At 51.0% G+C, this 126,616-nt stretch overlaps 17 protein-coding genes across 20 annotated transcripts; 9 read left to right on the top strand and 8 right to left on the bottom strand.

Moving 5' to 3' along the window:
- Nucleotides 1–26,663: 26,663 nt before the first annotated feature.
- LOC309582451 (feather keratin 1-like) lies at nt 26,664–26,969 on the top strand (the record flags this gene model as incomplete). The annotated part of the gene is made up of 1 exon (XM_082297611.1): nt 26,664–26,969. The coding sequence occupies one exon, from the start codon at nt 26,664–26,666 to the stop codon at nt 26,967–26,969; it is 306 nt and encodes a 101-aa protein (XP_082153737.1).
- Nucleotides 26,970–33,710: 6,741 nt separating this feature from the next.
- Nucleotides 33,711–34,016, bottom strand: LOC309582440 (feather keratin 1-like; the record flags this gene model as incomplete). The annotated part of the gene is made up of 1 exon (XM_082297600.1): nt 33,711–34,016. The coding sequence occupies one exon, from the start codon at nt 34,014–34,016 to the stop codon at nt 33,711–33,713; it is 306 nt and encodes a 101-aa protein (XP_082153726.1).
- A 2,644-nt stretch (nt 34,017–36,660) lies between these two features.
- On the top strand, nt 36,661–36,966 carry LOC309582450 (feather keratin Cos1-2-like; the record flags this gene model as incomplete). The annotated part of the gene is made up of 1 exon (XM_082297610.1): nt 36,661–36,966. The coding sequence occupies one exon, from the start codon at nt 36,661–36,663 to the stop codon at nt 36,964–36,966; it is 306 nt and encodes a 101-aa protein (XP_082153736.1).
- A 2,200-nt stretch (nt 36,967–39,166) lies between these two features.
- On the bottom strand, nt 39,167–39,472 carry LOC309582442 (feather keratin 1-like; the record flags this gene model as incomplete). Its single annotated transcript, XM_082297602.1, has 1 exon — nt 39,167–39,472. The coding sequence occupies one exon, from the start codon at nt 39,470–39,472 to the stop codon at nt 39,167–39,169; it is 306 nt and encodes a 101-aa protein (XP_082153728.1).
- Nucleotides 39,473–42,557: 3,085 nt separating this feature from the next.
- LOC309582455 (feather keratin 1-like) lies at nt 42,558–42,863 on the top strand (the record flags this gene model as incomplete). The annotated part of the gene is made up of 1 exon (XM_082297615.1): nt 42,558–42,863. The coding sequence occupies one exon, from the start codon at nt 42,558–42,560 to the stop codon at nt 42,861–42,863; it is 306 nt and encodes a 101-aa protein (XP_082153741.1).
- A 2,850-nt stretch (nt 42,864–45,713) lies between these two features.
- On the bottom strand, nt 45,714–46,019 carry LOC309582445 (feather keratin 1-like; the record flags this gene model as incomplete). Its single annotated transcript, XM_082297605.1, has 1 exon — nt 45,714–46,019. One exon carries the CDS (start codon nt 46,017–46,019, stop codon nt 45,714–45,716), a length of 306 nt encoding a protein of 101 aa, XP_082153731.1.
- Nucleotides 46,020–49,227: 3,208 nt separating this feature from the next.
- LOC309582454 (feather keratin 1-like) lies at nt 49,228–49,533 on the top strand (the record flags this gene model as incomplete). The annotated part of the gene is made up of 1 exon (XM_082297614.1): nt 49,228–49,533. The coding sequence occupies one exon, from the start codon at nt 49,228–49,230 to the stop codon at nt 49,531–49,533; it is 306 nt and encodes a 101-aa protein (XP_082153740.1).
- Nucleotides 49,534–53,010: 3,477 nt separating this feature from the next.
- On the bottom strand, nt 53,011–53,316 carry LOC309582447 (feather keratin 1-like; the record flags this gene model as incomplete). Its single annotated transcript, XM_082297607.1, has 1 exon — nt 53,011–53,316. One exon carries the CDS (start codon nt 53,314–53,316, stop codon nt 53,011–53,013), a length of 306 nt encoding a protein of 101 aa, XP_082153733.1.
- A 3,208-nt stretch (nt 53,317–56,524) lies between these two features.
- Nucleotides 56,525–56,830, top strand: LOC309582448 (feather keratin 1-like; the record flags this gene model as incomplete). Its single annotated transcript, XM_082297608.1, has 1 exon — nt 56,525–56,830. The coding sequence occupies one exon, from the start codon at nt 56,525–56,527 to the stop codon at nt 56,828–56,830; it is 306 nt and encodes a 101-aa protein (XP_082153734.1).
- A 3,469-nt stretch (nt 56,831–60,299) lies between these two features.
- LOC309582444 (feather keratin 1-like) lies at nt 60,300–60,605 on the bottom strand (the record flags this gene model as incomplete). The annotated part of the gene is made up of 1 exon (XM_082297604.1): nt 60,300–60,605. One exon carries the CDS (start codon nt 60,603–60,605, stop codon nt 60,300–60,302), a length of 306 nt encoding a protein of 101 aa, XP_082153730.1.
- Nucleotides 60,606–63,813: 3,208 nt separating this feature from the next.
- On the top strand, nt 63,814–64,119 carry LOC309582449 (feather keratin 1-like; the record flags this gene model as incomplete). Its single annotated transcript, XM_082297609.1, has 1 exon — nt 63,814–64,119. The coding sequence occupies one exon, from the start codon at nt 63,814–63,816 to the stop codon at nt 64,117–64,119; it is 306 nt and encodes a 101-aa protein (XP_082153735.1).
- A 3,457-nt stretch (nt 64,120–67,576) lies between these two features.
- On the bottom strand, nt 67,577–67,882 carry LOC309582443 (feather keratin 1-like; the record flags this gene model as incomplete). The annotated part of the gene is made up of 1 exon (XM_082297603.1): nt 67,577–67,882. The coding sequence occupies one exon, from the start codon at nt 67,880–67,882 to the stop codon at nt 67,577–67,579; it is 306 nt and encodes a 101-aa protein (XP_082153729.1).
- Nucleotides 67,883–71,090: 3,208 nt separating this feature from the next.
- On the top strand, nt 71,091–71,396 carry LOC309582441 (feather keratin 1-like; the record flags this gene model as incomplete). The annotated part of the gene is made up of 1 exon (XM_082297601.1): nt 71,091–71,396. The coding sequence occupies one exon, from the start codon at nt 71,091–71,093 to the stop codon at nt 71,394–71,396; it is 306 nt and encodes a 101-aa protein (XP_082153727.1).
- Nucleotides 71,397–74,374: 2,978 nt separating this feature from the next.
- On the bottom strand, nt 74,375–74,680 carry LOC309582113 (feather keratin 1-like; the record flags this gene model as incomplete). Its single annotated transcript, XM_082297128.1, has 1 exon — nt 74,375–74,680. One exon carries the CDS (start codon nt 74,678–74,680, stop codon nt 74,375–74,377), a length of 306 nt encoding a protein of 101 aa, XP_082153254.1.
- A 2,774-nt stretch (nt 74,681–77,454) lies between these two features.
- Nucleotides 77,455–77,760, top strand: LOC309582249 (feather keratin 3-like; the record flags this gene model as incomplete). The annotated part of the gene is made up of 1 exon (XM_082297291.1): nt 77,455–77,760. One exon carries the CDS (start codon nt 77,455–77,457, stop codon nt 77,758–77,760), a length of 306 nt encoding a protein of 101 aa, XP_082153417.1.
- A 4,684-nt stretch (nt 77,761–82,444) lies between these two features.
- Nucleotides 82,445–91,559, top strand: LOC309582392 (gametocyte-specific factor 1-like). Of its 3 annotated transcripts, XM_082297524.1 has the most exons (8): nt 82,445–82,659; nt 84,707–84,804; nt 86,108–86,234; nt 86,887–86,973; nt 87,661–87,721; nt 88,552–88,632; nt 89,453–89,500; nt 90,305–91,559. In XM_082297524.1, exons 1-8 carry the CDS (start codon nt 82,638–82,640, stop codon nt 90,393–90,395), a joined length of 615 nt encoding a protein of 204 aa, XP_082153650.1. In that variant the 5' UTR covers nt 82,445–82,637; the 3' UTR covers nt 90,396–91,559. The 3 variants fall into 3 exon arrangements, with proteins under 3 accessions (XP_082153650.1, XP_082153651.1, XP_082153652.1); XM_082297525.1 differs by lacking the exon at nt 89,453–89,500; XM_082297526.1 differs by having other exon boundaries at nt 89,453–91,559.
- Nucleotides 91,560–96,463: 4,904 nt separating this feature from the next.
- GOSR2 (golgi SNAP receptor complex member 2) lies at nt 96,464–110,708 on the bottom strand. Of its 2 annotated transcripts, XM_082297157.1 has the most exons (6): nt 110,665–110,708; nt 109,209–109,273; nt 107,594–107,702; nt 106,167–106,299; nt 103,315–103,455; nt 96,464–99,371 (listed from the first exon to the last, which is right to left on the bottom strand). In XM_082297157.1, the coding sequence occupies exons 1-6, from the start codon at nt 110,691–110,693 to the stop codon at nt 99,210–99,212; spliced, it is 639 nt and encodes a 212-aa protein (XP_082153283.1). In that variant the 5' UTR covers nt 110,694–110,708; the 3' UTR covers nt 96,464–99,209. The 2 variants fall into 2 exon arrangements, with proteins under 2 accessions (XP_082153283.1, XP_082153284.1); XM_082297158.1 differs by lacking the exon at nt 103,315–103,455.
- Between the last annotated feature and the right edge of the window lie 15,908 nt (nt 110,709–126,616).

Here is a 126,616-nt window from a genome sequence, read left to right as displayed (position 1 = left end):
CAGGGATGGGGTCCGCGATAAGGCGCGGGCTCCCGAGGGGGCCGGGCGCATCCAGCGTGGGCACCTCCGCCGGCACAGGCAGGGGACACCCTGTGGCTGCAGTCACGCGCTCCTGGGATGGCCACCGCACTGTCCCAGCCGTGTGATGATGGTCACCTTCTGCCACAGAGGTAATGGGACCATGCACATGCGCCTGAAGAGCTTCACTGATTACAGGAGGTGCACGGAGATGTTCTATCACTAGTCCATGTTTTCATTGAGTCAATATCTCACCCAAGATCTCGGACCAAAAATCCAAGTCACCAGTTCCAGGAGGATTAATATCAAAAAGTAAGTCTCGAGAAATACAAAAGAAATTTTTGAAAAGCCAGTCAAAAAAATGTTCTAGATCTCCCAGAGCAAGTTTCCTGTTTTGCTGTGCCAGGATTCCTTTAACTTCTAGATACATTTCTTTCTGTGGCTTAGACAGCCACACTTCCCACGATTCCTCCATAGTCCAGAGAGAACAGCCAAACCAAGGCAAGAAGACAGAGATCCAGAGTGTCCTTTTTCTCATGAATTTTCGGGAATCTTCAGAATTTCAGTTATTCCTCAGGTGCTGTCTCCAAGGGATCGTTCTGCCCACCATTGTTGCAGTGGGGAATTTTGCAACCTGCATAAGACAGCGAGGCCCGTGGAAAAATATAAGGACCGATTCTTGATAGATGTTTTTCAGAGATGTTTATTTTCCAGCCGCATGGCCGGCGACTGCCGAAGAACTGTAACAATCACGGGACCAGCAGGGTCCTTCCCGGGCAGGGGAACACAAAACACCCAATGGGGAACGAGCTTGACCAGAGAGTGGAGAAACCCGGTGCCTCTACCCCGGGGCCCCTTCTCCCCGGACACCATGGCAGGGGGGAGGAACCCCAACAGCCCCTGAGCTGTGGGAGGGATGGTAACAAGTTCATGCTGAGGGCAAGGTCTGTTTGAGCTGCCTGGAGCTCTTTACAAGGAACAGCCCAAAGACTGAAGATGCTTTTCCCAAGGCATGGATGGAGCTGCCCTTGCTGGAGGGGAATTCAGCTGTGTGTGGGTCATGGGCCTACATGCAGCACGTCACCAAAAGACGGACACACGGCCAACCCAAACTTGGAGCATGACTCCATGGGTAGGGTGAGTCTCTCCCTGGAAATTTTGCCTACTGAAGGCATTCCCTTGCCCTGCTGGATGCTCTCCAGCTGCCTCCATGTCTGCAGGGCAGGGAAGTACAGCCCTGCTTGATGTGGCTTGAGAGCTGGGTTTGTACCCAGGGCCCTTCTGAGCACGTCCCCCGCCTGAGCATCCCCTGGCATGTGGTACCACAGGGTCCTTCCAGCTCAGTCACCGGGGAGTTGTGCAAATTTCCAGCTTCCCCACTGGTGATGGTTTGTGCTCCAGGCTGAGGCAGCCTTTAGGTCCGGGGAAAGGAAGCGTGAGGAAGCACTAATGCCAGGAGAAGTCATGTCACGTGAAGCCCAGGGATGTGTCCCAGATGGTGGGGAGATGTTTTCTGCAAACCTTTCTTTAACTCTGTAAAGCATTCTGTAGAGCCCCCCACCACAGCCTGAGACAAGCCTCAGGCCAGGTAGACGAGGCCTGTGCAGCCCTTCCCTTCCAGCTTCTGCTTGTATGGGTTGACTTTTCCCAGGCAATCCTTGACTTGGAGCTCATCCACTGCAATTACAAACAGCACTTCACTGTGCCAAGCCAACATCTCCTCCCTGCACGGGACCCCTCCTGTACTTCTGCGCTCACTGACGTGACAGTGCATGGGGTATCTTCTCCTTGTGGATCCTTGAAAGGATCCTGCAAGGCAGAGCAGGAATGTCAGCAATGAGGAAATGAAACGGCAGCGCTGACAGAAACAAAAGCACAGCTTGTGGTGTTAGGGAGGATATTTTGCTTTGGAGATGAGTCTGTTGGAAAATTACTTGTGCAGTGACTGTGGACCTGGGGTGGTGCAGGAGAAGTATAAAAGCCAGCCCTTCTCCTCACTCTCACATCCACTCCTCTTGTCTCCATCTCCTTGGGAGCAAGGTAAGCTTGAAGACTTTTCTGCTCTCCCTCCTTCTCTTCTCCTCCCTTCTGCTTTCTGCACATACCTGCCCCTTTGTTCTATGCTGGGTCATGGGGCTGCCTATGCTGGGAGAGGGCTGGGAACAGAAAGCGTGCAAGAGTTTGGGACTTGGCTGAAGTGAGTGATGGGATAGGTGGGATTACCCTGGGCTTGGTTGCTCTTGGCAGGGAACTTCTTGGCTAAATGGAAGGAGAAGCCTGTGGGCATCAGTACAGCACCTCCAGCTCTTGTTCCCATCTTGCCTTAACAAGGCAGCTGCATGGTGTGGTGACGGGTTGCTCTTCAAATGCCTCTCATGACTTTTTCTTGCCATCTCTGCCAGGTGCACCTGCAGCCCCAAGACATGTCCTGCTTCACCCCGTGCCGGCCCTGCCAGTCCAGCGGCCCCACCCCGCTGGCCAACAGCTGCAATGAGCCCTGTGTCCAGCAGTGCCAGGACTCCACCGTGGCCATCCAGCCCTCCGCAGTCGTGGTGACCCTGCCTGGGCCCATCCTCAGCTCCTTCCCACAGAACACCGCCGTGGGATCCTCCACCTCGGCTGCTGTTGGCAGCATCCTCAGCTCTCAGGGAGTGCCCATCAGCTCCGGGGGCTTTGGCCTCTCAGGCTTGGGCAGTGGCCTCTGTGGCACGAGGTGCCTCCCCTGCTAAAGCTGCTGGCGATGGCCCTGGGGAAGGAAGCCAGGGACACACAGGATGGTACAAGCCTGGGATAGAGCATCAGTGCTCTATCTACCACTCAGATGACTTCTTTCTCATCTTTTGACTCATTAAAGTTCTGCTGCATCCCAGTCCATGCCTCTGTGTCATCCTTTGCCCTGCACATGCTCACCCTGCATGTCCAGTGAGGGAGGTGTTGCTGTGTGCTTCCGGGAGGGCGTTGTTGGAAGTGGCATTGCCATGGTTGTCAACATTGCATTCATTATTCTAACGCAGCATTGATTACTCATATTAAGTGTGACCTTTCTAAATTCCTCTGCCTCTCTGTACCTCCAAGAATTACCTGATGCCATTCAGCGACCATTCAGATACTCCAGGAATTCTTTTAGTTCTCCCATCAAAGCCTTCCTTCTCTTCTCTGTTGTCAGCACAGCCTGTGTCCTCAGTCTCTCATCCACAAGTAAATGTTTCAGCCCACTCACTAACCTGCCCAATCTTCATGTATTTCACTTCCCTTGCTGGAGATATTTTTGTGTTACAGTCCAGTAGGCAGCACAGCATGCTTGATGCCATCTGGGGAGTGCAGAGCAGAGTGGGATCTTTGCTCCCATCGATATCCTGTTGACAGTCGTGCTCTGATAGCCCACGATGTTGATGACAGTCCTTGGTGTCCAGGAACACTCCTGGCACTTCCTCCTGTCTTGATGGTGTTACCACAGAAGCACCTCACCTGGGCCCTGCTTTTCAGAGGCTGAAGCATGTGACAGGGTTGGCTACTACAGTGCCAACTTCAAATCTGGACTCTGTGAGAATGTTTGTCACTGTGCCCAGCTGTGTCCTGCAGCCGTTCAGCTGCTCCTCTCCCTCAGATGCTCCTGGACAGTTCTTTGAGACGCTCAGCCCACACCCGCTGCCTCTCCCTGCCTCCCTCCATCCAGAAACTCTCCCAGGAAAGTTGCATTGAGGAAATCCACAATATCAGAACGGCCTGGGAAAAGAAAAGACTGAGAGCAGACCTTTAAGGAAGACATGGGGACACTGGAGATTGAAAACTGGACATGAGCCAGCAGTGTGCCTTTGCAGCTGAGAAATTTCCTCAGGTCCAGGGCTGCACAAACAGAACCATGGCCAGCAGGTCAAGGCAGGGGATTCTCCCCTTCTTATCTGCTCTGCTTAGACCTCAGCCGGAGCCCTGAATCCAGTCTGGAGTCCTCAATTCAAAGTAGACACGGAGCTGAGAGAGCAGCTCCAGACAAGGGCGGCAAAATGATCACACGGATGCATTGCCCCGGCTCTGGAGAAAGGCTGGGGGGAGTGGAGGTTTCTGAGGCAGGAGAAGAGCAGGCTCTGGGGAGAGCTCATTGCAGCCTTTCAATATGTAAAGGGCATGAATGAGGAGGTTGGAGAGAGGCGTTTTCTCAAGGCCTGCACTGATTGGACAAGGAGCAACAGTTTTAAACTGAACTAGGATAAATACAGATGGGACATGAGGAAGATTTTTACTATGGTGAGAGTGGTAGGACACTGGGAAATGCTGCCTAGAGAATGATGGCGTGTCCCATCTTGGGAAGGGTTCACGGGCACGTTTGCTCAAACCTTATGGGATGCAGTGACAGATATCCGTGTCCACGGCAGCAGGGCTGGACTGGATAAACCTCAACGGTCTCTTCCAACCAAATCCATTCTATGATGCCATGATAACAGGGGGCTGTGAGAAGGCAGCCCACTGCACGGTGTCCCTCCCTTTGAGAACATCCTGTGTTAGGATGGGATCTGCTGGAGTCTGAAGGGAATCCAGAACCTCTGTCTGGTCAGTAACACACTCAATGCTGACTACTCGTGTCACAGTGTGGAGAGGAAAAGGAAAAGAAGTGCAAACAAAGTGAATGTTTATTCCTAGACAATGTGGGGAAATTCTACCCTGACCCAAAGAGGCTCAAAAATTCAGAACCCAGAGAGTCACTCAGTGCACACTGAGCACAGCCAATGCCAGCCTGTGATGACAATCAGTGCAAAACCAGCCCCAACAACCCCCTCCCAGAAACACCCCAGGGCAGCCTCTCTGCCTTGGGAGAGGTTCTGCAGGGCAAAGGATGACACATAGGCAGGGGCTGTGATGCAGCAGAATTTAATGGGTCAAGAGAGGGGAAAGAGGGGGATCCAGGTGGAGGCTCCAGTGCAGGGAGCAGCTTTAGCAGGGGAAGCACCTCGTGCCACAGAGGCCACTGCCCAAGCCTGAGAGGCCAAAGCCCCCGGAGCTGATGGGCACTCCCTGAGAGCTGAGGATGCTGCCAACAGCAGCCGAGGTGGAGGATCCCACGGCGGTGTTCTGTGGGAAGGAGCTGAGGATGGGCCCGGGCAGGGTCACCACCACGGGCGAGGGCTGGATGGCCACGGTGGAGTCCGGGGTCTTCTGGACAGAGGGCTCATTGCAGCTGCTGGCCAGCGGGGTGGGGCCGCTGGACTGGCAGGGCCGGCACGGGGTGAAGCAGGACATGTCTTGGGGCTGCAGGTGCACCTGGAACAGAGAGCAGAGAGGGGCAGACCATGAGGGGTGTTTCAAGAGCAACCTGTCACCCCCCACGTGAGGGATACCCTTTTTCTCTTCCCTAAAGGACTCCACTAGTAGCCCACAAGCATCTCTTTTCCCCTAGAAGAACTCAGCAGGAATTGCAGACCCAGGGAGGACCCCACGTAGCTCACGGCTCCAGACAAGTCTCTCTGAAGTCTGAACCTTTTCCTTTCCCCAGTGTCTGGATCCTTTCCTTGTAGAGGGATTCCTTGTGGAATATAGGATACCCCAGGAGGGCTTGGGCATCCCAGGGCTGTTGCAGAAGTACCCCTGACAGGGCCTCAGGCTGAAAACAGGCTTGCAAGGCACCTGCTAGCTGGCAGCCTTGAACAGCCTTGGGAAAAGGTATACACTGGTCAGCTCCCCCGCTGCTTAGAGGCTTTCTCATGGGAAAGGGGCGTGAACTTTGGGAGAAGTATAACTTGGTGTAACCGGTTTAAAAAAACGGGAGCACGATGCTCAAATCGTATCGGTGTTCGTATCGTGACCCTGGCTGGATTCCCCTGCTCCCGGGACTCCCCCTGCTTCATTTCCTATCCATGCATTCTCATGGCCCCAGAATATGACAGAGAGAAGTATGTGCTGAGGCAGCCCACAAGAGGAGGAAAAGGAGGATAAGGAGGGGGATAAGAGAAAAGTCTTCCAAACTCACCTTGTTCCCAGTGAGATGGAACCGTAAAGAGTGGATGAGAGAATGAAGAGAAGGTCCTGCTTTTATACTGCTCCTGCACCGCCCCAGGCCCGCAGTCACTGCGCAAGAGCAGTAATTTTCCTACAGACTCGCCTCCCCAGCAAAATATCCTCCCTAATGCCACAGCTTGTGCTTTTGTTTCCATCAACGCTGCCATTTTCATTCCCTCCTTTCTGACGTGACCAATAGGCCTCCAAGGATTCTTTCAAGCACTGAGATGAAAGGCCCAAGGATTTTCTGGGCAGTGACACATCAGTACGTGCAGAAGATGAGTTGCATGTGCTGGAGGGGTCTATGCAGACAGTTGACACCTATCTGGGGAAATACGGTGTGGTTGTTTTCTACCTTCTTTGCAGGCAGCTGGACATACCCTCCCACCAAGCCTGTCTTCTCCTTATGTGACAGTTTGTTTGGCAAGGTTGTCCCCTCTCATGGCTGCCTTGTGGGACTCCCAGTGTGTGCCATCAGCAGTTGTGAGGGAAGATAACTTTGCTCTCCTGGACGCCAGGATTCCTTGAGATGCCCTCTGGAGCTGGGTCCCTTCTCACTGTCGTAGGGGTGTGTGGAGGTTGAGTAAATACCTTGTTCTTCCCATTTTCCTCAGATCAACATACACTTTGGCCACACGCTTTGGCCCCATACTAGCCGAGGATACTTTTCCAAAAGAAGCTGATTGTCCTGAAAGCCCCCTTGTTGCAGCGGGGATTACTGCAACATGTATAAGACAGCGAGGCCCGTGGAGAAGAAATACGGACCGATTCTTGGTAGAAGTTTTAGAGATGTTTATTTTCCAGCCCCGACTGGGGACGGCGACTGCCGAGGAACTGTAGCAATCATGGGACCAGAAGTTCCTTCCCTGCACAGGGGAACACAAAACAATCAATGGGGAAAAAGGTTGGCCAGGGAGTGGGGAAACCCGGTGCCTCCACCCTGGGACCCCTCTCCCAGGACCTCATGGCAGGGGGGAGGAGCCCCAACACTTCACCCCTTTGTTTTAACTAAAAGAGATTTAAAACTTGACATTGGAAACAACTGGATAAATGTAAGATAACAATTTCAAAAGAAAACAAGCCACCCTCCTGAGTCTCTAAATGTCCAAATGGATTTTTCCTCTGGAACATCTTAAGGCTGGCAGAAGGGAGACAGGACTCTCTGAGCATGCTTTGTGGGGAAACTGAGGCAGGAGAGGGTTTCTCCCATTTCTACCTGTTGGAACTCTAATCAAAAATAATTAATTTCTTCCCTCCCCTTTTTCATCCACCCCTTGGCATCCGAGAGGTGTTGTAGGGAAAGGGAATTGTAGAGGGAAGCCATGGGGTGAAAAATGGATTAGGGATAAATTGCAGATGGGGTTAACTTAGGAAAGGGTTCATATTGGGTATGGGGTAAAAGGGGAAAGTAGGCTGCTGGTAGGGAAGTTGCTGCGATGGATATTGTTTATAATTTTGTGCATAATGGCTGCCTTTGACTGGAATACCACCAGGCCCTGTCACGTGGGCCACCTGTGGGCCTTTTCTTCCTTGCACAATATCAAATTGTACAGCTTCTCCATCTCCTACACTTTGGAGGTATTTTTCAAGGTTCTTCCTTTTAATGGCAGTTCTAGGGATGAATACATCTTCCTGGTTGTCACAACTCATTATAAAACCACAGTTGTTTTTGACATTGTACCACTTCACAATTCCTGTGATTTTTGTTGCTAGAACTTCTCCTATTACGTGCTTGCGTCCGTGTCGTGGCTGCTGGTCCTGCGAGGCCACTGCTCCGCTGACTCCAACGCCTCGGTCGGGCCCCAGCGTTGCTGCTGCTCCGCGCCCTCCGAGAGGCGCCGCTTCGGCTCGGTGCTGCACTGCGCGGCTTCTCGTGTCGCTGTGGAAACCGCCGCTTCTCGCGCTACGAAGCTCTCCGAGCCGTGTGCTCGGAGCGGGTTCCCACGCTGAGCCCGGTTCCTGGCTGCTCGCAGGGGCCGCCTCTCTGCTGCACGTGGCCCACGGCACCCGCGGCGCCTGCGGCGTCGCTCCCTCACTCGCAGTCGCATGGCAGGGGACCCCGAGACAGGGATGGGGTCCGCGATAAGGCGCGGGCTCCCGAGGGGGCCGGGCGCATCCAGCGTGGGCACCTCCGCCGGCACAGGCAGGGGACACCCTGTGGCTGCAGTCACGCGCTCCTGGGATGGCCACCGCACTGTCCCAGCCGTGTGATGATGGTCACCTTCTGCCACAGAGGTAATGGGACCATGCACATGCGCCTGAAGAGCTTCACTGATTACAGGAGGTGCACGGAGATGTTCTATCACTAGTCCATGTTTTCATTGAGTCAATATCTCACCCAAGATCTCGGACCAAAAATCCAAGTCACCAGTTCCAGGAGGATTAATATCAAAAAGTAAGTCTCGAGAAATACAAAAGAAATTTTTGAAAAGCCAGTCAAAAAAATGTTCTAGATCTCCCAGAGCAAGTTTCCTGTTTTGCTGTGCCAGGATTCCTTTAACTTCTAGATACATTTCTTTCTGTGGCTTAGACAGCCACACTTCCCACGATTCCTCCATAGTCCAGAGAGAACAGCCAAACCAAGGCAAGAAGACAGAGATCCAGAGTGTCCTTTTTCTCATGAATTTTCGGGAATCTTCAGAATTTCAGTTATTCCTCAGGTGCTGTCTCCAAGGGATCGTTCTGCCCACCATTGTTGCAGTGGGGAATTTTGCAACCTGCATAAGACAGCGAGGCCCGTGGAAAAATATAAGGACCGATTCTTGATAGATGTTTTTCAGAGATGTTTATTTTCCAGCCGCATGGCCGGCGACTGCCGAAGAACTGTAACAATCACGGGACCAGCAGGGTCCTTCCCGGGCAGGGGAACACAAAACACCCAATGGGGAACGAGCTTGACCAGAGAGTGGAGAAACCCGGTGCCTCTACCCCGGGGCCCCTTCTCCCCGGACACCATGGCAGGGGGGAGGAACCCCAACAGCCCCTGAGCTGTGGGAGGGATGGTAACAAGTTCATGCTGAGGGCAAGGTCTGTTTGAGCTGCCTGGAGCTCTTTACAAGGAACAGCCCAAAGACTGAAGATGCTTTTCCCAAGGCATGGATGGAGCTGCCCTTGCTGGAGGGGAATTCAGCTGTGTGTGGGTCATGGGCCTACATGCAGCACGTCACCAAAAGACGGACACACGGCCAACCCAAACTTGGAGCATGACTCCATGGGTAGGGTGAGTCTCTCCCTGGAAATTTTGCCTACTGAAGGCATTCCCTTGCCCTGCTGGATGCTCTCCAGCTGCCTCCATGTCTGCAGGGCAGGGAAGTACAGCCCTGCTTGATGTGGCTTGAGAGCTGGGTTTGTACCCAGGGCCCTTCTGAGCACGTCCCCCGCCTGAGCATCCCCTGGCATGTGGTACCACAGGGTCCTTCCAGCTCAGTCACCGGGGAGTTGTGCAAATTTCCAGCTTCCCCACTGGTGATGGTTTGTGCTCCAGGCTGAGGCAGCCTTTAGGTCCGGGGAAAGGAAGCGTGAGGAAGCACTAATGCCAGGAGAAGTCATGTCACGTGAAGCCCAGGGATGTGTCCCAGATGGTGGGGAGATGTTTTCTGCAAACCTTTCTTTAACTCTGTAAAGCATTCTGTAGAGCCCCCCACCACAGCCTGAGACAAGCCTCAGGCCAGGTAGACGAGGCCTGTGCAGCCCTTCCCTTCCAGCTTCTGCTTGTATGGGTTGACTTTTCCCAGGCAATCCTTGACTTGGAGCTCATCCACTGCAATTACAAACAGCACTTCACTGTGCCAAGCCAACATCTCCTCCCTGCACGGGACCCCTCCTGTACTTCTGCGCTCACTGACGTGACAGTGCATGGGGTATCTTCTCCTTGTGGATCCTTGAAAGGATCCTGCAAGGCAGAGCAGGAATGTCAGCAATGAGGAAATGAAACGGCAGCGCTGACAGAAACAAAAGCACAGCTTGTGGTGTTAGGGAGGATATTTTGCTTTGGAGATGAGTCTGTTGGAAAATTACTTGTGCAGTGACTGTGGACCTGGGGTGGTGCAGGAGAAGTATAAAAGCCAGCCCTTCTCCTCACTCTCACATCCACTCCTCTTGTCTCCATCTCCTTGGGAGCAAGGTAAGCTTGAAGACTTTTCTGCTCTCCCTCCTTCTCTTCTCCTCCCTTCTGCTTTCTGCACATACCTGCCCCTTTGTTCTATGCTGGGTCATGGGGCTGCCTATGCTGGGAGAGGGCTGGGAACAGAAAGCGTGCAAGAGTTTGGGACTTGGCTGAAGTGAGTGATGGGATAGGTGGGATTACCCTGGGCTTGGTTGCTCTTGGCAGGGAACTTCTTGGCTAAATGGAAGGAGAAGCCTGTGGGCATCAGTACAGCACCTCCAGCTCTTGTTCCCATCTTGCCTTAACAAGGCAGCTGCATGGTGTGGTGACGGGTTGCTCTTCAAATGCCTCTCATGACTTTTTCTTGCCATCTCTGCCAGGTGCACCTGCAGCCCCAAGACATGTCCTGCTTCACCCCGTGCCGGCCCTGCCAGTCCAGCGGCCCCACCCCGCTGGCCAACAGCTGCAATGAGCCCTGTGTCCAGCAGTGCCAGGACTCCACCGTGGCCATCCAGCCCTCCGCAGTCGTGGTGACCCTGCCTGGGCCCATCCTCAGCTCCTTCCCACAGAACACCGCCGTGGGATCCTCCACCTCGGCTGCTGTTGGCAGCATCCTCAGCTCTCAGGGAGTGCCCATCAGCTCCGGGGGCTTTGGCCTCTCAGGCTTGGGCAGTGGCCTCTGTGGCACGAGGTGCCTCCCCTGCTAAAGCTGCTGGCGATGGCCCTGGGGAAGGAAGCCAGGGACACACAGGATGGTACAAGCCTGGGATAGAGCATCAGTGCTCTATCTACCACTCAGATGACTTCTTTCTCATCTTTTGACTCATTAAAGTTCTGCTGCATCCCAGTCCATGCCTCTGTGTCATCCTTTGCCCTGCACATGCTCACCCTGCATGTCCAGTGAGGGAGGTGTTGCTGTGTGCTTCCGGGAGGGCGTTGTTGGAAGTGGCATTGCCATGGTTGTCAACATTGCATTCATTATTCTAACGCAGCATTGATTACTCATATTAAGTGTGACCTTTCTAAATTCCTCTGCCTCTCTGTACCTCCAAGAATTACCTGATGCCATTCAGCGACCATTCAGATACTCCAGGAATTCTTTTAGTTCTCCCATCAAAGCCTTCCTTCTCTTCTCTGTTGTCAGCACAGCCTGTGTCCTCAGTCTCTCATCCACAAGTAAATGTTTCAGCCCACTCACTAACCTGCCCAATCTTCATGTATTTCACTTCCCTTGCTGGAGATATTTTTGTGTTACAGTCCAGTAGGCAGCACAGCATGCTTGATGCCATCTGGGGAGTGCAGAGCAGAGTGGGATCTTTGCTCCCATCGATATCCTGTTGACAGTCGTGCTCTGATAGCCCACGATGTTGATGACAGTCCTTGGTGTCCAGGAACACTCCTGGCACTTCCTCCTGTCTTGATGGTGTTACCACAGAAGCACCTCACCTGGGCCCTGCTTTTCAGAGGCTGAAGCATGTGACAGGGTTGGCTACTACAGTGCCAACTTCAAATCTGGACTCTGTGAGAATGTTTGTCACTGTGCCCAGCTGTGTCCTGCAGCCGTTCAGCTGCTCCTCTCCCTCAGATGCTCCTGGACAGTTCTTTGAGACGCTCAGCCCACACCCGCTGCCTCTCCCTGCCTCCCTCCATCCAGAAACTCTCCCAGGAAAGTTGCATTGAGGAAATCCACAATATCAGAACGGCCTGGGAAAAGAAAAGACTGAGAGCAGACCTTTAAGGAAGACATGGGGACACTGGAGATTGAAAACTGGACATGAGCCAGCAGTGTGCCTTTGCAGCTGAGAAATTTCCTCAGGTCCAGGGCTGCACAAACAGAACCATGGCCAGCAGGTCAAGGCAGGGGATTCTCCCCTTCTTATCTGCTCTGCTTAGACCTCAGCCGGAGCCCTGAATCCAGTCTGGAGTCCTCAATTCAAAGTAGACACGGAGCTGAGAGAGCAGCTCCAGACAAGGGCGGCAAAATGATCACACGGATGCATTGCCCCGGCTCTGGAGAAAGGCTGGGGGGAGTGGAGGTTTCTGAGGCAGGAGAAGAGCAGGCTCTGGGGAGAGCTCATTGCAGCCTTTCAATATGTAAAGGGCATGAATGAGGAGGTTGGAGAGAGGCGTTTTCTCAAGGCCTGCACTGATTGGACAAGGAGCAACAGTTTTAAACTGAACTAGGATAAATACAGATGGGACATGAGGAAGATTTTTACTATGGTGAGAGTGGTAGGACACTGGGAAATGCTGCCTAGAGAATGATGGCGTGTCCCATCTTGGGAAGGGTTCACGGGCACGTTTGCTCAAACCTTATGGGATGCAGTGACAGATATCCGTGTCCACGGCAGCAGGGCTGGACTGGATAAACCTCAACGGTCTCTTCCAACCAAATCCATTCTATGATGCCATGATAACAGGGGGCTGTGAGAAGGCAGCCCACTGCACGGTGTCCCTCCCTTTGAGAACATCCTGTGTTAGGATGGGATCTGCTGGAGTCTGAAGGGAATCCAGAACCTCTGTCTGGTCAGTAACACACTCAATGCTGACTACTCGTGTCACAGTGTGGAGAGGAAAAGGAAAAGAAGTGCAAACAAAGTGAATGTTTATTCCTAGACAATGTGGGGAAATTCTACCCTGACCCAAAGAGGCTCAAAAATTCAGAACCCAGAGAGTCACTCAGTGCACACTGAGCACAGCCAATGCCAGCCTGTGATGACAATCAGTGCAAAACCAGCCCCAACAACCCCCTCCCAGAAACACCCCAGGGCAGCCTCTCTGCCTTGGGAGAGGTTCTGCAGGGCAAAGGATGACACATAGGCAGGGGCTGTGATGCAGCAGAATTTAATGGGTCAAGAGAGGGGAAAGAGGGGGATCCAGGTGGAGGCTCCAGTGCAGGGAGCAGCTTTAGCAGGGGAAGCACCTCGTGCCACAGAGGCCACTGCCCAAGCCTGAGAGGCCAAAGCCCCCGGAGCTGATGGGCACTCCCTGAGAGCTGAGGATGCTGCCAACAGCAGCCGAGGTGGAGGATCCCACGGCGGTGTTCTGTGGGAAGGAGCTGAGGATGGGCCCGGGCAGGGTCACCACCACGGGCGAGGGCTGGATGGCCACGGTGGAGTCCGGGGTCTTCTGGACAGAGGGCTCATTGCAGCTGCTGGCCAGCGGGGTGGGGCCGCTGGACTGGCAGGGCCGGCACGGGGTGAAGCAGGACATGTCTTGGGGCTGCAGGTGCACCTGGAACAGAGAGCAGAGAGGGGCAGACCATGAGGGGTGTTTCAAGAGCAACCTGTCACCCCCCACGTGAGGGATACCCTTTTTCTCTTCCCTAAAGGACTCCACTAGTAGCCCACAAGCATCTCTTTTCCCCTAGAAGAACTCAGCAGGAATTGCAGACCCAGGGAGGACCCCACGTAGCTCACGGCTCCAGACAAGTCTCTCTGAAGTCTGAACCTTTTCCTTTCCCCAGTGTCTGGATCCTTTCCTTGTAGAGGGATTCCTTGTGGAATATAGGATACCCCAGGAGGGCTTGGGCATCCCAGGGCTGTTGCAGAAGTACCCCTGACAGGGCCTCAGGCTGAAAACAGGCTTGCAAGGCACCTGCTAGCTGGCAGCCTTGAACAGCCTTGGGAAAAGGTATACACTGGTCAGCTCCCCCGCTGCTTAGAGGCTTTCTCATGGGAAAGGGGCGTGAACTTTGGGAGAAGTATAACTTGGTGTAACCGGTTTAAAAAAACGGGAGCACGATGCTCAAATCGTATCGGTGTTCGTATCGTGACCCTGGCTGGATTCCCCTGCTCCCGGGACTCCCCCTGCTTCATTTCCTATCCATGCATTCTCATGGCCCCAGAATATGACAGAGAGAAGTATGTGCTGAGGCAGCCCACAAGAGGAGGAAAAGGAGGATAAGGAGGGGGATAAGAGAAAAGTCTTCCAAACTCACCTTGTTCCCAGTGAGATGGAACCGTAAAGAGTGGATGAGAGAATGAAGAGAAGGTCCTGCTTTTATACTGCTCCTGCACCGCCCCAGGCCCGCAGTCACTGCGCAAGAGCAGTAATTTTCCTACAGACTCGCCTCCCCAGCAAAATATCCTCCCTAATGCCACAGCTTGTGCTTTTGTTTCCATCAACGCTGCCATTTTCATTCCCTCCTTTCTGACGTGACCAATAGGCCTCCAAGGATTCTTTCAAGCACTGAGATGAAAGGCCCAAGGATTTTCTGGGCAGTGACACATCAGTACGTGCAGAAGATGAGTTGCATGTGCTGGAGGGGTCTATGCAGACAGTTGACACCTATCTGGGGAAATACGGTGTGGTTGTTTTCTACCTTCTTTGCAGGCAGCTGGACATACCCTCCCACCAAGCCTGTCTTCTCCTTATGTGACAGTTTGTTTGGCAAGGTTGTCCCCTCTCATGGCTGCCTTGTGGGACTCCCAGTGTGTGCCATCAGCAGTTGTGAGGGAAGATAACTTTGCTCTCCTGGACGCCAGGATTCCTTGAGATGCCCTCTGGAGCTGGGTCCCTTCTCACTGTCGTAGGGGTGTGTGGAGGTTGAGTAAATACCTTGTTCTTCCCATTTTCCTCAGATCAACATACACTTTGGCCACACGCTTTGGCCCCATACTAGCCGAGGATACTTTTCCAAAAGAAGCTGATTGTCCTGAAAGCCCCCTTGTTGCAGCGGGGATTACTGCAACATGTATAAGACAGCGAGGCCCGTGGAGAAGAAATACGGACCGATTCTTGGTAGAAGTTTTAGAGATGTTTATTTTCCAGCCCCGACTGGGGACGGCGACTGCCGAGGAACTGTAGCAATCATGGGACCAGAAGTTCCTTCCCTGCACAGGGGAACACAAAACAATCAATGGGGAAAAAGGTTGGCCAGGGAGTGGGGAAACCCGGTGCCTCCACCCTGGGACCCCTCTCCCAGGACCTCATGGCAGGGGGGAGGAGCCCCAACACTTCACCCCTTTGTTTTAACTAAAAGAGATTTAAAACTTGACATTGGAAACAACTGGATAAATGTAAGATAACAATTTCAAAAGAAAACAAGCCACCCTCCTGAGTCTCTAAATGTCCAAATGGATTTTTCCTCTGGAACATCTTAAGGCTGGCAGAAGGGAGACAGGACTCTCTGAGCATGCTTTGTGGGGAAACTGAGGCAGGAGAGGGTTTCTCCCATTTCTACCTGTTGGAACTCTAATCAAAAATAATTAATTTCTTCCCTCCCCTTTTTCATCCACCCCTTGGCATCCGAGAGGTGTTGTAGGGAAAGGGAATTGTAGAGGGAAGCCATGGGGTGAAAAATGGATTAGGGATAAATTGCAGATGGGGTTAACTTAGGAAAGGGTTCATATTGGGTATGGGGTAAAAGGGGAAAGTAGGCTGCTGGTAGGGAAGTTGCTGCGATGGATATTGTTTATAATTTTGTGCATAATGGCTGCCTTTGACTGGAATACCACCAGGCCCTGTCACGTGGGCCACCTGTGGGCCTTTTCTTCCTTGCACAATATCAAATTGTACAGCTTCTCCATCTCCTACACTTTGGAGGTATTTTTCAAGGTTCTTCCTTTTAATGGCAGTTCTAGGGATGAATACATCTTCCTGGTTGTCACAACTCATTATAAAACCACAGTTGTTTTTGACATTGTACCACTTCACAATTCCTGTGATTTTTGTTGCTAGAACTTCTCCTATTACGTGCTTGCGTCCGTGTCGTGGCTGCTGGTCCTGCGAGGCCACTGCTCCGCTGACTCCAACGCCTCGGTCGGGCCCCAGCGTTGCTGCTGCTCCGCGCCCTCCGAGAGGCGCCGCTTCGGCTCGGTGCTGCACTGCGCGGCTTCTCGTGTCGCTGTGGAAACCGCCGCTTCTCGCGCTACGAAGCTCTCCGAGCCGTCTGCTCGGAGCGGGTTCCCACCCTGAGCCCGGTTCCTGGCTGCTCGCAGGGGCCGCCTCTCTGCTGCACGTGGCCCACGGCACCCGCGGCGCCTGCGGCGTCGCTCCCTCACTCGCAGTCGCATGGCAGGGGACCCCGAGACAGGGATGGGGTCCGCGATAAGGCGCGGGCTCCCGAGGGGGCCGGGCGCATCCAGCGTGGGCACCTCCGCCGGCACAGGCAGGGGACACCCTGTGGCTGCAGTCACACGCTCCTGGGATGGCCACCGCACTGTCCCAGCCGTGTGATGATGGTCACCTTCTGCCACAGAGGTAATGGGACCATGCACATGCGCCTGAAGAGCTTCACTGATTACAGGAGGTGCACGGAGATGTTCTATCACTAGTCCATGTTTTCATTGAGTCAATATCTCACCCAAGATCTCGGACCAAAAATCCAAGTCACCAGTTCCAGGAGGATTAATATCAAAAAGTAAGTCTCGAGAAATACAAAAGAAATTTTTGAAAAGCCAGTCAAAAAAATGTTCTAGATCTCCCAGAGCAAGTTTCCTGTTTTGCTGTGCCAGGATTCCTTTAACTTCTAGATACATTTCTTTCTGTGGCTTAGACAGCCACACTTCCCACGATTCCTCCATAGTCCAGAGAGAACAGCCAAACCAAGGCAAGAAGACAGAGATCCAGAGTGTCCTTTTTCTCATGAATTTTCGGGAATCTTCAGAATTTCAGTTATTCCTCAGGTGCTGTCTCCAAGGGATCGTTCTGCCCACCATTGTTGCAGTGGGGAATTTTGCAACCTGCATAAGACAGCGAGGCCCGTGGAAAAATATAAGGACCGATTCTCGATAGATGTTTTTCAGAGATGTTTATTTTCCAGCCGCATGGCCGGCGACTGCCGAAGAACTGTAACAATCACGGGACCAGCAGGGTCCTTCCCGGGCAGGGGAACACAAAACACCCAATGGGGAACGAGCTTGACCAGAGAGTGGAGAAACCCGGTGCCTCTACCCCGGGGCCCCTTCTCCCCGGACACCATGGCAGGGGGGAGGAACCCCAACAGCCCCTGAGCTGTGGGAGGGATGGTAACAAGTTCATGCTGAGGGCAAGGTCTGTTTGAGCTGCCTGGAGCTCTTTACAAGGAACAGCCCAAAGACTGAAGATGCTTTTCCCAAGGCATGGATGGAGCTGCCCTTGCTGGAGGGGAATTCAGCTGTGTGTGGGTCATGGGCCTACATGCAGCACGTCACCAAAAGACGGACACACGGCCAACCCAAACTTGGAGCATGACTCCATGGGTAGGGTGAGTCTCTCCCTGGAAATTTTGCCTACTGAAGGCATTCCCTTGCCCTGCTGGATGCTCTCCAGCTGCCTCCATGTCTGCAGGGCAGGGAAGTACAGCCCTGCTTGATGTGGCTTGAGAGCTGGGTTTGTACCCAGGGCCCTTCTGAGCACGTCCCCCGCCTGAGCATCCCCTGGCATGTGGTACCACAGGGTCCTTCCAGCTCAGTCACCGGGGAGTTGTGCAAATTTCCAGCTTCCCCACTGGTGATGGTTTGTGCTCCAGGCTGAGGCAGCCTTTAGGTCCGGGGAAAGGAAGCGTGAGGAAGCACTAATGCCAGGAGAAGTCATGTCACGTGAAGCCCAGGGATGTGTCCCAGATGGTGGGGAGATGTTTTCTGCAAACCTTTCTTTAACTCTGTAAAGCATTCTGTAGAGCCCCCCACCACAGCCTGAGACAAGCCTCAGGCCAGGTAGACGAGGCCTGTGCAGCCCTTCCCTTCCAGCTTCTGCTTGTATGGGTTGACTTTTCCCAGGCAATCCTTGACTTGGAGCTCATCCACTGCAATTACAAACAGCACTTCACTGTGCCAAGCCAACATCTCCTCCCTGCACGGGACCCCTCCTGTACTTCTGCGCTCACTGACGTGACAGTGCATGGGGTATCTTCTCCTTGTGGATCCTTGAAAGGATCCTGCAAGGCAGAGCAGGAATGTCAGCAATGAGGAAATGAAACGGCAGCGCTGACAGAAACAAAAGCACAGCTTGTGGTGTTAGGGAGGATATTTTGCTTTGGAGATGAGTCTGTTGGAAAATTACTTGTGCAGTGACTGTGGACCTGGGGTGGTGCAGGAGAAGTATAAAAGCCAGCCCTTCTCCTCACTCTCACATCCACTCCTCTTGTCTCCATCTCCTTGGGAGCAAGGTAAGCTTGAAGACTTTTCTGCTCTCCCTCCTTCTCTTCTCCTCCCTTCTGCTTTCTGCACATACCTGCCCCTTTGTTCTATGCTGGGTCATGGGGCTGCCTATGCTGGGAGAGGGCTGGGAACAGAAAGCGTGCAAGAGTTTGGGACTTGGCTGAAGTGAGTGATGGGATAGGTGGGATTACCCTGGGCTTGGTTGCTCTTGGCAGGGAACTTCTTGGCTAAACGGAAGGAGAAGCCTGTGGGCATCAGTACAGCACCTCCAGCTCTTGTTCCCATCTTGCCTTAACAAGGCAGCTGCATGGTGTGGTGACGGGTTGCTCTTCAAATGCCTCTCATGACTTTTTCTTGCCATCTCTGCCAGGTGCACCTGCAGCCCCAAGACATGTCCTGCTTCACCCCGTGCCGGCCCTGCCAGTCCAGCGGCCCCACCCCGCTGGCCAACAGCTGCAATGAGCCCTGTGTCCAGCAGTGCCAGGACTCCACCGTGGCCATCCAGCCCTCCGCAGTCGTGGTGACCCTGCCTGGGCCCATCCTCAGCTCCTTCCCACAGAACACCGCCGTGGGATCCTCCACCTCGGCTGCTGTTGGCAGCATCCTCAGCTCTCAGGGAGTGCCCATCAGCTCCGGGGGCTTTGGCCTCTCAGGCTTGGGCAGTGGCCTCTGTGGCACGAGGTGCCTCCCCTGCTAAAGCTGCTGGCGATGGCCCTGGGGAAGGAAGCCAGGGACACACAGGATGGTACAAGCCTGGGATAGAGCATCAGTGCTCTATCTACCACTCAGATGACTTCTTTCTCATCTTTTGACTCATTAAAGTTCTGCTGCATCCCAGTCCATGCCTCTGTGTCATCCTTTGCCCTGCACATGCTCACCCTGCATGTCCAGTGAGGGAGGTGTTGCTGTGTGCTTCCGGGAGGGCGTTGTTGGAAGTGGCATTGCCATGGTTGTCAACATTGCATTCATTATTCTAACGCAGCATTGATTACTCATATTAAGTGTGACCTTTCTAAATTCCTCTGCCTCTCTGTACCTCCAAGAATTACCTGATGCCATTCAGCGACCATTCAGATACTCCAGGAATTCTTTTAGTTCTCCCATCAAAGCCTTCCTTCTCTTCTCTGTTGTCAGCACAGCCTGTGTCCTCAGTCTCTCATCCACAAGTAAATGTTTCAGCCCACTCACTAACCTGCCCAATCTTCATGTATTTCACTTCCCTTGCTGGAGATATTTTTGTGTTACAGTCCAGTAGGCAGCACAGCATGCTTGATGCCATCTGGGGAGTGCAGAGCAGAGTGGGATCTTTGCTCCCATCGATATCCTGTTGACAGTCGTGCTCTGATAGCCCACGATGTTGATGACAGTCCTTGGTGTCCAGGAACACTCCTGGCACTTCCTCCTGTCTTGATGGTGTTACCACAGAAGCACCTCACCTGGGCCCTGCTTTTCAGAGGCTGAAGCATGTGACAGGGTTGGCTACTACAGTGCCAACTTCAAATCTGGACTCTGTGAGGATGTTTGTCACTGTGCCCAGCTGTGTCCTGCAGCCGTTCAGCTGCTCCTCTCCCTCAGATGCTCCTGGACAGTTCTTTGAGACGCTCAGCCCACACCCGCTGCCTCTCCCTGCCTCCCTCCATCCAGAAACTCTCCCAGAAAAGTTGCATTGAGGAAATCCACAATATCAGAACAGCCTGGGAAAAGAAAAGACTGAGAGCAGACCTTTAAGGAAGACATGGGGACACTGGAGATTGAAAACTGGACATGAGCCAGCAGTGTGCCTTTGCAGCTGAGAAATTTCCTCAGGTCCAGGGCTGCACAAACAGAACCATGGCCAGCAGGTCAAGGCAGGGGATTCTCCCCTTCTTATCTGCTCTGCTTAGACCTCAGCCGGAGCCCTGAATCCAGTCTGGAGTCCTCAATTCAAAGTAGACACGGAGCTGAGAGAGCAGCTCCAGACAAGGGCGGCAAAATGATCACACGGATGCATTGCCCCGGCTCTGGAGAAAGGCTGGGGGGAGTGGAGGTTTCTGAGGCAGGAGAAGAGCAGGCTCTGGGGAGAGCTCATTGCAGCCTTTCAATATGTAAAGGGCATGAATGAGGAGGTTGGAGAGAGGCGTTTTCTCAAGGCCTGCACTGATTGGACAAGGAGCAACAGTTTTAAACTGAACTAGGATAAATACAGATGGGACATGAGGAAGATTTTTACTATGGTGAGAGTGGTAGGACACTGGGAAATGCTGCCTAGAGAATGATGGCGTGTCCCATCTTGGGAAGGGTTCACGGGCACGTTTGCTCAAACCTTATGGGATGCAGTGACAGATATCCGTGTCCACGGCAGCAGGGCTGGACTGGATAAACCTCAACGGTCTCTTCCAACCAAATCCATTCTATGATGCCATGATAACAGGGGGCTGTGAGAAGGCAGCCCACTGCACGGTGTCCCTCCCTTTGAGAACATCCTGTGTTAGGATGGGATCTGCTGGAGTCTGAAGGGAATCCAGAACCTCTGTCTGGTCAGTAACACACTCAATGCTGACTACTCGTGTCACAGTGTGGAGAGGAAAAGGAAAAGAAGTGCAAACAAAGTGAATGTTTATTCCTAGACAATGTGGGGAAATTCTACCCTGACCCAAAGAGGCTCAAAAATTCAGAACCCAGAGAGTCACTCAGTGCACACTGAGCACAGCCAATGCCAGCCTGTGATGACAATCAGTGCAAAACCAGCCCCAACAACCCCCTCCCAGAAACACCCCAGGGCAGCCTCTCTGCCTTGGGAGAGGTTCTGCAGGGCAAAGGATGACACATAGGCAGGGGCTGTGATGCAGCAGAATTTAATGGGTCAAGAGAGGGGAAAGAGGGGGATCCAGGTGGAGGCTCCAGTGCAGGGAGCAGCTTTAGCAGGGGAAGCACCTCGTGCCACAGAGGCCACTGCCCAAGCCTGAGAGGCCAAAGCCCCCGGAGCTGATGGGCACTCCCTGAGAGCTGAGGATGCTGCCAACAGCAGCCGAGGTGGAGGATCCCACGGCGGTGTTCTGTGGGAAGGAGCTGAGGATGGGCCCGGGCAGGGTCACCACCACGGGCGAGGGCTGGATGGCCACGGTGGAGTCCGGGGTCTTCTGGACAGAGGGCTCATTGCAGCTGCTGGCCAGCGGGGTGGGGCCGCTGGACTGGCAGGGCCGGCACGGGGTGAAGCAGGACATGTCTTGGGGCTGCAGGTGCACCTGGAACAGAGAGCAGAGAGGGGCAGACCATGAGGGGTGTTTCAAGAGCAACCTGTCACCCCCCACGTGAGGGATACCCTTTTTCTCTTCCCTAAAGGACTCCACTAGTAGCCCACAAGCATCTCTTTTCCCCTAGAAGAACTCAGCAGGAATTGCAGACCCAGGGAGGACCCCACGTAGCTCACGGCTCCAGACAAGTCTCTCTGAAGTCTGAACCTTTTCCTTTCCCCAGTGTCTGGATCCTTTCCTTGTAGAGGGATTCCTTGTGGAATATAGGATACCCCAGGAGGGCTTGGGCATCCCAGGGCTGTTGCAGAAGTACCCCTGACAGGGCCTCAGGCTGAAAACAGGCTTGCAAGGCACCTGCTAGCTGGCAGCCTTGAACAGCCTTGGGAAAAGGTATACACTGGTCAGCTCCCCCGCTGCTTAGAGGCTTTCTCATGGGAAAGGGGCGTGAACTTTGGGAGAAGTATAACTTGGTGTAACCGGTTTAAAAAAACGGGAGCACGATGCTCAAATCGTATCGGTGTTCGTATCGTGACCCTGGCTGGATTCCCCTGCTCCCGGGACTCCCCCTGCTTCATTTCCTATCCATGCATTCTCATGGCCCCAGAATATGACAGAGAGAAGTATGTGCTGAGGCAGCCCACAAGAGGAGGAAAAGGAGGATAAAGAGGGGGATAAGAGAAAAGTCTTCCAAACTCACCTTGTTCCCAGTGAGATGGAACCGTAAAGAGTGGATGAGAGAATGAAGAGAAGGTCCTGCTTTTATACTGCTCCTGCACCGCCCCAGGCCCGCAGTCACTGCGCAAGAGCAGTAATTTTCCTACAGACTCGCCTCCCCAGCAAAATATCCTCCCTAATGCCACAGCTTGTGCTTTTGTTTCCATCAACGCTGCCATTTTCATTCCCTCCTTTCTGACGTGACCAATAGGCCTCCAAGGATTCTTTCAAGCACTGAGATGAAAGGCCCAAGGATTTTCTGGGCAGTGACACATCAGTACGTGCAGAAGATGAGTTGCATGTGCTGGAGGGGTCTATGCAGACAGTTGACACCTATCTGGGGAAATACGGTGTGGTTGTTTTCTACCTTCTTTGCAGGCAGCTGGACATACCCTCCCACCAAGCCTGTCTTCTCCTTATGTGACAGTTTGTTTGGCAAGGTTGTCCCCTCTCATGGCTGCCTTGTGGGACTCCCAGTGTGTGCCATCAGCAGTTGTGAGGGAAGATAACTTTGCTCTCCTGGACGCCAGGATTCCTTGAGATGCCCTCTGGAGCTGGGTCCCTTCTCACTGTCGTAGGGGTGTGTGGAGGTTGAGTAAATACCTTGTTCTTCCCATTTTCCTCAGATCAACATACACTTTGGCCACACGCTTTGGCCCCATACTAGCCGAGGATACTTTTCCAAAAGAAGCTGATTGTCCTGAAAGCCCCCTTGTTGCAGCGGGGATTACTGCAACATGTATAAGACAGCGAGGCCCGTGGAGAAGAAATACGGACCGATTCTTGGTAGAAGTTTTAGAGATGTTTATTTTCCAGCCCCGACTGGGGACGGCGACTGCCGAGGAACTGTAGCAATCATGGGACCAGAAGTTCCTTCCCTGCACAGGGGAACACAAAACAATCAATGGGGAAAAAGGTTGGCCAGGGAGTGGGGAAACCCGGTGCCTCCACCCTGGGACCCCTCTCCCAGGACCTCATGGCAGGGGGGAGGAGCCCCAACACTTCACCCCTTTGTTTTAACTAAAAGAGATTTAAAACTTGACATTGGAAACAACTGGATAAATGTAAGATAACAATTTCAAAAGAAAACAAGCCACCCTCCTGAGTCTCTAAATGTCCAAATGGATTTTTCCTCTGGAACATCTTAAGGCTGGCAGAAGGGAGACAGGACTCTCTGAGCATGCTTTGTGGGGAAACTGAGGCAGGAGAGGGTTTCTCCCATTTCTACCTGTTGGAACTCTAATCAAAAATAATTAATTTCTTCCCTCCCCTTTTTCATCCACCCCTTGGCATCCGAGAGGTGTTGTAGGGAAAGGGAATTGTAGAGGGAAGCCATGGGGTGAAAAATGGATTAGGGATAAATTGCAGATGGGGTTAACTTAGGAAAGGGTTCATATTGGGTATGGGGTAAAAGGGGAAAGTAGGCTGCTGGTAGGGAAGTTGCTGCGATGGATATTGTTTATAATTTTGTGCATAATGGCTGCCTTTGACTGGAATACCACCAGGCCCTGTCACGTGGGCCACCTGTGGGCCTTTTCTTCCTTGCACAATATCAAATTGTACAGCTTCTCCATCTCCTACACTTTGGAGGTATTTTTCAAGGTTCTTCCTTTTAATGGCAGTTCTAGGGATGAATACATCTTCCTGGTTGTCACAACTCATTATAAAACCACAGTTGTTTTTGACATTGTACCACTTCACAATTCCTGTGATTTTTGTTGCTAGAACTTCTCCTATTACGTGCTTGCGTCCGTGTCGTGGCTGCTGGTCCTGCGAGGCCACTGCTCCGCTGACTCCAACGCCTCGGTCGGGCCCCAGCGTTGCTGCTGCTCCGCGCCCTCCGAGAGGCGCCGCTTCGGCTCGGTGCTGCACTGCGCGGCTTCTCGTGTCGCTGTGGAAACCGCCGCTTCTCGCGCTACGAAGCTCTCCGAGCCGTGTGCTCGGAGCGGGTTCCCACGCTGAGCCCGGTTCCTGGCTGCTCGCAGGGGCCGCCTCTCTGCTGCACGTGGCCCACGGCACCCGCGGCGCCTGCGGCGTCGCTCCCTCACTCGCAGTCGCATGGCAGGGGACCCCGAGACAGGGATGGGGTCCGCGATAAGGCGCGGGCTCCCGAGGGGGCCGGGCGCATCCAGCGTGGGCACCTCCGCCGGCACAGGCAGGGGACACCCTGTGGCTGCAGTCACGCGCTCCTGGGATGGCCACCGCACTGTCCCAGCCGTGTGATGATGGTCACCTTCTGCCACAGAGGTAATGGGACCATGCACATGCGCCTGAAGAGCTTCACTGATTACAGGAGGTGCACGGAGATGTTCTATCACTAGTCCATGTTTTCATTGAGTCAATATCTCACCCAAGATCTCGGACCAAAAATCCAAGTCACCAGTTCCAGGAGGATTAATATCAAAAAGTAAGTCTCGAGAAATACAAAAGAAATTTTTGAAAAGCCAGTCAAAAAAATGTTCTAGATCTCCCAGAGCAAGTTTCCTGTTTTGCTGTGCCAGGATTCCTTTAACTTCTAGATACATTTCTTTCTGTGGCTTAGACAGCCACACTTCCCACGATTCCTCCATAGTCCAGAGAGAACAGCCAAACCAAGGCAAGAAGACAGAGATCCAGAGTGTCCTTTTTCTCATGAATTTTCGGGAATCTTCAGAATTTCAGTTATTCCTCAGGTGCTGTCTCCAAGGGATCGTTCTGCCCACCATTGTTGCAGTGGGGAATTTTGCAACCTGCATAAGACAGCGAGGCCCGTGGAAAAATATAAGGACCGATTCTTGATAGATGTTTTTCAGAGATGTTTATTTTCCAGCCGCATGGCCGGCGACTGCCGAAGAACTGTAACAATCACGGGACCAGCAGGGTCCTTCCCGGGCAGGGGAACACAAAACACCCAATGGGGAACGAGCTTGACCAGAGAGTGGAGAAACCCGGTGCCTCTACCCCGGGGCCCCTTCTCCCCGGACACCATGGCAGGGGGGAGGAACCCCAACAGCCCCTGAGCTGTGGGAGGGATGGTAACAAGTTCATGCTGAGGGCAAGGTCTGTTTGAGCTGCCTGGAGCTCTTTACAAGGAACAGCCCAAAGACTGAAGATGCTTTTCCCAAGGCATGGATGGAGCTGCCCTTGCTGGAGGGGAATTCAGCTGTGTGTGGGTCATGGGCCTACATGCAGCACGTCACCAAAAGACGGACACACGGCCAACCCAAACTTGGAGCATGACTCCATGGGTAGGGTGAGTCTCTCCCTGGAAATTTTGCCTACTGAAGGCATTCCCTTGCCCTGCTGGATGCTCTCCAGCTGCCTCCATGTCTGCAGGGCAGGGAAGTACAGCCCTGCTTGATGTGGCTTGAGAGCTGGGTTTGTACCCAGGGCCCTTCTGAGCACGTCCCCCGCCTGAGCATCCCCTGGCATGTGGTACCACAGGGTCCTTCCAGCTCAGTCACCGGGGAGTTGTGCAAATTTCCAGCTTCCCCACTGGTGATGGTTTGTGCTCCAGGCTGAGGCAGCCTTTAGGTCCGGGGAAAGGAAGCGTGAGGAAGCACTAATGCCAGGAGAAGTCATGTCACGTGAAGCCCAGGGATGTGTCCCAGATGGTGGGGAGATGTTTTCTGCAAACCTTTCTTTAACTCTGTAAAGCATTCTGTAGAGCCCCCCACCACAGCCTGAGACAAGCCTCAGGCCAGGTAGACGAGGCCTGTGCAGCCCTTCCCTTCCAGCTTCTGCTTGTATGGGTTGACTTTTCCCAGGCAATCCTTGACTTGGAGCTCATCCACTGCAATTACAAACAGCACTTCACTGTGCCAAGCCAACATCTCCTCCCTGCACGGGACCCCTCCTGTACTTCTGCGCTCACTGACGTGACAGTGCATGGGGTATCTTCTCCTTGTGGATCCTTGAAAGGATCCTGCAAGGCAGAGCAGGAATGTCAGCAATGAGGAAATGAAACGGCAGCGCTGACAGAAACAAAAGCACAGCTTGTGGTGTTAGGGAGGATATTTTGCTTTGGAGATGAGTCTGTTGGAAAATTACTTGTGCAGTGACTGTGGACCTGGGGTGGTGCAGGAGAAGTATAAAAGCCAGCCCTTCTCCTCACTCTCACATCCACTCCTCTTGTCTCCATCTCCTTGGGAGCAAGGTAAGCTTGAAGACTTTTCTGCTCTCCCTCCTTCTCTTCTCCTCCCTTCTGCTTTCTGCACATACCTGCCCCTTTGTTCTATGCTGGGTCATGGGGCTGCCTATGCTGGGAGAGGGCTGGGAACAGAAAGCGTGCAAGAGTTTGGGACTTGGCTGAAGTGAGTGATGGGATAGGTGGGATTACCCTGGGCTTGGTTGCTCTTGGCAGGGAACTTCTTGGCTAAATGGAAGGAGAAGCCTGTGGGCATCAGTACAGCACCTCCAGCTCTTGTTCCCATCTTGCCTTAACAAGGCAGCTGCATGGTGTGGTGACGGGTTGCTCTTCAAATGCCTCTCATGACTTTTTCTTGCCATCTCTGCCAGGTGCACCTGCAGCCCCAAGACATGTCCTGCTTCACCCCGTGCCGGCCCTGCCAGTCCAGCGGCCCCACCCCGCTGGCCAACAGCTGCAATGAGCCCTGTGTCCGGCAGTGCCAGGACTCCACCGTGGCCATCCAGCCCTCGCCCGTGGTGGTGACCCTGCCCGGGCCCATCCTCAGCTCCTTCCCACAGAACACCGCCGTGGGATCCTCCACCTCGGCTGCTGTTGGCAGCATCCTCAGCTCTCAGGGAGTGCCCATCAGCTCCGGGGGCTTTGGCCTCTCAGGCTTGGGCAGTGGCCTCTGTGGCACGAGGTGCTTCCCCTGCTAAAGCTGCTCCCTGCACTGGAGCCTCCACCTCGATACCCCTCTTTCCCCTCTCTTGACTCATTAAATTCTGCTGCATCCCAGCCCTTGCCTTTGTGTCATCCTTTGCCCTGCAGACCCTCTCCCAAGGCAGAGAGGCTGCCCTGGGGTGTTTCTGGGAGGGGGTTGTTGGGGCTGGTTTTGCACTGGTTGTCCACACAGGCTGGCATTGGCTGTGCTCAGTGTGCACTGAGCAACCCTCTAGGTTTCGAATTTCTCTGCCTTTTTGCATCAGAATGGAATTTTTCTAAACAGTTCTGTGTCTACCTTGTACTTTCTTCACACACTTTTTCATTGTTCCTCGCTCGGCTCAACACTGCATCAGAAGTAGCAAGCAGTGAATATGTACTGTAAGGACACAGGTTCCAGCTTCCCATCAGCTGCCAGGCAAAACCTTCCTAACAGTATTCTGCCCATTCATCAGTTACACAAAAAATCAATTTCCATTAAAACTCACCTTGAACACTTCCCATGATGGGACACTCCATTTTCCATTTCTCACCACATCATTAATTTCTTCCTTATGTCCCATCTACATCTGCCCTATTTCATTTTAAAATTGTTCCTCCTTGTCCAGTCACTGCAGGCCTTGATATAAAGTGTCTCTCCAACTTCCTTATCCATTCCCTTTACATATTGAAATGCTGCAATAAGATCTCCCCAGAGCCTGCTCTTCTCCTGCCTGAAAAAACTCAAATCTCTCAGCCTTTCTCCATGGCAGGTGTGATGCATCCATGTGTTCAGTTTTGTAGCCCTTGTCAGGAGCTGCTCTAACAGGTCCATGACTGCTTGGACTGGGAACCCCAGACTGGACACAACACTCCAGATGGCGTCTAATGAGAGCAGACTAGAAACAGACAATCCCCTCTCCTGCCCTGCTGGCCATGTTTCCGTTAGTACAGACCAGGACATGATTGAATTCCTAGGATGCAAATGCACATTGCTGACTCATGTCCAATTTTTCTACCTCTATTTTTTCTGGTTCCTTCTCTGCAGGGCTGGTCTAAACCATTTCTCTTCCAGTCTTGGCCTTGTTGAAGTTCCTGAGTTTCACATGGGACCATTCTCAAGTCTGCCAAGATCCCTATGAATTGAAACACTTCCCTCAAGCCTCAGCTTGGTGCCATTCACAAACTTGTTGAGTGCCCACCCAGTCCCACTCCTATGTTGTTGATGAACATATTTACAAATAGTGGTCCCTGTATTGATCCCTGATAGACACCACTCATCATTGGTTTCCACTTGGACATTGAGTCCTTGAGTATAAATCCTTGGATGCTCCCAGAATGCCTCTGGGACACCGTCACTTGCAGATGAGGAAGGAAGCCATGACTTCACCTGAGCCCTGACCGTCAGATCTGGCTTTGCCCAGACCTCCTTCTTGGCCTTGGTGCTCATTCTGCAGAAGGGACGTGTGGCCACTGCTGACATTGCTTGAGAAGCCTGGGTTGTGGAGGGCCCTGGGAGGGCAGAAACCCCAAACATCCCATGGAAGTGGATAGGAGGAGAGAGGAAGAGATAGGAGAGAAGGAAAGGCAATTTATCTTGTCCTGGCTGCCATCATTCTGCGGGGGCAGGCTCAAACCAAGAAAAGCCCCAGAGCACAACAGGACATGGAGCAGAGGACCAGATGTTTTGATCTGATTATTAAAAGATGCCTCTGCCCAAATTAAGGTACAAATGAGACCATACGCCAAAGTCAATATTACAGATTTTATTTAACAGTAAATTTGAGACAGAGATGGATAGAAAGAAAGAGGAGATAGAGGAGGGTGAGAGAAAGCAAGAGAGTGAGAGAGAGACAGGTTAAGTTGAAAGATATCACCACCCCATGGATCCAGAAGCATCTTGTTGGTTCTTCCTCCTGGTCTTCTTGGTGTTGGGAATCCCCGAGTTGTTCTTCTGGGGTATCACCTTTATACAGGCCAAATTCTGGGTACCCTTGGGGTGTAGATACCATTCCCATAACTTGGCAGGGAATGTGTATAAGCAGTTGCTTTCTTTTCCCCAGTCAGCCACAAGTGGGAATTTTTGTCCAGATGCATTAACCAGGATGCTCCCCAGATCTGCCTCAGCAGGCCTGGAATTAGCGCCCTTCTGCTGCAAATTCCTCTCTCTGTTCTTATCTCAAGTTCCCATTGTAGTGACTTATCTTATTCTGTGGCCTTGACAGTGTTTAAGGCAGTTGTGATCTTTAAATCTCTTACACCAATCTGTACTGGTGCTGACTGGGCTGGAGGTCTGTCAGAAATATGAAACATTATAGTTTATGTCTTAAATATTTTCTTAAAATACTTTTAAAACTGTATTACAAAAGCTGCAAAAAAGACTACCGCACCCTGGATGGGGCCCTGACTGAGGACTTACACTGCTCGCTGATGAAGATAAGATAAAGTAACAGCTCAGGGCTGGGGACATTCATGGAGCACAGGTTTAACACCTCCAAGGTGGAGATCACAGCCCCAAGGCTATCAGCTGCCAGGCTCACACAGACCCTCCACCAAAGGGCAGGGGGAGGAGAGACTTTGGGTGTCTTGGAAAAGCCTCTGGTCAGAAGCTTATCCACAGCAGAAGGGGTGACATGGCCCATCACAGGGGTCCCTCTCACCAGACCCTGCACCAGAGCACCAGAGATGATGCAACACACCCTAGTGTTGCAAGGGACAGTGTCAAGCCAGCCCCTGCAAGAGAGGCAGGTGGGTGCTCCCACCTGGCCCAAAGTGTATATTAATCCACGGGATTCTGTACTCTTCGGCGTGTGGAAGTGTGGCCACGGCGGCGATGGGAGACCCTCACCACCAGCAGACCAGATGGAGGGGAGCAACAAGACGTTGTTGGGACCCTCGGATGGGTGATATGCTGTCATACATGAAATCCCTATTTGTGCTTGGTCTTTGCATATTAAGTGCTTTAAGTAATTAATTTTGAGTTAATTATTTTTAAATTGAATTTTACAATTAACCCATCAGCCCAGGTACAAAAATCCAGTTCCATTATCAGTGTTTTCATTTGTTAAAAGCTTATTAATAGAGTTGCACCCTTCCCAGTTACAATTTTCCCAGTTAAAAATCACAAACTTGCCCCTTTTCAAGCTTCAAACCACTGGTACACCATAAGAGTTACCTTTCCTGTGTTTACTGTATACTTTTACAAGTGTTTTGAGGTGTGTTGGATGTATTTTAATACTCTTTGTAGGTGTTTCACTTGCATTTTGATTCCAAGGCCAAAACCCCACCCAGTCTTAATAGCCAGCAGCTATTTTTAGCCACAACCATTACTCTGCAGGCAAGTTCCATGGCAACCTGAATACCTGAATTTTAATGAAGGCATTGTATTCCCTTATCTCTAACTGATACCACCCCCCCCCTTGACAATGATGAGCCATTGGTGGACAGAGATGATCCATCAAAGGGAAAGCACCAATCGCCTTGGACCGAAGGGGCGGGCTGTGGGCGGGCTGTGGGTGGACTGGGGGCGGAGCAAAAACTATAAAAAGGACGAAGCCGAGAGGCGGGTTCTCTCTTCTCTTCCCCTCTTGCTCTCTCCAGACTAGCTGTGGGAGACATCGGTGCTGGGGCATTCAAAGCCTTACCCCTTTTAAGGGGCTTTTAGTAATTTTTTTAAGTCAACCCAGCACTGCAAGTTCTTTTTCTCTACCTGAGGTCTAGTGCTGTCTCAGCCAGAAGATCTCAAATCCCTGCGCTCCTGGGGCATACCATCTACCGAGCCATAGGATCCCAAATTTTTATATTTTTCTGATTTCTGTAATTTTTCAATTTTTTCTGTTTTCAATAAATTAATCTTTTTAAGAGCTGTCTCATTTTCTCACATATGCTTCCACCCAACCCCTGTTACCTCTCCCTGTTCCCCCACCCCACACACACACTTCTCTTTATTATTTCTTTCTCTCTTTTCTCTTCCCTTCTCTTTGCCTCTCTACTATTAAATAAAATACATCCATTTTTTGGCATCTGCATCTAAGCTCGTTTGGTTTCAATCTCATTTCTGGGAATATTTTGAGTCTTCTAAGTTCTTTCTGGTTTATGCACAGAGACTTAGCTTGCTTTGCTTTTCTGAGTTTAAACTGGATCATAACAAGGTCATTGACTTCAGAGCAGCCAGTATTGTTCTGTGCTTCAGATGTGTGCCTAAACCAGTGCAAAGAACACACCAAAGCTTGAGCTATTGCTGCACAGGGCTGGGCCACCATCAAGACCATCTCTCTTTCTCACTCTGTATCCTCCACAGTGGAGGCCAGGAGTGGGCAAGCAGCTGGAGCTGACACAACCAGGACAAATGACTTCAACTGAACAAAGGGCTATTCCAGGTCATAAAGAGTCATAAAATCACTTAGGTATGAAAAGATCTTTAAGATCAAGGGGCCCAACCATTAACCCGGCACTTCCAAGCTCAACACTAAGCCATGTCCCCAAGTGCCAGAACTAGATATCTTTTGAATCCCTCCAGGGATGGTGACTTCACCACCCTGGTGGGATTCACTTGGCAGATACAACATCATGCCCAGCAATAAAGCTGTGGACAGTCTTCCCAGAGTAGCCATTCTTTGGACACTGCCTGGACATTGGTCTGCTGGTGCCACGTGTTGGGGAAGATGAAACAGGAAAGCCTTATAAATATGATTGCCTGACAAAAGATTTTGAGAATATGAAAACTATAAGCGACATCGAAATGAAGGCCACCTTTGAGATACCAAGTCTTAGTTACTGAACAACTGGAAAACAATGGTATGGCCGACTGAAGGTAATCCCCTCTTGATTGAACAATACCCTCTGCTTGCAGGCAGGTCCAAGGGTCAGAGCAGACCCTACTAGCTCAGCAGAAGGGGTCCAAAGAGTAGTTTTTAGAAGTTAAGATGTAACACTCTATGGTAATATAAGAACTCTTATAGGCTGTATGTAAATGCTATAGAATTTGTATCTTGTATTAGAGTGGTTAGTGACAATTAGAATATTCAGTACAGAAGATGATTTATTGTATTGTAACCAGGACTTCAGGCTCTCTTACTCCACTCTCTTACACTCTCTTATTCCTCTCTCTCTCTTTACTTACACTCTTGCTCTCTTGGGCCTGCTCCGAGCTGCAGCTGGCAGCTCTAAGCAGTGCCCCTGTACCCACACCCTTTGCAATAAACCACATGTTCCAAGATCTGACTTCAGAGATCTCTCATCTCTGTCCGTCCCAACCGTCCGACTCACCCCCAAGTTCCCACACCACGTGGTGGGTGATTGCCTTGGAACCACTTGGTTTTCTCTTTTTTCTCCCATCCTTCCATAGAATGTCCTGATCTTGACACCAGGGTATTTCAGTCTCTTGCTTTTCCAATTCTCCCCCTTCCCACTGGGTCAGCAGATCATGAGAACCACTGCTCAGTGCTTAGTGCTGGTCATAACACCACACAGATCCACAGGCAGTGCCTGTCCTCGTTGCCCTGCTCCTTCCTTGTCCCTGCCCAGGGCTTCCTAGGAAAGTTTTTGGAGAGACAGAGGCAGGAAGGAATGTAGGGCAGGAAGAGAGGCAGCAGGTGTGGGCTGAGTGACTCAAAGGGCTGCCCAGGAGCAGCTGAGGGAGGCCTGAACTGCTGCAGGGCACAGCTGGGCATAGTGACACACGCACCTGCAGAGCCCTGAAGGGCAGCTGACTTGGGACCAACCAGCCCTGTATACCCACACCTCCATCAGCCCGTGGGAAGCAGTAGTCCCAAAGCAGGGCCAGGGAGAGGGGCTTTTGCAGTCACCCCATCAGAACAGGGGAGACTGCCCCAACTGTGCCCTGGCAGCGAGGGCTGTCACCAACATCCTGAGCTGTTTGAGCAGGAGGGGAACCAGGAGATGGGTGGGAGCGACTCAGCACTCGCCTGCTGCCGTCCCCCGTGTGGGGACAGGCTGTAATGCAAGAACCACAAGGACCGAGTGGAGCGCGTTTGGTGCATGGTGCCAAGATGGTGAGGAGGTTGGAGCACTAGATTTAGGCACAGGCATTGCTGGGCGTGGAGAGGAGAATGGTTTCATCAGAGACAGAAAACCATCCATGGGGTAGAGAGGGCCAGTGAAGAGGATTGGTTTGTTCTACCAGCTCCAGACATATCAAGAAGGATAGAAAGTAGCAATACTGTGATAAAGCACATTTAAATCTCCTCTCCTAAAAGGCAGTGAAACACCTCCTAAATATGTCTCACAGAACCATCCCTGAGCAACACCTCCCTCCCTGGGAATCTTGGGAATAACAACAGGGAAAGGATGACACAGAGGCATGGGCTGCAGTGCAACAGAAATTTAATGAGTCAAAAGAGAACAAGATCACCTTGAGTGGAGGGTTCAGTGCAGACAACACCAGGGTCACCTAAGAATCTCCATCACATATCTGTGGCAGAGATTCCAGCAGGTGTCCATCTTCCTGATCCAGAGAAGGAGCAGGGCCAGCAGCTCCTCCCCAGGATGGCTGAGTGCGGCTCACAGCCCAGGGGAGCACAAGGCAACAAGGACACAGGAGGGAAAGGAGAGAGTGGCAGAGGGCACAGGCAGGGATGGGCCGTGCTTCCCGAGAGCCCAGGCTGGCCCTGTCCTTCTGCAAGGCATGGGCTGGGCTGGCTCAGTCCCTCAGGAAGCAACAAGCCGATGCTGCGTCCCCAGGGCGGTTCCACCCTCTGCCTCCCTGGCTTCCTTCCCCAGGGCCATCGCCAGCAGCTTTAGCAGGGGAGGCACCTCGTGCCACAGAGGCCACTGCCCAAGCCTGAGAGGCCAAAGCCCCCGGAGCTGATGGGCACTCCCTGAGAGCTGAGGATGCTGCCAACAGCAGCCGAGGTGGAGGATCCCACCACGGTGTTCTGTGGGAAGGAGCTGAGGATGGGGCCAGGCAGGGTCACCACCACGGGCGAGGGCTGGATGGCCACGGTGGAGTCCTGGCACTGCCGGACACAGGGCTCATTGCAGCTGTTGGCCAGCGGGGTGGGGCCGCAGGGCTGGCAGGGCCGGCACGGGGTGAAGCAGGACATGTCTTGGGGCTGCAGGTGCACCTGGCAGAGAGGACAGAGAGGAGCTGACCATGAGGGGTGTTTGAAGAGCAGCCTCACCACACCGTGAGAGAGATCCTTCCTCTCAGACCCTATGAGCACCACCAAGAAGGCCAAAGCCTAGGAGGACCCCACCCAGCCCATAACTCAGGAGACACCTCAGTCTATATCCACCCTATCTCCCCAATACATCTGCCCTCTCCCATGGTAAGCAGCCTCAAGACACAGCAGGGAACAAGGAAACAGGTCTGTGACAGGAAATCCTAGAGAAGGACGAGGTGGAAGAGAAAACGAAAGCAGAAGGGGACAAGGAGAACCCAGAAGAAGATAAGAAAGGGCTCAAAACTCACCTTGTTTCCAAGGAGAAGGAGGTGAAGGAGTGAATGAGAGAGCGAGGAGAAGGTCCTGCTTTTATACTGCTCCTGTGCTGCCCCAGGCCCACAGTCACTGCAGAGGGGCAGTAATTTTCCTACACACTCATCTCCAATGCACTGTCCTCCCAAAAGCCCCAGGCTGTGGTTTGGTTTCTGTCAACGCTGCCATTTCATTTCCTCATTGCTGACATGGCCATTAGGCCACAGAGGATCTTTTGAAGTATTGTGATGAGAGGCCTGAGGGTTTTCCAAGCGTGATCACGTCAGTACACGCAGAAGATGTGCCTCCATGTGCTGGAGAGGTCTGTGCAGGCAGAGGATGTGGCTGGGGGGATTTGGTGAGTGTTTTTACAAAGTCCTGTGAGGAAACATGGTTGTGTCTTCCCACCAATGCAATCCCCTCCTGAGTACATAAAGTCTTCCCTGAATGTGGGCATGCTGCATCCCTCTCCCTCCCTGCTGCCTCCCTGCTCAGGCCATGTGTCAGTGGGCATTGCCTTGATAGGCAGGTTTGTTACATTGCTGGTTTCAAATGGCTTTGTCCAAGGAAATCTCCTTCAGGGAAGACACTTCCTGGTTTATTTGGAAGAGTTGTCTCCTCTCATTGCCATCTCTGGGGGTCCCCAACCTGTGCTGTCAGCAGGCTTGTGGAAGGAGATTGTTGCCTTCCCTAAGCCTGTGATTCCTGAAGAAGCCCTATAGAGCTGGGTCACAGTCTCCTCCCTGTCAGAGGGGTCTGTTGGCTCTTGGAATAGCACATATTCCTCCCTCTCTCCTCACCCCACAAAGCACATTGCCTGCACATTTTGTACCTTAATCTGCAGGACACACAAGCACAGGCCACTTTTTCAATACACGCTGTCTGTCCTGCAAGCATCCCTGACATGTGAGAGAGCTGCCAAGCACCCTTTCCCCAGGGCCAGGATGGAGCTGCACTTGCTGAAGGGGAATTCAGCCCTGCCTGGAACAAAGCCTGCAGACATCCCACCCTCCTGCCTTGGCCTCACACCAAAAGGCTGACACATGGCCAACCCAATATTAGAGCGTGACTTGTCACTGGTAGGGAGAGTCTCTCCCTGGAAATTTGCCTACTGAAGGCATTCCCTTGTCCTCCTGGGACGCATCCCAGCTGCCTCCATGTCTGGAGGGCAGGGAAGTGCAGTGCTCCTTGGTGTGTTTTGAGAGCTGGTTTTGAATCCAGGGCTTTTCTAAGCCCATCCCCTCGCTGAGCATCCCCAGGCATGTGGCACTGCAGGATCCTTCCAGGCCTCAATCATTTGGGCAACTCCACTCCTTTCCCAGGAAAAACATCTTCAGGCACTGGGCTGTGCCCAGACCCCACAGCTCCAGGCAGCCCCAAAGGCCATTGCCCTCAGCCTGACCTGCTTGGCAGCACTGGGGTGTTCTCAGCACTGAGTGTCTATTGGAATAGTGGGCAGGACTTTCTGTGTCCTCCAGTTCAGGGTGCAAAGGGTGCCACCAAAGTGCATCATGGGGTGAAGAGAGGGGGAGAAAGAGGGCAATGTCCCAGGGGCCAACACAACCCTCAGGTAGTGAGAGGAGAGGCACATGGAGGCACATCTTCTGCGTGTACTGACGTGATCACGCTTGGAAAACCCTCAGGCCTCTCATCACAATACTTCAAAAGATCCTCTGTGGCCTAATGGCCATGTCAGCAATGAGGAAATGAAATGGCAGCGTTGACAGAAACCAAACCACAGCCTGGGGCTTTTGGGAGGACGGTGCATTGGAGATGAGTGTGTAGGAAAATTACTGCCCCTCTGCAGTGACTGTGGGCCTGGGGCAGCACAGGAGCAGTATAAAAGCAGGACCTTCTCCTCGCTCTCTCATTCACTCCTTCACCTCCTTCTCCTTGGAAACAAGGTGAGTTTTGAGCCCTTTCTTATCTTCTTCTGGGTTCTCCTTGTCCCCTTCTGCTTTCGTTTTCTCTTCCACCTCGTCCTTCTCTAGGATTTCCTGTCACAGACCTGTTTCCTTGTTCCCTGCTGTGTCTTGAGGCTGCTTACCATGGGAGAGGGCAGATGTATTGGGGAGATAGGGTGGATATAGACTGAGGTGTCTCCTGAGTTATGGGCTGGGTGGGGTCCTCCTAGGCTTTGGCCTTCTTGGTGGTGCACATAGGGTCTGAGAGGAAGGATCTCTCTCACGGTGTGGTGAGGCTGCTCTTCAAACACCCCTCATGGTCAGCTCCTCTCTGTCCTCTCTGCCAGGTGCACCTGCAGCCCCAAGACATGTCCTGCTTCACCCCGTGCCGGCCCTGCCAGCCCTGCGGCCCCACCCCGCTGGCCAACAGCTGCAATGAGCCCTGTGTCCAGCAGTGCCAGAGCTCCACCGTGGCCATCCAGCCCTCGCCCGTGGTGGTGACCCTGCCCGGGCCCATCCTCAGCTCCTTCCCACAGAACACCGCCGTTGGATCCTCCACCTCGGCTGCTGTTGGCAGCATCCTCAGCTCTCAGGGAGTGCCCATCAGCTCCGGGGGCTTTGGCCTCTCAGGCTTGGGCAGTGGCCTCTGTGGCACGAGGTGCTTCCCCTGCTAAAGCTGCTCCCTGCACTGGAGCCTCCACCTCGATACCCCTCTTTCCCCTCTCTTGACTCATTAAATTCTGCTGCATCCCAGCCCTTGCCTTTGTGTCATCCTTTGCCCTGCAGACCCTCTCCCAAGGCAGAGAGGCTGCCCTGGGGTGTTTCTAGGAGGGGGTTGTTGGGGTTGGTTTTGCACTGATTGTCATCACAGGCTGGCATTGGCTGTGCTCAGTGTGCACTGAGTGACTCTCTGGGTTCTGAATTTTTGAGCCTCTTTGGGTCAGGATAGAACTTCCCCACATTGACCAGGAACAAACATTCACTTTGTTTGCACTTCTTTTCCTTTTCCTCTCCACACTGTGACACGAGTAGTCAGCATTGAGTGTGTTACTGACCAGACAGAGGTTCTGGATTCCCTTCAGACTCCAGCAGATCCCATCCTAACACAGGATGTTCTCAAAGGGAGGGACACCGTGCAGTGGGCTGCCTTCTCACAGCCCCCTGTTATCATGGCATCATAGAATGGATTTGGTTGGAAGAGACCGTTGAGGTTTATCCAGTCCAGCCCTGCTGCCGTGGACACGGATATCTGTCACTGCATCCCATAAGGTTTGAGCAAACGTGCCCGTGAACCCTTCCCAAGATGGGACACGCCATCATTCTCTAGGCAGCATTTCCCAGTATCCTACCACTCTCACCATAGTAAAAATCTTCCTCATGTCCCATCTGTATTTATCCTAGTTCAGTTTAAAACTGTTGCTCCTTGTCCAATCAGTGCAGGCCTTGAGAAAACGCCTCTCTCCAACCTCCTCATTCATGCCCTTTACATATTGAAAGGCTGCAATGAGCTCTCCCCAGAGCCTGCTCTTCTCCTGCCTCAGAAACCTCCACTCCCCCCAGCCTTTCTCCAGAGCCGGGGCAATGCATCCGTGTGATCATTTTGCCGCCCTTGTCTGGAGCTGCTCTCTCAGCTCCGTGTCTACTTTGAATTGAGGACTCCAGACTGGATTCAGGGCTCCGGCTGAGGTCTAAGCAGAGCAGATAAGAAGGGGAGAATCCCCTGCCTTGACCTGCTGGCCATGGTTCTGTTTGTGCAGCCCTGGACCTGAGGAAATTTCTCAGCTGCAAAGGCACACTGCTGGCTCATGTCCAGTTTTCAATCTCCAGTGTCCCCATGTCTTCCTTAAAGGTCTGCTCTCAGTCTTTTCTTTTCCCAGGCCGTTCTGATATTGTGGATTTCCTCAATGCAACTTTCCTGGGAGAGTTTCTGGATGGAGGGAGGCAGGGAGAGGCAGCGGGTGTGGGCTGAGCGTCTCAAAGAACTGTCCAGGAGCATCTGAGGGAGAGGAGCAGCTGAACGGCTGCAGGACACAGCTGGGCACAGTGACAAACATCCTCACAGAGTCCAGATTTGAAGTTGGCACTGTAGTAGCCAACCCTGTCACATGCTTCAGCCTCTGAAAAGCAGGGCCCAGGTGAGGTGCTTCTGTGGTAACACCATCAAGACAGGAGGAAGTGCCAGGAGTGTTCCTGGACACCAAGGACTGTCATCAACATCGTGGGCTATCAGAGCACGACTGTCAACAGGATATCGATGGGAGCAAAGATCCCACTCTGCTCTGCACTCCCCAGATGGCATCAAGCATGCTGTGCTGCCTACTGGACTGTAACACAAAAATATCTCCAGCAAGGGAAGTGAAATACATGAAGATTGGGCAGGTTAGTGAGTGGGCTGAAACATTTACTTGTGGATGAGAGACTGAGGACACAGGCTGTGCTGACAACAGAGAAGAGAAGGAAGGCTTTGATGGGAGAACTAAAAGAATTCCTGGAGTATCTGAATGGTCGCTGAATGGCATCAGGTAATTCTTGGAGGTACAGAGAGGCAGAGGAATTTAGAAAGGTCACACTTAATATGAGTAATCAATGCTGCGTTAGAATAATGAATGCAATGTTGACAACCATGGCAATGCCACTTCCAACAACGCCCTCCCGGAAGCACACAGCAACACCTCCCTCACTGGACATGCAGGGTGAGCATGTGCAGGGCAAAGGATGACACAGAGGCATGGACTGGGATGCAGCAGAACTTTAATGAGTCAAAAGATGAGAAAGAAGTCATCTGAGTGGTAGATAGAGCACTGATGCTCTATCCCAGGCTTGTACCATCCTGTGTGTCCCTGGCTTCCTTCTCCAGGGCCATCGCCAGCAGCTTTAGCAGGGGAGGCACCTCGTGCCACAGAGGCCACTGCCCAAGCCTGAGAGGCCAAAGCCCCCGGAGCTGATGGGCACTCCCTGAGAGCTGAGGATGCTGCCAACAGCAGCCGAGGTGGAGGATCCCACCACGGTGTTCTGTGGGAAGGAGCTGAGGATGGGCCCAGGCAGGGTCACCACCACAGGAGAGGGTTCGATGATGACGGTGGAGTCCTGGCACTGCCGGACACAGGGCTCATTGCAGCTGTTGGCCAGCGGGGTGGGGCCGCAGGGCTGGCAGGGCCGGCACGGGGTGAAGCAGGACATGTCTTGGGGCTGCAGGTGCACCTGGCAGACAGGACAGAGAGGAGCAGAGTACAAGGAGTGTATAAGGATTCAACTGTCATCACACCATGACGGAGCAAAGGCATGAGCTGGGAATAAGAGCTGGAGGCTGTTTGTGGAGGCACATGGGCTCTTCCCCTCGCACAAACCCCACCAAGAGCTCAAGCCCAGGGACATCCCCAACCAGCCCAAAGCTGGGGCAATACTTCTGCTAAGACCCAGCAGTCACACACCTCCCACTCCTTTCCTCCCCTCACAAAAAGCATCTCCAAGATCCCGCATGGGACAAAGTCACAGGTATGTGTAGAGAAATCCCAGAGAAGAAGGAGAAAATGAAGAATGGGCTTCAAACTCACCTTGTTCCAAGGGGATGGAGGTGAGTGGAGTGAATGTGAGAGTGCGGAGAAGACCCTGCTTTTATACAGCTCTTGCATTGCCCCAGGCCCACAGTCCTGCACAAGGGCAGTAATTTTGCAACAGACTCACCTCGAAAACAAAATATCCTACGCAATGGCACAGATTCAGGTTATGTTTCCATCTACCTTGCCATTTTATTTCCTCATTTCTGACATTCTTGTCCTGCTCTGCAGGATCCTTTCATGTGTCACAATAAGAAGCTAAAGAATATCCCAAGCCGAATCATGTCTGTTGGGCCAGAGGTGCTGGAAGGGTCCCATGCAGGCAAGAGATGTTGGCTTGGGGCAGTGAAGTGCAATTGTTTGCAACTGCCTGTGGAAGAAGTGCCCCAGCTCTGCCCCCTGCAACATATGTCACCACAGTCCCCAAGAGTTCCTCCTGCTCAGGGACCTGTCACTTGCTTCTCTCTCTTCCCTCTCTCTCTAAGGGTCACGAGCTGCAGCATCTCCAGGCAGCCAGGCTGTGCCAATGTTTCATCTCTCTTCCTCTTTCTGCCCTTTGCTCTGGGGGGGGATCTTTGCTAGGCTGTTGGAATATCCAGGGTGGGGTTAGGAAAGCCAAAGCCCACCTGGAGCTGAATCAGGCAAAGCACGTGGAGGGCAACAAGGTGGTCTTCCAGGAAAAGGGAGAATTGGCCAAAGGCAGCCACAGTACTCAACTCAGCTTCCCTGAGGGCAGGGGGTACATGCCTGGCAGAGGTACTCCAGGGGTTCCTGGAATTGTTCTTTACTGGCAGAAGTTGCTATCAGGAATTTGAGTTCCTGACACTCCTCAGGTTGTTGGGCTATGGGAAGAGTTCCCCACAGTTCAACGGGATAAGTGTGGGAATATTCAAACAGTTTGGCCTGACACAAGTGTGTGTGATTTGATGCTGTGCACACAGGCGGGATGGTTGGTGTCAACTCCCTTTGAAATCACAGCTGTCAAAGAAGCATATGAGCACTGGAAACGAGCTGGAGGACTTGGCCCATGCAAGTTTTTCTGCCTTCAAGAAGGTGCCAAGAAATCTTGCACTGAAAAAGGAAGAACTCTTGAATCACTGCACAGAACTCTACTGTGATCTTACAGCCTTCAAATTCTGCAGTGCCACATGCCTGGGGATGCTCAGCGAGGGGATGTGCTCCGAAGCGCCCTGGCTACAAAACCAGCTCTCAGACTACAACAGTGAGGGATGCACTTCCCTACCCTCCAGATATGGAGGCAGCTGGGATGCATCCCAGAAGGGCAAGGGAATGCCTTGAGTAAACAAATTTCCTGGGGTAGACTCTCCCTACCAGTGGCAAGTCACACTCTCATTTTGGATTGGCCAGTTGTCAACCTTTTGGCATCCTGTTTGCCCACGTCCCACACAGAGCTGAATTCCCCCACAGCCAGGGCAGCTGCACCATGTCCCAGTAAAACCATCTCTGAGCACTGGACTGCAGCTCCAGGCAGCCCCATGGTCACTGCCCTCTCCATGACCTGGTTGTCAGCACTCCCTCAACCCAGGGGGCTTGCAGGACTCTCATTGTGTTTGCAAAAAGTGTGCAGGACTTTGACTCTGCTGTTGGCAGTGCCCACAGCTGCTGCTAAAGCTTATGGTGGCGTCAGGAGAGTAGAGGTCCAAGGTATATTGAGGAATCAAGGAATTTGAGAGAGCAACATTTTTCTGCAAGCCTAATGACAGTATAGCTTGGGGACCCCAGAGACTGTCACAAGAAAGAGTGACTTTCAGAAGGAAATTGGCAATTGTGTCCCCAGAAGGAGATTTCCCTGAGTGAAAGCATCTGACAACAGCACTGCAGCGCACCGGTCTATCAATGCCCAGTGACTCCTGGCATGAGCAGGGAAGCAGCAGGGAGGGAGAGAATGGGGTCCAGAGTCTGGCACAGGGGCCTTTAGGTGTCCAAGAGGTGCTTTGGTGGGAAGATGTGCACATTGTCCTGCACAGGGTGCTGAAAACAGACCCACCAGATTTCCCCAGACCTCAGGCTGCACAGACACCTCCAGTGAGTGGAGCACATCTTCTGCCTGTACTGATGAGTACCTGAGCAGCAAATCATCAGGTTTCTCATCCAGGTACTTGAAAGGTGCCTCTGTTACTTAGAGGGTGAGTCAGAAATGAGGAAATCAAATGGCACTGTTGATGGAAACTAAAACACAACCTGGGGCAGTAGGTCAAATATTTTGCTTTAGAGATGAGTGTGTTGGAAAATTGCTGTCTTTATGCAGTGACTATGAGCTGGGGGAAGTGCTGGAGCAGTATAAAAAGGGCCCTTCTCACCACTCTCTCATCCACTCCTCTCTTCTCCATCTCACTGGGAACAAGGTGAGCTTGGAGCTGGTTCTTATCCTCCTTCTCATTTTCCTTGTCCTTCTACTCTTTCCACATTATCCTCTTTTGGGACCTCTTCTCACATTCTCAAACCCAGTACTGGGTCTTGAGGCTGCTTACCATGGGAGAGGGACAGTATATCATGGAGAAAGGATGGATAAAGAATAAGATGTTTCTTGAGCTATGGGCTAGCTGGGGTGCTCCATGGCTCTTGGTCGAGCTCACAGAGATGAGAGAAAGGATCTACCTCATTTTGAGGTGAAAGGTGGCACTTCAAATACCTCTCATGAATTGATTCTCTGCTCTCTCTTCCAGGTGCACCTGCAGCCCCAAGACATGTCCTGCTTCACCCCGTGCCGGCCCTGCCAGCCCTGTGGCCCCACCCCGCTGGCCAACAGCTGCAATGAGCCCTGTGTCCGGCAGTGCCAGGACTCCACCGTGGCCATCCAGCCCTCCCCAGTCGTGGTGACCCTGCCCGGGCCCATCCTCAGCTCCTTCCCACAGAACACTGCCGTGGGATCCTCCACCTCGGCTGCTGTTGGCAGCATCCTCAGCTCTCAGGGAGTGCCCATCAGCTCCGGGGGCTTTGGCCTCTCAGGCTTGGGCAGTGGCCTCTGTGGCACGAGGCGCTTCCCCTGCTAAAGCTGCTCCCTCCACTGGAGTCTCCACCTGGATCCCCCTCTTTTCCCTCTTTTGACTCATTAAATTCTGCTGCATCCCAGCCCCTGCCTTTGTGTCATCCTTTGCCCTGCAGACCCTCTCCCAAGGCAGAGAGGCTGCCCTGGGGTGTTTCTGGGAGGGGGTTGTTGGGCTGGTTTTGCACTGATTGTCAACACAGGCTGGCATTGGCTGTGCTCAGTGTGCACTGAGTGACTCTCTGGGCTCTCAGTTTCCCTGAATCCCCTCCCTTGTCCAGCTGCCCAAGATGGTTTTGATGTAGCCCAGGACACAGTTGGCTTTCTGGGCTGTCAAAGCACAGTTCTGGTTTGTGACAAGCCCATCATCCCACAGGCACCCCCAAGTCCTCCTTGGCAGGGCTGCATGGAATGGAATAGAATAGAATAGAATAGAATAGAATAGAATAGAATAGAATAGAATAGAATAGAATAGAATGACCCTAGAACAGAATAAAATTACCCTACATAGTCCAGGGACAGCCATGCACCTCTTTTCCCTTTCCTCTTTAAGCTGAACAGTTGACACAAGGACTCCGCAGTCAATGTGGCACTGACAAGATGGAGGCACCAGCTTCCCTCAGACTCCAGGAGATCCCATCCTAACCACAGGATTCCCAAAATGAGGGACACAGAGCAGTGGGCTGCCTTCACACAGACTCCTGTTACCATGGAATCACAGAATGGGTTTGATTGTGTTGCCCACAAAATCAGATTTGTTGCCCACTGTGCAATAACTCAATAATCGCACACTCCAAAGAGAACCTGATTATTTATGTCAGAGTTGCACAAGCCTGGGTTCTCGGTGGAATTCCCCAAATCAAGCATACCCACCAGACTCTTCATGCCATTATTTGGACCCAGAAATTCAGAGGTAGAAGCTTTCCAAGTGCAGCCCCTCTGTTGGGGTTGGTTACTGAGTTCCATACAAGATGTCTGGGAGGAACACATGCTAACTGCAATCTGCTCCACTGGCACACAACATCTTGATTTACTACTCTTGTGTTTTAGGAATGGTATTCTCCAATTTAGTAGTCCCGCTAAAAAAAACTCCAGGCCAACACTCGCTTCCCCTTCCCCTCCAGATGGAAGCACAAAAGTCAAAGATCACGGGTTGAGATAAGAACAATTTACTGGAAACAGCAATGGGATAAGAAAACAAACTGTAACTGCCACAATATTAAAAACAAAAGGTGTAAGACAAAGAAAATATTTACAGGAAAGTTAAACAACTCCAGATGGTTTCATCCCCCAGGCTTTTTCCCAATGGAAGGAACACCCTTCTTCCTGGAAGCCTCTCCCAGGCCCAGCAATGACCTGAAGTGGTATAGAAATACCTCCAAGTCCTGGCCGTGCCCTCTCCTGGCTGCTGCAAAAATTGACCCTGTCCTGGCTGGAACCAGAACTAGCTGACATCAGAGATGATCCTGAATTGCGATAATCTGGACATATTACACATTCTTCAGCAGCTGGAAGAATCCAGTAAAGGTCATCTAGTCCAACCCCTTTCCATGGACAGGGATATCTGTCACTACATTAGGTTAATCAAAAGTCCTTTAAGCCTGACCTGGGATCCTTCCCAGGCTGGGGCACCACATCATTCTATAAGTAATATTTTCCAGTGCCTCACCACACTCATCATCATAAATTTCTATCTTTCGTGCCTTCTACATCTACCCTATTTCACATTGAATATCTTGCTCCGTCTCCAATCACTGCAGGCCTTGATATAATGTCTGTCTCCCACTTCCTTAAATGTCGCCTTTCCTGGGTTTTCTCTTTTGGCCTTTTCTTTCTTAAACCTATTTCAACCAAAAAGTCTTTCTCTCTCTCTCTCTCTTGCTCTCCCTGACACCGAGGGCTGTCACCACCATCCTGCGCTGTGTGAGCAGGAGTGGAACCAGGAGAAGGGTGGGAGCGACGATGTCGCGCTGCTCAGCACTCGCCTGCTGCCATCCCCGGTGTTGGGCACAGGCTGCAATGCAAGAACCACCTGGACCAAGTGGAGCGAGCTTGGTGTAAGGTGGCCAGGACAGTGAGGAGGTTGGAGCACTTGGCTGGAGAGGAGACACTGAAGGCCCAGGGCTTGCTGAGTGTAGGGAAGAGAAAGCTTTAATGGAGACCAAAAATCATCGCTCTCATCATTATGATCATCTCTCTTGTCATTATGATCATTGAAGAGCATCCAGCCATGCTCTCCAGCCCCAGGTCAGTAGAGAAAATTAAAAAACAGAGTTACCCATTGCATGACTAAGAATATTTAAATTGAGCCTTTCTTAACACCCTGTGCAAAATCATCCCCCCACAAGGCCCTCCCACAACCAGCCCTGAGAAACATCTCTCTTTCTGGGCATCTTGGGAGAGGATCTTCAGGGGAATAAATGAGAGAAAGACATGGGCTGCAATGCACAAGAACTTTAATGAGTCTAAACAGGAAAATTAGGTCAATCCAAGATGAGATGCCAATGCAGAGAGCACCAGGAGCAAACAATAGTCCATTTTTTCCCAAGGGGTGCTTTCCAAGCAGGTGCCCACACAGGCGGTGGAGCCAGCAGCTCCTCCCCAGGCTGGCTGAGTGCGGCTCACAGCCCAGGGGAGCACAAGGCAACAAGGACACAGGAGGGAAAGGAGAGAGTGGCAGAGGGCACAGGCAGGGATGGGCCGTGCTTCCCGAGAGCCCAGGCTGGCCCTGTCCTTCTGCAAGGCATGGGCTGGGCTGGCTCAGTCCCTCAGGAAGCAACAAGCCGATGCTGCGTCCCCAGGGCGGTTCCACCCTCTGCATCCCTGGCTTCCTTCCCCAGGGCCATCGCCAGCAGCTTTAGCAGGGGAGGCCCCTCGTGCCACAGAGGCCACTGCCCAAGCCTGAGAGGCCAAAGCCCCCGGAGCTGATGGGCACTCCCTGAGAGCTGAGGATGCTGCCAACAGCAGCCGAGGTGGAGGATCCCACCACGGTGTTCTGTGGGAAGGAGCTGAGGATGGGCCCAGGCAGCGTCACCACCACAGGAGAGGGTTCGATGATGACGGTGGAGTCCTGGCACTGCCGGACACAGGGCTCATTGCAGCTGTTGGCCAGCGGGGTGGGGCCGCAGGGCTGGCAGGGCCGGCACGGGGTGAAGCAGGACATGTCTTGGGGCTGCAGGTGCACCTGGCAGAGAGGACATTGAGGAGCAGAGTACAAGGAAGGGCTATGTCAGAGCAGTCTTTTGGCACACCATGATGAAGAAAAGCAAAGAGAAGGAGAAGACCGCAGGAGGCTGCTCAGACAGGCCCAACAGCCTCACTCTTTGCTCAAGGCCCCAAGAATCTCCCAAAGAGCGACCAAGTCCACACACTTCCACACCTGGGCCAGAACTCAGGAGAAACTTCAGCCAAAACCCAGCCTCTCTCCATGCACAACTTCTGCCCCTTCCCTCTCCCATGACAAGCAGTTCTCAAGAGCCCACATGGGATTAAAGCAAGGAAGGGGATCAGAAAGCTCAAAGGAGCAAGAAAAGAAAGGGCTTCAGACTCACCTTGATCCCAAGGAGATGGAGGTGAGAGGAGTGGATGAGAGAGCGAGGAGAAGGTGCCCCTTTTATACTGCTCCTGCACCGCCCCAGGCCCACAGGCACTGCACAAGGGCAGTAATTTTCCAACACATTCACCTCCAAAGAAAAATATCCTCCCTAACGCCACACGTTGTGGTTTGATTTCCATAAACACTGCCATTTCATTTCCTCATTTCTCACGTGCTTGCTCTGTGTTGCAGCTCCTTTCACGTGTGCCATGCGAGGCCTGAGGATACCCGGGGTCAGAGCGTGTCCATGCAGGCACAGGATGTGCCCCCGTGCCAGAGGGTCCCGTGCAGGCAGGGGATGTTGGCTGGGGGCAGTGCCTTGCCACTGTTGGCAGCTGCTTCTGCGGGGACAGGCCCAGCTCTGCCCTGCCCCGCACAGAGCAGCAGAGCATCCAGAGGCTCCTCTCCTGGCACCACGTCCTGCCTGCTGCTCTCTCCACGCCCTCACCTCACTCCAGTGCCCACTGGCCACTGCTTCTCCACGGAAATGCTTTCCTCTCCCTTCGTCCTGATGCCCTTTGCTGATGCAGAACATTAGCTGGGCTGTCTGAGTATTCCAGGGTTGAGTTTACCAAAGCCAAGGCCCACCTGGAGCAGAATCAGCAAAGCTGGTGGTGGGAAACAAGAAGATCTTCCACACGGGGCAGCAGCAAAAGGGAGGCTTGAGCCAAGGCTGACTGGGGCAGCTTTGCTGGGGACAGGGGTTATGGGAAAGTAGAAGGCTCCCCAGGGCTTCTGGGCTTTGGTCTTCACTGGCAACATTTCTTGTCACAGGCTCAGGCTCCTGATATTCCCCAGAAAGAGCAGAATAAGGAGACCTTCCCCACAGCAGAGGAGCAACAACATTCACACAGACTGGACCGACATGAATGTGTGCAACCTCGTGACAGGCACACAAGTGCTGGTGTCAAAGAAAACACCTCCAAACACCCTTTGGCTAGTGCCAGCACTCAGGGAATGCAGCTGAGGACAGGGAGGAAGAGATGGTCAGGACGTATACGAGTACCAATGTACAGACCCTGGACTTCAAACATGACAACTTCCATCCAGTCAGGCATCTGGCAGGACAGATGTGCCTTCACAGGCACCTGCGATGACCAAAAGAGATTGGAAAAGCCAGCAGCACCAGAGGGGCACCTCATGGTCCAAGGAACGTGAAAGGTCCAGGCAAAACACAGGATAAGAAGAGAACACTCTGATGGGGGACAGCAATGGACACAGGGAACTCATCTTCCAGGTCAAAGACATCTGGCTGTGGAGGGGAGCTCTCCTGGATGTTCTGGAGACAAAAGAAGGGGTTTCAGAAAATACCTCCCCACTGCTTGGGACACATCCTGGGCTCCAAAGCTCTATGGCTTCTGCTGGGCATTGGGACTTAAATCCACTCCTTTCCCATGCCCCAAATGCCTCCTCAGCCTAGGCAACAACCCAGCACCACTGGATAGGGCAGGAAACCTCCCCCATTTCCACAACACACGAAAGCTCTGGGGAAACTGCAGAGCCACATGCCGGGGGATGCTCAGCGAGGGGATGCGCTCCAAAGCGCCCTGGCTACAAAACCAGCTCTCAAAACACACCAAGGAGCACTGCACTTCCCTGCCCTCCAGACATGGAGGCAGCTGGGATGCGTCCCAGGAGGACAAGGGAATGCCTTCAGTAGGCAAATTTCCAGGGAGAGACTCTCCCTACCAGTGACAAGTCACGCTCTAATATTGGGTTGGCCATGTGTCAGCCTTTTGGTGTGAGGCCAAGGCAGGAGGGTGGGATGTCTGCAGGCTTTGTTCCAGGCAGGGCTGAATTCCCCTTCAGCAAGTGCAGCTCCATCCTGGCCCTGGGGAAAGGGTGCTTGGCAGCTCTCTCACATGTCACACGTGTTCTCAGCACTGACAGCACGTATTGGAAAAGTGGCCTGTGCTTGTGTGTCACCCAGGTCAGGCTCCACATTGTGCAGCCAAAGGACATCACAGGTGAGGAGAGAGAGGGAGGAACAAGGAACGGTCCAGACACCCAACACCTCCCCCAGATATTGAGAAGCCCAATGGCACAGGGCTCTGCTTGAGACTTGATTCCTGCCAATGATCAGGGAATTACTGACTCAGAGAATCATGAGGATTGGCAAGGACCTCCAAGATCATTGAGTCCAACCATTCCTCATGTGTTCCTGCAAGTCAAATCCTTGGGCTTCTCATCCTTTAACATGAAAGGGATCCCCATGACCTAGTGGGGATGTCAGAAAGGAGGAAATGAAAAGGCAGCGTTGATGGAAACCAAAACATGCCCTGTGGCATTAGGGAGGATATTGTGCTTGGGAGATGAGTCTGTAGGAAAATTGTTGCCCCTGTGCAGTGACTGTGGGCCTGGGGCAGTTCAGGAGCAGTATAAAAGCAGCTCCTTCTCCTCACCCTCTCATCCACTCTTCCTGTCTCCAGCTCCTTGGGAATAAGGTGAGTCTGGAGCATTTCTCCTCCTCCTTGTCCTCCTCCAAATGCATTTCTAAGCACATTACTTGTCTTCAGCTGAGCACTGGGGCTCCTTGCCATGGGTGAGGGAAGGAGGCAGAAGGTGTGGCAGAGACAGACACTGGGGCTTGGCTGAGGTGTCTCCTGAGCTACTGGTCAGGTGGGGATCTCCATGGACTTTGTCATGATTTGGGGAGTCTTTTGCACTGAGAGAAACAGGGTCATCCTCATGGTGGGCTGAAAGGCTGCTTCACACCCACTCCTTGTACTCTGCTCCTCTCTGTCCTCTCTGCCAGGTGCACCTGCAGCCCCAAGACATGTCCTGCTTCACCCCGTGCCGGCCCTGCCAGCCCTGCGGCCCCACCCCGCTGGCCAACAGCTGCAATGAGCCCTGTGTCCGGCAGTGCCAGGACTCCACCGTGGCCATCCAGCCCTCCCCAGTCGTGGTGACGCTGCCTGGGCCCATCCTCAGCTCCTTCCCACAGAACACCGCCGTGGGATCCTCCACCTCGGCTGCTGTTGGCAGCATCCTCAGCTCTCAGGGAGTGCCCATCAGCTCCGGGGGCTTTGGCCTCTCAGGCTTGGGCAGTGGCCTCTGTGGCACGAGGCGCTTCCCCTGCTAAAGCTGCTCCCTCCACTGGAGCCTCCACCTCGATACCCCGCTTTTCCCTCTTTTGACCCATTAAATTCTGCTGCATCCCAGCCCCTGCCTTTGTGTCATCCTTTGCCCTGCAGACCCTCTCCCAAGGCAGAGAGGCTGCCCTGGGGTGTTTCTGGGAGGCGGTTGTTGGGCTGGTTTTGCACTGGCTGTCAACACAGGCTGGCATTGGCTGTGCTCAGTGTGCACTGAGTGAATCTCTGGGCTCTCAGTTTCCCTGAATCCCCTCCCTTGTCCAGCTGCCCAAGATGGTTTTGATGTAGCCCAGGACACAGTTGGCTTTCTGGGCTGCTAGAGCACAGTTTTGGTTTGTGACAAGCCTATCATCCCACAGACACCCCCAAGTCCTTCTTGGCAGGGCTGCATAGAATAGAATAGAATAGAATAGAATAGAATAGAATAGAATAGAATGGAATAGAATAGAATAGAATAGAATAGAATAGAATAGAACAGAACAGAATAGAATGGAATGGAATGGAATAGAATAGAATGACCCTAGGACAGAATAAAATTACCCTACATAGTCCAGGGACAGCCATGCACCTCATTCCCCTTTCCTCTTTAAGCTGAACAGTTGACACAAGGACTCCGCAGTCAATGTGGCACTGACAAGATGGAGGCACCAGCTTCCCTCAGACTCCAGGAGATCCCATCCTAACCACAGGATTCCCAAAATGAGGGACACAGAGCAGTGGGCTGCCTTCACACAGACTCCTGTTACCATGGAATCACAGAATGGGTTTGATTGTGTTGCCCACAAAATCAGATTTGTTGCCCACTGTGCAATAACTCAATAATCGCACACTCCAAAGAGAACCTGATTATTTATGTCAGAGTTGCACAAGCCTGGGTTCTCGGTGGAATTCCCCAAATCAAGCATACCCACCAGACTCTTCATGCCATTATTTGGACCCAGAAATTCAGAGGTAGAAGCTTTCCAAGTGCAGCCCCTCTGTTGGGGTTGGTTACTGAGTTCCATACAAGATGTCTGGGAGGAACACATGCTAACTGCAATCTGCTCCACTGGCATACAACATCTTGATTTACTACTCTTGTGTTTTAGGAATGGTATTCTCCAATTTAGTAGTCCCGCTAAAAAAAACTCCAGGCCAACACTCGCTTCCCCTTCCCCTCCAGATGGAAGCACAAAAGTCAAAGATCACGGGTTGAGATAAGAACAATTTACTGGAAACAGCAATGGGATAAGAAAACAAACTGTAACTGCCACAATATTAAAAACAAAAGGTGTAAGACAAAGAAAATATTTACAGGAAAGTTAAACAACTCCAGATGGTTTCATCTCCCAGGCTTTTTCCCAATGGAAGGAACACCCTTCTTCCTGGAAGCCAGAGGCTCCCTCTCCCTCTCCCCCCTCCACCTCGTCCAGGTACCAACATGGGCTGGTATCAATTAACGTGAGTCTTGCCCATGCCCCCTCCTGCTTACCTGGGCCAAACCAGGACAGCTACATCTTTAAGCCTTGTTAGTTCCCAGATGTCCTTGACTAGGGGAGGCAGCCACTGCCTGTTCCAATCATTAGATCCCCTTTCTTGATGATTAGGCGGGCAAGTAGAGAAAGATCTTGGGCCTGGTTTAACAGTGGTATTCTCCACTTTAGTGCTCCAAATCCAACCACGTGCTGCTCTGTTCCCTTCCCTTCCTTCTCCACTGTGGAGGGCAGGAGAAGAGAATTGGAGGCACAAAAAGCAAAGATCACAGGCTGAGATAGGTACACTTTACTGGAAGCAGCAATGAGATAAGAAAATGAACTATAATCACAGCAATATTAATAACAAAAGTGTACAAGAGAGAGAGAGTGAATCACATGCCAAAATGTGACCATGGAGCTCCCAACCCAACTGCAGCCACAACTGCCCCGACCCCAAGAGAGCCCTTCCTTCCTGAAGAGACTCCCTTCCCTCTCCCGGCCCCAGCAATGACCTGAAGTGGTATAGAAATACCTCCAAGTCCTGGCCGTGCCCTCTCCTGGCTGCTGCAAAAATTGACCCTGTCCTGGCTGGAACCAGAACTAGCTGACATCAGAGATGATCCCGAATCGAGATAATCTTGACATATTACACATTCTTCAGCAGCTGGAAGAATCCAGTAAAGGTCATCTAGTCCAACCCCTTTCCATGGACAGGGATATCTGTCACTACATTAGGTTAATCAAAAGTCCTTTAAGCCTGACCTGGGATCCTTCCCAGGCTGGGGCACCACATCATTCTATAAGTAATATTTTCCAGTGCCTCACCACACTCATCATCATAAATTTCTATCTTTTGTGCCTTCTACATCTACCCTATTTCACATTGAATATCTTGCTCCGTCTCCAATCACTGCAGGCCTTGATATAATGTCTGTCTCCCACTTCCTTAAATGTCGCCTTTCCTGGGTTTTCTCTTTTGGCCCTTTCTTTCTTAAACCTATTTCAACCAAAAAGTCTTTCTCTCTCTCTCTCTCTTGCTCTCCCTGACACCGAGGGCTGTCACCACCATCCTGCGCTGTGTGAGCAGGAGTGGAACCAGGAGAAGGGTGGGAGCGACGATGTCGCGCTGCTCAGCACTCGCCTGCTGCCATCCCCGGTGTTGGGCACAGGCTGCAATGCAAGAACCACCTGGACCAAGTGGAGCGAGCTTGGTGTAAGGTGGCCAGGACAGTGAGGAGGTTGGAGCACTTGGCTGGAGAGGAGACACTGAAGGCCCAGGGCTTGCTGAGTGTAGGGAAGAGAAAGCTTTAATGGAGACCAAAAATCATCGCTCTCATCATTATGATCATCTCTCTTGTCATTATGATCATTGAAGAGCATCCAGCCATGCTCTCCAGCCCCAAGTCAGTAGAAAAAATTAAAAAACAGAGTTACCCATTGCATGACTAAGAATATTTAAATTGAGCCTTTCTTAACACCCTGTGCAAAATCATCCCCCCACAAGGCCCTCCCACAACCAGCCCTGAGAAACATCTCTCTTTCTGGGCATCTTGGGAGAGGATCTTCAGGGGAATAAATGAGAGAAAGACATGGGCTGCAATGCACAAGAACTTTAATGAGTCTAAACAGGAAAATTAGGTCAATCCAAGATGAGATGCCAATGCAGAGAGCACCAGGAGCAAACAATAGTCCATTTTTTCCCAAGGGGTGCTTTCCAAGCAGGTGCCCACACAGGCGGTGGAGCCAGCAGCTCCTCCCCAGGCTGGCTGAGTGCGGCTCACAGCCCAGGGGAGCACAAGGCAACAAGGACACAGGAGGGAAAGGAGAGAGTGGCAGAGGGCACAGGCAGGGATGGGCCGTGCTTCCCGAGAGCCCAGGCTGGCCCTGTCCTTCTGCAAGGCATGGGCTGGGCTGGCTCAGTCCCTCAGGAAGCAACAAGCCGATGCTGCGTCCCCAGGGCGGTTCCACCCTCTGCATCCCTGGCTTCCTTCCCCAGGGCCATCGCCAGCAGCTTTAGCAGGGGAGGCCCCTCGTGCCACAGAGGCCACTGCCCAAGCCTGAGAGGCCAAAGCCCCCGGAGCTGATGGGCACTCCCTGAGAGCTGAGGATGCTGCCAACAGCAGCCGAGGTGGAGGATCCCACGGCGGTGTTCTGTGGGAAGGAGCTGAGGATGGGCCCAGGCAGGGTCACCACCACAGGAGAGGGTTCGATGATGACGGTGGAGTCCTGGCACTGCCGGACACAGGGCTCATTGCAGCTGTTGGCCAGCGGGGTGGGGCCGCAGGGCTGGCAGGGCCGGCACGGGGTGAAGCAGGACATGTCTTGGGGCTGCAGGTGCACCTGGCAGACAGGACATTGAGGAGCAGAGTACAAGGAAGGGCTATGTCAGAGCAGTCTTTTGGCACACCATGATGAAGAAAAGCAAAGAGAAGGAGAAGACCGCAGGAGGCTGCTCAGACAGGCCCAACAGCCTCACTCTTTGCTCAAGGCCCCAAGAATCTCCCAAAGAGCGACCAAGTCCACACACTTCCACACCTGGGCCAGAACTCAGGAGAAACTTCAGCCAAAACCCAGCCTCTCTCCATGCACAACTTCTGCCCCTTCCCTCTCCCATGACAAGCAGTTCTCAAGAGCCCACATGGGATTAAAGCAAGGAAGGGGATCAGAAAGCTCAAAGGAGCAAGAAAAGAAAGGGCTTCAGACTCACCTTGATCCCAAGGAGATGGAGGTGAGAGGAGTGGATGAGAGAGCGAGGAGAAGGTGCCCCTTTTATACTGCTCCTGCACCGCCCCAGGCCCACAGGCACTGCACAAGGGCAGTAATTTTCCAACACATTCACCTCCAAAGAAAAATATCCTCCCTAACGCCACACGTTGTGGTTTGATTTCCATAAACACTGCCATTTCATTTCCTCATTTCTCACGTGCTTGCTCTGTGTTGCAGCTCCTTTCACGTGTGCCATGCGAGGCCTGAGGATACCCGGGGTCAGAGCGTGTCCATGCAGGCACAGGATGTGCCCCCGTGCCAGAGGGTCCCGTGCAGGCAGGGGATGTTGGCTGGGGGCAGTGCCTTGCCACTGTTGGCAGCTGCTTCTGCGGGGACAGGCCCAGCTCTGCCCTGCCCCGCACAGAGCAGCAGAGCATCCAGAGGCTCCTCTCCTGGCACCACGTCCTGCCTGCTGCTCTCTCCACGCCCTCACCTCACTCCAGTGCCCACTGGCCACTGCTTCTCCACGGAAATGCTTTCCTCTCCCTTCGTCCTGATGCCCTTTGCTGATGCAGAACATTAGCTGGGCTGTCTGAGTATTCCAGGGTTGAGTTTACCAAAGCCAAGGCCCACCTGGAGCAGAATCAGCAAAGCTGGTGGTGGGAAACAAGAAGATCTTCCACACGGGGCAGCAGCAAAAGGGAGGCTTGAGCCAAGGCTGACTGGGGCAGCTTTGCTGGGGACAGGGGTTATGGGAAAGTAGAAGGCTCCCCAGGGCTTCTGGGCTTTGGTCTTCACTGGCAACATTTCTTGTCACAGGCTCAGGCTCCTGATATTCCCCAGAAAGAGCAGAATAAGGAGACCTTCCCCACAGCAGAGGAGCAACAACATTCACACAGACTGGACCGACATGAATGTGTGCAACCTCGTGACAGGCACACAAGTGCTGGTGTCAAAGAAAACACCTCCAAACACCCTTTGGCTAGTGCCAGCACTCAGGGAATGCAGCTGAGGACAGGGAGGAAGAGATGGTCAGGACGTATACGAGTACCAATGTACAGACCCTGGACTTCAAACATGACAACTTCCATCCAGTCAGGCATCTGGCAGGACAGATGTGCCTTCACAGGCACCTGCGATGACCAAAAGAGATTGGAAAAGCCAGCAGCACCAGAGGGGCACCTCATGGTCCAAGGAACGTGAAAGGTCCAGGCAACACACAGGATAAAAAGAGAACACTCTGATGGGGGACAGCAATGGACACAGGGAACTCATCTTCCAGGTCAAAGACATCTGGCTGTGGAGGGGAGCTCTCCTGGATGTTCTGGAGACAAAAGAAGGGGTTTCAGAAAATACCTCCCCACTGCTTGGGACACATCCTGGGCTCCAAAGCTCTATGGCTTCTGCTGGGCATTGGGACTTAAATCCACTCCTTTCCCATGCCCCAAATGCCTCCTCAGCCTAGGCAACAACCCAGCACCACTGGATAGGGCAGGAAACCTCCCCCATTTCCACAACACACGAAAGCTCTGGGGAAACTGCAGAGCCACATGCCGGGGGATGCTCAGCGAGGGGATGCGCTCCAAAGCGCCCTGGCTACAAAACCAGCTCTCAAAACACACCAAGGAGCACTGCACTTCCCTGCCCTCCAGACATGGAGGCAGCTGGGATGCGTCCCAGGAGGACAAGGGAATGCCTTCAGTAGGCAAATTTCCAGGGAGAGACTCTCCCTACCAGTGACAAGTCACGCTCTAATATTGGGTTGGCCATGTGTCAGCCTTTTGGTGTGAGGCCAAGGCAGGAGGGTGGGATGTCTGCAGGCTTTGTTCCAGGCAGGGCTGAATTCCCCTTCAGCAAGTGCAGCTCCATCCTGGCCCTGGGGAAAGGGTGCTTGGCAGCTCTCTCACATGTCACACGTGTTCTCAGCACTGACAGCACGTATTGGAAAAGTGGCCTGTGCTTGTGTGTCACCCAGGTCAGGCTCCACATTGTGCAGCCAAAGGACATCACAGGTGAGGAGAGAGAGGGAGGAACAAGGAACGGTCCAGACACCCAACACCTCCCCCAGATATTGAGAAGCCCAATGGCACAGGGCTCTGCTTGAGACTTGATTCCTGCCAATGATCAGGGAATTACTGACTCAGAGAATCATGAGGATTGGCAAGGACCTCCAAGATCATTGAGTCCAACCATTCCTCATGTGTTCCTGCAAGTCAAATCCTTGGGCTTCTCATCCTTTAACATGAAAGGGATCCCCATGACCTAGTGGGGATGTCAGAAAGGAGGAAATGAAAAGGCAGCGTTGATGGAAACCAAAACATGCCCTGTGGCATTAGGGAGGATATTGTGCTTGGGAGATGAGTCTGTAGGAAAATTGTTGCCCCTGTGCAGTGACTGTGGGCCTGGGGCAGTTCAGGAGCAGTATAAAAGCAGCTCCTTCTCCTCACCCTCTCATCCACTCTTCCTGTCTCCAGCTCCTTGGGAATAAGGTGAGTCTGGAGCATTTCTCCTCCTCCTTGTCCTCCTCCAAATGCATTTCTAAGCACATTACTTGTCTTCAGCTGAGCACTGGGGCTCCTTGCCATGGGTGAGGGAAGGAGGCAGAAGGTGTGGCAGAGACAGACACTGGGGCTTGGCTGAGGTGTCTCCTGAGCTACTGGTCAGGTGGGGATCTCCATGGACTTTGTCATGATTTGGGGAGTCTTTTGCACTGAGAGAAACAGGGTCATCCTCATGGTGGGCTGAAAGGCTGCTTCACACCCACTCCTTGTACTCTGCTCCTCTCTGTCCTCTCTGCCAGGTGCACCTGCAGCCCCAAGACATGTCCTGCTTCACCCCGTGCCGGCCCTGCCAGCCCTGCGGCCCCACCCCGCTGGCCAACAGCTGCAATGAGCCCTGTGTCCGGCAGTGCCAGGACTCCACCGTGGCCATCCAGCCCTCCCCAGTCGTGGTGACGCTGCCTGGGCCCATCCTCAGCTCCTTCCCACAGAACACCGCCGTGGGATCCTCCACCTCGGCTGCTGTTGGCAGCATCCTCAGCTCTCAGGGAGTGCCCATCAGCTCCGGGGGCTTTGGCCTCTCAGGCTTGGGCAGTGGCCTCTGTGGCACGAGGCGCTTCCCCTGCTAAAGCTGCTCCCTCCACTGGAGCCTCCACCTCGATACCCCGCTTTTCCCTCTTTTGACCCATTAAATTCTGCTGCATCCCAGCCCCTGCCTTTGTGTCATCCTTTGCCCTGCAGACCCTCTCCCAAGGCAGAGAGGCTGCCCTGGGGTGTTTCTGGGAGGCGGTTGTTGGGCTGGTTTTGCACTGGCTGTCAACACAGGCTGGCATTGGCTGTGCTCAGTGTGCACTGAGTGAATCTCTGGGCTCTCAGTTTCCCTGAATCCCCTCCCTTGTCCAGCTGCCCAAGATGGTTTTGATGTAGCCCAGGACACAGTTGGCTTTCTGGGCTGCTAGAGCACAGTTTTGGTTTGTGACAAGCCTATCATCCCACAGACACCCCCAAGTCCTTCTTGGCAGGGCTGCATAGAATAGAATAGAATAGAATAGAATAGAATAGAATAGAATGGAATAGAATAGAATAGAATAGAATAGAATAGAATAGAACAGAATAGAATGGAATGGAATGGAATAGAATAGAATGACCCTAGGACAGAATAAAATTACCCTACATAGTCCAGGGACAGCCATGCACCTCATTCCCCTTTCCTCTTTAAGCTGAACAGTTGACACAAGGACTCCGCAGTCAATGTGGCACTGACAAGATGGAGGCACCAGCTTCCCTCAGACTCCAGGAGATCCCATCCTAACCACAGGATTCCCAAAATGAGGGACACAGAGCAGTGGGCTGCCTTCACACAGACTCCTGTTACCATGGAATCACAGAATGGGTTTGATTGTGTTGCCCACAAAATCAGATTTGTTGCCCACTGTGCAATAACTCAATAATCGCACACTCCAAAGAGAACCTGATTATTTATGTCAGAGTTGCACAAGCCTGGGTTCTCGGTGGAATTCCCCAAATCAAGCATACCCACCAGACTCTTCATGCCATTATTTGTACCCAGAAATTCAGAGGTAGAAGCTTTCCAAGTGCAGCCCCTCTGTTGGGGTTGGTTACTGAGTTCCATACAAGATGTCTGGGAGGAACACATGCTAACTGCAATCTGCTCCACTGGCATACAACATCTTGATTTACTACTCTTGTGTTTTAGGAATGGTATTCTCCAATTTAGTAGTCCCGCTAAAAAAAACTCCAGGCCAACACTCGCTTCCCCTTCCCCTCCAGATGGAAGCACAAAAGTCAAAGATCACGGGTTGAGATAAGAACAATTTACTGGAAACAGCAATGGGATAAGAAAACAAACTGTAACTGCCACAATATTAAAAACAAAAGGTGTAAGACAAAGAAAATATTTACAGGAAAGTTAAACAACTCCAGATGGTTTCATCTCCCAGGCTTTTTCCCAATGGAAGGAACACCCTTCTTCCTGGAAGCCAGAGGCTCCCTCTCCCTCTCCCCCCTCCACCTCGTCCAGGTACCAACATGGGCTGGTATCAATTAACGTGAGTCTTGCCCATGCCCCCTCCTGCTTACCTGGGCCAAACCAGGACAGCTACATCTTTAAGCCTTGTTAGTTCCCAGATGTCCTTGACTAGGGGAGGCAGCCACTGCCTGTTCCAATCATTAGATCCCCTTTCTTGATGATTAGGCGGGCAAGTAGAGAAAGATCTTGGGCCTGGTTTAACAGTGGTATTCTCCACTTTAGTGCTCCAAATCCAACCACGTGCTGCTCTGTTCCCTTCCCTTCCTTCTCCACTGTGGAGGGCAGGAGAAGAGAATTGGAGGCACAAAAAGCAAAGATCACAGGCTGAGATAGGTACACTTTACTGGAAGCAGCAATGAGATAAGAAAATGAACTATAATCACAGCAATATTAATAACAAAAGTGTACAAGAGAGAGAGAGTGAATCACATGCCAAAATGTGACCATGGAGCTCCCAACCCAACTGCAGCCACAACTGCCCCGACCCCAAGAGAGCCCTTCCTTCCTGAAGAGACTCCCTTCCCTCTCCCGGCCCCAGCAATGACCTGAAGTGGTATAGAAATACCTCCAAGTCCTGGCCGTGCCCTCTCCTGGCTGCTGCAAAAATTGACCCTGTCCTGGCTGGAACCAGAACTAGCTGACATCAGAGATGATCCCGAATCGAGATAATCTTGACATATTACACATTCTTCAGCAGCTGGAAGAATCCAGTAAAGGTCATCTAGTCCAACCCCTTTCCATGGACAGGGATATCTGTCACTACATTAGGTTAATCAAAAGTCCTTTAAGCCTGACCTGGGATCCTTCCCAGGCTGGGGCACCACATCATTCTATAAGTAATATTTTCCAGTGCCTCACCACACTCATCATCATAAATTTCTATCTTTTGTCCCTTCTACATCTACCCTATTTCACACTGAATATCTTGCTCCGTCTCCAATCACTGCAGGCCTTGATATAATGTCTGTCTCCCACTTCCTTAAATGTCGCCTTTCCTGGGTTTTCTCTTTTGGCCCTTTCTTTCTTAAACCTATTTCAACCAAAAAGTCTTTCTCTCTCTCTCTCTCTCTTGCTCTCCCTGACACCGAGGGCTGTCACCACCATCCTGCGCTGTGTGAGCAGGAGTGGAACCAGGAGAAGGGTGGGAGCGACGATGTCGCGCTGCTCAGCACTCGCCTGCTGCCATCCCCGGTGTTGGGCACAGGCTGCAATGCAAGAACCACCTGGACCAAGTGGAGCGAGCTTGGTGTAAGGTGGCCAGGAGAGTGAGGAGGTTGGAGCACTTGGCTGGAGAGGAGACACTGAAGGCCCAGGGCTTGCTGAGTGTAGGGAAGAGAAAGCTTTAATGGAGACCAAAAATCATCGCTCTCATCATTATGATCATCTCTCTTGTCATTATGATCATTGAAGAGCATCCAGCCATGCTCTCCAGCCCCAAGTCAGTAGAAAAAATTAAAAAACAGAGTTACCCATTGCATGACTAAGAATATTTAAATTGAGCCTTTCTTAACACCCTGTGCAAAATCATCCCCCCACAAGGCCCTCCCACAACCAGCCCTGAGAAACATCTCTCTTTCTGGGCATCTTGGGAGAGGATCTTCAGGGGAATAAATGAGAGAAAGACATGGGCTGCAATGCACAAGAACTTTAATGAGTCTAAACAGGAAAATTAGGTCAATCCAAGCTGAGATGCCAATGCAGAGAGCACCAGGAGCAAACAATAGTCCATTTTTTCCCAAGGGGTGCTTTCCAAGCAGGTGCCCACACAGGCGGTGGAGCCAGCAGCTCCTCCCCAGGCTGGCTGAGTGCAGCTCACAGCCCAGGGGAGCACAAGGCAACAAGGACACAGGAGGGAAAGGAGAGAGTGGCAGAGGGCACAGGCAGGGATGGGCCGTGCTTCCCGAGAGCCCAGGCTGGCCCTGTCCTTCTGCAAGGCATGGGCTGGGCTGGCTCAGTCCCTCAGGAAGCAACAAGCCGATGCTGCGTCCCCAGGGCGGTTCCACCCTCTGCATCCCTGGCTTCCTTCCCCAGGGCCATCGCCAGCAGCTTTAGCAGGGGAGGCCCCTCGTGCCACAGAGGCCACTGCCCAAGCCTGAGAGGCCAAAGCCCCCGGAGCTGATGGGCACTCCCTGAGAGCTGAGGATGCTGCCAACAGCAGCCGAGGTGGAGGATCCCACCACGGTGTTCTGTGGGAAGGAGCTGAGGATGGGCCCAGGCAGGGTCACCACCACAGGAGAGGGTTCGATGATGACGGTGGAGTCCTGGCACTGCCGGACACAGGGCTCATTGCAGCTGTTGGCCAGCGGGGTGGGGCCGCAGGGCTGGCAGGGCCGGCACGGGGTGAAGCAGGACATGTCTTGGGGCTGCAGGTGCACCTGGCAGACAGGACATTGAGGAGCAGAGTACAAGGAAGGGCTATGTCAGAGCAGTCTTTTGGCACACCATGATGAAGAAAAGCAAAGAGAAGGAGAAGACCGCAGGAGGCTGCTCAGACAGGCCCAACAGCCTCACTCTTTGCTCAAGGCCCCAAGAATCTCCCAAAGAGCGACCAAGTCCACACACTTCCACACCTGGGCCAGAACTCAGGAGAAACTTCAGCCAAAACCCAGCCTCTCTCCATGCACAACTTCTGCCCCTTCCCTCTCCCATGACAAGCAGTTCTCAAGAGCCCACATGGGATTAAAGCAAGGAAGGGGATCAGAAAGCTCAAAGGAGCAAGAAAAGAAAGGGCTTCAGACTCACCTTGATCCCAAGGAGATGGAGGTGAGAGGAGTGGATGAGAGAGCGAGGAGAAGGTGCCCCTTTTATACTGCTCCTGCACCGCCCCAGGCCCACAGGCACTGCACAAGGGCAGTAATTTTCCAACACATTCACCTCCAAAGAAAAATATCCTCCCTAACGCCACACGTTGTGGTTTGATTTCCATAAACACTGCCATTTCATTTCCTCATTTCTCACGTGCTTGCTCTGTGTTGCAGCTCCTTTCACGTGTGCCATGCGAGGCCTGAGGATACCCGGGGTCAGAGCGTGTCCATGCAGGCACAGGATGTGCCCCCGTGCCAGAGGGTCCCGTGCAGGCAGGGGATGTTGGCTGGGGGCAGTGCCTTGCCACTGTTGGCAGCTGCTTCTGCGGGGACAGGCCCAGCTCTGCCCTGCCCCGCACAGAGCAGCAGAGCATCCAGAGGCTCCTCTCCTGGCACCACGTCCTGCCTGCTGCTCTCTCCACGCCCTCACCTCACTCCAGTGCCCACTGGCCACTGCTTCTCCACGGAAATGCTTTCCTCTCCCTTCGTCCTGATGCCCTTTGCTGATGCAGAACATTAGCTGGGCTGTCTGAGTATTCCAGGGTTGAGTTTACCAAAGCCAAGGCCCACCTGGAGCAGAATCAGCAAAGCTGGTGGTGGGAAACAAGAAGATCTTCCACACGGGGCAGCAGCAAAAGGGAGGCTTGAGCCAAGGCTGACTGGGGCAGCTTTGCTGGGGACAGGGGTTATGGGAAAGTAGAAGGCTCCCCAGGGCTTCTGGGCTTTGGTCTTCACTGGCAACATTTCTTGTCACAGGCTCAGGCTCCTGATATTCCCCAGAAAGAGCAGAATAAGGAGACCTTCCCCACAGCAGAGGAGCAACAACATTCACACAGACTGGACCGACATGAATGTGTGCAACCTCGTGACAGGCACACAAGTGCTGGTGTCAAAGAAAACACCTCCAAACACCCTTTGGCTAGTGCCAGCACTCAGGGAATGCAGCTGAGGACAGGGAGGAAGAGATGGTCAGGACGTATACGAGTACCAATGTACAGACCCTGGACTTCAAACATGACAACTTCCATCCAGTCAGGCATCTGGCAGGACAGATGTGCCTTCACAGGCACCTGCGATGACCAAAAGAGATTGGAAAAGCCAGCAGCACCAGAGGGGCACCTCATGGTCCAAGGAACGTGAAAGGTCCAGGCAACACACAGGATAAAAAGAGAACACTCTGATGGGGGACAGCAATGGACACAGGGAACTCATCTTCCAGGTCAAAGACATCTGGCTGTGGAGGGGAGCTCTCCTGGATGTTCTGGAGACAAAAGAAGGGGTTTCAGAAAATACCTCCCCACTGCTTGGGACACATCCTGGGCTCCAAAGCTCTATGGCTTCTGCTGGGCATTGGGACTTAAATCCACTCCTTTCCCATGCCCCAAATGCCTCCTCAGCCTAGGCAACAACCCAGCACCACTGGATAGGGCAGGAAACCTCCTCCATTTCCACAACACACGAAAGCTCTGGGGAAACTGCAGAGCCACATGCCGGGGGATGCTCAGCGAGGGGATGCGCTCCAAAGCGCCCTGGCTACAAAACCAGCTCTCAAAACACACCAAGGAGCACTGCACTTCCCTGCCCTCCAGACATGGAGGCAGCTGGGATGCGTCCCAGGAGGACAAGGGAATGCCTTCAGTAGGCAAATTTCCAGGGAGAGACTCTCCCTACCAGTGACAAGTCACGCTCTAATATTGGGTTGGCCGTGTGTCAGCCTTTTGGTGTGAGGCCAAGGCAGGAGGGTGGGATGTCTGCAGGCTTTGTTCCAGGCAGGGCTGAATTCCCCTTCAGCAAGTGCAGCTCCATCCTGGCCCTGGGGAAAGGGTGCTTGGCAGCTCTATCACATGTCACACGTGTTCTCAGCACTGACAGCACGTATTGGAAAAGTGGCCTGTGCTTGTGTGTCACCCAGGTCAGGCTCCACATTGTGCAGCCAAAGGACATCACAGGTGAGGAGAGAGAGGGAGGAACAAGGAACGGTCCAGACACCCAACACCTCCCCCAGATATTGAGAAGCCCAATGGCACAGGGCTCTGCTTGAGACTTGATTCCTGCCAATGATCAGGGAATTACTGACTCAGAGAATCATGAGGATTGGCAAGGACCTCCAAGATCATTGAGTCCAACCATTCCTCATGTGTTCCTGCAAGTCAAATCCTTGGGCTTCTCATCCTTTAACATGAAAGGGATCCCCATGACCTAGTGGGGATGTCAGAAAGGAGGAAATGAAAAGGCAGCGTTGATGGAAACCAAAACATGCCCTGTGGCATTAGGGAGGATATTGTGCTTGGGAGATGAGTCTGTAGGAAAATTGTTGCCCCTGTGCAGTGACTGTGGGCCTGGGGCAGTTCAGGAGCAGTATAAAAGCAGCTCCTTCTCCTCACCCTCTCATCCACTCTTCCTGTCTCCAGCTCCTTGGGAATAAGGTGAGTCTGGAGCATTTCTCCTCCTCCTTGTCCTCCTCCAAATGCATTTCTAAGCACATTACTTGTCTTCAGCTGAGCACTGGGGCTCCTTGCCATGGGTGAGGGAAGGAGGCAGAAGGTGTGGCAGAGACAGACACTGGGGCTTGGCTGAGGTGTCTCCTGAGCTACTGGTCAGGTGGGGATCTCCATGGACTTTGTCATGATTTGGGGAGTCTTTTGCACTGAGAGAAACAGGGTCATCCTCATGGTGGGCTGAAAGGCTGCTTCACACCCACTCCTTGTACTCTGCTCCTCTCTGTCCTCTCTGCCAGGTGCACCTGCAGCCCCAAGACATGTCCTGCTTCACCCCGTGCCGGCCCTGCCAGCCCTGCGGCCCCACCCCGCTGGCCAACAGCTGCAATGAGCCCTGTGTCCGGCAGTGCCAGGACTCCACCGTGGCCATCCAGCCCTCCCCAGTCGTGGTGACCCTGCCTGGGCCCATCCTCAGCTCCTTCCCACAGAACACCGTGGTGGGATCCTCCACCTCGGCTGCTGTTGGCAGCATCCTCAGCTCTCAGGGAGTGCCCATCAGCTCCGGGGGCTTTGGCCTCTCAGGCTTGGGCAGTGGCCTCTGTGGCACGAGGTGCTTCCCCTGCTAAAGCTGCTCCCTCCACTGGAGCCTCCACCTCGATACCCCGCTTTTCCCTCTTTTGACCCATTAAATTCTGCTGCATCCCAGCCCCTGCCTTTGTGTCATCCTTTGCCCTGCAGACCCTCTCCCAAGGCAGAGAGGCTGCCCTGGGGTGTTTCTGGGAGGGGGTTGTTGGGCTGGTTTTGCACTGGCTGTCAACACAGGCTGGCATTGGCTGTGCTCAGTGTGCACTGAGTGAATCTCTGGGTTCTCAGTTTCCCTGAATCCCCTCCCTTGTCCAGCTGCCCAAGATGGTTTTGATGTAGCCCAGGACACAGTTGGCTTTCTGGGCTGCTAGAGCACAGTTTTGGTTTGTGACAAGCCTATCATCCCACAGATACCCCCAAGTCCTTCTTGGCAGGGCTGCATAGAATAGAATAGAATAGAATAGAATAGAACGGAATAGAATAGAATAGAATAGAATAGAATAGAATAGAACAGAATAGAATGGAATGGAATGGAATAGAATAGAATGACCCTAGGACAGAATAAAATTACCCTACATAGTCCAGGGACAGCCATGCACCTCATTCCCCTTTCCTCTTTAAGCTGAACAGTTGACACAAGGACTCCGCAGTCAATGTGGCACTGACAAGATGGAGGCACCAGCTTCCCTCAGACTCCAGGAGATCCCATCCTAACCACAGGATTCCCAAAATGAGGGACACAGAGCAGTGGGCTGCCTTCACACAGACTCCTGTTACCATGGAATCACAGAATGGGTTTGATTGTGTTGCCCACAAAATCAGATTTGTTGCCCACTGTGCAATAACTCAATAATCGCACACTCCAAAGAGAACCTGATTATTTATGTCAGAGTTGCACAAGCCTGGGTTCTCGGTGGAATTCCCCAAATCAAGCATACCCACCAGACTCTTCATGCCATTATTTGTACCCAGAAATTCAGAGGTAGAAGCTTTCCAAGTGCAGCCCCTCTATTGGGGTTGGTTACCGAGTTCCATACAAGATGTCTGGGAGGAACACATGCTAACTGCAATCTGCTCCACTGGCATACAACATCTTGATTTACTACTCTTGTGTTTTAGGAATGGTATTCTCCAATTTAGTAGTCCCGCTAAAAAAAACTCCAGGCCAACACTCGCTTCCCCTTCCCCTCCAGATGGAAGCACAAAAGTCAAAGATCACGGGTTGAGATAAGAACAATTTACTGGAAACAGCAATGGGATAAGAAAACAAACTGTAACTGCCACAATATTAAAAACAAAAGGTGTAAGACAAAGAAAATATTTACAGGAAAGTTAAACAACTCCAGATGGTTTCATCCCCCAGGCTTTTTCCCAATGGAAGGAACACCCTTCTTCCTGGAAGCCAGAGGCTCCCTCTCCCTCTCCCCCCTCCACCTCGTCCAGGTACCAACATGGGCTGGTATCAATTAACGTGAGTCTTGCCCATGCCCCCTCCTGCTTACCTGGGCCAAACCAGGACAGCTACATCTTTAAGCCTTGTTAGTTCCCAGATGTCCTTGACTAGGGGAGGCAGCCACTGCCTGTTCCAATCATTAGATCCCCTTTCTTGATGATTAGGCGGGCAAGTAGAGAAAGATCTTGGGCCTGGTTTAACAGTGGTATTCTCCACTTTAGTGCTCCAAATCCAACCACGTGCTGCTCTGTTCCCTTCCCTTCCTTCTCCACTGTGGAGGGCAGGAGAAGAGAATTGGAGGCACAAAAAGCAAAGATCACAGGCTGAGATAGGTACACTTTACTGGAAGCAGCAATGAGATAAGAAAATGAACTATAATCACAGCAATATTAATAACAAAAGTGTACAAGAGAGAGAGAGTGAATCACATGCCAAAATGTGACCATGGAGCTCCCAACCCAACTGCAGCCACAACTGCCCCGACCCCAAGAGAGCCCTTCCTTCCTGAAGAGACTCCCTTCCCTCTCCCGGCCCCAGCAATGACCTGAAGTGGTATAGAAATACCTCCAAGTCCTGGCCGTGCCCTCTCCTGGCTGCTGCAAAAATTGACCCTGTCCTGGCTGGAACCAGAACTAGCTGACATCAGAGATGATCCCGAATCGAGATAATCTTGACATATTACACATTCTTCAGCAGCTGGAAGAATCCAGTAAAGGTCATCTAGTCCAACCCCTTTCCATGGACAGGGATATCTGTCACTACATTAGGTTAATCAAAAGTCCTTTAAGCCTGACCTGGGATCCTTCCCAGGCTGGGGCACCACATCATTCTATAAGTAATATTTTCCAGTGCCTCACCACACTCATCATCATAAATTTCTATCTTTTGTCCCTTCTACATCTACCCTATTTCACACTGAATATCTTGCTCCGTCTCCAATCACTGCAGGCCTTGATATAATGTCTGTCTCCCACTTCCTTAAATGTCGCCTTTCCTGGGTTTTCTCTTTTGGCCCTTTCTTTCTTAAACCTATTTCAACCAAAAAGTCTTTCTCTCTCTCTCTCTCTTGCTCTCCCTGACACCGAGGGCTGTCACCACCATCCTGCGCTGTGTGAGCAGGAGTGGAACCAGGAGAAGGGTGGGAGCGACGATGTCGCGCTGCTCAGCACTTGCCTGCTGCCATCCCCGGTGTTGGGCACAGGCTGCAATGCAAGAACCACCTGGACCAAGTGGAGCGAGCTTGGTGTAAGGTGGCCAGGAGAGTGAGGAGGTTGGAGCACTTGGCTGGAGAGGAGACACTGAAGGCCCAGGGCTTGCTGAGTGTAGGGAAGAGAAAGCTTTAATGGAGACCAAAAATCATCGCTCTCATCATTATGATCATCTCTCTTGTCATTATGATCATTGAAGAGCATCCAGCCATGCTCTCCAGCCCCAAGTCAGTAGAAAAAATTAAAAAACAGAGTTACCCATTGCATGACTAAGAATATTTAAATTGAGCCTTTCTTAACACCCTGTGCAAAATCATCCCCCCACAAGGCCCTCCCACAACCAGCCCTGAGAAACATCTCTCTTTCTGGGCATCTTGGGAGAGGATCTTCAGGGGAATAAATGAGAGAAAGACATGGGCTGCAATGCACAAGAACTTTAATGAGTCTAAACAGGAAAATTAGGTCAATCCAAGATGAGATGCCAATGCAGAGAGCACCAGGAGCAAACAATAGTCCATTTTTTCCCAAGGGGTGCTTTCCAAGCAGGTGCCCACACAGGCGGTGGAGCCAGCAGCTCCTCCCCAGGCTGGCTGAGTGCAGCTCACAGCCCAGGGGAGCACAAGGCAACAAGGACACAGGAGGGAAAGGAGAGAGTGGCAGAGGGCACAGGCAGGGATGGGCCGTGCTTCCCGAGAGCCCAGGCTGGCCCTGTCCTTCTGCAAGGCATGGGCTGGGCTGGCTCAGTCCCTCAGGAAGCAACAAGCCGATGCTGCGTCCCCAGGGCGGTTCCACCCTCTGCATCCCTGGCTTCCTTCCCCAGGGCCATCGCCAGCAGCTTTAGCAGGGGAGGCCCCTCGTGCCACAGAGGCCACTGCCCAAGCCTGAGAGGCCAAAGCCCCCGGAGCTGATGGGCACTCCCTGAGAGCTGAGGATGCTGCCAACAGCAGCCGAGGTGGAGGATCCCACCACGGTGTTCTGTGGGAAGGAGCTGAGGATGGGCCCAGGCAGGGTCACCACCACAGGAGAGGGTTCGATGATGACGGTGGAGTCCTGGCACTGCCGGACACAGGGCTCATTGCAGCTGTTGGCCAGCGGGGTGGGGCCGCAGGGCTGGCAGGGCCGGCACGGGGTGAAGCAGGACATGTCTTGGGGCTGCAGGTGCACCTGGCAGACAGGACATTGAGGAGCAGAGTACAAGGAAGGGCTATGTCAGAGCAGTCTTTTGGCACACCATGATGAAGAAAAGCAAAGAGAAGGAGAAGACCGCAGGAGGCTGCTCAGACAGGCCCAACAGCCTCACTCTTTGCTCAAGGCCCCAAGAATCTCCCAAAGAGCGACCAAGTCCACACACTTCCACACCTGGGCCAGAACTCAGGAGAAACTTCAGCCAAAACCCAGCCTCTCTCCATGCACAACTTCTGCCCCTTCCCTCTCCCATGACAAGCAGTTCTCAAGAGCCCACATGGGATTAAAGCAAGGAAGGGGATCAGAAAGCTCAAAGGAGCAAGAAAAGAAAGGGCTTCAGACTCACCTTGATCCCAAGGAGATGGAGGTGAGAGGAGTGGATGAGAGAGCGAGGAGAAGGTGCCCCTTTTATACTGCTCCTGCACCGCCCCAGGCCCACAGGCACTGCACAAGGGCAGTAATTTTCCAACACATTCACCTCCAAAGAAAAATATCCTCCCTAACGCCACACGTTGTGGTTTGATTTCCATAAACACTGCCATTTCATTTCCTCATTTCTCACGTGCTTGCTCTGTGTTGCAGCTCCTTTCACGTGTGCCATGCGAGGCCTGAGGATACCCGGGGTCAGAGCGTGTCCATGCAGGCACAGGATGTGCCCCCGTGCCAGAGGGTCCCGTGCAGGCAGGGGATGTTGGCTGGGGGCAGTGCCTTGCCACTGTTGGCAGCTGCTTCTGCGGGGACAGGCCCAGCTCTGCCCTGCCCCGCACAGAGCAGCAGAGCATCCAGAGGCTCCTCTCCTGGCACCACGTCCTGCCTGCTGCTCTCTCCACGCCCTCACCTCACTCCAGTGCCCACTGGCCACTGCTTCTCCACGGAAATGCTTTCCTCTCCCTTCGTCCTGATGCCCTTTGCTGATGCAGAACATTAGCTGGGCTGTCTGAGTATTCCAGGGTTGAGTTTACCAAAGCCAAGGCCCACCTGGAGCAGAATCAGCAAAGCTGGTGGTGGGAAACAAGAAGATCTTCCACACGGGGCAGCAGCAAAAGGGAGGCTTGAGCCAAGGCTGACTGGGGCAGCTTTGCTGGGGACAGGGGTTATGGGAAAGTAGAAGGCTCCCCAGGGCTTCTGGGCTTTGGTCTTCACTGGCAACATTTCTTGTCACAGGCTCAGGCTCCTGATATTCCCCAGAAAGAGCAGAATAAGGAGACCTTCCCCACAGCAGAGGAGCAACAACATTCACACAGACTGGACCGACATGAATGTGTGCAACCTCGTGACAGGCACACAAGTGCTGGTGTCAAAGAAAACACCTCCAAACACCCTTTGGCTAGTGCCAGCACTCAGGGAATGCAGCTGAGGACAGGGAGGAAGAGATGGTCAGGACGTATACGAGTACCAATGTACAGACCCTGGACTTCAAACATGACAACTTCCATCCAGTCAGGCATCTGGCAGGACAGATGTGCCTTCACAGGCACCTGCGATGACCAAAAGAGATTGGAAAAGCCAGCAGCACCAGAGGGGCACCTCATGGTCCAAGGAACGTGAAAGGTCCAGGCAAAACACAGGATAAAAAGAGAACACTCTGATGGGGGACAGCAATGGACACAGGGAACTCATCTTCCAGGTCAAAGACATCTGGCTGTGGAGGGGAGCTCTCCTGGATGTTCTGGAGACAAAAGAAGGGGTTTCAGAAAATACCTCCCCACTGCTTGGGACACATCCTGGGCTCCAAAGCTCTATGGCTTCTGCTGGGCATTGGGACTTAAATCCACTCCTTTCCCATGCCCCAAATGCCTCCTCAGCCTAGGCAACAACCCAGCACCACTGGATAGGGCAGGAAACCTCCCCCATTTCCACAACACACGAAAGCTCTGGGGAAACTGCAGAGCCACATGCCGGGGGATGCTCAGCGAGGGGATGCGCTCCAAAGCGCCCTGGCTACAAAACCAGCTCTCAAAACACACCAAGGAGCACTGCACTTCCCTGCCCTCCAGACATGGAGGCAGCTGGGATGCGTCCCAGGAGGACAAGGGAATGCCTTCAGTAGGCAAATTTCCAGGGAGAGACTCTCCCTACCAGTGACAAGTCACGCTCTAATATTGGGTTGGCCGTGTGTCAGCCTTTTGGTGTGAGGCCAAGGCAGGAGGGTGGGATGTCTGCAGGCTTTGTTCCAGGCAGGGCTGAATTCCCCTCCAGCAAGTGCAGCTCCATCCTGGCCCTGGGGAAAGGGTGCTTGGCAGCTCTATCACATGTCACACGTGTTCTCAGCACTGACAGCACGTATTGGAAAAGTGGCCTGTGCTTGTGTGTCACCCAGGTCAGGCTCCACATTGTGCAGCCAAAGGACATCACAGGTGAGGAGAGAGAGGGAGGAACAAGGAACGGTCCAGACACCCAACACCTCCCCCAGATATTGAGAAGCCCAATGGCACAGGGCTCTGCTTGAGACTTGATTCCTGCCAATGATCAGGGAATTACTGACTCAGAGAATCATGAGGATTGGCAAGGACCTCCAAGATCATTGAGTCCAACCATTCCTCATGTGTCCTTGCAAGTCAAATCCTTGGGCTTCTCATCCTTTAACATGAAAGGGATCCCCATGACCTAGTGGGGATGTCAGAAAGGAGGAAATGAAAAGGCAGCGTTGATGGAAACCAAAACATGCCCTGTGGCATTAGGGAGGATATTGTGCTTGGGAGATGAGTGTGTAGGAAAATTGTTGCCCCTGTGCAGTGACTGTGGGCCTGGGGCAGTTCAGGAGCAGTATAAAAGCAGCTCCTTCTCCTCACTCTCTCATCCACTCTTCCTGTCTCCAGCTCCTTGGGAATAAGGTGAGTCTGGAGCATTTCTCCTCCTCCTTGTCCTCCTCCAAATGCATTTCTAAGCACATTACTTGTCTTCAGCTGAGCACTGGGGCTCCTTGCCATGGGTGAGGGAAGGAGGCAGAAGGTGTGGCAGAGACAGACACTGGGGCTTGGCTGAGGTGTCTCCTGAGCTACTGGTCGGGTGGGGATCTCCATGGACTTTGTCATGATTTGGGGAGTCTTTTGCACTGAGAGAAACAGGGTCATCCTCATGGTGGGCTGAAAGGCTGCTTCACACCCACTCCTTGTACTCTGCTCCTCTCTGTCCTCTCTGCCAGGTGCACCTGCAGCCCCAAGACATGTCCTGCTTCACCCCGTGCCGGCCCTGCCAGCCCTGCGGCCCCACCCCGCTGGCCAACAGCTGCAATGAGCCCTGTGTCCGGCAGTGCCAGGACTCCACCGTCATCATCGAACCCTCCCCAGTCGTGGTGACGCTGCCCGGGCCCATCCTCAGCTCCTTCCCACAGAACACCGTGGTGGGATCCTCCACCTCTGCTGCTGTTGGCAGCATCCTCAGCTCTCAGGGAGTGCCCATCAGCTCCGGGGGCTTTGGCCTCTCAGGCTTGGGCAGTGGCCTCTGTGGCACAAGGTGCCTCCCCTGCTAAAGCTGCTCCCTCCACTGGAGCCTCCACCTCGATACCCCTCTTTCCCCTCTTTTGACCCATTAAATTCTGCTGCATCCCAGCCCCTGCCTTTGTGTCATCCTTTGCTCTGCAGACCCTCTCCCAAGGCAGAGAGGCTGCCCTGGGGTGTTTCTGGGAGGGGGTTGTTGGGCTGGTTTTGCACTGATTGTCAACACAGGCTGGCATTGGCTGTGCTCAGTGAGCACTGAGTGACTCTCTCGGTTCTCAGTTTCTCTGCCTTTTTGGGTGAGGATAGAACTTCCCCACACATTCCAGGGACAAACATTCCCTTTGTTTGCACTTCTTTTTCTTTTCCTTTCTCAGCTCAACACTGTGACATAAGTACTCAGCAGTGAATATGTTACTAACCAGACAGATTTACTGGATTCCCTTCAGACTCCAGGAGATCACATGGATCTGAAAGGTTTCTGAAAGGGAAGGACACAGTGCCATGGTCTGCCTTCTCACAGACCCATGTTATCATGGGATCATAGAATGGGTTTGATTGGAAGAGATTGTTAAAGATCATCTCGTCCAAACCTCCTGCCATGGGCATGGGTACCTCAGCTCCAGCTAGCCTATTCCAGTTTCTAACTCCTGCCCCTTGTCCAATCACTTGATATAATGTCTGTCTCCAACTTCCTTACACCACCCCTTGATGTACTGAAAGGCTGCAATAAGGTCCCCCAGACCCTGCTCTTTTCCTGACTGAAAAACCTCAACTGTTTCAGCTGCCCTTCAGAGCAGGGGTGATGCATCTGTGTGACCATTTTTGCAGCCCTACTCTGCGGGCCAGCTCTCCATCCATGCACCCCACAGTCCCTATTGATTTCCAGGATTGCCCAAGGCAGTGGCAGGACCTTGCACTTGGCTTTGTTGAAGTTCCCATGTTCCACATGGGACCATTCCTCAAGTCTGTCAAGATCCCTCTGGATTTAAACCCTCACCTCTAGTGTAGCTGTTGCTCCCCTCAGCTTCGTGTCATTGCTGAGAGTCACAAATCATTAAGGTTGGAAAAGACCTCCAAGATCATCACCTTGGCTGAATACCCCTATGGCAAATAAACCACATCTGAAAGTGCTATGAGGGTGCACCCAATGCCATTGTCCGTGTCACTGATCACAGACACCGAGGGCTGTCACCACCATCCTGGGCTGTGTGAGCAGGAGTGGAACCAGGAGAAGGGTGGGAGCAATGATGCTGCTCTGCTCAGCACTCGCCTGCTGCCATCCCTGGTGTTGGGCACAGGCTGCAATGCAAGAACCACCAGGACCAAGAGGCGCAAGTTCACTGCAGGGTGGCTGGGAGGAGATCAGACCATTTACCTTAGGCAGAGGCATAGCTGAGCATGAAGACAAGAATGGTTTGGTCAGAGAGATAATATTCTTGGAGTAGACAGGGTTAGTGGAGAGGTTTGGTTCATTCTATCCACCTGTGATACACTGAACTCTTAAGGGATAATGACTCAAAACATTCCCCCATTTGTGGACACCAGGGTGCTTTGGTGAACTGGGGGAGGTGAGCTTTGGATGGCCAACCTCTGATCTAATAAGACAGAGGGTGAATGATGGGCTTCGAACGAGATAGGAGGTAGATGCTGGTGCCTCCTGTCACTCTAAGTTGCCCTCCCTTGCACAGACCACTGGGTTGTGGGGGTCCATCTTCTCCCGCAGGAGAAGCACCAGGACATTCGTGTGTGGCCTGACAGTGTTCATCTCTGCTGATGAGCCATATTGGGCCAAAAACAATGCAACTGAGCTGGGTGTGATGGGCAGCTGTGTTGTCTTAGAAGGTGTCAAGGGCTCCTGAACATTACATGACGCAGTGTGAAGCTCCCCGCTCCAGGGGAGGAACCTGGGCGTATCTGAAACAGAGTGAATATAAACCCAACAGAAACCCAATAGATTTTGTGTTCTGTGGATTTTCCCAGGGACTTTTCTGCACCACTTCTTTGAGACTTCCCCCACAGCCTGACAGGTCCAGTCTGCAACCACTTTGACCAAGACTGCGCAGCAACCAAGTCTCATCACAGGGCCTATGGTTGCAGAGATCTTCACAAGCTTGCCCTTTATCTCTCTTCCTTTCTTTTGCCTTGTGCACGTCCCTGGGTGATGTGGTTGCATTTTCATCTTGCAGTGCTTTCATGTTGTTGTGTTGCTATAGAGAATAATAACCAAAATGGCTACAGACGTGTCTTCCTGTGCAATCACATCGTTCTACAATAAACCCTCCATGTGTGAACTTACAAATACGGAGCATTCAGTATTGGTTCTCTCTAATCAATCTCAAGGGATGTATTAGCAAGAACCTGTCTTACCCCCCACCTTCTGCAGTGGGTCGTAACACAGACACATGGAGAAGGTTAGAAAGCAGCAATACTGTGATAAAGCACATTTAACTCTCCTGTCCTAAAAGGCACTGAGACAGCTTCTCCTGAATCTGTCTCACAGAACCATTCCAGAGCAACACTTCTCTCCCTGGGAATCTTGGGAGACCAATAACAGGCAAAGGATGACACAGAGGCATGGGCTGCAATGCACAAGAACTTTAATGAGTCAAAAGAGAACAAACAAGGTCACTCTGAGTGGAAGCCTCAGTGCAGACAGCACCAGGGTCACCTAAGAATCTCTATCACATGTCTGTGGCAGAGATTCCAGCAGAGATCTGCCTGATCCAGAGAGGGAGCAGGGCCAGCAGCTTCTCCCCAGGATGGCTGAGTGCAGCTCACAGCCCAGGGGAGCACAAGGCAACAAGGACACAGGAGGGAAAGGAGAGAGTGGCAGAGGGCACAGGCAGGGATGGGCCGTGCTTCCCGAGAGCCCAGGCTGGCCCTGTCCTTCTGCAAGGCATGGGCTGGGCTGGCTCAGTCCCTCAGGAAGCAACAAGCCGATGCTGTGTCCCCAGGGCGGTTCCACCCTCTGCATCCCTGGCTTCCTTCCCCAGGGCCATCGCCAGCAGCTTTAGCAGGGGAGGCCCCTCGTGCCACAGAGGCCACTGCCCAAGCCTGAGAGGCCAAAGCCCCCGGAGCTGATGGGCACTCCCTGAGAGCTGAGGATGCTGCCAACAGCAGCCGAGGTGGAGGATCCCACCACGGTGTTCTGTGGGAAGGAGCTGAGGATGGGCCCAGGCAGGGTCACCACCACAGGAGAGGGTTCGATGATGACGGTGGAGTCCTGGCACTGCCGGACACAGGGCTCATTGCAGCTGTTGGCCAGCGGGGTGGGGCCGCAGGGCTGGCAGGGCCGGCATGGGGTGAAGCAGGACATGTCTTGGGGCTGCAGATGCACCTGGCAGAGAGAGGGCAGAGAGGAGCAGAGTACAAGGAGTGTATAAGGATTCAACTGTCATCACACCACGAGGGAGCAAAGGCATGAGCTGGGAATAAGAGCTGGAGGCTGTTTGTGGAGGCACATGGGCTCTTCCCCTCGCACAAACCCCACCAAGAGCTCAAGCCCAGGGACATCCCCAACCAGCCCAAAGCTGGGGCAATACTTCTGCTAAGACCCAGCAGTCACACACCTCCCACTCCTTTCCTCCCCTCACAAAAAGCATCTCCAAGATCCCGCATGGGACAAAGTCACAGGTATGTGTAGAGAAATCCCAGAGAAGAAGGAGAAAATGAAGAATGGGCTTCAAACTCACCTTGTTCCAAGGAGATGGAGGTGAGTGGAGTGAATGTGAGAGTGCGGAGAAGACCCTGCTTTTATACAGCTCTTGCATTGCCCCAGGCCCACAGTCCTGCACAAGGGCAGTAATTTTTCAACAGACTCATCTTCAAAGGAAAATACCCCACACAGTGGTAGTGATTCACCTTTGTTTCCATCTACGCTGCCATTTCATTTCCTCATTTCTGACATTCCTGCCCTGCATTGCAGGATCCTTTCATGTTCTGTGATGAGAAGCCAAAGGATACCCCAGGCAGAGTCATGTCAGTGGGGGCACATCACCCAAGTGCTGAAAGGGTCCCATGAAGGCAGGGAATGTTGGTCTTGGGCAGTGAAAAGCAACTCTTTGCAATATCCCTTGCAGGAAGAGGCCCTGTCTTGCACCGCATGTCAGAGAGCATCCAAATACTGCGCTTTTTATGGACATTTCACTTGCTTCTGTCTTTTCCCTCTCTCTCTGCTCTCTTCAAGGGTCACAAGCTGCAGCATCTCTAGGCAGCCAGGCCATGCCAATGTTTCATCTCTCTTCCTCTTGATGCCCTTTGCTCTGGAGGGGATGTTTGCCAGGCGTTAGGAAAGCCAAAGCCCACCTGGAGTTGAATCAGGCAAAGGAGGGGCAATAAGAAGGTCTTCTCCAGACAGGTCATCAGTAAAGGGAGCCTTGGCCAAAGGCAGCCCCAGTATTCAACAGGGCAGCTTCCCTGAGGGCAGGGGATACAGGAAAGGTGGAGATCCTCAAAGGTTCCTGTCCTTGGTTTTTACCATCAGGAATTGCTGTCAGGAATTGAGGCTCCTGATGCTCCTTGGAACATCTAGAACAGAAAAGACTTCCCCAAGCAGAACAGAATCCGATGGGGGAACATTCAAATACACTGGTCTGAAATGAGTGTCTGTGAATTGATGTTATGTGTTCACTGGTTCCAGTACAAAGCCTTTCTCAACTCCCTTTGAAAGTCACAGCAACCATGGAATGCACCTGAGAACTGGAAGAAAGCCAGTGAGTGTCTTGTCTTCAAGAGGGGCATGAAAGAGGAGTCAGGGAATAACAGGCCAGTCAGACTTGCCTCGATATCTGGAAAGGTGATAGAAAAAATCCCTACGAAATCCAACATGAAGTGCTCAGGGACATGTGCGCAGCAGAAGCACCCTGGATGCAAATCCAGCTTTCAAACTACACCAAGGACTGATGCACTTCCCTGCCCTGCAGACATGGAGGCAGCTGGGACGCTACCCAGGAGGGAAAGGGAATGCCTTCAGTAGGCAAATTTCCAAAGAGAGACTCTCCTGACCCATGGTGAGTCAGGCTCTAATTTTGGTGTGAGGCCAAGCCAGGAAGGTGTGATGTCTGCAAGCTTTGTCCCAGGCAGGGCTGAATTCCCCTCCAGCAAGGGCAGCTCCATCCTGGCCCTGGAAAACCATCTTCAAGCACTGGGCTGTGCCCAGACCCACAGCTCCAGGCAGCCCAAAGGCCATTGTCCTCAGCCTGACCTGCTCGGCAGCACTGCCACAGCTCAGGGTGTTCTCAGAATTGACAATGGGTGGCAGGACTTTCTGTGTCCTCTACATCACAGTGCAAAGAGTGCAGCCAAAGTGCATCATGGGGTGAAGAGAGGGGGAAGAGAAGGTGCTGTCCCAGAGCCAACACATACCTCAGGCAGTGAGGAAGTACAGAACTCCACATGGGTCAACTTGAGCCTTGATTCCTGCCCATACCGATGTGTTCCTGCACAAGAAATCCTTGGACTTGTCATTCCACTACATGATAGAAGCCTCCATAATTTAGTGGGAATGTCAGAAATGCGGAAATGAAATGGCAGCATAGATGGAATCCAAACTACAACCTGTGCCATTGGGCAGAATGTTTTGCTTTGAGGTGAGTCTGTAGGAAAATTACTGTCCTTGTGCAGTGACTGTGGGCCTGGGGCAGTGCAGGAGAAGTATAAAAATGGGCCATTCTCCTCACTCTCTCATCCATTCGTCTCGCCTCCATCTCCTTGAGAACAAGGTGAGTCTGAAGCTTTTTCTCATCCTTCTCCTCCTCCCATGGGATTTCTCAGCCATGCATGCTTTTTTGTCCTATATAGATTCTTGCCATGGGAATGGGAAGGGGGCAGAAGGTGCGACATGGGGAAAGCTGGGGCTTGCCTGAGGTGTTTCCAGAGCTATGGGCCAGGCAGGGATCTTCCTTGGTAGCTCTTGGCAGGGCTCTTCTGAGGAAAAGGAGAAGCCTGTGGGTCTCTCTATACAGCCCCCAGGGCTTGTCTCCTGTTCATGCCTTTTGTCCCCCATTGTGGAGTGACAGGTTGATCCTTACACACTCCTTGTACTCTGCTCCTCAATGTCCTGTCTGCCAGGTGCACCTGCAGCCCCAAGACATGTCCTGCTTCACCCCGTGCCGGCCCTGCCAGCCCTGCGGCCCCACCCCGCTGGCCAACAGCTGCAATGAGTGCTGTGTCCGGCAGTGCCAGGACTCCACCGTCATCATCGAACCCTCTCCTGTGGTGGTGACCCTGCCTGGCCCCATCCTCAGCTCCTTCCCGCAGAACACCGTGGTGGGATCCTCCACCTCGGCTGCTGTTGGCAGCATCCTCAGCTCTCAGGGAGTGCCCATCAGCTCCGGGGGCTTTGGCCTCTCAGGCTTGGGCAGTGGCCTCTGTGGCACGAGGGGCCTCCCCTGCTAAAGCTGCTGGCGATGGCCCTGGGGAAGGAAGCCAGGGATGCAGAGGGTGGAACCGCCCTGGGGACGCAGCATCGGCTTGTTGCTTCCTGAGGGACTGAGCCAGCCCAGCCCATGCCTTGCAGAAGGACAGGGCCAGCCTGGGCTCTCGGGAAGCACGGCCCATCCCTGCCTGTGCCCTCTGCCACTCTCTCCTTTCCCTCCTGTGTCCTTGTTGCCTTGTGCTCCCCTGGGCTGTGAGCTGCACTCAGCCAGCCTGGGGAGGAGCTGCTGGCCCTGCTACCTCTCTGGATCAGGCAGATCTCTGCTGGGATCCCTGCCACAGACATGGGACACAAACTCATCTGCCCCTGGTGCTTCCTGCACTGGATTCCTCTTTTGGATTGACCTGTTTATCTCTTTTGACACATTAAAGTTCTTCTGCATCCAAGCCCACATCTCTGTGTCATCCTTTCCCCTACAGATATGATCCCAAGATGCCCATGCAGAGCAGTGTTGACCAGGGGTGGTTTTGGGAGGGTATTTCAGGGATGTTCGTGCAGGGATTGTTCACATGACGATTGTTAACTCTCCATGCAGGGTCCCTGCCTCTTGGACACTCCAGACACACAGAGTCAGGAGGAAGGGTGTTTGGGAAGGTTAGGGGTGCATGGGGCACATGGAGAGCCTTCACTATTCCCAGAGGGAAGGATTGAAGAGTGTACTGAGCCCTTTTCAGCCTTCGCAAATGAGTAAAGCACCACTGCAGATCATGTGTGCAGGAAGACACAATCCTTTGACAGATCTAGTCCATCTTAGGCTTCTGGAAACAGTTTTTCACATATTTTTTGCAGACAGGACAGGAAGAGACAAGCTTCTCTGTGCTTGAAAAAATCTTTTGTTTATATTTCCACTCAAGAGAAGCCTGCACTGTTCTCCTGATGTACAGTTATGATTCTAAGGTACACTATCTCTTGTACCTTAAGATGATTCTGCTCTTGCTGCTACCAGAGAGCACTAGTAAGTTTTCAATCACCTGCTGGAATTAAATTAGGCAACTTTCAGGTGAGCTCAAGCTGGTGCAAAGAAATCCCCAGGCAATGATATCCCTGTGACTTGGGCACCTGCCCCCCACATGTGCTCACACACACCTCTTGGTTCAAGTTTTGGTCCGGGGTCTTCTAACACCTTGCTGAGTTCCTTCTCCAAGTCAGTGCAGGGGGACATCCGGAGCTTACAGAGGTGCAGCTTCTGCTGAGGCTGCAGCCTCTTGATCTCCTGCTCTGGCTTCTGGCGCACCGGGGGGCTAAAACAGCCCCAGACACAGGATAAACACAACTGAGCACCCAAACCATCACTGTGTTATTGTTGCAAAATGTGGAGTATATAAAATTTTCTTAAGAAATGATGTTCTTTGATGTGTGATCTTTGTATACTTTCAAGCCTAATCGACAAAAAGAGATTTAGTCTGTGAAACAGAGAGCAGCCAGCAAGCTGTAAGTGACATCCAGGTGCTAGAAAGACCACTTGTTCCTAGAATTGCCTTGCTAAGGTTTAGAGTTGGAGGCTTCACTGATCTCATACCTAGGGAGAGGTTAACAAAGCTTGTGAACGAGGACGAACCACTGATAGCGGGCACAAGGAATGCAGAATTTACGGCCTTCAAGGACATCTGGCAGAACTCCCAAAGTAAGGAAGAAACCAACAAAGCCAACTCAGCAATTGTGTTGAAATCAGCTCCAAGTCAGTAAAAGGTAATTCTGGCAGGGCAGATCATGGCCACCAATGCACGGACCACTGACCCAAGAAACCCCCTGACCCAAAGGAAGAGAAAGACTGAGCATGTGGACTAATTAGCATGAGAAACGAGAGAATCATTAACCAATGGAAGATAGAATGCTAATTAATAAGAGAACTATGTTACATGTAGCCAATGAACACTAATTCCTTTGTTTGCTAAAACGTATAAAAAGTTCTGATGTTTGGTGTGCTTGTTCTGTGGAATTCCACTGAGCATCCAGGCTTGTGCAACTCAGAAATAAATAATAAACTCCCTCAAGTGTGTAATTATTGGCTGGTGTGAGAAATGAGACAACTCTTAAAAAGATTAATTTATTGAAAACAGAAAAAAATGAAAAATTACAGAAATCAGAAAAATATAAAAATTTGGGATCCTATGGCTCGGTAGATGGTATGCCCCAGGAGCGCAGGGATTTGAGATCTTCTGGCTGAGACAGCACTAGAGCTCAGGTAGAGAAAAAGAACTTGCAGTGCTGGGTTGACTTAAAAAAATTACTAAAAGCCCCTTAAAAGGGGTAAGGCTTTGAATGCCCAGCACCGATGTCTCCCACAGCTAGTCTGGAGAGAGCAAGAGGGGAAGAGAGAGGAGAAAAAGAGAGCCCACCTCTCGGCTTCGTCCTTTTTATAGTTTTTGCTCCGCCCCCAGTCTGCCCACAGCCCGCCCCTTCGGTCCAAGGCGATTGGTGCTTTCCCTTTGATGGATCATCTCTGTCCACCAATGGCTCATCGTTGTCAAGGGGGGTGGTATCAGTTAGAGATAAGGGAAAACAATACCTTCATTAAAATTCAGGTATTCAGGTTGCCATGGAACTTGCCTGCAGAGTAATGGCTCTGTAGCTACAAATAGCTGCTGGCTATTAAGACTGGGTGGGGGGGTTTTGGCCTTGGAATCAAAATGCAAGTGAAACACCTACAAAAAGTATTAAAATACATCCAACACACCTCAGAACACTTGTAAAAGTATACAGTAAACACAGGAAAGGTAACTCTTATGGTGTACCAGTGGTTTGTAGCTTGAAAAGGGGCAAGTTTGTGATTTTTAACTGGGAAAATTTTAACTGGGAAGGGTGCAACTCTATTAATAAATTTTAAACAAATAGGAACACTGATAATGGAACTGGATTTTTGTACCTGGGCTGATGGGTTAATTGTAACATTCAATTTAAAAATAATTAACTCAAAATTAATTATTTAAAGCACTTAATATGCAAAGACCAAGCACAAATAGGGATTTCATGTATGACAGCTGGTTACACACCAGGTAATGAACGCAATTTTTGTGGACAACATTATCAATGTTCCTGTCAGGAAAATCACAAACGCCAGAGGTTTATGTCCAAAAAGGAGACAGAGAAGTCCTTGAACTTTATTCGAATAAAGGGAGAGAGGCCACTGGGGCACACGCCCGCGGGCTTTTCTCTCTCGAGGTTTCTGAGGGCACGGCCTCCCTTTTATCCCAGCTCCCGGCCGCACGTTGCCCTCTTCCTTTCCCCACCGGCTGAGGCACCAGGCAGGTACAGCCTTCCCGAGCCGCCTACCACAGATCCCCCCTTGAACCTACTGTTTTACCCCAAAGCCCAGAGGTTCAGCCTCGTGCAGACCCTCGCCTGTTTCCGGAGCCAAGCTGTCCGGGCCCGGTAATGAACCTGCTGCCCAAAGTCTGCAGAGACATGAAGACCCTTTTCAAAGACGTTAACACCCATCAAACTGTTTGTAAAGGCATTAGCACACATCTTTCCTCTCATTCCCATACTAAAGTCAAAGCACAGCACTGTGACAGCTACTGGGAAATTACTGAGGGAATCAACTCCATTCCAGCCGAAATAAATTGTATTATGAGGAAGGGCTGAGGGAGGGGGGTTTGTTTAGCCAGGAGAGGAGGTTCCGGGGGACTCTGTCACTCTCTACGACTCCCTGAAAAGTTGTGGTGAGGCGGGGTCAGTCTCTTCTGCTGTCCCTGCAGTGAGAGGACCAGGGGAAACGGCCTTGAGCTGAGACAGGAGAGATTCAGATTAGATCAGGGTGGTCAGGCACTGGAAGGGGCTGCCCAGGGAGGTGGTGGAGTCACCACCCCTGGGAGTGCTCAGGAGGTGTCAGGATCTGGCGCTGGGTGATGTGGTTTAGGGGTTTAAGGGTCACAGTGGGAGGACAGCTGGACTGGATGACCTCGATGATCTCAAAGGTCTCTTCCAAACTTGACAATTCTGATTCTCTGTCTGGGGTCAGTTCATAACCAGCACCTGAGCCTGCAGCAGGCCCAGTCACAAACATCAGAATGAGCCTAAGTCTGGCTCGTTCTACCTAAATTGGTTTATTTCGGCTGTTATAAATGTATTGTGATGTTGGCTTTTTGCATGTTACTTAATGTTAGAAAAACTTTACCTAGGTTCTGTAATGTACTAAATAGAATGTCTATTGCTTAGGTATTCAATTTAGAAAAGATAGGCAGAGAAAAGTCTTCACATTCCTGGAAGACCTTATCAGAGGAGAAGACCCGAAAACAAACGGAATGGAGCCAAGGAGAAGGATTAGGCTGATGGGATGATACTTAGCAACTCCAAAGAATTAATGAATTATGCATGGTGATAATGAATATGCAATAAGCGATGTACTTTTAAAGACGATCTTTGGGATGTACAGGTGTGCCTTTGGATCTCTGCCAAAGCACCCGGCCGCAATACTTTTTTTTTTTTTTTTTTTTTTTTTTTTTTTTGCTGTTGTCTCCTAATTGTCCCTTTTATTAATTTTTTCTTAAAATTTTACAAAGAGTGAACCTCGTTTTTCACACGGCCGAACATTCCCCAGCACCTCAGGGTGGTTTACGGGGCCCGGCCGCGCTCGATGGCGCCGCGCCCGCGGCTCTGCCCCGCCAACCGCGGCTGGGCGGGAAGGGCGGAGCCGGACCGGCCCCACAGCCGGCCCCGAGGCGCAGCCGCACCGGCCCCACAGCCAACCCCACAGCCAACCCCACAGCCAACCCCACAGCCAACCCCACAGCCGGCCCCGAGGCGGAGCCGGCCTTGCCCGGTCTCACCCCATATCCCGCTCCGGAGCAGACCCGGCTCAGCCCGTCTCACACCCGACCCCAGGCCCAGCGCCGCCATGGAGCTCGAGGAGGACTTGGGTAAGGCTTGGGGTTGGTTGGGGAGAGACGGGGAAAGCGCTCGTCGGCTGCGGGCAGGGCCCGAACCTGACCCGCGCTATCGGGGTCTGTTCCGTCTCGGGCCGGGTTTGTTGCTCCCCTCGGGCCGGGCCCCGTCCCCTCTCGGGCCGGGTCAGTCCCCGTGCCCAGTGCCGAAGCCGGGCGGGCCCCCGCGGGCCCTCTCTCGGTGGTTCGAGCCCAGGTTGCCACAACAGGGGCAGCTGGTGCGGGTGGGGTCCGGCCTGCAGGATTTACCTGAATAAAGCGACTTTGTTTAGTTCGAGCGTGGCTTCCACCCGTGTCTCCCGGCTCAGCCGCTCCAGGCGGTTTTGGGATCCGTTTCCACGCAGTGTGGACAGGGACAGGGACAAGGATCTCCCTGCACGTGGCATTGTTGTTGTGCCTTTGGTGGTTTCAGCCGTATATAAATTGCAGCTGCTCGGCTGCCCGAGCCGCTCCTGTGCTGTTGGTGTTTGGTGCTGAGGGCTCTGCTCCTCCTCTGGTGCTCGACATCTGTCCCCTTCCCTTCATTGGCAACGTACTTGATCATGTGCGGAGCCAGTTCCGAGAGAGAGAAGCTTTTGGAAAAGCCTCTAACAAATAGTGTTTAGTCTCGTGAATTCCTTAAACAGATCGTGCTTAATCTTGTATTTACATATATCAGTGATTAATGTGCACAAGTGGGTAACTTAGCCGTGAGAATAAAGACTGTGTGCCTGATAAAAGGTGTATCTTGGCCAGGCCCCGTAGTTGGAATGCATTAAAGGATAAGAAACCCTCCTCGGGGAGAGGAGGGGTCGTTAGGAGGAGCATCCCCTGTGCACCCAGTGCCAAAATAAAGTATGCTGCTTTTTAATACTAAAATTATAGTGTTAGAGAGTTTTATTTTTCACAGAGTTTTTGGTGGCAAAACCACTTGTGATTGCTCTTCAAGGGCCAGCTGGAAGAGTGCAAAGCCAGGTGGGTTTTCAGCTGCTCTAATGCCCTGCCTGGGCTGTTGAGGTGAGAGGTGCTCAGAGGCAGCAGCACTGCACAGCCCAGATGGCAAAGAGGATCCTGCCTGTCCTTTTTCTTTCCAAGTGGCTTTCAGCATGAATTCTGCTCGTTGGGACTTCTGGAACAGCATTTTAACAACTGCCAGCCTGGGGCCTGATGGAGCCACACATGTGAGAGAGGAGGACAGAGGCAGCAACAGCCAGTGCCTAGACCTGGTTTAACTCCTGTGTAATCAAATCCTAAAGTGCTGAAAGCCTGGGCAACAAGAGTGGCCGAGCAGAAAGGATGGGAGCAGCCCAGGCTCCCTGGTGTGTACCCCACAGACAGACCCACAGGCAGTAGTGGGGCCTTGTGTCTCCTCCTGGCTGCCTCTCATCCTCACTGAGAATATGCATATTTATCAATATTTATATTTTAATATATTTTAAAGACAAATATTATGTATGCATGGATTCACACTGCTTCACTGTTCAGTATGTTTGTTCCTCAGTGTTTTTCCTGGTTTAGTAATGCCTCAGCTCCTAAATAACTACATGATTAAAAGCTTCATTTAGAGTCTCATGCACCATGTTAGGCACACTGCTACCTCCAGAGTGTAATTCAGTTCCCTCACGTTCTGCCTCCAGCAAAACAAGCTGTTGATGGAAAAATGATTTGGTTCAGCTTCTGAAGGCTCTGGTGGGTGTGACAGGATCCCATTGATCCTCCTCCAGGAGAGCGGGAAAGTGCTGCTGGCTTTCCCTTGGAGTAAGGGTGGTTTTCTCCCTAATAAGGTAACCTAAAGAGTTATTACGCTCAGTGGTACTGACTCTCCTCTGTTTTAAGTAATGTCCCAGTTATGAGAACTTCAAGTTTAATTAATTTGGTTATGCAAAACAGGTGCCTGCCTTAATGAATGGTTTCAAACTAAGAGCAACTGGTTTAACTCCCTCAGACCACAGCCCTGATGTGGTGGTGTGGGGTTTTCCCCATTGCACTGTGTGATTCTTGCCTTTCTAACCAGGTGCTTTTCTCTGTTCTCCTGTTCTCTCAGATATGTTGGATCCAGAGAGGTTGATCCAGTGCCCGTTGGTTAAACACCATCGGATCAGAGCACGGCGGTTTCCCTATCACCTGGTGAAGTGTAAGGAGGTGAGCTGGACAGGCAGTGATTGAGTGACTCTGTGCATGCAAGTGCACCCTGTGTTCCTGACAAATAGCCCTGTTTAGCCTTTATTTCATATAACTTTGTGATTTGTTTAGTAATAGCTCCAGGCACACATGAATTCACCCAAGATGGGTGTGGCTCTGTTGGAAGGAGACAGAGATCCTTCATGGTTAGTTCAGGGAGGAGACTCCAGTCTCTTCCAGCAGCTCACAGGGAGGTCGGATTCATTTTTCCACTTTCAGCTGAAGAGAGGATTCTGTTGGAGTTCTGAGCACCCCTCTGGGCCCCTCAGAGCAGAAGTGCTTTGATGTTGCAGTTTATTCTTTAACTGCAGGGCTGGGCAGTTTTGTTTTGCCAACAGCTGTTTAATGGGCATCTGGCAGAAACTGCACATCCTGGGCTCAGCATGTTTGGGAGAGGTTTACTCCCCTCTCCATCTTTAATCAAGAATTTGATTACAAGTCATTTCATAGGACACACTTCCTCTCTTCTCCTCTGTTGCCCTCATGATTGGGTTTCTTTAAACCTTCTGAGCTTTGGGTTTTTTCTGAGACTTTTGAAAACCTGATTGTCCCCTTTTTAAGTTTGCCAGTGTGTTTTTAAAACAATCCAGTATTGCTGTGCCTTCCACTTAAGATGCAGTTGTAGGCAGCATGTCCTGGCATCAGTACAATAAATTCATTTTGGTGGAACTGAAGCTTTAAAAATATTAATTAGCTAGTGAAAGTGGGGGCCAGAGCTAAGTGGCAAGTACCAAATATTCAAGAGGGCTGAAATTTTCTGTGTTGAGCCCCTGCACATTTTGGTAGGAGTGTGCATGTGAGCTGGGTGAACAGTGTTAGTAAGTAAACCTTGTAAGCATGTTGGTTTTGTCCTGGTGTCCTGCTGAAAGGTTTACAGAATTTCTCTGCCTTTGTGCCCACTTAGTTAAAATATATCTGAAGGGTTTAGATTTGCCTGATGTCTCTCCCCTATTGGTTTGAAAATGGTTTCATTTGTACTTTAAGCCATGCAGTCGTATCAGCAGCACTACAGGGAACTGTAGGGAGTTTGCTGAGGGTCTGTTTCACTTCAGTCAAGGGTGGCTCAGTGTCTGTGATTTGTGTCTGGAAGTTCATTTCCCCTTTTGTTTTTAGTGATTGTCCGATCAATACATTGCAATTTCTTGTTTATTATTGTATTTTTTAAAGCAACACCACAAATATCCCAGTGTTTTTTGCCTTTTATCAACAAGAGATAAGTGAACTTGAGAGATGTGGCACATAATTTTGGTTTTCCCTTGTCTAGAGCAACCCTGAAATTGCAAAGAAATTGGCCACATGCCCCTTCAACGCTCGTCACCTGGTTCCTCAGGCTGACCTCAGTGACCACATCACAAAGTGCAACGACAAAGCCTTCATGGAGCAAGATGTGGGTAAGAGAACCCCTGTGCTCCCAGGTGTCAGTGCACCCTGGGGACTGAGGTCTCCTCTCGTGAGGATGGATCATGGAATAACCCAAAAGTGGGAGGCAAAATGTTGTCTGTAGTTTTGTGTGACACAGCAGCTTCAGGAAAACTTGATCTCATTTGCTTGGCTTTATTGGGCAGTTTCTTGAGAATATGGCAGGTGCTCTGGGTAGGCCTTGCACGTATTTTGTTACCGGGCTTGTTGAATAGAAAGGTTGTACCCAACACCATGCAGGAAGTGCCTCTGGAAGGAGGGGTGGGATGCATTAATGGCCACAAGGATGGGCCACTCCTCTTGCAGAGCTGATCTCCCTTTAACTCTTGCACACCACAGAGCACACAGTTTTTTCTCTTCTGTAGAGGTGCACAGGCAGTGATGCCTGCAACCATGTCAGCAAGTTTCCTCTTCACTCCAGCATTCCTGCTCAAAGTTCCAGGGAGCAGAGTCTTCTCTTTTTCATTGAAAAAGGCAAATTTGAAGTTGCTGGATTTCAGCTGTCCCCAACCTGTTTGCATCGGACAGGGCTTCCTCTGAAGCCCAGAGATGTTTTACAGCTTGAGCCAAAGTGTTCAAGGGATTTAAGAACTGCTGGTCACTGTGTTTTCTCTCTTCCTGAAGTGAGCCGGTCCTGTGAGCCCCCGAAGGAGCAGCTGAATAATGGGAGCACATGGCAGGCACCTCCATGTGATGAAGACTGGGAAACAGGTGAGGAACTTCCCCATCTGCTGCCTTCTCCCTGGCCGTGTCCTCCAGCTCCTCTTGGGACAGTGTGAGGCCAGGGGTGCTGTTCACTCAGGGCTGCCTTGTAAGACACTTTGCTTATGCTTGTTCCTAAGAACATGGATCTCTCCCCCCAGCAGGCTTGGCTTGGTATAGAGAACAATCCAAAATGCCTGCCAGAATGAGGATGGGGAGAGATTTCCAAGCATCCCTTCATCCCATATGAGCTTTTGTACCTTATGTGCAGTGACAGCAATGGAAACATGTTCCTCAGTGGAGCAGACACATTCATCATAGGTCAGCTTTTCCTCTCTCTTGAGCATGTGAAAATATGACAGAGATACAGATCATAGAATTACAGAATCCCTGAATGGTTTGGCTTGGGTAGAACCTTAAAGTTCATCTCATTCCATGGGCAGCGACACCTTCCACTATCCCAGGTGGCTCCCAGCCCTGTCCAACCTGACCTTGGACACTTCCAGGGATCCAGGGGCAGCCACAGCTTCTCTGGGCACCCTGTGCCAGGGCCTGCCCACTCTCACAGGGAGAATTCCTGCCCAGTATCCCATCTAACCCTGCCCTCTGGAAGTGGGGAGCCATTTAAGCCACTGATCTGATGGTGGTTTCTGGGGTTTCTTAGTTCTGAGCCACAACATGTGCTTTCTTTTACAGAGCTGCTGGAGGGATCTGAGTCTCCTTTTGTGTGGGGCGTGATCAACTCTGCCATAAACAGGTAGGGAATGCAAGTTTGATTCTTTACACCAGTGTTTGTTTAAACAAATATTGCAGCCTCACCTTGATGGCTGCACAGGAGCTGCCTTTGCTGCTGTACAACCCTGGGAGGAGAGATGCTGCTGGTGCAGTGTGACCTGCTTCCTCATGTGGCCTGGACCAGAGAAGGAAACCCTCAGGAGCACAGATACTGCTCCTGTATGCCTGTGGCAGGCTGCTCTTCCTGCCCATGGCCTGTGTTCAGGGACTGATGGATGTCTGGACAATGTGCAGGGGAGAAAGGTGGTCACACCTTGTGATCCCTGTGACTCCTTGGGAGATCCCTTGTGAGCTCCTGCCTCCTGGGGCATGGCAGATGTGCTGGAGTTGGGCTCTGTGTCAGCAGAATCCTCCCGTTGTGCCTCTTCCGAAGTATGGTCACAGTTTGGGGCAGGGGGAGTGAGGAGCTCAGTGCCCAGCTGTGAACTGGAAGGGGCTGCCCTGGCTGGTTTCACTGATTGTGGGCTGGCTACAGGATGTGATGGCACCACCAGAGCTGCCCAAGGTGTTTTAAGGTTTATCTAATGGGTTCATTCAGGGTTCAGCAACACTCCTGCCCATGGCAGCTCCGAGTTCTGTGTGAGCTCTTCCACAGGGGCTGACAGCAGCACTGCCTGGTTCCACCTATAAGACTCTTTAAAAGATCTTTTAGTGTTCAGAGCACATCCAGCTCTCCTCAGCACCACCACCACCATGGTGGCACAGCACCATCCCGCAGGGCCCTGCTGCAGTAAAATGCATGAATGTGAGCCAGTGCATTTGCCAGAAGTAACCAAAGTCATTTAATTCCAGCACCATCAGTCACCGGAACGACTCCCTGCCCTCACAGATGCGGCTCCCCGGGACCTTCCCGTACACTGTGTCTGCAGGACCGTGAGTACTGAGCATGGGGCTTTGGCACTGTCAGTCCAGAGCTGGGGACAGCTCCTAAAATCTCTGGCTGCAGCAGCACTTTGTGGCTCCCACTGCACGGACAGGAGGGGTTGTATTGAGCACTTGCTTCTTGAGAGCAGCTTCTGAGGGAATCTGCTGCTCAGATCATCCGCTTTGTCCATCCTTTGAAGCCTCTTCTATTCTTTCCTTGCTGCATTCCTGTGGCCCAGGTTAGGCAGAGCTGCATCCTGGCCACATTGGCTCGGTCTCGCTAACCAGACCCTTCCACAGCATCCCCATTACCCCTTTAACCCAACATCCTCCCCCGACTTAAACCAAATTGTTTCTTTGCTTTGTGCTCTGTTCACTGTCAGCCCAGCTAAATCAGAGCTGGGGTGAAATGGGCTCCTTAAACCAGCACCACTGGGAGAAGAAGCCATCAAATTCCATCTGGGGGAGGGATGGAGCTCCCCATGGGAAAGCGTCTAATGCTGAAATCAAAGACTATTGTTTGTCTTTAGCAGCAAAGCAACAGCTTGAAGATGCTTTGAGGAATGACTGTCCTGATTCCCACTGGGAGCAACTAAACCTGGTGCTCTCAGGGCACTGCAAACACAGCTCCTGCACAGACAGGGACTGTGCAATTGCCACAGTGTTGAGCTGAATCTGCCAAACCAAACTGAAATGTTAGTTGTAGACAGGCCTTGTTGCCAAGGGGACAAGTGCTGCCCTCTGCAGAGGCCACTGTCCCTTGGGGCAGTGGGAGAAGTTGTTGTATCTTTGTCCATCTCAAGCAAAAATTGTATCTTTTCCTTTTCAGAATTGGGAGTATTAGTTCCTCCCCCTGGAACTTGGTTTTGCCCCAGCAGTAAGTGTCTCCCTGTTTTGGACAGGAGAGCTCCTGCAGATGACAGACACACTCTGGACCTGATGGGAGGACTCCTTTACACTTGGCTTTTGTTGCATGATGTGTTTCTTGCAACATTTGAATATGTGGAACTGTCCTTGGTTGCCAGATGTTTTCCCCAAGCAGTTGTTTTAGAAGTTACCCTCACCTTTACTTGGTGAATTTTGTTACTGTTCTTGAAAAAATAGACTGATAAATTTACAGACTCAGAAACCTTCCCTGCCCAGCCCTGGATCCTGATAACTCCCTGTCAACAGGAAAAACACAGGAATTGGCAAGACTCTGTTGTTTAACTTGTCAAATGGCAGGTGATTAATTGTGAGGCTGTTCTGTGTGCTCCAGAGACTGGGAAACAGCAAGAAACCCTTCAGAAGGCTTTTAAGGAGTGGGGACTGAGGGAGTGATTTTAAGCAGGGGAAGTAGGGTCTGATTAGGTTTCTAATTAGAGAAGAGACAGTGGGAAACAGAACAGTTTGGGGGGCTGAAAATACCCCCCAGAATCTTGTCCCTTCACTTGATGCTTTAAAACAAGTGTGTGCATGTGGAAGTGCCCCTTGGGAGCTGGGTGCTCATGGTCAGTGCTAACTGTGAACAGCAGATGCAGGAATGGGAGGGGGAATGTCCTGCAGGAATGGCAGATTTGGGAGAGTTCAGGCCTGGCGTAGCAGAAACTGTTACAGTCCCATTTCAGTAGAAGTCAGGAACCACCCAACAGTTACTTCCAGGAATTTCTACCAAATGCCTTAAGCATCTTGTTGTTCTCAGGAAGCCTGGAGGGATTATGGAACTTCTGCTGGACATCTGGGAGAAGTTTTGGCTATTTGCTGGGGAGCTGCAGCAAACTCCCTGCCACTGAGGCTTCAGGAGTTGTGTTTGAGGGCCTGTTACAGCCTGGAGAGCACAAAGTGCTGAGTTTCTCCAGGCTGTCGAGAGGCTGAGATTAAAATCATCTAGAGCAGCCAAACTTAAAAGTATTTTTTCTGTGCATGCACTTTTTGTTTCTATCTTGTTGGAGTCTGACTGGACTCTGAGTTTGTCCACTCAGAGTGTGGAGAATGTTCCGGTTGGGTTTTAAACTGTGTTGTCATTTACAGAGACTGTCTTGAGAGCATTCTGACCTTAACTTTTGCAGCTTCACACCTTCAGCCTTGCCTTTGTCACCTTAGGCCTTACCTTTGCCTCCTGTGTGTGAGGGGCTTCCCCAGGCAGACCTTAACAGAGAATCCTCTGCAATCACAACTCCAAACAGGGGAAGTTTCAGGAGGACACTGAAGTGCTCGTCTAGTTTCCATTAGAGTTTTGCAGTTTTCTAATGCTTAAAACATGTTTGAGAGCTCTCAGGTACCTGTTCTGTATTGGGGGAGGGAAGGAAGGGAGTAGGAATGGTTTAAATCAGTAAAAATATGTGTTTAGGCCTGAAAATGTTAAGATCAAGCAGTAAATTTCTAAACATGCAAAGTACAAAATGGGATCCAAATATACAACCATAAACAATTAAGAAGCCAGACATGGTGTTTGTCTAGAAAGAGATTAATGCCTTCATATTGTCCTCTAAAAACTGGATTCCCACCATCTGTGTACTACCACTAGAAAATAATACATGTTGACTGGAATGTGCAAAATTAGGATTCTTTTAAAATTCTGTCAATTTATGTCAAGGTTCTTGTTGGCAGTTTAGAATAAAAATGTTGTAAATGCCCTACAACTGCTTTTCCTTGAAGTCAGCCAGTGCTGACATGAAGTTCTCCTTTCCACCTTCATTTATTTTTTGTCACTTGGGATGAAAGTGGTGACAAACACCAGCTGTGATTGTTTCTGGTTTGACAGCAGCAGCTCATTTGCAGGTTTTGTGGGCCAGAGCACTACAATTTTACAGGTAAATGCCAAAATTGGGCTCCATTAGCCTGAGCTCTTTTAACTGGCAGTGGGTGAAAGCTGCTCCTCGCTGAGGCTCACATGTGTCTGCAGTCTGGAGGAGGAGAGCTCCTCCACGTTATTAACACTGGGGGGAACATTATTCCCCCAGTCTGGGGTGAATCCAGTAGCCCAGCCTTTCTGGAAAGGACCAGGCTTGGAAAGTTGTGGTTGTGACTTCAAACACCCCCAGGCCACAAGAACTGAGGGTAGGGTCCATGAGAAGGGGGTTTGTTTTGTAGGGTGGTGTTGGGGTGGGTCAGCCTGCTCTCGGGCTGAAACCATCAAATGTCAGTCACCAGAAGAGATCACTGAGATCTAGGTTACCTCCCCCTGGGTGGCTCCCAATCCTAAATTACCTCCCCCTGTTCCAGAAAGTTCTCCCTTTTTTAGTTATTAATTGGTTCCCTGTTATGACTCCTGCCTCCATGTTTTCCCCATTTGTTCTGAAAAATTGTATCCTCCCCTCTGCTTGTACCCCATTGGTTGTTTTCTCTTTCCCTGCCTTGCTCCACCCCCCCCATAAAGGGGTGAGCCCTCGTCTCCTCGAGGCTTTTTCTCTGGTTCTGGGACCTTTCTGCAAATGAACATGTTGGAACCCACACCAGAAGCGCCTCCCGCCTTCTTTGCCTCCGGGCAAACTCCAGCCTGATCATCGGCTGCCCGGCGTGTTTCCTCTGAGGAGGAGCCAGGCACGCACCCATCCCACGCCGATTCCACTGAGCCGTGCAGCGAGGAGCTGTGGAGGCCAACGCTGTGTCCCCTCTGCCCGAGGGCACGCCAGGGCTTGTGGCTACAAGCCCCCGGTTGTGTTAGGGTGGGTGCAGCCCACCTGTGACTGACACCTGAGATGCCACATCCCAGAGATCTGAAACCCCATATCCTTCTGGACAAGGTCTTCAACATCCTCAATGTCATCACGTCCTGCAGGTGCCACCTCCTGTGAAGGGCAGAGAGGCCGTGGCTCTGCTGCTCCTGCAGTGCTTTGGGAATGCTGGGTGAGAGGCTGGCAGGGTGACCCTCCCCCAGCATCGGGAATGTTTCCGAGGCTCTCGGCTCCCTCTGCTTGTTTTGTATTTACCACAGGATGCAGAATATTTTTTAAAGCGTATCACAGGCCACCTCCATCCTGGTGACAGAGTGAGGACTTTGGTGTGACAATTCCTGTGTTAAATCCTCAATCTCTTGTGCTGGGCAGGTTGTGCAGTGCCAGAGCCTTCACCCCATTCCCTGGAGGCTGGATGTCCTTGCCAGGAGCTGATGGGATGTAGAGTCAAAATCACAGACTCCTTTGGGCTGGAAGAGACCTTAAAGCCCATCCAGACCCACCCCCTGCCATGGCAGGGACACCTTCCACTATTCCAGGTTGCTCCAAGCCCCGTCCAACCTGGCCTTGGACACTCCCAGGGATGGGGCAGTCACAGCTGCTCTGGGCATCCTGTGCCAGGGCCTCTCCACCCTCACAGAGAAGAATTTCTTCCTGATATCTAATCTAAATCTCTCCTCTTTTAGTTAAAAACTGTTCCCTTTGTCCTATCACTGCCTGTGTAAGAAGTCCCTTTCCCTCTTTTTTTATAAGCCCCTTTTAGTCACTGGGAGGGGCTCTAAGGTCTCCTGGGAGCCCTCTCTTATCCAGGCTGCACACCCCCAGCTCACTGTCCATTGCCACCATTTCTCCCTTCAGTTCCATCAGGAGGGTACACTCTCCTTGGCCCTTCTGTTCTGACCTATGTCCCTTGCAAAGTCCCATTCCATGTGTGCCTTGGCTTTCCTGACCCCATCCCTACACACCCAATACAGACATCCCATAATGGCCCAGGGCAGCAGCTCCCTGTTGCTGTGTCCAGCACAGCCAAGGGCTCTGACAATACTCCTGCCCTGTATGTTGCAACTCCAGTATCATTTACAGTTCTGCTTTATTTTCTCCTGCCCCTTTCCAGGACATTGACATGACTTGGATCCCTTATTCCCCTCTACCCCTTCCTTTCTCTTGGCCCTTCCCCTCCCTAAGCAAAGGCACAAAGATACCCAAGAGTGGTGGAACAGGAGCCCAACGATGCCTGGTGGGTAAGAAGGAAACTCCCTGCCAGGAATCCCCCGGGACTGGTGCAGGGAGAGCTCAGGGGGCTGGGAAGGGAAGGGCTCCATCACCTGCAGGCCTGGGGGAGAGAAAGTGAGGCAGGAGCAGGGAGCTGACAGAGCTTTCTCTTTACACGGGGCTGGGAAACCAGGACACCTGCATCTGTGATGGCCCAGGAAAAGACATTTTCCTCCTCCTGAGACTTCCAGCCCTGGGCAGTGTTACCATGGGCTGTGTGTTGCACTATAGGAGGTTGATTTTTAACACAGCCCTTTGTGCTCGGACATTCCAGGGTCAACCTGAGGAGGAGTGAACAGGGAGAGGCACACACAGAGCAGGCTTTTGTTCCCGGCCGAGTACAGACATCCTCTGGTACTTCTCTACACTGTCTTCCTTCTAAATTAATTCTGTCCCACCCAATCATCATCGCTTATCACTCATTATCTCCCCCTCTATTCTGCACATACCTTACCCCAATTGCACTGGTTTTAAGTGCTCAAATGGTTTAGTCTCTTTGTTTAAAAACTTTTCCCTCTCAGATCATCACAGATCGCTGCCCTCCAGGCAGGGAGATGAGGGAATCGGGGTGGGGGGGGGGGAGTAAAACTTGTGGGTTGAGATAAGAACAGTTCAATAATTGAAACAAAGTTAGAGATAATCAATAATTAAAAAAAAAAAAATAGAAGGGGAGGCATAAACAAGACAGACAAGTGCTGGCCTGTACAGTTGTTCACCACCCTCTGACCCCTCCCAGTGTATATACTCAGAATGACTCTGTGGTGTGGAATATCCCTTTGGCCACTCTGGGTCACCTGTCCTGGCCCTGTTCCCTCCCAGCTTCTTGAGTCTCTGCTCACTGGCAGAGCCTGGGAAACTGAAAATCCTTGATTTAAAGTAAACACAAACCATCCGTCTGTTATCAACATTATTCCCATACTGAATCCCAAACACAGCCCTGGACCAGCTGCTGGGGAGAAAATTAACTCAATCCCAGGTGAAACCAGGACATAAAATCTTTCCTGGATTTCTTCCCCGTGCTCAGTCACGCTCAAACACGCTCCTGAAGCATCAGTCCCATTTCCAGCTGCTGCTCACAGTATCAAAGCCCCTCAGGGGTCCACCCTGGACAGGAACTTGCAGCAGCTTGGAAAAAAACAGAGACCACTGCTGCTTTTAGCAGGATCCATCTTTATTACACACACTTCAGTATTTATGTGTTTCTACCATCGGAAGGTTTTAAGAAAGTTTTTGGAACGTGCAGAGGGAAAGACAAAACAGCTGCACCGCCAAACACCTGGCAGGGCAGACTTTGGTGTCCCTTAGCAGCCACTCACGCAAACATGCCAGTCCCAGCGTTCTGGGAGATAAAGGAGAAACATTCACACCTGGTGCTTATAGCTGTGGTCATTTCCCTGGTATGCATCTTCCCGAGAGAACAAAAGGCCTTGTTATAAATGAAGTCTGTAATTCGTGCTGTTATGGATAAAAATGAACTGTAATAAAACTATACAGAGCCAGAGTTTCAACCCCCACCCCCACCCCCCCCCCCCCCGCAGCCTGGCTGAGAGGAAAATTTTACAACACTAGAGCAGTTGAAAAGGAAGTTCTTTCAGTACAGATGTAATCAATAGGTGAGGATTCCACCCCAGGTGGGATTGGATCTTATCACCAGGACATTAACAGTATGATGACTTGACCACTATCTTCTGATATCTACACCTCAGCCGATAAGGAATTGGACATTCCGGGAACTAAGAATAACTGTTCCAGGAACCAGAGATGGACCATTCATCATCCAGGATGGACAATTCATCAGACCCAGGAAAGGCTTTGTGCAGTCCAACTTCAGGACAAGAAAACATCATGAATATGCTAAATTGCGAGAAGAATAGAATTAATTCGGACTCTGCCCAAAAACTGTATAAGAAGGGACCCGCCGAAGCAGCAGTCGTGAACTTGGGAGGTCTGGTGTGATAGAGATCAGATCTGTGCGTGTTCACCCAGCTCCGACCCCGGGCTCGGGGCTGCTTTTCTCCATCGTGGCTTTCTGTGTGACCGATCTTTCAGCCGCGGAATAAAATCTATTTCTTTATTAAATTTAATTTGGCTGAATTTTCTTTACTTCAGCCTTTATCAAAGGTAACATAAACAAGTTGCTCTCTACACGGGGTTCTCGTTAAGGGCAGGGTGGCCGCCGCAGGCCTCTGCAGAACTGCTGCCCCATCCCAGCACTGCCACAGGCTGGTCCCACCTCTGCATCAAGCTCCTACGTACAGCACTTACAAGTTTCGGCATTCTTTGCTGGGTATTTTCTGATTTAATAAGTGTTTTGTAGCTGTGGGGACTGGAATGACTTCAAAACAGAACATTAAGAACAAGAGGAAGATAATCCAACCCCTTGCTCTCACATTTTAATTTCACAATCTCTTTATCAAGAGCCACATTTCCATCTTCCTTCACTACTCTTAATTAGAACCCTTTCACCTGCATCACTGGCAGGTAAAGAGGGAGAGGAAGGTCTGGCCCGTCCAAGGGCCTAAGGGGAGGTGGGCAGAGCACAGCAAGGGCCTGGATGTGCCCCCAGCTCCTCCCCACTCCTGTTCCATCACCCACCCATTTCCAGCCCCTTTTCTGAACCCCCACCAGCTCTGGGGCTGTCCCAGCCAGCCACATCCCACCAGTCTGACCAGTGAGGTCCGGTACAGACAGCACAGGCTCCCACTCCTTCCAACCCCAGTGCAGTGGGACCCATTTCCTACTGAGACCCAAATGGGAGCCCCCCACAGCAGCCCCGTGGCCCCCTCCCCCGCAGACCCCTCCTCCATCCACACTGAACCAGGATCAATCCTGGAACTGGTCCTGCTTGTTTATTTTGGCCCCAACATGGTGGTAAAGGTAAAAAAAAACCCCTCAATTTTGGTTGAAAAAAATCTTTATTCACAGAACATCACATGAATCACATCCCACCCTTGCTCCTTTATGTATAAAATACTGGTAAAAAGTTTTATTCCAGAGGCAAATAAATTGCCACAGAGTCCCCTCTTGAGAGAGCAGTTCCTCCTGGAACTCGTGCCACAGTTTGGAAGCAGAAGTGAGGTGTTCAGTGAGGAAGGAAACACCACCGAGCTACAGCAGCAAAGCCTCCCGGCCTCCAGTTCACTTCCTTTGGCAGGGCCCACAATCCCACCAGGGCTCCAGCTCATCTCCCACTGCATCCAAAGGGGAGAGGTGGGGCTTGAAGGAACCACAAATGTCCCTGCCCTGTCCCACTGCAATGGAGGCTTTTGGAGTTTCACACAAACCACCTGAGAGCACGGATGCTCTTGGAAATCTCTTTGGATTTCACAAGCACTGCAAACATGTTTGATGTCACACATCCTCAAATCCAGTTCCCCAGGTGGTTCCTTCAAGCTCCACGTGTCACCTTTGGATGCCATGGGTAGCAAGGACACTTGGCTCACCAAGGGGAAATCAGCCTGTGCAGGGACAAGGAGAAGGCAGAATAAATCAAGAGGAAAACGTCTATTAAAATGCCAAGCTAGGCTCAGAAACAGAAAAAAAATCCAGTTCCAAGTATGTTATGGCTCCTACTGCAGCCCAAAAGATTGGCCAGAGTCCCAGCCTGGTGTAAGATAAACCCTGCTACACCAGGTCACAGCTACAGAAACTTTGAACAATAACAGCCTTAAACTCTAAACCCCAACACTGTAAAATCAAGTGGAATTGGATCAGTTCATTGGAACTGAGATTTGCCAGGGACCCCCTGTAAGTGCTCAGCTGCCCTCTCAAGGGCTGAATCCATCAGATTTCATATCCAAAATAAATTTCAGGCAAATTTGGATTTATGATTTCTATTACAGACACAGCAACACAGATGCTCCATCACTGCAGATTCCCTCTTTTCCTTTAATTCCTTACTCCCTTGGGCTCAAATGAAAACCAGTTCCATATTTGCTCTGCTACAGTATTTCCTTGGAAAACCTGGACAAATAGGGAACTCCAAGAGCAGGAAACACTCCAGAAGTATCAAATACATGGAGAAGTCCATGGACAGGGGCCACTGGTCACACTGGGGGTCTGGCTGGGCCCCACCCCACCTCTGGTCACCAGCATGGCCCTGTCTCATGGTCCACATTCCCTAAAATTCCTTCTGAAATTCTTTCAGTTATTAAAACCCTTTCTCCCAATTTGCAACAAGCCACATAATGAAAGCAAAGCTCAGTGCGGTGAGGACAGAATGCAGAACTTGTGATTAGTTACTAATCCAGAGACCCACAACCATTCCAGACAGAAAACAAGGAAGGAATTGCCAGCATGAGGCCACATCATCTGGATATGACACATCTGGGCCACTGTCAGACATCAGGGAATGCTCCAGACTTGCTGCACATTGGGATGGGAATGGATCTGTAGGGTGACAGAAATGGATGATGCCCAAAATCCCAGGATGGCCCCTCTGTCATCCCCAGTCTGCAGGGAAAGCGGTGCTGGATTGAGACAAGGATCTCACAGCTCCAGTGTTTCACTGAGACAGGGAATGACCCCAAGGAGACGAGTCCCAGCCAGCACCACCCCCGGGAGGTGACATGTCCCAATGTCTTTCACAGTAACTCCACAGGTGCAAAGGGTACCACAGGGAACACCCTTCCCAAGGATGGGGACATCACCATCCCAAGGCACAAACTTGAAGGAACTCTCCATACCAAGCTGATTTTCAGTGCCAGGCCTGTTGTGCTGATCCCACCATTCCTCTGGTGTGAAGAACCTGTTCCAGTTCTGTGAACAATCCCACACCTCCAGGCAGTACAGGGGGACTCACCTGCTCTATCCACGTAAGTTCCAGCTCCAGAGCCCCAAACCCAACCAGCACCTCAGGAAATGAATGCAGCTCCCCAAATCTCTGTGCTTCAGCATTAGAAATGTCAATTTAGGAGGCTGGATTTGGCAGGAGACCCAGGGAGATGCCACAGGCCTGATGTGCATCCCAGTGGAAGCAGGAGGGAGCACAGCACTCGGCATCCCCTGGGAAGCAGCAGGGCAGAGAGAGGTACCAGAACATCCCTCAGATGAGCAGAGCAGCATTTTAGCCTAAACCAGAGAGATCTGTGCTGGTTAATACTGTGTGTGAAGTTAACTGAGGTTATAACCGTGCTCTAAGACTCTTCCCCACACATCCTCCTCCTCCAAGCAAATGGAACCGCAGATGGGAGCCCTTCACCTCCCAACTCTTTTTGCACACTCAGTCCCACAGGCTGAACTCAGGCCCATGAACACTGTGAAATTCTCTGTGCGAAGTGCAGGGGTCAGGTCAGTGCTGGCCAGCACAGGAAAGACTCGCTGCATCCTATGCTGTGCCTTTGCATCCTCCCATCCCTGTGTGCCCAAAGGGACATTCCTGCCTTGCTACAGCTGGGCACAATGTTCACTTCTGCTTCCTATTAACCAGACTGTTAAACCTGCAGGCTTGAGGTGAGAGCAGTAAAGGCCAGGGGTTATTTTCACAGGGCCATTCTCAAGCACAGCATCCCCGGACACATTCATTTCCCGACGTGCTTTTCACGTGACACTGTCCGAGTGGGATTTGTAAACTCTGAAGTCCACGGGAAGGGCTCATCCAAAGCAGCACCCAGAGGAAAGTCAGTCCTGGAGACACTCCTCTTGCAGGAGTTCAGCAGCTCATGTCAGGTACTGCACGACGAGGAACATGATGAGGCAGGTCACGGCCATCCCCCCCAGCATGAGGAACTTGTCCTGGAAGGCGCGTTTCTCAATCAGCCGCATCACCGTGTTGGACAGGCCCAGCATGTTGGCAACGTCCAGGATCTTCTTGTGAGTGCCCTGAAGACAACACAGCAAAGACACAATTACACTCATGCTCTGAGCCTTCTTATTCCACAGTCCACGCATATTTCTGCGTGGATTCTAGTCCATGGACTTCTCCCAGCCAACCATCCCTACCATTCCACAGGAGGTGGCCACAGGACCCTGGAAACAACTGGATGTTTGACTAATTCATTCATACACATGAACAGGAACGTAGTTAAAGACACAAAACAATCTGTCTGGACAGAGACAAGATAAAAAGTGTCTCAGAAAAATGCGCTCCCTAAGCAGGAGTAAGAGTTTTCCTGGTCCTGTTCCAGTCACAGTCTAAAAAGAACTTCAAGCTCTGACCAGGCAAGGTTTTGTGCAGAGCTCCCCTTGCTGAAGTACAGTTCATACCAACAGAGACTGACTGAGAAGGTCCAGACACTTGCAAGGGAAATGGCAGAAAAAAGGAAGATAAATGTGTAATTAATGCCATTTGCTGAAATCCTTGCACAGAAAAGCGCAGGGTGCTGCAGGCAGGACACTTGGAATTAGGAATGTGGATCCCACTATTACCTCAGCAGCAGGGGCACAACAGGAATGCTGCTTTATTTCAGGGCAGTGGTTGGAGGAAACAGTATGAAATACTGGCACAGAGATGTGCCCCAGGCACAGGTCAGGGTGGGACATTGTCCCGAGTGGGGAGAAGGGAGAGGACTCAGGGCTGCAGAGTCCCAATGGCACAGGAGGTGAGAAGGACCCTTCCAGGAAAGCTGTACACACCTGTGGGCAGGCAGAGCACTGAGCCACAGCCAGACACCGGCCAGGACCCTCCTCACACCCACGTGTGCTCAGGGCAACTGCCAGGAGGGGCCCTGCCACCCCAGGGATAATGGACAGTCCCTCACGGTGACAGCTGGGCTGTCCCTGACAGAACACCCCACTACAGGATGCTGTAACACTGGGTTCATCTCTGAGCCAAGTCAACAGCACAGATTCCCATCACACTGCTGAATTCCATGCTTTGACTTTGAAATAAAATCTTTAGCCTCCCTTCTTCAGTCCACGTTATTTTTGGTCTCAAAAGAGTGAAAATGCAGAAATTGGGAACTGTCTTGAGTATAAACTTGACTCAAGATCAGGAAGGCTCTCCAAGGAGAGAATTTAGATCAACTATATTAGACCCACATGGAAAAGTGTCTCAGTTCATAAAACACAGACTTGCAGTGATGAACTACATCATCAGTGTTCAAGGCAGTTCAGGCCCTTCACTGGTCAGGTTGTGTCTCTGCTAGTTCCACATAATCTGTTTTCTCCATTTCCCACACCTCTCATTAACCTCTTGTGCACTGCTCTCAGGCTCAGCACCTTCCTGTCTCCGCAGAATCCTTTCACACTGCTTCAGAACAAAACCAAACCGTGCTGGGAGAACAGAAACCAAATATGAAGCTTTAAAATGAAAGCAAACCACAGACAGGGAAAGCTCTTCAAATTCCTGCAGTCAGAGAACAGTGAAATTGTAGAACCGGATCAGTTCTGGGAATACTCATTCCATACCTGTCTATTTATACCCAAAATGCACAAAGTTACAGAGAATAAAGCTATTAGTGTCCAGAGGAGGGACACGAGGGTGGGGAAGGGTCTGGAGGGGCCACAGGAGGAGCAGCAGAGGTCACTTGTTCAGCTGGAGCAGAGGAGACTGAGGGCAGAGCTCAGTGGGGGCTGCAGCTCCGATCTCTGCTCTGTGACAGGGACAGGACCCCAGGGAACAGCTGGAGCTGTGTCAGGGGGATTTGGGATGGAGATCAGGGAAAGGTTCCTCCCCCAGAGGGTGCTGGGCACTGCCCAGGCTCCCCAGGGAATGGTCCCTGCCAGAGCTGCAGGAGCGTTTGGACAGCGCTGCCAGGGATGCCCAGGGTGGGGCTGTTGGGGTGTCTGGGCAGGGCAGGAGTTGGACTCAGTGATCCTTGGGAGGCCCTTCCAACATGGGATATTCCATGATTCCACATAACCCATTTCTCTTTGTAGGCTGTCTCTACACCAGCTGCTTCTGCTAGATGTTCTCAGTGTAAGAAAAACTGAGTAAGGGGAAAAGGAACATAAACAGACATTTCCTCACCTGCGAGGGACAAGCAACATCCCCCAGGGACATGATGGCCCCAAAAGCACAGACTGTGTGTATGAGCAGCCATAGACAGACACCCAGCAATTCCCTGCTGCAGGGCTGGCCCAGAGCTCACGTGCCTGGCAAAGGCTGGAGGAGAGCCAGGAGGCCCAGGGAGATCCAGCAGGAACCAGGCAGTCACTGCCAGCCAGCCAGCAAAAGCAGCCACGCAGGACTGGTGGTGCTACAAGAAACAGCATTTCCTTATCTCTGCAGGGCACCAGGTCCTGCCAGGGCTTCTCTATGGCACTGGCCAGCTGTGGTTGAGCTCTCCTGACCTGTGATGGGATGCACCTCCTTCTCTGGGACCCTCCAGAATCCATGTGCTTCATCCAGTCCCTCATCAGAGATTACCTTGGATCAGTGATATCCCAGCTTGGAGAATCAACTCCAATTCCCTGTGTGCAGCACAGGAACACTGATGATTGGATGCCCCAGGCCAATATGATCAGCCACCAAAGCAACCCAGTGCTCAACACCGAGGACAAATGTCCACAATCCTCTCAGGGATGCAGGAACTTCAAGGAAGGTGCTCTTTCCAAAAAGCATTCACAAACCCCAGTCCTCTCCCAGCACTAGTAATGAGTCCTTCCAGCCCTTTCCTCATGAGCTGGCAGCAGAACCCCTCCCTGTCCCCACCAGTCCTGTGGCCAGACTGCTCAGCAACATCATTCCTCTGCAATGAACACTGAACTACCCACTGAGGTTTTTCTAGTAATGGACCTTGTCTTAAAACAAATCCATACTCACCAGGTCAGCGAACAATTGACCTGAACCAAGAAGCTAAACCTCATCTTGGAAAGAACTCAGCTTTAAACTCTGCTTTAATGTCTCTGTGTAACATCTGTGGGTGCAGGGCCTGGACACCAGACTAGGGAGCAGAAAAGGAGCTGCAGCCCTGCTTTGGACCCTCTGCTGGTCCTGTGCAGGGCTCAGGGAACACCAGGCAGCCAAGAACCCTGAGATCAGGGCAGCAAAGTGCCTGGGCACATCCAGCTCAGCTCCCCATGTGCCAGCTGGAGTGCAGACCAGGCTTGCACTGCCTGCCACACCATGGAGCTGCAGGTGTGACAGACCTGACCAAATCTGGGATTTATGTCATTAAAAATGCCTAAATCTGGCAAATACATCCCAAAACAAAGCAGTGTCACAAAACTGACAACAGTGGTTATCCCCATCAGAAGATGGATACAACACAGGCATTCCCCTATATTTTTCAAAAGTCCCATTTCTCCCCACATGCTTCTTATTAAAAAGCTTTTTGTATCCCTGAGCTTTTCACTCAAAATTTACCATCACTTTGAGCAGTCTGTAAAATAAAAGACAAATATTTGCTATGAAAAGACATGCAGCAATGCATACCAGCAGGGAAGGAGGGACTGTTGAGGTGCAATATCTTTATTACTAATCTTAACCCCAAGTGCTCTACACCAACTTTGTGGCTGCTCCGAGGGATGTTCATCTGAACCAACATCTCCCTGCCAGCCAGCTACTGCCACTCCTGAACCAGAACTAAAAAACAACAATCAACCAACGAAAAACAAACATAATGGAATAAAACATAACACTCAGCACTCCAGATGCTGCCCTGCAGGTGAAGGCCAGCCAGCCCCAAGAGATCTTAAAGGTATTACTAACAGGATGATAAAATGTAAAGATTTCTGGTTGTTTAAATGAATTTTGGGCCTTTCCAGCATCCTCAGCTCGGAGCAATGTACTGTAAACAACACATATATTGATTTGACTTAGCCTGATCAGCATAAACACAGAAAAACGTGGGGTCTTTCTGGTAAAAAATGATGCCCCCACCTTTAATGTGACTCTCTGGTCCCTCAGGCCCTGCAGGATGTTGGTGCCACTGCCAATAAGCTCATCCATGCCACGGTGGGCACTCTGCAGGGATTCATTAAACTGCAAGGTTTCGTCGATCGGGATGGTGGTGTCAGAGTCCTGTGGGGAAAGCAGGGACTCGGTTACCTGCTCACTCAGAAACACAACATGCACCAGCAGACACTGCAAAAACCCAACAGGACTTGGAGGACTGCGCTTAAACATTTTTTTTCATAATGATTTTAAATACAGCATTGATGTTTGAGTGAAAAGAGTCATTTAGAGAAGACAGGGAGGAAGCCAAAAGGCAAAGCTGAGCAGATGCTCAGCTGCAATGAGATCTCAAGGATGAAAAGAGCAAAAGCAGAGAATTTTTATAATCTCAGTAGGAAAGGGGACTGCAAGAGAGAACATCAAGGCTAACAGAAGGTGTTTAACAAGGTGTTAAACACCAAGAAGGTGCTCAGTCACTGATCACTGCAAGTGAAAGACTTGTGGAAGATTTCACACCACATTTCTGAGCAACAAAAGGCCTGAAAAACAAAATGTTGGAGATGACATCTAAACATTTACAAAACAGCACGAATTTCTGGCAGTGAGGGCAAACAGACATGGGCCTGGTTCCCTGAGCTCTGGCTCACTCATCACCCAAGGACCTCATTTAAAAAAAAAAAAAATTAAAAATTAGTATTTTTCAAGTTTTTCCAGAAAAGATGCATTCAACTAGGAACTAGGAATCCTGAAATGGAAATAAAAGGGTAAAACTCTAATCTGGACTGCACAAGAGGCCAGGGATGGGATCACCCCTGTCTGCCAAAGGCCTCCAGGTCTCTGTTTTCTGGACACCACTCCTTCCAGAGGGGCAAGGAAATGGCTCACTGCTCCCACATGGTTTAGAGCAGGAATTGGGATACTGGTACGGGAGAAGTGTTTGGAACACTGATCACCTGCTCCAGGTATTCAGAACAAGAACCACCCAAAGGCAGGATTCAGTCAGAGATGGTGAACACCCTCCCTGTGCCCAGCAGCTGCAGGTGACACACAGACACAGCAGAACGTGCTCTGAACAGATTCTTTGGTAATAACCCCAAATGTTCATCTGAAAATGCCACGTAGGACCCAGAGCCTGGGCAGGGGTTCTGCTCACTGTGAAAGAAGGAAGAATCAGGGACAGAGCTCTCAGAGGCCCTGGATGAAGGGGCTGTGGCAGAACACACAACCCTGGCCCGCTGTGAATGCAGCACCAAGGCTCACACACGTCTCTGAGCAGAAGCACTGAGATTTCCAAGTGAATGGCTCTTATTCCAGAGATTTAACAACCTCCAAACCAGCAGGTTCCATTTCTGTACAAACGGTTTTTTTTATCCACTATAAGGCAGTAATGAAAATAGAGAAGGAGATTTGTGACACCCCTCCCGAGGAGATGAGATGGCACCAGAGCTCTGTTTTGCTGCTTGTGATTTTCTCCAGGTACAAGGAAAGGCTTTAAAGATAAAGACCATTTATAACTCTGAATTAAGCAAACTGTTCAGAACACTGCTACAAGCTTCAAAAAGCTGTTCTGGATGTTCCACTGATTTACACACTCAGCTGACATCTCTGGTAGAATAGGGGAGTACATGAATAGGAACTGTGTAAACCTGTAACCAAGAGAGGCTGATAACTGACAAATAAATCATCATTTTCCTATTAAATGATCATTTTAAAGCCACATTCTTGTAGCAAGCTAAAAAGAAATACAAAATAATCGTGTCTTTTTTTATCTGTGATATCTTTCAATATCTGAAGGATAAAATAACCCATTTGCTCTATATTTTGTATCTGTAATCCTGCTACTGCTCTTTAAAACTGTTCCACTTATACACCTTTTGTTTCTGAACAGCAAATTTTCCTGTAGGAAAAACCTGTCCTGACTTGCAGGGAAACATCACAATGTTTCAAAAACAACAAACTGCAGTGTTCCTTTCAAGCCTTGTTTATAATTTTGAAATAGCCAACACAATACCAGACATTATCTTTCTGGCAGGCTTTGAGAAATGCATCGAACTGCCCAAATCTCAGTTCATTAGGACTGCACACATTCTTGCTTTCTTTCTTGCCCTGACAGTGACTGACAACACAGATAATGAATGTTAGGTGAGATGCCTTTAAAAAGGGGAAAAAAAGGAGATTTTTTTTTTTAAATAAAGAATAGTAGTATAAAAAAAGCCCCAACAACAACAACAACAAGACTAACTTTCTAGTTGCAGAAAAGTAAAATCTGAAAGCAAAGCTGCATTATTCAGAGCAAAATTCCTCCAGGAATTTGCACTGGGGGGGCTTCCCAATGCAAGAACTAAGAATTAACAAGAACAGGGGGAATACATTCATGTTATTACAAACTTTTTGACTCATTTCCAGGCAAAAAGCAGGCCTTCAATCCAGCTGTGTGCTTTGTGTTTGGCTAAACTGAAGTTTGCTGACACCTGCTGCCAGTGGGGTGTGTAAAGCCAGGCTTTTCACAGCTCTCAGGATATGGCAAACATTTAACACAAATCCAAGTAAATGTACACTTCAGTACCTACCTCACTGACCCTTTTACAACTGCTATGTAAACCCAGGTGGACCTGCACTGGATAAAACAGGAGCAGCAGCTTCTGGAGCCTTTCCCTGCTGCCTTAAGAGCCCAGCTTTTCCTCACGAGAGCTGTACTTGATCCCCACATTTTTTGATTCTTCTCTACCTTTACTCACACTCACAGCAGCTCCCAACAGTCCTGTTTACATCCTGCCTGACACCCCCCTGATGGATTTGAGCTGTGGAGCACTGGGAGCCCAAGCACAGATATTTACGTTGGTGGTGAAGGTGCGAGCCAGCAGCTCCTCCCGCTGCCGCTCCTGCTGCTCCCGCAGGTACCGGCGGTGCTGGAAGTTCCTCAGGGCTGTCTGCAGGTGCTGCACATCGTATTTCAGCTGGTCAACTCGCCTGCAAAGGACCAGCAACATAAAAACACTCTTCTTTTCTGGTGGTTTTTGTATCAGCAAAGGAGCATCATAAATTAACAGTGATGAACAACAAGGAATGATGGGTTCTACTTCTCTAGAAAATGCAGGGCATCCAATGCTAGGCCGAATTCCACACTTACATCTCCCCTGTCTCATTTTTCTACTACACAGGTGATTCTTTCATGGGTGATTATTTATTTTAATCAATTATTTAGCTTCCAGGCTAATGACAGAATGTGAAGCAGAACTCCTGAGCTCTCTTGGACATCCTATCCCATGGACTGTCTCCTCAGGAGTTACATAACAATATCTGTTCCTCGTTTAACACAGATTTGGGAAGATGGTAGGATTTGTACAGGTTCTATTTAATGACCCCTCTTCACAAAGAAGATGAAGCTTTCCAGTTTCTTTAATTAGCACCATGTTCTTAAGTTTGAGGGTTTATTAAAAGGAGCTCAAAAGTCAGTGGGCAATACAAGAGACATCTCAGACATCTCCACTGGGCTGAAACAAATCATGTCCAGAACTCCACTGGCCCTGATTAAATGATTGGTTAAGTTTAATATTTGATTACCCGATTATCCTGACCTAGTGGAAGGTGTCCCTGCCCGTGGCAGGGATTGGAACTGATCTTTAAGGCCCCTTCCAACCCAAACCATTCCAGGATTCTATAAAGAAATCAATGAGTATTTCAGATACTGACCTCTTTCTTTAATACAGGTGACATGAAATCCACCCCTACTATCTAAAATGAGATTTTGGACTAAACATTAATAATTGAGTCACAGAATTAATTAAGAACAGCAAGTCCTGATGTTTGTGGTCCAAGCTCCTTGCTCAAAATATTGCTCACTTCAGAAACCTCTTTGTTTCAGTCACCAACAGCTTGGAAAATAGCCCAGAAAAAATGACACCAACTGAAGGAATTTTACTCTCTACCTCCACAAATGCCATTAAAAGCAAGTGAGAGAGAGAGAGCATCCAAGTGCATGTTCTGCTCATCTGAGAACAGAGCCAAGAATCCAGCTGCATCACCAATCTGACTTGATGATCTTTGAGGTCTCTTCCAACCTTAATGATTCTCATTATCCTGTGGTTAAACAGAGGAAAGCAATTTTGCCTCTGTGCCTCAATTTTGCTATTGTAGAGCACAGAGATAAGTTATGCAAAATACAAAGATTTCACACAAATCAAAAGGCAAGGGGCTTCAATAAATTTAATTAAAATAATTACAAAGACTACCCTGCATAATCAAAGCAAAGCAGTGAACTCACAGTTTGGCATTCTGCCGCTTGTTGGGAGGTTCTTTGCTGGACAGGATTTCCAGACGTTCCAAGTTGCTGAATATGTTGTCTATTCTTGCCTGAATCTCATTTTCTACCACTGCAAGGAAATAAAAAGAGAATTTGATTTGAATTAAAGAACTGCAATCTGATGAAGGTAAAAGATCAAAAGCATTCAAGGCAGTATGTAAAACCTGACATCCTTACTGGATGAAAATAATCAGGTAAGTGGGAACTATAAATATCATGAAATGTCACTTCTTTAGCTCAGTAATTTGACACTCTCACCTTTCCCTCCTGCTCTGAGGAAAGCCCCTGCTCTTTTCATACATCTGAGCCTCTTTCCCCATCAGGTCTATGAATTAGGATTTCAAGCCCCTACATTCCCCCTGCAGCCCCCTTCCTGCTCCCTCAGCAGGATTTGCTCTCACAAGAACACAGAGAAACATCATCAACCACCTGCCAACCACTCCACATACCAGGACTTCCCAGAAAACCACATTCAGCAGTCTGGGAAGTATGGCATTGTAGGAAGAGTGGTATAACCACCACAAAACCCACAACCTGGATTAGTAAGTCATTCTTTTTTGATAGGAAATTTATCACAGCCCTTTCTACAGCCCAGACGTGGTTCACAAATGTGTTCAAGGTAAGAGAAGTCAGTGAACCTGTGCAGAAATGCATCCAGTCAATGCAGTGTCCTTTCACCTCAGAAGTTCCTGATGAAACCCATTATTAGTGACTCATGCAGGAATTAAGGGTTCAAGCACAGGTCCAAAATACATGTGCCAATTCTGCACTGGGGTAAAAAGTCCTGCCACACATATCAGAGCATCTTCTTATTAGTCATTTATGAGCACAGGGTTATAGTCCAAATTTACTGAGGCAATTTCAGACCTAATGGTTCTACACATTTCCCATAAGCAGGTGGAATTACAGGTTCTGACTCTGCTGCAGCAGCAATTGTCAGGATCATCCTGCTTAAGTTCCTGCACACAAAATCACACAGCATGTTCCCCAGAAACTGCACTGAGCATCTTTAGGGGAAAGCTGCCAGCTGGTGGATGCTGAAGGGATAACAACACAGCAGGGCAGGCACAGTCACATCTCTCAGCTTTCTGAGCTTCTAACAAACCGGCCCAGAGATGCTCTCAATTTGCAGTTCCGTCCACACCAAGCTGTTCATTAATTCAAAGTGTCCAAAAAACCTCCATCGATGTGGGGATTTTGATCTCTTTGTGCTGAAGGCCTGCACAGACACCCTGAGCATGAGTTCGAAAACCTAACAGCACCAAAAATTTGGCATTCTACCACGACATTAAAGAGGCACCCACAGCAAGCACTCTCTGTCAGTTAAAGGATTATAACAGGAAGATGAGGTAAATTCTTGTCCTGTCTTTTCTGCTCTGTCCTCATACAGAACATCACCTTATTGAAGTTAGACAGTACAATGATTTCAGTGCATTCTGAATTGGTGATGTGTCTCAGCAGCTGATCACAATGACTCAGGAGCTAAATTTGTTACAATAATGACTGTAAATATGAGAAGGCATATAAGGTTAAAGATGCAAACTAAATCAACCTCCCTCACTCACTCATTACTTACAGTGCACTGACTCTTTGTCTGAAGTCTCCAGGCGCCCCATGTAAGACTGGACCTCATGGACCTGCCTGTCAGGAGAGAAAGAGAAAATGAACAGAGAAGTCACTTAACAGCTATAAAATCATTTCTCAGTACCTCACTTTTCAGCTTCTTTTCTGAAATGTACTTTTTAGAACAGCACAGGAATCAGCAACACAGTGTTAAGAGCAGACAGCCCATCCCTGACCACCAACCCAGGTCCTCAGCAGGAAGCAAACTGTGCTCTCACTTCATAAGCACCTACAAAATAGTTAAAAACAGAAATCAACATGAAGATTATGAAAAGCACAGAACAACTCTTCTACAAGAAACAGCTGTTCAGCCTGGTCTGGAGATGACAGTGAGGAGACATCCAAGAGGAAAAGATGAATAAGGAATGATTTTCACTCTCAACAAGACGTGAATTCACAGGCATCAAATGAAATTAAAAGCTTTTAATTATAAAAAAGTACTGTTGCTGGACAAGCAGTGGCAAAGAAAAACAAAACAAAATACTGCTGGTTGTTAAATTCTTCTGGAACTGGATGGGCTTTAAGGCCCATTTCAACCTGAATCATTTGATGATCATAAGGCACTACAGAAACGGGAACAGGACAAGATCATTCTCCATATCTGTAACAGCTGCCTCCAGGAGGATGTCCTGCTCTTCCCTACAGGGTCACTCTGCATCACTATTCAATGATATAGAAATGATGATTCAATACAAGATCTAACTCAAGTCTCTTACCACCCCACCTCCCTGAACAGAGCTCCACAAAGAAGCAAATTACCATGGAAGTTCAGAATATTAGATTAACCGTGTCCTTTGGCCCCTTTCCCGTGAGTTACTCCATATGTTGTAATAACAGAACCGCGACGTTTTTTGCCTTATTTTGCAATTCCCACACCACTCCTCTCCTCTCTCCCCAGACCGGCACTACCTGTCAAATGTGGGACTAATCCTCAAGGAGCCACACGCCTCCAGAGGTGGTTTAAACTGCGGCAGCCGGACCCCTCAAACTCTGCTGCCGCAGAAATCCTTATAAACGGGCACGCTTTAAATAAATCTACATCAACAAACGGGAATCATCGCCAAGCCCTCGGGGCTGACGTGGCACACGCGGCCCGGGGCTCTGCTCCCGCCGCGGCCCCGCTCCGGGATGGGGTTTTATGGGGGAAACGCTTTTAAAGAGCGCTGAGATCTGTGGGGTGTCGGCCCTGGGCTCCCGCACACCCGGCCCCGGCCTCACACTCGGCGTGCGGGTGCAGCCCCGAACTCCCCCCGATCCCTCACACACCAGCTGGTTTGAGGGTACAGTCCCTCGCACCCAGATCCCTCACACATCAGCTGGTTTGAGGGTACAGCCCCTCGCACCCAGATCCCTCACACACCAGCTGGTTTGCTGGTACAGCCCCTCGCACCCCCCGAGCCCTCACGCACTTGTTGGTTTGCTGGTACAGCCCCTCCATCCCGCACCAGCTCCGCTCCGCACACGTCGCCTCCGGCCACTTCCGGCTCCGCCGCCTCTCGCTGCTTCCGCTTCCGCCTCCCTGGCCGCGGTCCCGCCCCTACACCGCCGCCAGGGGGCGCTGCAGGACAGGCGTGGCGGGGCCGTGAGGGGCCGTGGCCGGGCGGCCCTTCCCACACGATTCGTGTTGTGGCTCCCTCCGTTCGCAGCATGGAAATAGTGGCTGCAGCTTCTCGGTACCGTCAGCGAAGGTGGTGTCAGCTACGAGAGCCGCCTGGGTTCGCGGAACTGCATCCCCTGCACCGGAGCATGGAATTGAGTCATGGTATAGTCCCACCCGTGCCATGGGCAGGGACACCTTCCACTATCCCAGGTTCCTCCAAGCCCTGTCCAGCCTGGCCTTGGGCACTGCCAGGGATCCAGGGGCAGCCACAGCTGCTCTGGGCACCCTGTGCCAGGGCCTGCCCACCCTCTCAGGGAACAATTCCTTCCCAATATCCCATCTATTCCTGCCCTCTGGCACTGGGAAGCCATTCCCTGTGTCCTGTCCCTCCAGGCCCTTGTCCAAAGTCCCCCTCCAGCTCTCTTGGAGCCCCTTTAGGCCCTGGAAGGGGCTCTGAGGTCTCCCTGTAGCCTTCTCTTGTCCAGGTGAACACCCCCAGCTCTCCCAGCCTGGCTCCATGGCAGAGGGGCTTCAGCCCTGCTGCACCTCTGTGGCCTCCTCCCCTGAGCAGCTCCACATCCTGATGCCGAGGAGGGGCTGGACACAGCCCCAGAGGTCAGGTCACCTCTAGAAGTCCAGGTGACCAACACACCTGGAGATGCAGATACCAAGCAGTTACCTTCTTCCTCGTAGGATGAATCCCTCATCAAGGTATCCCTTCTAAAACAGCTCTTTCGTCATCATTACACCTGTCCTGCACCATGCCTTGCTGTCCCATTCAGTGTTTCATTGCCAGAGAACTGCCTTAACTTCACAGGTTTGTTTGCACATGATCACAGTCAGTTTAGGGCATCCTGCAAATAGTTTTGCTTTCTTAATAATCCTGGTTTTTCTCCCTGCTTAGAGATACACTAAATTCTCTCCAGCAGGATATCACCCATTCACGGTGGAGCTGCAGGTTCTTGTCCTATCTCACACAGCCTTGCTCTGGGGCTCGATGAGAGACTGCTTTTCAGTTCACTCTTCTGAACATGGTTTCTTCATTGTTTGGACTAGATAATACACTACAGTTGAAGCCAGAACTCTTCCTTGTATGTACTGGGCTACAAAACCCAATATCTTTATGGTCAGAGTCTGCTGAGCCACCTGAACTCCTGTCACCCTTTAATTTCATGGGAAAAGCAAGGAGAAGGTGGATTATTTAAAAAAAAAAAAAAAGGGGGGGAGGTATAGCCCAGTTAGTCAGGGCAGCAGGATGTCAGAGGCACAGGTACAACTGCACAGGTACAATCACTGATTGATTAAAAAGCTCAAATTAGGACCATGACTCTGTCTTGTCACTATGGTATAATGGAAAATAGTTCTTGTCAACAAGTGTAACTTCATGCTAATAAGAGCTTGATTGGGGAAAATCGGGAAAAGCTTGTATTCTGTAAAGCATTCAACTCTATACCACAAGATCAATCATTTAAAAGTCTCATGGCCCTGACAAGCACTCAGCTCTCTCCTTCTCCACTATCTCTTCCCTCTAATGTTTTCGTTTTTCACTTGTTCCTCAGGCTTTGAATTCCCCGATGTTGAGCTGAATCTGCCCTTTTCTGGGTGTGTGATGCCTGTCCCACCTCTGGTGTGAAGGGAAACCTGCTTTATCAACAAGAATAATGTCTTAAACTGGGTCCATCCCGATAAAATGCTCTAATACAGTTGAATAAAATACAATTATTTAAATCCTAGAATTTCTTCAGCAGCCTCAGCCTTGTCCTGCACTTTACTTAGGCAAAACCTAAATAACTGTGCAGCAAAAATTCAGGCTACTGAAGGATGACAAACGTTGGAGGAAAAGTGAGAAATTATTTTCAGAGGTGGGGAAGCTGAAGGCAGACACCTCCTGATGTGAGACTGGGCGAATTGGGAAACCTGGAGGCTGGAACAGTCTCCAAAGTGTTGGGTTCTTTCTGTTGTTGCTCATTTGCAGTTCAGGGTAAGCACCTGAAGAATGCAGCCTTGTCACAGGAGAACACATTCCTGAGCATCACACAGCTATAAAAGAGGGAAACAAGAACGCATCTTTAATTAATGAGAGATTCTGTCCCTGTGGGTCCATCTCTTGCGTTTCAGATGATGCATCAAACTTAGTCTGCCCTGCCCTGCCATGCAGCCAGCCAGGCCTCTGGCAAGAGATTATCCCCTGGATGTCAAACAGCAGCTCAAGCCCCAGAAATCACATCAGCCCAAGGATAAACAGCACATCAACAAAACCATTAACTGCAGCAGTAACACATTCACTCCCCGGCCTTTGCTCTCCCTTCCCTGAGCCATTAGACCCCAGTTTCAGACATTTTCTGGAAATAAGTTGAATGGAAATAGACCCTAGGATTTCCCTCCTGGCCAGGGCTGTGAGAGGTATCACAGGAGCCCTGATGAAATGGCAAGCACTGAAATACAAGAACAGATTTCTGTTCTTTTGTGAAGAAATTGATTTTTGCCAGAAACAACATGCTGCAACCCAGCGTCTGTTCTTGTTAGACTTCAAGTCCTTCCAGGAGGAGTCCTTCAGCAAATTGGCTCATTTAGACACAACAGCCAGGAGCACGGAGAGGAAAAAAAGGGTTTTGTTCAAGGAAAGCCTCTGTATTGTAAACAGGATAAAAGGGGATGGAGAGAGTCACTTATCACTGTCTCTCATGTCCCCAGGTCATTCCTGTGTAGCATCTACTGGAGAAAAAGGAATTCATATTCCCTGCTCTCCCAGAAACCCAGCTGGGGGATTTTCTCTATCACACCATCTCCAGACCCCGTGTGCATTCAGCAGCAGCTTTCGAACCCCGTTGCTGTGTTCCCCATTGCTCTCCTCTGCCTTTTGAGGCCTGGCAGCACCCAAGGGAGAGCTGGATCCTCACAGGGTCTCCTTTGCTCTGCCTGCACCAGCCCCTGTCCCCCTCACAGCCATGGGACTTGGGGCTCTCTTCAAAAACACTGATGCTCTGTTTAATACCAGACTCCAATAATGCATCTCTCCCTCTTTCTCTGAGCATGATCCCATCAGGCACAGAAACTCTCTGCCCCTCTCTCTCTTTCTCTTCCCCCTCCCTCTCTTTTTGGGGCACTCTTTGCATGCTTTGCTGATACAAATAACTGTGGCTTTCAAAACAAAGGAGTGCCGAACCCCAGGGCATTCCGCCGGGGAGAGACGTTTGGATGAGTGCTTGATGGAGACTCCTCTGAGTCCAGCTGCAGGCCATGGGCTGCGTGTCCCAGCTCTGACAGGCTCACGGACACAAGGCAGACCTCACAGCACGCCTCTCAGCACTTCCAGCCCGGGGAAGGGGGCAAAACAAGAAGGGGAGACATGACAAGAATGTTGGAGACTCATCTATCAAATTTCTCGGGCTCTTGGGTGATGTGCTGGACCCAGGTCTCCCTGGGCAAGGAGCTTTTTAAAGACACATTGCACCTTCCTGCTCATCTTCCCAAATTAAGAACATTTCTGCACGACTGTCACAATCAGCTTTGAGACTGATCAGTGGCCATGAGAGTCACAAACACTCAGACCATCATTCCCTTATGCATAAATATCCCAGGGAAACGGATATGGAAAGGATGGGGAAGGCCAGGCCAAGGGAAGAAGGAGTCAAGGAGCATCTCTGCAAATTCACTCCCTCCCTCCCTTCTGTAATGATGCCAGGGAAATATGGCAGAAATAGAAAAAGGAATAGAAGGAAAAACAAAGATGTACCCGGTGGCGAGGAACACTGCAGCATCCCCCAGCCTGAGGGATCTTTGAGACACAAACCACTGAAGGTTTGGAGAATATCCTGGGCAAGTGTATTTTCTTCATGCTTTCATCCTTCCCTGGTGGCAGCCACACGGGGCTGCTGGAGGTGAAATACTGACTTTGATGGATTTTTGGTGCAGGCTCTGCATGGCTCTGTTGGTAACCCCACGCCTCCACTGCACTATAAATGTTATATTATCATAATAATGATTAAACACAACTCAGTTCTCCATGCAGGACTGAGTTCCTCATGCCTTTTTCCTGCTGATCCTGCCTGTTTGACCTTATCAATGAAATTCAGGAATCAGGAACAAAGAGCCTCCTCCAACAGAGCCAAGGAGGCAGAAGGGGCAAGAAATAACATTGCCTTCTCCAGACAGTGAACAACTGAAATTCCAATAACCCTGCCAATACTCCTTCCTTTTGCCCAGCATCAGGAACCTGTTAGGAGCCTCAGCTGCCTTCAACTGAAATGGCATCCCCCCTCAATTCCAAATCCCACAGAAATCTCTGAGTTTCAGCCTTAAAAGCTCTGGCTTTGAAAATATTTTGAATTTATTTACTGGGCAGCCCTGTTTGATACATAAATGTATTAGGGCACATTCTGTCTGGGCACTATTAACCCTGGACTGGAGGCATAATGTAACACTTACATAAGAAAATCCTAAAACCTGTGAGCAAAACCATGTGCCATTATCCTGATTTTTCCAGGGGTCAGTTCCCTGACAGTCAGTCTCTCTGAAATGTGGCAGGTTAAGAATTCCATTAGACAACATCATTGATGCCTGAAGAGGCCTCCTAGAAACAGAGACTGGACAGGAGTAAGGGAATAAAGGCAGGTATTTATTTGAAGGGCCTTCAAAGGTACCCCTGGGGAGCCAGAGGCCACTGCCGAGATGGACCCCGAGATGGACAACAGTCACGAGTTCTTCACACTTTTATAGGTTTGGTTCATTTGCATAGCAGGGTTAATTCTCCAATTAAAGCTTCAGTTTAATGATGTAATTTCCCCTCCACTTGCCCCCCTTAGAGGCTCTTTGGTTTGTACTTTTTGGGCCTGGGACAGTCTGGGTGTCCTTGAAGAGCAGGCCTGGAGAGGCTTTGGTGTGTCTCCCTAGCACAAGAGAGCAGAAGTGAACAGGCTACAAGGAACTTCAGAGTTACACACTAAGCGGTACAGAATTTGAAAAATATGAAAGTTAAAACCTAAGGCATCATCATCAGCTGCTTTGGCAAATTTTAGGGACAGACCTTTTATATTCTCTTTCCCACTGAATAAACAGCCATTTCCTGGGTCTAATTTTGGCAAACCAATCCAGATAACTGGAGTTCATTAGCTGAATAGGTTAATGCTGAACTGCTTCTCAAGCCAAATCTGGGTGTCAATCTGCCTCATATTCACATTTTGTCAATATGGGGGATCTTAAAATGGAAAAGAAGAAAAAAAAAATCTATTTCATCTGCATTTCATCCACAGGGTAATCCAGGCATGAGGAGCTGGCCATGCCGGGTCCCTCTCCCCGTGTCTCCCTGGCTGGATGGGATGCTGCAGGGGCTGTGCTCTGTTTGTTGTTAAAGCAGCCTGACACAAAGAGGCCCCAGGAGCTGCGTGCACCCACAGGATGGATGTCGTCTGCTGTCAATCCAGCCCGAGTCCCCCAAGAGGGAAAATGGGATTGTCTGCAGTGGTGAGAGGGAGAGTTTTCTCAAGAATGTCATAGAGGAATTTTCCTAAAACCTTCCCCGGTAATCTGAACAAAACCTTCCCAAGGCTCTTGTGTTAATGCAGACCAGGAGAAAGTGTGGAGACTGGATGGAGGCATAAAACATGGAATTCACCATTCAGTCCAGCCCGGCAGCTCCTGTGCCAGAGTCACAGAATCATGGAATGGTTTGGCTGGGAAGGGTCTTTAAAGCCCATCCATTTCCACCCCCTGCCATGGACAGGGAACACCTTCCACTATCCCAGGTGGCTCCAAGCCTGGTCCAACCTGGCCTTGGACACTTCCAGGTATGGGGCTTCTCTGGGCAACTACTGTGAGCCAGCCTGGTGTTGCTCAGTTTAACAACAGCAGGGTGGTGTTATCCAGGCCATTTCCCAATGCCCAGGTAAGTCAGGTGCTCTGTGAGAGGGGTCCCAGGAGTTTCTGATAGCCCAGGAAGCTCTGGACTGCAGTGGCACTCAGAAATGCACAGCACAGGCATCCCTTAGGAGGAGTTCTCCTTACCAAGCTTGCACACAGTACCCAACACACCCTACTGAAGAGAAAACCCATCTCTAGCACTGACTCTCCTGGTGCTTTTACAAACTTTTTTCCTCAGGAATTCAATTTTGCCATCTTCCCACAAGATGGTTTTGGTACCTGTGGGTAACATGAATCGTATTTCCTTGGGGCTGGAAAACACCTGCCAAGGGATGGAGAGGCAGATTGTGTCTCAAGAGCTTTTATATTCCCTAAGACTGAGGCTCCCACCAGAGGCTGAGGAGCGTTGTTGGCAGTGGTTTGGCTCAGCCTCCTCGGCAGCAGGGCTGCACCAGGCACTGCTGCCCCAGCTGGAGCTGCACATGTCCCCTCTGACGTGAGGTCACTCCTTGGTGCAGAGGCATTTCCCCACCTGCCGGGATGTCTGCAGGGACAGGGACAGTGCCACAGCGGGGGCTGGGAGCGTGCCTGTGTTGGAGATCTTATCTCCAGTGATTAGCTGGCCCTGTTGCACTGCTCCTGCTATCCTGAGCCATCTGTCAATTTGCTGCTTCTATTTCAAATTCAGAGAAGGGCTTGTTTTCCCTCAAGCTTATCTGCTTTTTCTGACCAGACTAAATGGTCTAATCACAAAAAAATCTACCTCCAGCAGCCAGCCTTGCAAATCTTACCTCACACTTCAGACTCCTCCCAGGTCCAGTTGCATTGCCCACTCCAGTCACCGATTCCACTGGCAGCAGGGTTTTATCTGCCCCACTACAAGGCAGGTGGGTTTAACACCAAATGAAATCTGCAAAATTACATCTACCACTCTTCCTTGTTTTAACGAAATGGATTTCCTTTATTGCTCCTTCAAGTTTGCCAACACTGTCCCACTGCCCCAAGCATGATGAGGCAGCAGCTGGGGACATGAGAAGTAGTACAGGAGCTCCAGGATTTATTGCTCTCTCCAAGTGTTTTGGATTATCCCATAATCACTTTAGTCCCCGGTAAACCAATGTGTGCTCAGCCTACTCAGGTGTGCTCACCTCCCTGCCCACAGCCAGGGCAGCCCCACTGACAGCAAAGTGACCATGCATCATGAAGAGATTAATTTTTTTTTAACATAGTCCTTATAATTTTTTCTTCTTAGTTTTGGAAAAATATCTGAAATTCAAGAACACTTTCTGTTGGCCACATCCACCACTGAATTTGCTATAGCTTACTATCCTTGTGGATCTGAATTTTCTAAGATCAAATTTTAACTCCTGCTGGACAATTTTATGAATTATAAAAAATATATAATATTATAAAATCATATGCTATAAATATATTATTTTAGAATATCATGAATGTGTGTTGGTAACAGGCACTCACAGCTTATCCCTACCTGTTCGGTCACAGATTTTTCTGCATCACTTCCCTGCAGCCTCCAAACCAAATAAGACCTTTGTTCACAGCAAGTGGTGCAAAATCAGCTCATCTCCACTGATTTCAAAAGACCTTGGTGCATTTCCACCTGCCAGTACCCTTTCTCAGTGTCCATAGCACAAGCTGGTTGGGAGAACCACTCTTGCTTCCCCCAGTCATTTTTCTGGTACAGCTGTTTTAAAACACTGCATTTTTGAGCATTTCGGATGCCACAACCTTCACTTGCATGGCTATGAGTTAAAATTAGAACTATCACATGTATTTTTGGGGAATTTTTATATTGAAAATAAAAATATCATTTGCATTGCAGGTTAATTCCTCTGGCCTGTGTCAGTTAGGTGATGCCTCAAACCTGCGTGAGAAATGCCATTCTCTGAGTTGTCAGGCTGAATGCAAGGATGCTCACAAAGTCCCCACTTTGAATCACCAACCCTCTGTCTGAAGGGAGACAGAACAACAGCAGAGAGAAATGTGCCAATCTTATGTAATTACCAAGCACATCACCCTCAGCAAGGAGAGCTGGGTTTGCCAAGACCACAACAATGATTTTGCTGGCCCCGGGTGCTTGAGCTCAGCCTTGCGTGGATTTGCAATGTAAATCCCTGCCCCTGCTCCTGCCAGCCCAGCCTCCCTGGGATCCACAGCAGCAGCAGCAGGGCCATTCCTGCATTCTGGCAGCTCTGCTTTCCCCATGCCCCAGCTGACACTGCTCGTGCCCACACTGCAGGGCTGGGCACAGAGGGGCTTGGCAGGCACAGCAAGCTCTGTCTGCCTGGGCTCTGCCATGAGCAGGCAGGACATGGCTGAGGGTGATTCAGTGTGGGGTCCCTCACTGTCCAGGGTGGAGTGGAGCTCACCTTGGGGTCCCCTTGTGGAGCAGAGCTCCCCTTGGGATCCCCCACTGCCTGTGGACAAGGCTCAGTGAGGCTCAGCAGGAGCCCACCATGGCAAACCATTCATGCCTCAAACTGGTCACGAGGCTGGGCAGGGACAGCACATCTTCCCTTCTCCATTCCCATCTTGGGAAGCAGGGATGCTCTTCTCACCACGCAGCCCCAGAGTGGGAGGTTGCAGGAGTGGAGGGCTGGAGGTGGAGCTGGTCAGCAGTGTCCTGACCTGGGTGGCACAGTCACCTTCTCCCCGGTGTCAGCCCTGGGGGTGCTGCAGCACGTAAGAGAGAGGGACAAACAGAGCAAGCACAAGGGCAAGGGGAAGCCTTTGAGAGGGGAAGCTGGGACCATCAGCTCTGTGAACAACTGGAGACCAGTGGTGGGCTTGGGGCTGAGGGGTTCAGCACAGGTCTCCAGCTCTTCTTCAGCTGCTGACAGCTCCTGAATGTAACCAGGGAAAGGCAGAATCACAGAGTCATAGAATCACAGAATTATTTATGTTGGAAGGGACCTTTTAAGCTCATCTAGTTCCAATCCCCTGCCATGGGCAGGGACACCTTCCAGTAGAAAAAAATCCAGATTGCTCCAAGCCCCATCCAACCTGGCCTTGAACAGATCCAGGGATGGGGCATCCACAACTTGTCTGGGCCTAGTTTTCGACTGCTGGTTAAGGCCTGCCTGTACTGGGTGGGAAGAACTCAGGAAAGTGAGGGAGATGGGACTTCACAAGCTGCCCAGAGCACAGGAACATCTCTGCAGTGTTCCCACTGCCTTTTCCTGCTGTGCTCCTGCCGCCAGTGTCCATGAATGCTCCTGCACAGCTACACCTCTTCTCATCTTTACACTGCCCACAGCTATCCAAGTGCTCTCCCACAGATAGCAAAGTTCTATCAGTTTCTTTGCTGGAGGTTTTGAGGCAGAAGGAGGAGATCCCAGTTGCCCAACAGTAGATTTGAGGAAAGACTTGAGCACAATTCTCTTGGCCCTGCTGCTCTGACCACTGATCCCCACTGGTGTCTCCTCCTCTCATCCCTGAGGTGCTGAGTGTACCTGCAGCCCTGACTGGGATGTTTTGCCCAGTTGCAGACTGGGGAGAGCAGCACTGCAGGTCCTCCCAGGGAGCTCAAGGAGCGGCAGTGCCTTGGGGCACTCGGTAAATGAATAAAAAAACAGTCAGAACTGATTAGGGAGCTCAGGTTTTGGCTCGGACTCTCTAGAGCCTCCAAGGCATTGCAGAGGCTCAGAACCTCATTACTTCTATAAAGTGAATTCAGTAATTAGCTCAGGTCAAAAGTTTACAGCTTGGAGGCTGCTGCTAGGGAACGGTTCCTCCTGGACATGAGAAACCAAACTGCAGAAAGCAGGAATTGGCATCAAGGCAAAACACTTAATCAGGGGTCTTTTGGATGAGATTGTCTTGCTGTATAGGCTGATTGGACAGTGATGTCCCCTCAGAAGGAGAAACATTGCACTGGAGAAGCAGACAGGACATTGCCACAAATCTTTGTGAAGCTGGGAATTGCCTCCCTGGGTGTATCCTGGGTTAGCTAAGCCAAAATCCTCCCATGGCCAGAACAAGGTTTTTCAGGCAGGCTGCAGGAAGCTGCTACAGGCTCAGTCCTGCCCTCTTCCCTCCACACAGCCCAGCTGAAGAGCAGCCGAGACCTAAAGCAGGAACTCATCCCACTGGGACACGGTTGGCATCAGTTTAAGTAGCCAATCTCTGCTTAAATGTTTCAATGTTCCTGATTTCAAATATACCCCAAAGCAGCAATTCCACATTCTCGATTCATCCTACATACAAAAGCTTTCCAGTGACTGACAATTTTTTATTTTCCAATTTCATATAATGTCCCTCACTAATATGTTATGAGACAGGAAAGCCCAGCACCATTTGCTGTTCAATCATTTTGATTCTGTTTTAAATGATTCACCTGACTCACAGACAATTCATTTTCCTTGTAATGATCAGACCTCCAGGTCTCATCCCACTCTTAGTGGCTTCTGCACCTCTGCTATGTCCCATGGGATGCCAAGTCCAAACTTCCAGCAGCCAGAGCTGTGCTCTGGCATAGAACTGGGGAATTTTCCATCCCTGCCTTTCCCAGGACTCCCACATCCTGCCCACCTGGAGACCAGGACCCAGAGACTGCCACAGTGCCCAGCAGGACACCCTGCCTGCTCTCCCCTCTTCCTGACTGTGCCAGAGAGAAAGTGGGACAGGGAGGAGGGAAGGGAGGGGCCAAAGGATTAAACAAGACAGACCAGAAAGCTTTGCATTTTTCCCCTAATACTCAGCTATTTAATGACTAGTTTGATGATAAGCATGAAATTAAATAGACAAAGAAAATTCTCTCATGTCTAAGAAGTCAGCAGATAATTAGGCTTTGATGGGGACATTCTGAGGCAGTTTTTACTTGTTTTGTGAGGCTGATTTAATGCCGGGGCTGTCTCAGTTGTCCCTGCAGTCAAGCTCTGCTGATCTCTCCTGGCCAGAGCTCTGAGATGCTCGTGCTGGCTGACACCTCCTTATCCAGGAGGTGCTGATCCCCTGGAAGAGCCTTCCTCAACAGGAAAAAGCTTTCTGCCCCTCTCAGTTTCCATTTCCCATGTTCATCCTCTTTTAAACTCCATAGAGCTCACTTCATCCAGAGCAATAGTAACAGAAAGCTGTACAAAGAATTTGGAATGCAGATTTGTCTTCTCTCCTTGTGAGGATAACAGTAGCAGCAGCAGTGTGAGGAGCAGTCCTTCAGCAACTTTAAACCCAAATTCATTCCTTTTGTACCTATTCACACATGTAAGTGCTTCATTTCAAGTCCAAAAGTTTTGAAATCCAGACAGTAATCAGCTCAAAGTTTCAGACCCAAACCCACCAGATCTGAGAGCCTGAGGACCTAAATAAGAAAACAATTGCACATCAGACAGTGGGAATGCACAGCACCCTGGTTCCTCCAAAAGCAGCCAGAATTTGAGCACTCCTAAATGTCAGGAAAAAAAATCCCTTTTCCCCAATGCAAACACTCCTAAGGACATATTATGCTTTATTTTCAGGCAGATGCTGGCTCATTTTGTCAACAATTCAAGCCAAAATCACAAATGCAAACTGGTTCCAAAGTAGGAGCCATGAAATCAGAGGTGGCCAGGGCTGCCAGCAAAGCGAGATTCATCAGGTGTCCGCCAGGAGCATCTCTCAAACCTTGAGGTAGGACAGAGGTGGTTAAAGGAGGGAAAACTGGAAAACAGGGGAGAAAGGAGAGGAAGGGGGAAACGTAAGAAATCCCTTTTGTGAAGCGAAAGGGAGCAGTGTGCCTTTACACATGGGACTTAAAAAACAAAGCAAAGCTGAGAGCATGAGAGAGTGAACCAGGGCTGCTGCTTCTGCACTGTAAACTTCGGGGTTGGGGAAAAGGAGGAGGATTCTTAGCTCTGGAACCCAGCACTGACAGCCAGGGGTCATCTGAGAGTGTAGACGGCACAAGCTGTGATAAAATCGCTGTCCTTAGAGCAACATCTCCCCAGGTTTTGAGAAGAAGTTGTTATCATTCCAGTTAAAATGTTGGAATTGGATCCAATTCAGTGTTAAATTCTTAATTCTGGCTGTCCACAAGGTTTCTTTGTTTTTACAGGTTAGAGATTAGCATGTATTTTAATTCAACTATGTGCCTATTTCCACTGATATACAATAATAATCACAATAACATTAATAACAATCATAGCAACAAATTGTTGTTTATATTGTTATTGTTTTTCTGCCTCTCTTCAGGCCTTAAAGTGAAGCCTCTGCTTTGTTGCTATATCCAATCCCATACAGTAAAAGGCTTTAATGGAGCCATAAGCCTAATCTTAAACGTTTAACTCCGTTACTGAGTCAGATCTTGAGCTTCTTGTTCAGTCTCGAGTGAGGCAAAGCTTTCCCTGAGCTCTCTGCAGCTTTGTCAAATCCTTTAGGATCTTTCTCATAAGCATTTTCCTTTTCTCTCTTTCTCCCTGCCGGACATAAAGCACCGTCCTGATGTGCTTACCATCCACCAAGTTAGATTTAAATGACAAATCTGATAGACCCCCCTGAAAAATCAAACTGACACTCCACGATTTCAGCTTTGATCACAATATATGATGGGAAAAATTCCAAATCTTTGAAAACCTGCCTCTCAAATGAAAGAAAACCATTTAAAACTATTTCCTACTAAGCTCTGATCTCAAATACATTTTGCTGCTTATTTTTGGAGGGAGAAGACCAGCAAACTTGACAGTGCCCACAAGGAATGTCCAGCTGCCAGCAAGCTGTTCACGGCTCTCAGGCTGCTGGACGAGTGATGGGAGGCGGAGGGAGCATCCACTCCTGGAATGCCGCCCTCCCGGCACGGGCGGAGCGGGGTTGGACATCGAGAGACCCCCGGAGAGGCAGCGAGCCCTGTGCATCGCCTGCAGCTATCCAGGGACTCAAAGCTCAAACATCCCGTGGAAAGGTTAGCTTTTAATGGATGGTAAATGTTTGGGGAGACCTTTGACCAGCGCTAATACTGCAGCTGACCGGGCAGGAGTGGGGAATGAATGACCCGCATTAGGCTGGGCTGCTCACTTTAATGAACAATAACTGTCAAACCTCCTGCTAAACCCCCTCCCTGGGCCCTCCTGCCCCTCAGGTGCTCCCTGAACAGGTATCGAGGGGGTGAGACTTGGCTTTGTGTTGCCCTTGTTCTGTACAACCATCAAACCAGCCCAGAGCACCATGCTGAGTTGGAGAAGATGCAGGAATACCTTCAGATGCCTCCAAAAATTCTTTTTACCTTATTCTTCAAAGCATCCAAATTTGTTTCAGCCCTGGACATTGTCAGTAGCTTCATCTGCTCTGGCAAAGATAAGAAAGCAGTGAGTGTGGGGGACTTGGATCCCAACTGGATCGTTCTGAGGAAGGCAAGAAAGAAGACATTTTGCTTTCCATGTCCTTAGCATACACCACTGGGCTCAAATTCCCTTGAGAATCTCACACTTTAGGATGTTCAGCATTCCCTGAAAATATTCACAGTATTCTCTGCAGAAACTCCCACAACCATTTTTTTGTCAAACCGGAAACTCCTGGACCCCCTGCGTAGGACATTACTCACAGTAGCCCTATCTTGGTGCTCTCTTCACTACTTTTCCATGTCAGACATTTCAATTTTTCCCTCTTTAAAATTTTAAACTCTTTCAAGAGACTTTCAGCTTGGCAAAAATCATTTGGATGATCTGGGGCAAAGCTATTGATGCAAAATGAGTGTCCTCATCCCCACTGCTGAGCAGTGTCCACAGGGCAAGGAGGGCTCCAGTTGTAATCTTGTGGCTGTGAGGACTGGCAGGGCAGCAGCTTCCATGGCTTTCTGCCCAGTGTCTTCCACTGGGAATTTCAGGGGAAAATATTTCCCAGAAAGGGAGTTGTGACTGGCTCATTAGGAATGAGTGGGAAAGAAGGCACCATATTCCATGATGATGTATTGTGGAGGAAATGTGATTAAAATGAATATGAAACAGCAGAACCAAGGCTTCAGGCCTTGGGCCAGTTCCTCAAGAGCCCCTTGAAGCAAATCCTGGATTTGCCCTCTCTCTGTGGTTACAGATCATTGTGTGGGTTCATGATCCTGTTGCCAGTTTTCCATGGTCCTGTTGCCTTGGGAGTAGGAGAGAGACTCTGTGAGTCTTCTGAAGTACCACCATGGGAGCAAAAAGAAGAGGCTGGATTAGGGTCAGGGAGCTCACCCAAAACTCCCAGCAACTACACGAGCTATTGTTGAGTGACCCTGGTTTGAGAACAGGGAAGGAAAATCATCATGACTGATTTACAGAGACACCCTGATGAATGCTGCCATAGCCTGACATTTTGCATGGAGCGAACAGAAACAATAAACTTGTGATTTTGCTACATTTCTTATTGTCAGGTGCTATTTTCCCATGCAGGCCCCTGGATCAACCCTGCAGGTTCTGCCAACCAAGTCCTTGTGACTTTTCAAATCCTAGTCACAGAAATAATCTTAATTCTCATGGGAATGGAAGTATTTTCTGTCATGGCAGTGCTAGAACCAAAGCTATGCCCAGAAGTTGACTGGAGGGGAGAAAAGAGCCTGAAGGGTCACTCTGCAAGAGTCACTGCCATGAATGCACAGAGCTTTGTGGTGGCTGACTTTGTTTTCTGAGCCCAAGCCAGATCTGACTGTAGAAGGCACATGATGGGAGGGGTGATGGTCCTATGGAAATACCCCATATCAGGCTGTATCACAGTCAGAGGCCAAGCTGAGTCTGATTCAAACAGCTCTGAAATGCTTCACCTTTCCAGAAGGGCACAGCCTCCCCTTCCCATGGACTCGCCATCACAGGTAGCTTCTTCCTTGCTCCAGAGGTTCTCCACACAGGCTGTGCATCCACTCTGGGACAGTGCATCCCTATCCCCAGGAGTCCAGCCACAGGTGTCACTGATCTTTAGCAAGAGAATGAAAGTGGTCACCAGAGTCTTCATAGCTTGGGAAATGAATCTTTCCTCCAGGTAGTCAACAGATCTCTCATCATGACCTTCTTTGTTCTGTTTCCAGCTATGGTGGTAGCAGGTCCTATCTGGATGTCCCTGAAATGAGTAAACTTTGGTCACATATGGGAAAGTCTGTACCTGGCCTGGACCTCGGACCTGTGCTTGCAGGATGAGTGCTGGGATGGATCCTTGGTGGGACACAGATGTCACCACACACCCACGGCCCTGCCCTGACACCTCTGCTGCTCAGGGAGCCCCAGGGGCTGGATGCCATGGCTCTGGTCCAAACTAACTCCAGCATAGTGAATAGATGACAAGTATAAGAATATGTCTTGTCCCAGGAATCCTGTGGGCATTGCTCCTGGGCATTGCTGCTGGACACTTCACAGCTGGTTTGGGTTTCTTTTAGGCAAGAGAAGGATCCAGGGAGACCTTAGAGCTCCTTCCGGTGCCTAAAGGGGCTCCACGGGAGCTGGAGAGGGAATTTGGACAGGGACAGGACAAAGGTGTATGGCTTCCCACTGACAGATAGCAGGGTTAGGTGGGATATTAGGAAGAAACTCTTCCCTGTGAGGGTGGGGAGGCCCTGGCACAGGGTTCCCAGAGCAGCTGTGGCTGCCCCATCCCTGGGAGTGTCCAAGGCCAGGCTGGATGGGGCTTGGAACAACCTGGGACAGTGGAAGGTGTCCCTGCCCATGGAATGGGGGTTGGAGTGAGATGAGCTTTAAGGTCCCTTCCCACCCAAACCATTCTATGGTGTGATACGTGCCTGTGCCTGTGTGTGTGAGTGACTGCCCATGTGCAGGTGTGTGGTGTGTGTGTGTGTAAATATGTGTGCAGACACGTGTGAGTGTGTGAGTGTGTGTGGCTGTGCCTACATCTGTGCATAGGCATTGATGGGCACATTTTGGACAAGAAAGGAGAAGCTTTTCTGGGAAAAGGGAGAAAAGTAAAGCTCCCGGCAGAGGTCTCAGTGCTCT

This window comes from Coloeus monedula (genome assembly GCF_965178545.1).
Source record: "Coloeus monedula genome assembly, chromosome: 26".
Taxonomy (NCBI): domain Eukaryota; kingdom Metazoa; phylum Chordata; class Aves; order Passeriformes; family Corvidae; genus Coloeus; species Coloeus monedula.
The sequence above is the reverse complement of the archived record's forward strand: the minus strand, read 5'-3'. Positions and strand labels throughout refer to the sequence as shown.

Bases quoted from the DNA above. Each gene is read 5' to 3' on its own strand.
- LOC309582392 (XM_082297524.1), top strand. From the start codon at position 82,638: ATGGAGCTCGAGGAGGACTTGG. The intron at 84,805-86,107 runs GTGAGCTGGACA...TCCCTTGTCTAG, and splicing joins ACCTGGTGAAGTGTAAGGAG to AGCAACCCTGAAATTGCAAA. The intron at 86,235-86,886 runs GTAAGAGAACCC...CTCTTCCTGAAG, and splicing joins CTTCATGGAGCAAGATGTGG to TGAGCCGGTCCTGTGAGCCC.
- GOSR2 (XM_082297157.1), bottom strand. From the start codon at position 110,693: ATGGAGGGGCTGTACCAGCAAACCAACAA. The intron at 107,703-109,208 runs GTAAGTAATGAG...ATTTCCTTGCAG, and splicing joins AGACAAAGAGTCAGTGCACT to TGGTAGAAAATGAGATTCAG. The intron at 99,372-103,314 runs GTGGGGGCATCA...TGTTGTCTTCAG, and splicing joins ACCAGAGAGTCACATTAAAG to GGCACTCACAAGAAGATCCT.